Raw genomic sequence first — 144,179 nt, forward strand, 5'->3', positions numbered from 1 at the left:
TAAAACTGGAAAGTTTAACACTAGCAAAGGATGGTTTGATAATTTTAGAAAGAGGTTTGGCTTTAAAAATGTCCAGGTAAGGTGCTATGAAATGCACTTGTAGTCCGACCTACTCAGAAGGCTGTGGCTGGAGGATCTCTTGAGCTTAGGAGTTCTGGGCCAGCCTAAGCAACACAGAGAGACTCCATATCTAAATACCAACAACAATAACAACAACAAAAGCTGTGAAGATAACGGGAAGAGCAGCTTCTGCCAACCAAAAGGCAGAAGAAGAGTTCTCAAATACCGTGAAGGAAATCATTACAGAGAAAGGATATCTGCCTGAACAGGTCTTTAATGTAGACAAAAATGCCCTATTCTGAAAAAAAAAAAAAAAATGCCACAAAGGAAATTTATTAATAGGAAGGACAAGCAAGCACTGGGATTTAAAGCAGGAAGGATAGGCTGACTTTACTATTTTGTGAAAATGCAGTCCATTTTATGATCAGGGATGCCCTTATCTATAAAGTCGCTAAAACTGTGAGCTTTGAAGGGAAAACATAAATATCAGCTGCTAGTCTTTTGGTGTACAACAAGAAGGCCTGGACAATGAGAACACTTTTTCTGGATTGGTTCCATCAATGCTTTGTCTCTGAAGTCAGGAAGTACCTTGCCAGTAACCTTTTAATGTTTGCTATCGGGCAATGCCCCAGGCCACCCAGAACCCCATGGGTTCTTCTTTGGTTCAACACCAAGGTTGCTAAAATGGTCTACTTGCCCCCAAGCACAATGTGTCTAATTCAGCATCTAGAGCAGGGGATCATAAGGACCTTTAAAGATCATTACACATTACTGTAGGGAAAGGATAGTCAATGCCATGGAAGAGAACCCGATAGAAAGCACATCATGAAAGTCCAAAAGGATTACACCATTGAAGATGCCATCGTTGCTATAGAGAAAACTATGAAAGCCATTAACGCATTTATGACCGAGGCTGCAATTCTTTGAATTTTTGCAATCAGACCTTGGTGATGACCTTGAGTAATAGGATATAAATAGTTCCAATAATGGAACACTAGGCATAAATGAGTTTAAGCATGAAAAAAATTAATTCCTACTGGAGAAATGGTGTTGAGATTTGGACAATTTATGACAGAGTCAATCAAGGAAATCATGAAAGAGATTGTGGATATGGCAAAAAAAAAAAAAAGGTAGAAGGTGAAAGGTTTTAGGATATGGGTTTTGGATGAATTCAAGCTCTAATGGACACCACACCAGAGGAATAAACAGAAGACAACTTGATGGAGATGAGTGCTCCTGAACCGCTGCCAGACCGTGAGGAAGATGTAGAAGAAGCAGTGTCAGAAAACAAGTTGACGTTAGACAAGCTGGCAGGAGGGTTCCAATTATTCAAGATTGCTTTTGACTTTTATAACATGGATCACTTTATACAAGCACTGAAACTAAAGCAAATGATGGAAGAAGGATTGGTATCACCAGAAACATTTTTCAAGAACTGTAACAGCAAAAAATGTCATATACAAATTATAATGTATTTTTGTAAAGTTATACCAAATGTACCTGCCTCCCCTGCCACCTTCTCCACATATTCCACCTCTGCCACCCCTGAGACAGCAAGCCAAACCTTCCTCTTCCTCCTCCTCCTCCTCACTCTACTAAATGTGAAGATGACAGGGATAAAGAGCTTTATGATGATCACTGCCACTTAATAAATAGTAAATGTATCTTCGCTTCTTTACGATTTTTCTTAATAGCATTTTCTTGTCTCTGGCTTACCTCATTGTAAGAATACAGTATGTAATACAAGTAACATACAAAATATCTGTTAATTGACTGTTTATGTTATTGGTAAGGCTTCTGGTCAACAGTAAGTTATTAGTAGTTAAGTGAGGTCAAAACTGCACAGGTGGGAGTGGGGAGTCAGTGGTCCTTAACCCTGAATCGTTCAAAGGTCCACTGTATATTGTTATAATTGTTCTATTGTGTTATTAGTTATTGTTGTTAATCTCTTGCTATGCCTAATTTATAAATTAAACTTTATCTTAGGTATGTATGTATAGGAAAAAATATAGTATATATAGGGTTCGGTTCTATGCACAGTTTCAGGCATGCACTGGAGGTCTTGGAACATATCCTCTACAGAAAAGAGGGAATTACTGTACCATCACACCAGGGATTAGAAGTTCAATATATTAATTTCAGGTGGGAGAGGACATCAACATTCAGTTTGTATCAGTGAATGTTTTGGGTTTTTTATGACTGCATCTTTTTTCTTCTCTCTTAGGTTTAAGCCATGCTTTTCCTTTTTCTAAGCTTCTCCATCATCATATCTACATGTTCACCATGTCCATGTCCATGACAGAATTCACTGTTGGGTTCCTTCCTCAGACTGCCATTTGTACATGCTTCCCATTGTTTCCTTTTGTACATCTAAAATCATGTTGGAGCTCTATGGAAGAATATGCCTTTTCAGATGTGACCAGAAGAGAGGTTCTGTCTACAGAAAGGACTCTCCTGCCAGGAGAAAGAACTTATTTCTTGGGCATGTTTTACTCTTTTAGTGGTATTTGCGCCTTAACTGAACCATATGAGATTAAATTTTTTTTTGTCACATAGAGGGGGGAAATGGTTGTTAGATTAATTTTCCATTCCATTTTTGGCAGTAGGCACTTAGCTTCCTCCCCCATCAGGAAGGAAGTATGTGGGTGCACCATAATTTCTTGTGGTGTTAAGCAGCCAGAGATGGTCCAAGATTGAAAGCAACTGTTCATGCAGACCTGAGTGCTTCTTTACTTGGTCTCCAGGACACCGCACTTTCTTGGCAAAAATTAGCCACTTCTACAAAGCTTCTTTTGCTGGTTCCTCTTCATGTTCTCAACTTCTAAATATGGGAATACCTGAGATTTCAGTCCTTTAATCTCTTCTCTATTGAATCTACATAGTACTATCTCTCTGATATCATCCTCTCTTCTTGACTTTAAATATCACCTGTAAGCTGATGCTTCCAAATTTCTACCTCAGTCTAAACATTTTTAAACTCCAGATATCTATCTCCTCTTGTATGTCTAATAAACATATAAAACTTAACATGTCCAAAACTGAGCTCTCAGTTTTCCTCCCTAAATGTGTTTTCCTTGCAATTTTTCCCCATCTCAATAAATAACTTCACTCTTCCAGTTGTTCAAGCAAAAGCCTTGAGGTCACCTTTGAATTGTCCCTATCACATTCAACATCCAATCCATCAGCAAATCCTTTTTGCCTTTACCTTTAACATCTATTTAGAACCTGTCCACTTCTTATCACCTCTACCATCACCTTAGGACAAGCCACATCATCTCTTCCCTGGATTATCAGAATGGTCTCCTGACTGGTCTCTATGATTTTCTTCCTTACCTCCTATAGCATATTCTCTACAAAAGGAACTATCCCTTTAAAATGTTTCACGTCATATTACTTCTCTGTTTACAACCCTTAAAAATGTCCCATCTCACTTATGAAAATAAACTCTGACATCCTTTTCATTGTACTATGACCTAGAGGGCCCTATGTGATCTGTCCCACTGCTATTATTCCTATTAAGTCTGCTAGTCCTCTCCTCACTTAACCCACTCCAGTTAGGGTTGACTTACCCTTTAGGCAGTTGGCATAGTGCCAAAGGTCTGAGCCATGCTTTTAGGAGCCCACAAAAATGTTTAGCTTCTTTTAAAAAACAGAGGAAAAAATTCTAGGTTAAAAACTGTATTTTAACATACAATATTAATTGTCTTTATATCAACACAGTCATAAAATATAATTTTTAGTATTGTTTCAATGAAGGAAGGTACACACAAAGACAAAAGCATCCTAGGGTTCATGAAAATCCTAAGAGGACCCTGGGAAGTTTCGGCTGAGCTGGGAAAGTCTGACTATTTAATATAGTGGGCTAAGTAACTGCTCCCTGCTTCTTGATTTTGTGTCTCCTATTGGATCCTGTTCATCATTGTTCAGCAACTGCTTTCCTTCCTTGTGCTCAGCTCTTTGAACTTTGCTTCATACAAACAGTGAGGGCCTGCTATCAACTGAATGGAATCCCACCTTGAAGTCTCTCACCATGGCCAATCACACCTTCCTTAAGGATCTCCACTGACCTCTTGGGTACAGTGAGACAAGACAAAAGGAAATTGCCCTAAAGGAAACAAAGAGGTGAGACCATCAGATATGGAGCTCAGCCCAGCTGGTTGCCTATTTAGTTCTGAAAATCAAAATAACAACAAAAAACCTTCTTACTATTATATGTGGCCAAATTCCTTTAACTAAGAAAACAGATCTTATATTTTCAACCTTAACATTTATATGACTTTTTTTGGTCTTTTCTTTTATGAAGCTTTCCTTTCCCCTTGTATCTCAATGAAGATGAAAGGTTCACCTATAATTTTCTCTTCCAATAATTACAGCTTTCAAATATCAGTAAGTTATAGGTTATTGCTATTATGACCTGAAAATTACTTATAAATCTAGCCAGGCCAGTACCTTTATAAGAGATCAGAGAAACAGCTAAAAACACCCTCTCTGGAATTAAGAAGAAATATTCTGGTAGGAAGCTCTAAGAATAGTCATAAATTGGTCTTGCAAAATCAGGTTTATTTGTAATATGCATAAATGAAAATTTACCCATGATGCATAATCTCAATCCTAATTTAACTTGTCCCAATTTAACTAATCCTAAAGTAACTAATTTTACTTCCATTTTTATTATGTGTAAAAGTAAGTTCTTTCTATAATGTTTTGTACTCTTGGTCTACTTGCTTGCTTGCTTTTCCATCCATTGCAGTATTTGGGAACGGATTACAAAAAGATACTTGGATAAGTAGCACTGAAAGCTGTTAAAAACAGAATATCAATTCCTGGAGTATGTTTCTATCCGGATGCACATGAATGAAATAATTGAACTCTCAAAGTTCTTTTCATGCCCTTAATTCGATGAAGCAATTCCTGAAGCAACACGTTCATATTTCATAGCTGATTTACATGTTTCCTTCTCCTAGCGTTCCCTTTTGGACCAAGTTTTCTCCTTACTAATGTCAGTTAAACTGGTGAGACTTCAGACAAGTGGTTTCTCAATCCTGATGACACAACAGAGTGATGTGGGGAACTTTAGAAAAGTTCTGATGATCCGGCCCTGCCCCTAGAGACTGTGATTCAATATTTTGAGTGTATATGAACCACTTGGTTATTTGGTTACTATGTCACCAAAGCAGGTTAAAAAGGTGGGGAAAAGCCATTTTTTCTTCAGCCTGGCTATCTTGACAACTAACAAATTATTTTTTACCCCCAAAAGAAAAGAAAAATGGGACCAAAGATATTTTTACTTTTAGTAAATAAAGCGCGTCAACTCTCAAGAGGTGCTTGACCCTTTAAACCACACAGCAATGCACAGAAAGACAATTGGGTGAGGCTGCATGCCCTTCATATACATTTCAACACCTACCTCAGGTCCCAAAATAAATATTTTTAATATTGCCTCATTCTGGGCTGTTCCAACATGCACTATATCAGCTTGTCTGCATATTCTAATGTAACAGCATACAAGTTTCCAGCAGCTCATTCTTGATGTATTTTCAACAGACATTAATTCCTCATTACATATATTCCACCTTTGAAAATTACACCAGCCAAAGATTGCAAGATGTAGTACTGACCAGCACAGTATTCATGAGGGGTGAAGATCCAATCTATGGTAAGGAAAATGCTGCAGTTTTCCACACAGTAATTACAGCTAAACCCAATTAAATGAGCTAAACCCAACCCTGTTGCCTGGTTTCTTCCTGGTTTCCAAGAATGTGGTGTGATATACCTTAGGGCCATTTGTCAGGGATCCTCAGGGTTGTTGGTGGATATGGATATTTTCCTTCTTTCATTTCTCTCAAAGAAGTAGACAGGGCAGAGGAATGAGGGTGGGGCTGCTTTTTAGTACATTGTATTCTTCCTCCAGTTCTGCTAACAGGAAGGATGAACGCAGCCCTGCAGGAAACTCTCCTTTTGCCACTAAGCCCTTCCAGGGTCAAGGGTGAGAAGGCAAGGGATCAATACCACTAACCACTCCGTGTGCTGCCTCTGGTCAACCTTCTGTTTGTGGGTTTCCACACAGAATTCCATAGCATTAAGAGTCTTTCTCACCCAAATAAGGACATTTTTGGGGATGGTTTAGGCTGGGAGGAACACAGAGAGGAAAAAAAATGTAGTTAAAAAATAAAATAAAATAAGCTCCATAACATTTTTCTTATGAATCTGGATTTTAAAAATTATACCATAGCATTTTCTCCTTTCAGTATTCTCTTCTCCCAGTTGGTATAAAATAAGCAACAATATCCTCCTTTGTAGCCTCTCTCCTCTGTGCGTAGCCCTTGGTTTGTGCAGAGGAAGTTTTAACCCTCTATGAGGTGAGTGCCAGGAATCGTTTTAGGATGATTTACCAGAAGTCAGCCAGGAAGCTGACATGGGCCTGTTTGTAAAGGAAGAAGTACAGAGCCAGGGTATTTTGTGTCACTGTGAGAATGCACATTGACCTTTGTTAGAGAAACAGTTAATATTATTATTCCATTATCACACTTTCAAATGAGAAATTTAACCTCACATTTGTCAACTCTTATATCCCTCATGGCACAGTAAAGAGCCTTCGTTGGTTTCGTGCAGAACCACTAACTATTAAAAAGGTGAATGAAGCTGCTCCCCAGACCCCACTTTCCCTCAGCTTCCTTCGCAAGCACAGACAAGATCAGAGGATTTGTTATGGTCACGCAGTGACACGAGCTTGGAACCAAGTATCATTTTTGGTCCTCTTAGTGTTCATTCTTTCCCTAAACTACTCTTTTTTTTCCTGGGAAACAGACTTTTTAAATTGTAAGCTACTAGAAGACAGAGACTGTGTATTTTAACCTGTCTGGTAAAATGCCCAACTCAAAGCAATGGAAAATACCAACCTGGAAGACAAGAGCCCCAAAATCTAGGCTTGACTCTGCCACTAACCCTTGCAAGTCATTCTGTACAATGAAGGAATTGGATTATATGAAATCTAAGGTCCTTTCTGTTATAACTCTAGGCTTATGCACCTGAGAACTATTCATCAATGACATGAACTGTCAAACACCACTGTGGAGCCTCTCCATCACAGGTACCACTACCACCCCTGCTCTTCCTCCGCCCTGCCCAGCACACTCTGCTCAGCTTTGAGAGACCCCAGCTCAGCTCAGAAACCGTAACTGGCCTTATTTTTATTGCCTCTATTCAAGGCTATGGGACTTCATCACTACTATGTGTTTTGGCTGTGTTTTCCCACTCGTAAGAGATGAAAAAACAATTGCCAGCCAGGTGCAGTGGCAGTCTCCTGTAATCCCAGCTGTCAGGAGACTGGGGTGGGATGATTGCTTGGGTTCAGGAATTTGAGTCCAGTTTGGGCGGAAAAGAAAAGAAAAATGATCATTTTCTAAATTTACATTCAGAAACTCCAGCAATGTTGTATAGTTCTAGAGAAAAGGGTGGTCTCAAGGGAAGAGATACAATGGTGTTGTTCTATTTCTCCATTCATGCTTTCAGAGCCTTTAAAAGAATAATGTGCTTGTTATTTAAAAGGTTCTGATATTCGCAGAAACAAATATCATCAGGGTGCACTGGCTGTACTGGTTTTTGCTCCAAGGGCAGGAAACAGCTTGGCCAACTTGAGTAAAATATGCTTCTCCTCAGCTGCTAAGCTTGTTAGCCTCCCCATCTGGTGGCAGGAATAGCATTGCATACGTAATGTAGACTTGCCAATGCTTGCTCTTCTTCCAGAGATTTTAAATATTTCTCTCAATTTTTAATCCCACAAACAGATTCCAAAACAGAAAAAAGGATTATGTTCCAATGTTTCCACCATCTTTGTCCCTCAATTTTTTTTTTTTCCTAGCAGACATTACCCATGTATACCCTCAGGGAAAGGAAAGCTCTCAGCCCATCAACCTTTTGATGCCTCAGGAACCCACTTTTTCCAGAGAAGATTCTAAGTGGGTCATTTCCCTTTTCTGGCTTAACTACAAATTCCATCCACACACTTACCCCCTATCCTATTTTCAGAATTGAATGGCTAACTCAATTCCATGAGGCCTTGATTAGTTCCAGTTAAGGTCACAGTTGTTACTTAAAAGCAGTGGTCTTTTTGCCCCCCGCCAAAGACTAGTTTTATCCCTACCTCCACCCTTTCCTCCCTTTTCCTTTTCCTTCTCCTTCTTCTTCAATAGCACTGTGTTATGAAGGGCCTGGCCACACACAGAGAATATTACAGGAATAAAACCTGGAAAAGAGCACACAGTTATGAAACATTAAACTTCAACTTCTCTTTATTTTGCTCCCTGAATTCTCCTCCCCCTCCAAGAAAACATGAACCTCGACAGATTTGTGGTTCATGTTATCTTCAGCTGTAAAAGCCAGCTGAACCAACAGAGCAGCCCTTCTCTGTTTCCTGCTGCCTAGAGGTTTCAAAAGGAGCTACTGTAAAGGAACGGTTACCTCTTTGGCCTTATGGACAACTTTTTTAGAAGAAACAGATTCAACTAAAATCACCCAGGCAGAGAACTCTGTACATTGTAGACTTCTCTACAAATGAAATCAATTAATATTGGGAGTTCTTCCATGCCAATTAAAGAGAGGATGGGCAAGGACAGAAAAGTGAAAACAGCGCCTGAATGCTGCTTTTTAAAGAAGTGATTTGAAAAAAAAAAAAAAAAAAAAAAGTTCAAGGATACAAATCCATTTCTTCAGTGAGCCCCAACCTATGAACTTCAGTGGGAATTTGGCCTGAGGATAGATTGCCACATCAGACATTGATTCAGTTAAAGCTAACCCATTTCAAGGTGTCACCCATTAATTTATTGACCGCAAATAGGAATTTTGCCCAAGGCCAGAACTCACAATTGGTCCCAGTTGACCTGAAATGGATTTCCACAAGTGGCTGGGGAAAGGGAGTAGAATGTCTCTTCTTTGGTCCACTGTCTCTTTCTTTATCCCCTCTTCCCCTTTATGACATTAATAACAGAGCACTCAAAGACCTTCATTAGTCGAAGGCATACAAACAGCTGCTCAAAGGATTTGTGACTGGATTGATCCTATAGCTGCCAGTATAGACATTACATGTCAAAAATGATGATGTGAGCTTCTCAGCTGCTTTTCAATTTTGACATCATTCCCTTTTCATTCTTGCCCATTTCATGTTATTGATGAAGTGTTCATTTAGTAAAAGAAAATACATTACTCTTACAGAGTGGCTTTTTGCAGTATGTTGACAGTCTTGCTTTATACATGTTTTCATATAAATATAAAATTATTTTTTATTCCTGAAACACATTTTTAACATGCAAGCAACAAAAGAAAGAATATTAAAATAGTATTTTTCTAGTATATATGTTGCCAAGACGAGCACTAAAATAGTATTTTTCTGTGTGATGCCATGTGTAGCATCCTTAATCAATAGTCTCACCTAGACAGGAAAACGAATACAGTAGTCATTTTATGAACCTGTGAAATGGGTTATTGTTTTGCTAAGATTAAAAAGTGACTCTTCTCTCCAATTTGGGACCATTTTTCAAATTATCTGTGGCATGTAGCTAAATTCAAGCTGCCTTCATAAGACCTGGAGACCCAAAGGCTATAAAAACCAAATTATTTCTACCTTAGAGAAGCAATTGCATAGGGTATACAAGGAAGCATATACAAGGATGCAGCATTTATTTACAGTAGCAAAAAAACAAACAACAACTTGGAAACCACTTGTAGATCACAGAGGAATGACTAAATAAGCTGTGATCCATCTAAGCCACAGAACACTAAAAAAGCAGTTCGAAGGAATGAGATGGAACTTACTTACATGCTGATAAGGATCCATCTCTAAGGCATTTTTTTTTTATACTTTAAGTTCTAGGGTACATGTGCATAACATGCAGGTTTGTTACATATGTATACTTGTGCCATGTTGGTGTGTTGCACCCATCAACTCGTCAGCACCCATCAACTCGTCATTTACATCAGGTATAACTCCCAATGCCATCCCTCCCCCCTCCCCCTACCCCATAATAGGCCCCGGTGTGTGATGTTCCCCTTCCCGAGTCCAAGTGATCTCATTGTTCAGTTCCCACCTATGAGTGAGAACATGCGGTGTTTGGTTTTCTGTTCTTGCGATAGTTTGCTAAGAATGATGGTTTCCAGCTGCATCCGTGTCCCTACAAAGGACACAAACTCATCCTTTTTTATGGCTGCATAGTATTCCATGGTGTATATGTGCCACATTTTCTTAATCCAGTCTGTCACTGATGGACATTTGGGTTGATTCCAAGTCTTTGCTATTGTGAATAGTGCTAAGGCATATTTTTAAAAAATAAATTGTTCATATTAACAGACATACTTACAAACATGAAACAACACTATGTAGTTTCTACCTAGAAAAAGGTCTGTTAAGAAAATGTAATAAACTGATTGGGAGAGACTGGGATGATTTGAGATTAAGAATAGTGGTGAAAGCCAGGCACGGTGGCTTATGCCTGTAATCCCAGCACTTTGGGAGGATGAGGTGGGCGAATCACTCGAGGCCAGGAGTTTAAAACCAGCCAGGCCAACATGGTGAAACCCCATCCCTACTAAAAATACCAAAAAAAATTAGCTTGGCATGGTGACGTGCACCTGTAATTCCAGCTAATCAGGAAGCTGAGGCCTGAGAATTGCTCAAACCCAGGAGGTGGAGGTTGCCCTGAGCCAAGATTGTGCCTGGGCAACAGAGCAAGACCCTACCAAAAAAAAAAAAAAAAAAAGTAGTGGTGAAAGAGGAGTTTAGCCTTACATATAATATTTTCAATTTTTACAAAGAAACTGTATTCATGTTTTTTATATAGCTCAAACTTAAGTCCTTTTAAACAGTCACAGTATTAAGTGGTACTTTAAAAGCATTGACTTCTTGCATTGCTTATTTAACTAAACCCCAATATTGTCCTGAAAATCAGCTATTTTTATGAGAGTTATTTAGTCCTGAGGTTCTGTTCTAAAGGAGCAGTGGGAAGAAAGAGGATAAACAAGCTAGAATTTGAATTAAACTTCAACAGGGAATAAAACACCAACTTCCTTCCTTCTCCACCCTCTCTTGGACCTGAGCCCACCACTGTACTTCTGAGCGGTCACCCTACCCACCCTGAGAGACATAGAATTCTAGAACCACAAAGCACCTTACAAAACCTTTGCTTCGACCCCTAATGTTTAGGTGAGCATGCTGGTTTGCTCAAGTTAGAATCCGTTGTTCTTATTGACTTGTCCTTTTCTCTATAACCTCATTTTATAACCCTCTTTTGGGAGTGAAATGGAGTTGGGCTCAGTCCTTTCTGTTCAACTGGACAGAACTCCTCTCACTAATTTCAACAGAGAAAACTGGTGCTTTTTCAGAGTTGTTTATTTCCATTCTCTGGGGAATTAGTTTGTTTAAATGTGCTTTGAAGATTCCGGTTCTACAGAACTCAATTTCTTTAGTTTATCTCTCTTTAACTCTCAACCACTCTCCCTCTCTAACTCTCTCTTTCTTTCTCATCTTTGCTTTAGTTTTGTTTCTGAATCTCTCTGCTTTTCTCTGTCTCCATGTATTTCTGTCCCTTTTCAACCTTATTCCTTCTGGCATGAGCATGTTCTATTTGTTTTTTGGAAAGATGCTCTACAAAGTAAATTTTTGTGTGATAAATTTTAGTAATACTTTACTAATTAAAAAAAAAAATCAACCAAAAAAAGTTAAGACCAGAAGGTAGATTCAGTTTTAATGAAGTGTTCTTCTTTTACCTTGCTTTTATGTTGCTCCTTTTTATCTCTTCATCAAGGAAACTGTATTTCATCAAGCCTCGGAGTATAATAAATAACTTACAAGGATGCACAGTTGTACATTACTCTCTTGACAGGGTGACTCAACACTGATAGGTATTATCTACATTCTTTAAATGGTTCCCTGCAGGACTAAGCCCTGTGCACATACAGAAATACAAAAGTACACAGGATAAAATGTCTGGAGGTGACTAATCTGGCCCATTGTTATTTCCTTGCAACAAGAGTTTGCTTATGAAATTCAAGTACTTTCAAAACGGCATAAGCAACTGAGGAACACATGTCAACGCTCTGTGATCTGGAGCCTTCCAGGGTAGCTCAGTAAACAGCGCATCTCTCCAAGTGAGCTTCTGGGCATTGTAGCCCTTTATGGGCTCCAAGAAGAAATGGTGGTCAAGCTGGCTGGGAGAGGCGCACACTGTACTGAAGCTGTGGCTTCCCAGCCTGCTTAAGAAACCTTTTTGCCAAGTACATTTCCAAAGAGGGAATTCCATAAAGGGACATTTTTCAGGTACTGAATCCTTTGAACTTGAGCCTTTTGGCATTTTCATTTACATCTGCTTAAACAGACACATGACCAGCATTTATCAGTCTAGCACTTGCTGGGGCATTCTTCCTTCTAAACCGTAAAAGGAATCTCTGATAAAATTATGATTTTTGTAATACCTAACAAGCTGTGACCTGTACAAAGCTCAGAGTTCTGGCAGAAATATAAAATCAATTGAGTTTCATCTAAACCATTCTTTGCCTTTTGAGACCCTTTGATAAATCTCAGATGGAAATTCTTCAGTCCCACAGAAGCTTTGGAGGGCAACAGTAGGCTTTGATTTTTGACTTTATCATGTAATTGGGGCAGCATTTTTATTGACAGGTTGTTCACTAGATCGGTGGGTTTATTAATCTGTTTTTCTAAGCAAGTAACTTGACAGGACTTCATTTAAAAGTGATTGTAGTGTCTGCAACTGGGCTCACCTTGGGCAGAGATCAGGGGTTACTGAAGTCGACATTTTCTTATAAAGACCCCATACAAACAGGACAACTATCCAATCAAGTTGGGAAAATTGGGGAATTTAACATGGCTACCATCTTCTCATTTTTGAATGATTGCAACTGTAATCTTTGCTTGCAGAAGGGGAGGGAAGAAGATTAATCCACTCTCCATACTCCAGCAAGGGTGATCTTCCTAAAATGCAAATCCTATCATGCTTATACTCTGCATGAAATCCTGCAGTATCTCTCCATTGCTCTCGGTATAAAGACCAAAAGACTCACAATAACATTCAAGATCTTCCAAGCCTTGCCTACCTTTCTAGGCCTATCCTTTGCCCCTCACACTGTAGACTCTGCCATCTGACTACTTGCTATTGAAGGAACTCACCAGTCTCCCTCTTCTTTCTTGGCCTTTAAACATGATGGTCCTTCTGCTTGGAATGCCCTTCCCATGCTCTTCAGCTGGCTAAACCTTACTAGCTTTTCAGGGCAGTTTAACTATTACCTCCTTTGCACTTTTCAGGAGTTCATGGCATTTTACCCACCACTTAAAAAATGTCCATCTATCTTTGACCCTAGATCAAACATGCCTTGTGAACAGAAATTGTGTCTTAAATCCCAGTGTTTAACTCTATGGCAATATCCATCATAATACATCACGCATTTTTTTTTTCTCCCTAGTATTTATACAGCTCTGGAATTATATTGTTTGATGTCTGTCTTCCCAGCCAGGGCAACTTCCCTGACGGCTTGTCTGGCCCATTTATAGCACCTAGAACAGTTTGGGGCACACAGTAGGCATTCAATAAATATTTGCTGCCCGGCACAGTGGCTCACGCCTGTAATCCCAGTACTTTGGGAGGCCAAAGCAGGCAGATCACCTGAGGTCAGGAGTTCAAGACCAGACTGGCCAACATGATAAAATCCCATCTTTACAAAAACACAAAAATTAGCTAGGCATGATGGCAAGTGCCTGTAATTCCAGCTACTTGGGAGGCTGAGGCAGAAGAATCATTTTAACCTGGGAGGCGGAAGTTGCAGTGAGCCGAGATGGTGCCGTTGCACTCCACCCCAGGTGACAGAGCAAGATTCTGTCTCAATTAAAATAAATAAATAAATAAATACTTGCTTAATTATTTGTAACTAAAAAGCCTAACACAGGGTCCAGCAGTTACTTAGACTTCATCGAATCCAATGAACCACTGATGGTGAAATGCACTGCAATTTTATATACCATTAAGAAAGGTAAGAAAGGGTGGAAATGCCTCCAAAAAGCATGACATAATGCTTAATGAAACAATGACATTATAATTTCTTCTTGGATATATTTTTTTATTTGATATAAGAGACATATTTAGTCACAGATATTTATCTTATCTCTTACACATGCATAAAAAGAAAAATATAAGCAAAAGTAATTGGTTCAATTTTCTAAACTTCTTTATATGTGTGAGTCTAAATTTGCTGAATTACCTTCCAAACTGAGTGGTCAGTGTCCCTGACTTTCCCACAGTATCCATCTTCTGTGCCATCGAGAGTGTTGATGCTCACTATTTCTTAAAAGAGTACTCCACTATTATCCCTGGGAGTTTTCATCCAAGCTGCTGACACCCACTATTAGGCAAGTTTGAGGGCTAGTTCCTTATTGATTTTTGCCAAAGGTTAGATTTCAAACAATGGCCCTGATTCATATGTCTTCCTCAAACATAAAGGTCAGTTGACAGAAACACGAAGGGGCTCAGTTATCCAGTTGTGCCATCAAAAAGAACAGCCAACTAGTACATCACGATTGCTTCTAACTGACAGTATTTGTAAGCCACCTGCAATGTTAAAACTGATCACAATTTTAGAGTTAATAAAATGTGACTATGTGTCTGACATATAATCGATGCAACATAGCATTAGTAGTATATGCTTAATAAGTATTGTTGAATGACTGAGATTGACAGAGAGGAAGCACATAGAGAAATAGATCTAGGAAGTTACTCCCCAGTGCATAAATAATTTAATATTCAAACTCTTCTCTTATTGACTGAAAAATACTATGTGCCAAGCCCCAATGCTTGGTTTATTGATACACATTATCTCATTTGATTAAATAATATATACATAATTTCCAGGTGTTATAATCAGTTCCCAAAGTGAAAAACAGATCTACTTTAGGTATTATTCTGTCTCCAGAACTCCACATTGACCTAGACTCACATCAATATCACAATGAACATTAATTTTCATAATTTTACAATCAGAAAATATCTTCATAATCATTAAAAGATTGAGTTCAGCATAGTTTTATTGTCAAAAATATTCTATAATAATTCCAAAAGACTGGTCATCTGTGAATTGTGCACATACTTTTTAATTAAAAATTTTTATTAACTTGAAATTTTCCATATGATTTCAAAAATCAACTATCAGAGCCAGGTGCAGTGGCTCACACCTGTAATCCAAGATACTTGGGAGGCTGAGGTGGGAGGATCACTTGACCCTAGAAGTTCAAGACCAGCCAGCAACATAGTAAGACCCTGTTTCTAAATAAATAAACAACTTTTAAAGGATCACCTATTAAACTGAAATGCAAGGACCTATGTTCTTAACTCAAAGATAGGATAAATAGCTAGAAAAATTCATTTTAGTCTTGGATTTGAAAAAGACTGCAATGGTACAAACAATCCCAAAAGGTATCTTAAAACTGTCAAAATAATTATTGAAACAAAATCAAATTTAATTATCTCTAATTTTAAAATACTGTATTAGGCATGCTGTTCAGGACAGGAATTAGGAGACTAGGTGTTATACTCCAAAGATTAAGAATTACTCAGTTCAGTAAAACCTCCACCCACATCAATTTAAGTGCAGTTCCCACAAAAGCAGGGCTGTGTGTGTGCGTGGGGGGGGGGGGGGTACCAAAAATACCCAATTATCAGATCAGTGATATTCGCAGCTCTTCTGATGATGATCTTTCAGATGATGATCTTCAGATGATGCTCTTTGCTGTTCTAAGCGATGTGTTAATGCTCACTTCCTTTTAGCCACAAAGCCTTGGCCCCACAAGTTGCCTGGAGGCAGCTCTGACCTACATGCAGTCAAATCATCCCAGTCACATCAGTCTCCAGGGTGATTTGAAGTGTGGGTGGTTGACATCTAAGGGATAAGTGGGAGAAAGTTCTGCGGCTGGTCTGACAGTAAGGAGGCTAATTCCTGAAGGGCAGAGAAATAAAATGTCACTCACTCCTATGAGCCCCTGTGGTTTTCAGAGCAGGATCCATTGTGTTTTCTGCTGCAGTCTTAGTAGGGCAATTAGTGGAGAAGGAAATGGGTGGGAGTTCTGCAAGCTTGCCAATATGTGAATGAACCCAACAATGAAGACGAGCTTTTAGTTCCCTTCCCTGGTCACTAGCCACAATGTGCATGGTGGTCAGGAGCTCTGTATCCATATGGTGAGAGTGATGCTTTGAGGTTTTGCTTGTTTTTTGCAATATTAGAGTGAGCAGCTGTCAACTGGATTGTCAAGCTAATACACATAGCAGCACGAAAGCCCTGCATTTACAATTAGTTTCCAGTTGAAATGGAATTATCCTTACTAATGACATGAGGGACTTTCTGATTGGGATTCGAGATTAGAGGCATTTATTTACCTGTATAAAGGTCAATGCAGGAGAAACTTATATGATATGGTTTGGATACTTGTCCCCTCCAAATTTCATGTTGAAACATGACCTCCAATGTTGGAGGTGGGGTCTAGTAGAAGGTATTGAATCATGGGGGTACATCCCTCATGAATGACTTAGTGTCATCCCCTTGGTGATGAGTGAGTTCTTGCTCAGTTAGTTCACGTGAGATCTGGTTGTTTAAAAGAGTCTGGAGGCCAAGTGCAATGGCTCACACCTGCAATCCCAGCACTTTCGGAGGCCAAGGCAGGAGGATCACTTGAGTCCAAGAGTTCGAGACCAGCTGGTCAACATAGTGAGATCCTGTCTCTACAAAAAATTAAAAAGAAATTGGTTGGGCATGGTGGCACCTACCTGTGGTCCCAGTTACTTGGGAGGCTGAGGTGGGAGGATTGCTTGGGCCCAGGAGGTTAAGGCTGCAGTGAACCGTGATTGCACCACTGCATTGCAGCTTGGGTCACAGAGTGGAACCCTGTCTCAAAAAAAAAAAAAAAAAAGTCTACTACCTCCCCCTTCTGTCCCTTGCTCCTGCTCTCACCATGTGATATGTTGGCTTCCCTTTTCACCTTCCATCATGATTGTGAGCTTCCTGAGGCACTCATCAGAAGCCAAGCCAATGTTGCTGCTATGCTTCCTGTACAGCCTGCCAAACCGTGAGTGAATTAAACCCCTTTTCTTTATGAATTACCCAGCCTCAGGTAGTCTTTATAGGAATGCAAAAGGGACTAGCACACCATACCTGGGGAGAAGGAGAGAATTCATGGAATCCAGGAGAGAAAAGAAAGCCATGCTTCCAGGGAATCTCTCAGTGGCAGAATTCCAGGCTCCAGTGGCCCATGTTCATCCTGTTGCCAGGGCCAAGATCCCCAGCAGGCACAAAGGGCACAGTGACTAGAGACTCACAATATGTTTAGGGCCCATGAACAGATTTTTATTTCTTTAGAAATCAGAAGGAAAAAATAAAGTTTTAGGTCAAAGAACGTGTTTTAATATGTAATGTTAATATATTCACCTTTATTCTAACCTAATCATAAAATATACTTTTTACTTTTTTTCTAAGGAGGAAGTGCCTACTGCTCCTGAAAGTTACCATGCAGCCCTGCCTGTGGTATTAGGTTAACTGATATGATATTGCTGGCAGCCAATTGTTTCAGGTCTACGAAACAGTTTTGGTCTACTTACTACATATCTCTCAGACGACCCTTTCCTAGTTTGTAGAAAGTCTCAACTCAAGCCAGGTAGAGAAAGTAATCCATTTCTTTCCCTCCCTTTTTCCTTTTCCTCTCTCTCCTTTTTCTCTATTTCTTTTACCTTTTCCTTCTACGTGTTTGCTGGGTAGTGGGTTCTCTCTCTCTCTCCTTTAATCTTCCCCTCTTCCCCACTCTCTCTCCTTTCTCCCCTCTCCTTCTGTCCCTATTTTCTCGGACTTTCTTATGGAACCAGAAGATCAGTCATCTATAGTCCTCTGGGCTCCCCAAAGAACCTTGAACTGTCACAGGCACTCACTGTGCTCCTTCCACCCTCAATGCTATCTCTACCCTCTTTCTCTGAGTCATAGATGAGTTCCAGAAGAGATCAGAAAGACCAGGTGAACTCAGATCAGAGATATCCTAAAGCTCTCTGGGGTTGGGGCAGGAGACAAGGTCCACAGGCAGACTAATGTCTTTCTTTTCTTTTTCATTTTACAAACAGGGTCTCACCTTGTTGCCCAGGCTGGAGTGCGGTAGCGCAATCATAGCTCACTGTAACCTCAGACTCCTGGGGTCAAGCAATCTTCCTCACTCAGCTTCCTGAAGATCTGAGACTACAGGCTCACATGATCATGCCTGGCTTATTAAAAAAAATTTTTTTTTTATCGAAACAGGGTCTCACTATGTTACCCAGGCTGGTCTTGAACTCCTGGCCTCAAGTGAGCCTCTTGTTTTGGCCTTCCAAAATGCTGGGATAACAAGCATGAGCCACTGCTCCTGGCCAGACTAATTTCCTAAATTGTTTTGATCCTCCCACACTCTTTCTCTATCTTTAGTTGCTGGGATCTTGACCTGGTAGGGAAAGTGGGGAGGAAGGAGAAAAAAATGATTCTACCTACTTGCTTATCCTTGAAAATTTTTCCCATCTTAATATTTAGGACAAAGATGTTGATGTTAAATTTATTTTGCAAGAATTTGCATTTTTTCCTTTCTGATCCCATCATTGAAAACCCCTGAAGAAATGAATGCCCCCTGGTCTAGCTACATAAATAGGAAATCACCAGATAAATAAGGTAAATAGGGAAATAAGAACCAGGGCATAGAGCACATCTGATATAACTTCCCCTATCACTCTAGCACAAATACTATTTAAACCCATTAGGGCCAAACCATAGAGCTGGCTGTCATGGCAATTCTATGGATAGAGTCCTGTCCTCAAGGAACTACATTTAGTGGAGAGAAGTAACGTACATAAATGATACAAGAAAATGAACATAAATGAGGAAGGAGGAAGTGCTCAGTGGGGGACTGATAGAAAGGCAGCCAGTATCCAGGCTCCCTCTTGGCGATGAAAAGAGCTTAAAAGCTATTCCGTGGTCACAGATGATGGCGGATTATCCACTCCAGTCTGTGGCCCAATGAGAAGGTTGAGTGACCTCTTAAAAATCCAGCCCAGACGTGTGGTTAAATATTCAGGCTTAAAGAAGTACTGCAGAGCCTGGAGGAAGAGGACACCTTTAGGCCAGGTGAGAAAGAAAGGAATGACTGAACGCTCATCATACAGAGCTGTGAAGGAAGAAGTAGTCAGAGACTCCATGGATTTGGTTCAGGGCTTTCATTTATCTGAAGATGTCAAAGAACCTTTGGGTTACTGGCTTTCAGAAATTCTGGGAGAAGGCCAGGCGCAGTGGCTCATGTCTGTAATTCCAGCACTTTGGGAGGCCAAGGCAGGCAGATCACCTAAGGTCAGAAGTTCAAGACTAGCCTGACCAATACGGCAAAACCCCGTCTCTACTAACAATACAAAAAATTATCCAGGTGCGGTGGCACACGGCTGTAATCCCAGCAACACAGGAGGCTGAGGCAGGAGAATCATTTGAACCCGGGAGGCAGAGGTTGCAGCGAGCTGAGATCGTGCCACTACACTCCACTTCATGTAAAAAAAAAAAAAAAAAAAAACTCTGGGAGAAGAAAATGACGAAGGAGGCCATATTATTATCCAGCTTCTAGAGAGAGAGTAACAAAAGCAAAATGGTTAGCTTTGAATTTATAACAAGTCATTAGGGGAACAAGAACTGCAGAGGAGAAGGCACAACATCCATGTTGTGCCAACTTTGTCTGGACTTAAATGATGAATTTGGAAGAGAGAGGTGGAGTTGGGGAGTGGTAAAGCATTAAATAACCAACCATGACTAACCGCTGAGTTTAGCCTGAATGAATTCATTCTGCAAACATAGCTGTCATCAAAACATAGTTTATGCAAGATTCCCAAATATGCTGCATGTCACAACATATAACTACAAATCCATGCTTTGTCTGCAAGGTCATAATCAACTGTCTGTGGTGTAGCATTTGGTATGGTTGGATAACATGGAATGGTCGCCCCAGGTGATTTCAGTTTTTATGAAAGTAGAATAGGGTAAGCATTTTATTCACTGTGTTGTTGAAGGTAGATTTGTGTAGTCAACAGAGTTTTGTGGCTGCTGTTGTTTTTAATTCAAAGAACATGCTACAACAGAATACAGCTACCTTGTAGTACAAACCCAAATTTTTATTCTAGTTCTATATTCAGCTAGCTACATGAGGCATAATGACTTTATCTTAAAACGAGGCCCCTTCTAGTCTTAGAGTGCTATGATTACCCTGTTTGGTTATTGTGAATAGCCTGGTAGGCACTTTTCTCTGAGAAGATAGGGGAACAGCTGAGAAACAATGTAAGACACCATTAAATCTACTTACCACTGAAGGTAGGAAGAAGATTAATGAATTAAGTAGGGACTCTGTGTATTTCTTTTCTACTCTTTTCCTTGTCCACTAATCCTAGCTTTCAAAAAAAGCGGGGGGCAGGGAATATGTAAAATCAACTACTGTAAAGGGGTGAGCCATAGGATATTCAAACCTGGTACTTCTCCACTGAGCCCATACACCAAAAAAGGCATAAAGGTAGAAGGTTTGACCCATGTTTGTGGTATTTTGAAAATGGGCCATGTATTTAAGAAATACCAAATTATAAATATTAGCTATATATTAGTGCTTGGTCTAGACCAAGGTTTCTCAGCCTCAGCACTACTGACATTTAGACTGTATAATTCTTTGTTGTAGGGAGTTGTGCTGCGCATTGTAGGATGTTTAGCAGAATCCCTGGACACTGCTCACTAGATGTCAATAGCAAACTGTCCCACCTTCTAATTTTGGTAATCAAAAATGTCCTCAGGCATTACCAATGTCTTCTGGCTGGTAAAGTCATCCTCCTTTAAGAACCACTGGTCTAGACAAAATGATGAGGGATATTACAATGTTTTATTTTGAAGTGTCTGTCCCTGCCGTCTGTCCGGCCTCCTGCCTTGGGCATTTCTTTATTCATTTATTTAAGAGATGTTTATTAAATAACAACTACATGCCAGGCACTGTGCTAGGAGATGAGGATACAGTAGTGAAAAAGAGAATGGTCCCTAATCATGGAGTTTACACTTTCATAGGGGAGACAATGTGAAACAAATAATTCTAAATAATACAGCATACAAAACAGAAATACAGGTCACCTGCACACACAATTATAACCACTGTTTCCCTAATCCTATTAATATTATACTAGATGGCTTAATAAGGAATTAGTTTACAAGAGAATGATAGTAATAGAGGGGTAGAACAACACAATTTTGAAAACTAGGATGTAGATGGAGGAACTAGAGTGTGATATTATAATGAGAAACATATACTTGATCACTGCCTCATTTTCTATCACATAGCTTAGAAAACCCTCAGAATCTCTGAAGTAATATGTGCCTTTTTGTATTCTACTGAGGGAACTAATGGCTGGGGACTCTTAGAAAACCTCAAGATAGGGGATAGTTGCCAGCGGAACCAATCAAGTGATAAGAGGAGCTGAAGGTTGAGTTAATCACCAGTGGTCAATGATTTAATCAATCATGTCAACATAGTGAAGCCTTTATAAAACTCCAAAGGGACAAGGTTTGGAGAGCTTCCACGTTGCTGAACATGTAGAGGGTGGTGAACCCAGAAAGGGCAAGGAAGCTCTGCACCTCTTCCTCTATATTTTGCCCTATGCATCACTTCCATCCAGTTGTTCCTGAGTTGTATCCTCTTAGAATAAATCAGCAATAGTAAGTAAAGTGTTTCCCTGAGTTCTATGAGCCATTCTAGCAAACTGAAGGAGGAGGTTATGGGAACCTCTGATCTTTAGCCAAATTGGACACAAGTTGTGGGTAACTTGAGGAACTACTTGCAACTGATATCTGAAGTGGGGAAGCAGTCTTGTGGGACTGAACTCCTAACCTATGGGATCTTAGCTAATTCCTGTTAGTGTCAGAATTGAATTGAACTGTAGAACATTCAGTTGGTGTCAGAGAATTAGTCAGTGCAGGAAAAAACTAACACATCTATTGTGTTGAGGGTTGAGAGTACAGTAGGTAAAAACAATTTATTTGGTTTTTTCCCCTATATTGATAGAGGAAGTTTAACCTAAGACCTACAACAAAACATATTGTGATTAACATTTCACAACACTGGGGTCAAAGAGGTAAACCTAAAACTTCCATAGAGGAAAACAAAACATAACAAAAGCTTGGATCACATACAAAGATATATGGATCAGAATGGTATCAGATGTCTTATCAGCAACACTTGAAGCTGGAAGATGACAGAACAATACCTTCAACGTTCTGAAGAAAAATTCTAATAATCAAGAATTCTATATCCATACAAACTATTAAATAAGTGATAAATAGAAGATATTTCAAGACATTCAAGGTCTCAAATTATTTCCTATATGTTGCAGCTTTATGTGGCTTCATAAAAAAGATCTCAAAACTTAGTGACTTGAAGCAGCTATATCTTTCGATTCCAAGAATTTGGATGGAGCACAGAGGAGACAGATTGTCTCTATTTTTCAATGTCTATTATCTCAGATGGGTGAGTTGAACAGCTTGGGGGTTGCTGGGCATTTCTCTCTTTCCACATAGCTTTTCACATGTTTAGTTTGGGCTTTCTCACAGCTGGACTACTTCAGATTAATTGGAGTTTTTACATGGTTCCAAGACAAGACAGAAATTGTGAGTCCTCTTAAAGGCTGAGACTAGAATTGACATGGTGCCATTTCTGTCATACTGTATTAGTCAAAGCAGTCATAAGCCAGTCCAAATTCAAGGGAAAGGGAAATATATACCCCTCTCAATGGGAAGAATGTCAAATAATTTGCCATATCATATATCCCTTCTCAGGAAGCTCCCAGAAGATGCACTCTACTAAAATGGCCAAGAAAGAGGAAAACAGAAAAAGATGGCTGACTAGATGCAGCTAGTACACACCTTCTCCACAGACGGGAACCAAAATAACAAGTAATACTCACACTTTAAAAAGCTCATCTAAGAACACTGGGATTTAACAGAGATGTGAAGGGAAGCACCAAAAGCAAGTAAGAAGAGGGAAGCAAGGCCACTTCCTCAGCCAGGATTGGCTGAGAGCAGGGAGAAGCTCCTAGGAAAAGAATGAAAGAGAGACTCCCCCTCTAGTCCCCGCAGGGTTCAACTCTCCCACTAGTTTTTTACACTATTAGCTATGGGAGGATGCCTTGATCTATGTGGGCCTAAAAACTAACAGAGATCTGACTAGAGATTGAACAAGAGGCATTGCTCCAGAGAATGAACTCACAAAGAGTCCTACAGGCATCTGAACTCTGCGCAGCTGCAGCTTGGTGCCATCCTGAGAGCTAAACCCCAAAAGGACCACATACTGCCCTAGAACTGCTACTGTCACTGGCACCACCAAACCAAGGAGGGAGAGGGGAGGCCAGGCACCTCCGTGCACCTTAAGGACAAATCCCACCATCGCTGCTGCGGGCTGCTGCGGGGCCAAGGCAAACTGCACTCCTCATAGCTTCCTCTCTGCACTGCTCCAGCTGAGAGGGGCCCTACTCTCCCCAGTGGCAGGCCCATGGCTGGTGCCATTCTGAGAGTCTAGCCTCTAAAGGTCTGCATCCTGCTCTAGGGCCAGGGCTAATGATGCCACTGCCACCACCAGGCAAAGGAGAAAGGGAGGCTGGGTGCTCCCATGCACCCCTAGGACAAATCCCATTGCTGCTTGTGTAGGCTGCAGTGGGACCAAGGCATGATAAGCAATCTACCCACAGCTACCTGCCTATGCTGCTTCAGCTAAGAAGGACCCTGCCCTCCCCAGTGGCAAGCCCATAGCTGGTGCCATTCAGAGAATCTATCCTCCAAAGGTCTGCATAATGACTTAGGGCTGGGGATGACCCTGTCCCTGTACCACCAAGCCAAGGAAGGAGGGAGAGGACAAATCTCACCTCTGCTCCTGCAGGCTTTTATAGGACTAAGGTATGAGTAAACTGCACTCTCCAGCTACCTGCCTATACTGCTCGAGCTGAAAGAGGCCCCACCCTCCCTATAGGCAAACCTACAGTACAGCAACTGCTGCCCACATTTGAGTATTACCCTGGTAGCCTGGGGATCACCCCCACAGTCAGCACTTGAATGTATTACTGGGGGCATGAGTACAAGTCTTCTATCCTAGTCTCCTCCCCCAACTACCCTCCTGAACCCAATAACACTGGTGACAGCACAAGCTGCCTTGAAGCCAAAGAACAGGCATGCTAAGCTCACTGCTGCCACCACTGAGACCTGGTGACTGGTCCATGGCATCCTACTCCCCAGCAAAACTTCACCACAGTCTCAAATAATAACCACATCTTAAACCACTGAGTAAATCACAGATACCATTGATACTGTTTATAGCCAAAGAAGTCATACAGAAATTACAATACTGCATGCTCCAAAAAGAAAAGCCAAAATGCCCTACCCAACCAACAACATTATATACACCTTCAGGAGAAAGTCCTTCCCTAAGAAAGCAATTTCAAAAAATTGGAAGAAGCAACAGTTACACCAGATACACAAATATCAACATAAAAAAGCAAGGAAAAATTAAACCTCATAAGGAGCAAAATTATTCTCCTGCAACATATCCCAATCAAAAAGAAATGTATAGGCTGGGCTCAGGGCTCATGCCTGTAATCCCAACACTTTGGTAGGCCAAGGTGAGTGGATCACATGAGGCCAGAAGTTCGAAACCAGCCTGGCCAACATGGTGAAATCCCATCTCTACTAAAAATTAAAAAAAAAAAAAAAAAAATTGCTGGGCATGGTGGCAGGTGCCTGTAATCCCAGCTACTTGGGAGGCTAAGGCAGGAAGAATTACTTGAATCTGGGAGGTAGAGGTTGCAGTGAGCCAAGATCACACCACTGCACCCCAGCCTGGGCAACAGAATAACATCTCAAAGATAAATAAATTTATAAAATTCCAGATAAAGAATTCAAAATACTGATTTTAAAGAAGTTCAGTGAGATACAAGAGAATTCTTGGAGAAGTCAGATAAACAGTTCAGAATATGAATCAGAAATTTACTAAAGACATAGACATTTTAAAAATAACCAAACAGAAATTCTGGAAGTAAATAATTCATTGAATGAAATACAAAATACATTTAAAAACTTCATCAATTGACTAGATCGAGCAGAAGAAAGAATATCAGAAACTGAAGATGGGTCTTTTGAAATAATTCAGTCAGATAAAAACAAAGAAAACAAAAATAAGGAGTAAAGCCTTTGTGATGTTTGGGACGTGTAAAGAGACCAAATCTACAAATTGTTGATATCCCCAAGGGCAAATAAAAAAACGAAAGAATTAGAAAATCTATTTAACAAAATAATAGATGACAACTCCCCAAGTCTAGCAAGAGGTTTAGACATTCAGATACAGGAAATTCAGCAATCCCGGGATGACACAATACAAAAAATTCTTTTCCACAGCACATTATAGTCAGACTGTCTAATGTTAAGGATAAAGAGCAAATCCTAAAAACAGCAAATGTGTCTATTACCTTTAAAGGAAACTCCATCAGAGCAACAGTGGATTTCTCACCAGAAACCTTAAAGGCCAGAAGAGAATGGGATGATACATTCAAAGTGCTTAAAAAAAAAAAAAAAAAAAAAACCTGCTAGCCAAGAATATTAGATCCAGCAAAACTACCCTTCATAAATGAAGAAGAAATAGTCTTTCCTAGACAAGCAAATGGTGAGGGAATTCATTACCACTACACCAACTTTACAAAAATGCCCAAGGTCATCCTAAACCTGGAAGCAAAAGAATGTCATTTGCCATCATGAATACACATCAAACTGTAAAACTCATTGGTAAAACAATCACACAATGGAGGAAAGGACTCAGATGGTACCATGACAGAAACCCACCAAACTACAATGACAGACAATAACAGGAAAAAAATTAACAAAGAATATGTTGAAAACCAGAAAACAATTAGTAATATGACAGGAACAAAGCCTCACATATCAATAGTAACCTTGAATGTAAATGTATCCAATTTAAAGATACAGAATGGTTGAAATGATATTTTTTAAATGATTCAGCTATATGCTGCTTTTGAGGAATTCATCTTACTAGTAAAGACATATAGACTGAAAGCAAAGGGATGAAAAAAGACATTCCATGCAAATGGAAACCAAAAGTGAGTAGGAGTAGCTATATCCAATAAAACAGACTTTAAATCAAGAAGAGTTAAAGAAAAGAAAGGACAAAGATGATAATTATATATTAATGAAAAGTCAATACAGCAAGAGAATATAACAATTCTAAACATATATGCACCCAAGGCTGGAACATCCAGATTCATAAAGCAAATATTCCTATATCTAAAGAGAGAAATAGACTGTAGTACAGTAATAGTGGGGGATTTCCCAACACCCCACTCTCAGCATTACACAGCTCATCTATACAGAAAATTGACACCAAAAAAATCGAATTTAAAGTAGGTTTTATTTAGTCATTTACAGAACATTCTATCCAACAACTGCCAAATACACATTCTGCTCATTAGCACATGGAACACTCTCCAAGACAGACTATATGTTAGGCCACAAAACAAGTATCAGAAAATTTATAAAAATCAAATTCATATCAAGTATTTTCTCAGATCACAATAGAATAAAGTTAAAAATCAATACTAAGAGAAACTCGCAAAACTAGACAAATACAAGGACATTAAACAACATGTTTTTGAATGACCATGGAGCCAATGAGGAAATTAAAACAGAAATCAAAAAATTTCTTGAAAAAAATGAAAATAAAATATACCAAAACCTGTGGAATACAGCAAAAGCAGTGCTAACAGGGAAGTTTATAGGAATAAATGCTTTCACCAAAAAAGCAGAAAAATTACAAATGAGCATTCTAATAATGCACCTTGAGGAATTAGAAAAGCAAGAACAAATTAAATCAAAAATTAACAGAAGAAAAGAAATAATAAAGATTGGAACAGAACTAAATGAAATAGAGACTTAAAAAAATACTAAAGATCAACAAAATGAAATGTTGGTTCTTCAAAAAGATAAACAATATTGATAAACCACTAGCTAGACTAACCAAGAAGAAAGAAGATCCAAATAAACAAAATCAGAAATGAAAAGGGAAACATTACAACTGACATCACAGAAATACAAAAGATCATCAGAGACTATGATGAATAATTATAAATTGACAAACTGGAAAACCTAAAGATATAGATAAATTCCTGAAAACATGCAACCTACCCAGATTGAATCATGAAGAAATAGAACACCTCAACAAATCAATAACAGGTGGTAAGATTGAATGAGTAAGGCAACAACAACAAAAAGCCCAGGACCAGATAGATTCACGGCTGAATTCTACCAAATGTACAAAGCACTAATATGAATCTTCTTGAAGTTATTTCAAAAAATCAGAGAGGAGGGGATTCTTCCTAACTCATCTACGAGGTCAGCATCACCCTAATATCAAAACCACAAGGAGACAACAAAAAAGAAAACTACAGGCCAGTATCTCTGATGAACATAGACACAAAAATGCTCAACAAAATACTAGCAAACCAAATCCAATAGCACATCAGAAAGATAATACCCCTGGGCCTGGCAGAGTGTATTATCTTTTTGATGTGCTGTTGGATTTGCTACGGGATTATCACATTTGTAACCCCAGCACTTTCAGAGGCCAAGGTGAGGTGGTAGGATTACTTGAGCCCAGGAGTTCAAGACCAGTCAGGGCAACATAGTGAGACCCCATCTCTACAAAAAATACGAAAATTAGTCAGGTGTGCTGGCATCCACCTGTAGTCCCAGCTATTCAGGAGGCTGATGTGGGAGGACTGCTGGAGCCCAGGAGGTTGAGGCTGCAATAAACTAAGATCACACCACTGCACTCCAGCCTGTGCAACATAAGGAGATCCTGTCTCAAACAAACAAATAAAAAACGAAAGATAATATATCATGATCAAGTGAGATTTATACCAGGGATACAAGAAAGGTTCAACATATGCAAGTCAGTAAACATGATATATTATGTCAAAAGAATGAAGGACAAAAACCACATAGTCATCTCAATAGCTCAGAAAAATCATTTGATACAATTCAACATGGCTGCATGATTAAAAAAAAAACCTCTCAAGAAACTATGTATAGAAGGAACATACCACAAAATAAGAAAGGCCATATGCAACAAACCCACGACTAACATCATACTGAATGTGGAAAAGTTGAAGGCCTTTCCTCTAAGAACTAGAACAAGACAAGTATGCTCACTTTCACCACTCCTATTCAACACAGTGCCAGAAGTCCTAGCCAGAGCAATCAGACAAGTGAAAAAAATAAACAGCATCCAAAATGGAAAACGGGAAGTTAAATTGTCCTTCTTTGCTATTAATATGATATACCTAGAAAAACCTAGACTACGCACACACACGTCTTAGATTTGATTAATGAATTCAGTAAAGCTGCAGGATGCAAAATCAATGCCCGAAAATCAGTGGTATTTCTATAAATCAATAACAATCTAGCCAAGAAAGAAATCAAGAAGGCATTCCCATTTACAATAGCTATAAAAAACATACAAAGAAACAAAAACCTAGGAATATATTTAACCAAAGAGGTCAGAGATCTCTACAAGGAAAACTACAAAACACTGATGAAAGAAATTGAAGAGAATACAAACAAATGGAAAAACACCTCAAGCTCATGGATCAGAATTAAAATTGTTAAAATGGCCATATGGACCAAAGCAATCTACAGATTCAATGCAATTTTAATGAAAACGTCAATTATTTTTCACAGAACTAGAAAAAATAACCCTAAAATGCATGTGGAATCAAAAAAGGAACCCAAGAGCCAAAGCAATCCTGAGCAAAATGAACAAAGTTGGAAGCATCATATTGTCTGACTTCAAAATATACCACAAGGCTATAATACCCTAAACAGCATCATACTGATATAAAAATAGGCATATAGACCAATGGAACAGAACAGAGAACCCAAAAATTAGGTCACATATTTACAGTCAACTGCTGTTTGATAAAGACACCAAGAACTCATATCGGAGGAAGGACAATCTCTTAAATAAATGGTGCTGGAAAAATAGGATAGCCACATTCAGAAGAATGAAACTGAACCCCTATTTCTCATCATATACAAAAATCAACTTGAAGTTGATTAAAGACTTAAACACAAGCTCTAAAACTATAAAAATACTAGAAGAAAACCTAGGGAAAACTCTCCTGGGCATTGGTCTAGGCAAAGAATGTATGACTAAGACTTCAAAAGCATAGATAACAGAAATAAAAGTAGACAAATGGGACTTAATTAAGCAAAAAAAAAAGCTTCTGCACAAAAGAGAAATAATTAACAAAGTGAAGAGACACCCTGTTGCATTGAAGAAAACATTTGCAAACTTCATCCAACAGGGGACTAATATGCAGAATACACAAGGAACTCAAACAACTCAACAGGAAAAAAAGGCAACAAATAATTCCATTAAAAAGTGGGGGAGGCTGGGTGCAGTGGCTTACACCTGTAATCGCAGCACCTTGGGAGGCCAAGGTAGGCAGATCATGAGGTCAAGAGATCAAGACCACCCTGGCCAACACAGTGAAATCCCATCTCTACTAAAAATACAAAAACTAGCTGGGCGTGGTGGTGCGCACCTGTAGTCCCAGCTACTCGGGAGGCTGAGGCAGGATAATCGCTTGAACCAGAGAGGCAGAGATTGCAGTGATCTGAGATCATGCCACTGCACTCCAGCATGGTGACAGAGTGAGACTCAGTCTCAAAAAAAAAGTGGGGGAAAGCACATGAATAGATATTTCTCAAAAGATAACATACAAATGACCAACAGGTATATGAAGAAATGCTCAAATGCTCAACATCACTAATCCATTAGAGAAATGCAAATCAAAACCACAATGAGACATCATCTCACCCCAGTCAGAATGGCTATTATAAAAAGACAAAAAAATAATGGATGTTGATGAGGATGTGGAGAAAAGGGAATTTGTTACTCTGTTCTTGGGAATGTAAACTGGTGCAGCCACTAAGAAAAACAGTATGGAGATTTCTCAAAAAACTAAAAACAGAATTCAATCCAGCAGCCCCACTACCAAGTACCTACCCAAACGAAACCAATAGATCAAAGGGATAAAGGGATACAAAGCATTTGCATTTTTATTGTAGCACTATTCACAATAGCAAATATATGAAACAAACCTAAATATCCATCAATGGATGAATGGGTAAAGAAAATGTGGTAAATATACACAATGAAATACCATTTGGCCATAAAAAAGAATGAAATCATATCATTTGCAGCAACATGAAGGGTCATCATATTAAGTGAAATAAGCCAGGCATAAAAAAATAAATATTGTAGGTACTTACTTACATGTGGAAGCTAAAAAACTTGATCACCTGGAGGTAGAGTGGAAAGAGATAATGGAGATTGGGAAAGGCGATTGGGGAAAGGAGAAAGAATGAAAAGAAATAGGTTAAAGGGTACAAACATGCAGTTAGATAGAAGAGATAAAAGCAATGTTTGATAGCAGAGTAGGGTGACTATAGTTAACAAAAAATGTGTTGTACTAGGTGATAGACAACCTAAATACCCCGACTTAATCACTGTGCGTTACACACATGTAACAAAATTTCACGTGTACCCCAAAAATTTGTTTAAAAAATTAAAAAGAAGATGACAGGGGAATTAAATAGGGGAATCCTACATAAGAAAAAGGCAAAAAGAATCCCCAAATGCAATGCGAAAGAGATATCAGGATTACAACTGTGAAGCAGCTCTAAAGAACAGAGATCAAGGAATAGATAGATGTCTATGATTTTAAAAATAATAATAAACTTGCTTAAATAATTAATGTGTCAGAACTTAGTGAGAAGAGAAGATCTATACTGTGGGGAATTGGGGGAGTATTAATGATAATTTAAAAGTTAAAAAGAGGTGCTTAGAATCAATACATTGAAGAGAAATTTTGCACTAGACACTTGTTAAAAATGGCAAGGAAGACTTTACTTAAGACTATTGCAATAAAGAAGAGAGATTGAATTCAATTCTAAATACAACAGGGATACCAACCTATGTGACAAGAGTGAGACCCTACCTCAAAAATCAACCAATAAATAAATACAACAGGGATAAGTGGGAATATATTCAAGGGGCATGATGAGGGAGTCACTGGATAGAAACATACTGAAGAGGGTCTTGGTTAAGTATCAAGGGCATTGTGGAAGAGGAACTTGATTAGACATCAAGGGTATGGAGGAGAGCTTGGTTAGATATCAAAGGTGGTGGGGTTCTCTATAAACTGGCTAAGCAGTATCCAATACTAAAACTAGACTGGGAAAGCCAAAGATTGGGCCAAAGATAAAGTCTAGTCAAAAGAAGGGCTCAGAGGAGCCTGACTACATTTGCTCAATAAGGGAGTCTTTGTCAAATGAGCTCCTTCCTTCCTTCCTTTTTTCCTTCCTTCCTTCCTTCCCCCTTCTTTCTTTTGTTCATCCTTTCTTTTGTTCTTTCTTTCTTGTCTGTCATCCAGGCTGGAGTGCAGTGGTGCCATCATAGCTCACTATAACCTTAAACTCCTAGGCTCAAGAGATCTTCCCACCTCAGCCTCCTGAGGAGGTGGGACTACAGGTGCATGCTGCCATACCTGGCTAATTTTTGTTGTTGTTGTTGTTATTTTTGGAGATGAGATCTCGGTATTTTGCCCAGGCTGGTCTTGAACTCCTGTCCTCAAGTGTTCCTCCCACCTTGGCCTCCCTAAGTGTTGGGATTACAACTATGAGCCACAAGCCATGGCTATCTTTTAAAAACAAATGCAAAATGTTTGTTTTGTTGTATTTAATACATTTTTACAGATGATTTCTGTAAACCAAAAATAAAATTCTATGACCCCCCCAACCATCTGAATGGACACCCTCCTCTTGGCCAGGGCACTCCTAAGGTAACCTGAAAGACTGGTTCAGGCCATGACGGGAATGGCAGATTGGACATGCCTCATTATACCCTCCTCCCTTTTGGAATTCAGGAAAAACTGACCAGCATTTAACATCAACACAAACTCTGAATCTGATAAGAAACATTTGCAATCTATTCTCTTTGAAACTTGCTACCTGGAGGCTTCATCTGCATGATAAAACCTTGGACTCCACAACTGCTTATCACAACCCAGACATTGTTTTCTACTGATAATATCTCTTTCAACCAATTGCCAATCAGAAAATTTTTAAATCTACCTATGACCTGGAGGTCCCGTCTTCGAGTTGTCCTGCCTTTCTAGATTGAACTGCTGTAAATCTTACATGTATTGGTTGATGTGTTATTATGTCTCCCTAAAATGTATAAAAGCAAGCTGTACACTGCCACCTTGGGCACATGTTGTCAGGACCTCCTGAGGCTGTGTCTTGGGTGTGTCCTTAGCCTTGGCAAAATAAACTTTCTAAATTGATTGAGACCTGTCTCACATACTTTTGGGTTTACATTTCACACATAGAAATTATGAGAACAAATTTTTATGGAGGCCTAGAAGAAAGCACTATAAACTTTGCAAATAAGTGCAGGAGAGGCAGGTGATAGTGATACGGCATTCCCACCAATAATTACCCCCTCAAAAAAATGGCTAGTGCACTGAAGAAAACTTTAATTCCCCTACAGTTTTAACTAGGCTCAGCCATGAACATGGGGAAGGTTGGCATTTGTGCAATGACACTGGGGTTCTCCACTACACATCTGGTCATCCTATCAGTCCCTTAAACCTGCCCACAACCAGTTCCTAAAAAGGAAAAGCAGTGTTCTTTTGCCAGCAAAACTGGGGTTTAGTCGAAAGTGAAAGGATCTATTTGAAAAGGTATATCTGCATTTAAAGAATAAAAGGATCTATCTTTGGACCTGGTAACAAATAAACAAAATCTCAAATGGATAAAGCTTGTGTGATGAGACCAAATTACACAAAGCGAAGAAGCTGAATTTTGTTTAATTTAAATGACAGAGAATAGACATGCCCTGAGTGACATTTTTCTGAAAAAAATCACCCTGAATGCTATGTAGAGGATGGGTTATAAGGGGGAGCAAACATAGAAGCATGGAGGCCAGTTAGATAGTTACTGCAGCCAGTTATTTGGACTAAGAGAGTAAAGGTAGAGAATAAAAGAGATAATCAGATTTGAGATCCATTTTGGAGGGTGAGTTGACTAGATTTGCTGATGGATGGACACAGGGGTGACAGAAAGGAAGGAATCAATAAGGACTTCTAGGTTTTTAGCTTGAACAACTAAGTAGCTGTCATTTACTGAAATGATAAAGACAAGAACACATTTGAGAAGGGAATCAGGAATTCTGGTTTCAAATGATTATTAGCTATCAAATTTCATATCAAGGAGGAGGTTAGATATGTAAGTTTGGGTCTTAGTGGGGTTAGTGAAATAAATTTGGAAATTGTCATAATTTTGGTGGTTATGAGAGTGCCTAGAATGAGCATAAAGACAGAAAACAAACAGAGAAACCAAAATCAAGCCTATAGAATACTCAAAAACTTAGGAGTTGAGCAAAGAAAGAAAACCCAAAAGGAGTGAAATAAAACCCAATGGTATGGGAAAAAATGTAAAGAACATGGTGTCAGGGAAGCTAAGGGTGTTTTAAGAGTGGAAGAGTGGTTAAGCACATGCCAACTGGTCACGATGGCTAACATCCTTTATGAAATCATTTTGACTAGTCACTATAAATCTTGGTGAAAATGAAAACTATAGTAAGGTTACGTAAGATGAAGGAGGAATGGAATGTGAGGAGTTAGAACAGGATGTGAAGAAATTGGTAGAGATTGTATAAGGAGCCAGGGTTCTTTTGGAAAAAAAAAAGCATCTAATAACTTCCATTCTTTTTCAGAGAGAAAAAGAGAGAGTGCACAGGAAGGAGGCTAAACTTGCTTGCATAACAGTCCCACTCTCTCAATAACCTTAATCCATTCATAAGGACAGAGCCCTTGTGATCTAATCACCTCTTAAAGGCCCCACCTGACAACATTGTTGTATTGAGTATTAAGTTTCCAACACATAAACTTTGGAGGACACATTCAAACCATTGCAGGGAGTTATAAGCACTTCCTCATGAGACTGTCAATATCTCAGAAAAGCTGTGTGGACAGCTCGTGACAGCTGCCCCAATGACTGTTCCATAGGCTCTGGACAGGTGAGTGAGCAACGATGAAGGGTTTGGGTGTTCTCTCTCTTTCTTTGTTCTCTTGAAGGGAGGGATAGGGAAATGAGTCTCAACTCCAAAATCCACAGTGGTCTTACAATTTACCAAGACACAGGGTACTAAATTCTCCTGGGAATGACAAATAACAAAAACCAGGATCAAATGTCCCCAGTAATAAAGGAAGAAAACATGTGGCCCCACCCTCGAAGGGCAAGAGTGCTGAGGGAAAGCAGGGCTCTTATTCTGAGTGAGTTAAACACCAAAAGGTTTATGTCTGGTCTTGAGACATCAACGGGCCCTTAGTGGGGAGGAAGAAAAACAATGTGGTGTTATTCAACAGTACCTCCAGACCAGTCCCTGGGGAAATTGTTCCAAGTTCCTCAAACAGTGGAGCCAGTAAAATTGAAAGAGTAAGACTACCTCTTGGGGGCCTAAAATATCTGTGGCCACTATGCGAAAATATCAGGTCAGGCCACCCAAGATTTCCAGAGTGGTATTCATTTTGATTGATGGCTTCTTCAACCAGGAGCAGGCCACAGGCTAGAGTGGTAGCAGTGGAGAGCAGAGAGGTGGTCCCCAGAGCAGCAGTCATGAGAGGAGATGGGCCGATGAGCAGCCTGAAAGCAGAACACACAACAACAGCAGGAAAGCTACAACAGCTGCAGAGGACCATGTGGAAAGGGAGATGCCTCAATGGTTTAGAATTCTATAATAAAACAGTGGTGGTTTGGAAGAATCCCCAAGACAACTGCTACCAAACCTGTGAAATATAATTTAGTCACCTCAAACATGCCTCTGTGACCTGAGGCTCTTCCTGCTGCCTGGAACGTTCCTCTTGGGCTGAAGTAGGACCAACTTCTTATTCTTAAGGTACGAGCTAAAATGTATCTCAGAGTGGAGGCCATCCCTATTTAAAGATCTCCCTGTGATAGTCTAACACAGTCCTGTTTTTCCTTGAGAGTACTGCATTTCGCTGATTCTGATATATACTTTTTTTCATATTTTAACATTGCTGAAGTTGGGATGAATCTTATCATCAAAACTGTGTCATAGTTTAATTGGCCACAGTTTTTCTAAGTGAGTTTTTTTAAATGGTGCATTTTATAACCTGTGCCATTTCTATTCAAGAAAATAGAGTTTTCATCACATTCAGTGAGTGTTGTTTGTATGTTTAGTGTTTGTTTGTCTACTCTATAAACTGTAGGCTTCTTTAAAGCAAGCACTAGCATGTAGTACAATACCTGGTGCATCATATGTATTCAATAATGATTAATCAAATGACTGAATTCATTAACTTTATTTATTTTTTTTTGAGACAGGGTCCTACTATCTTGCCCAGGCTGGTCTTGAACTCCTGGGCTCAAGTGATCCTCCCACCTCGGCCTCCCAAAGTGGTGGGATTATAGGCATGAGCCACGGAGCTCAGCCTGAATTCATCAACCTTAGGGTTGTACGGCTCTCAGCGGAAAAACACTATATACAATACTATGTATAATCAGATGACTTAAGATTTTGGGACAAAATTAAATATACAGTCTCTCTGTCAGATTCACATGTACCCAATATCTTATCTCAAAGTACTGGTGTTTTTGTTTTTTGGATTTTTTTTTTTTTTTTTTTTGAGTCTCACTCTGTTGCCCAAGCTGGAGTACAGTGGTGTAATCTTGGCTCACTGCAACCTCTGCCCTCTGGGTTCAAGGGATTCTCCTGCCTCAGCCTCTCAAGTAGCTGGGACCACAGGTGCACACCACCACGTCCAGCTCATTTTTTTGTATTTTAGTAGCATGGGGTTTTCACCATGTCGGCCAGACTGGTCTCGAACTCCTGACCTCAAGTGATCTGCCCGCCTCAGCCTCCCAAAGTGCTGGGATTACAGGTATGACCCACCACATCCATCTTCAAAGTACTGGTTTTAAGCAGAAATTTCCACACAAGTAGATACCTTAAAACAAAGAACACTTGAGAACATCTGTCTAAGCAGAACAAAGTTTTTGTATTAGACATTTCTCGGAAACCTACTTTTAAAGGGGAGATATTAATAGAAAGTATTTATGAAGCATCTCTCAGTGTAATGCCCCGGTGCTTTGACAAGTATGCTATTTTTGAACATGGAAAAAACTCATTGGGATACATTATGACCAGTTTCTCCTGCTTAATACTGTAGTTAGGTCTAATTCTATGTTTATAACCTCTTAATCTACTTCCATGGAGGAAATAGATTTCGCCTTATCTATTCACTTGGTACTAACTCAAATAAGTAGAAAAACCAGGGGATTTAATCTTGGCTAAAATAATTTAGCAATTAGCAAATATTTTAAGAAACGCCAATTAGAAACATAGAAAACATAAATGGATTTCAATGCATGTTGATCTTTTTGAAAATTTTCCTCTGAATGAACGTCTTTCTTTAACACTAATGCAAGGCTCTGGATAAATCTTATTATTATGAAAGTCCCCAGTAGTGAGAATTTAAATACAAATTTATGCAAAATGAGAAAAATGGGTCACTTCTGCCATTGCCTTATTCCTGGAATATTTTTTTTAGCAAAATAGAGCTGAGAATAAAAATCATCTCAATTTTACAATACACCATATCTCCCTCGTAACATTCAGATAATGATTCTGAAGCTATTTGGTATGATGGATGAAGAAATGCATTCTGAGCTTGGGCGAATCACACTACTTGGGACCTCTGTTTCTGCTTTTGCAAGTCTGACTTGTCAAGGGCCCCTCCCATCTCCTCAGAGACAGCTTCCAAACATCCCTGGTCAGAATCAGTGTCTCCTTCCTCTTCTGGGCCCACTTAACATGTAGTTTCTAGTTCTTGCGTAACAATTATGCAGTGAACCCTGTAGTGCAAACGAGTGTGTGTGCATTTGTCTACCTCAGAAGGCTGTGAACTCCTGGAGTGTCAGGACTGTTTTCATTCATCCTTGGGTCTTGTACATGGAAGATGACTCATATTTTGCCATATCAGATTGAATTGCTTTATAAGGTTAGCTTTGGCTTATTCAGTTTATGCTCCCTAAGGTTTTGTTTTTATGTACTAGTATTGCAGATTAGAAAAAAATAAATAAATAAATAAATAAATAAATAAATAAAATAAAAAACAAGCTCATCTCAAACCCTCATGGGTCTTTTTGTGTGACATAGAATGAAGAGCCGAGCTGAGCCCAACCTCAGTAAAGAAGAGAGTGCCTCCACGGGCCCCTGTAGTCCCAGCTACTCGGTACTCGGGAGGCTGAGGCAGGAGAATGGCGTGAACCCGGGAGGTGGAGCTTGCAGTGAGCCGAGATCTCGCCACTGCACTCCAGCCTGGGCGACAGAGCGAGACTCTGTCTCAAAAAAAAAAAAAAAAGAAAAAGAAAAAAAAAAAGAGTGCCTCCAGCAGTTCAGACCAAGTTCATGTCCTGAGGTAAGACTGGCAGGGGCTACCCTGGGCCCTGGGAAGAGAGGGGTTCCTACGAGATGAGAAAAGTATTCCCTTAGGTTCTGAGAGAAAATGGCAATGCTCTATGTGGACTATGCAGCTATTAGAGACCCAGGCATATTTATGCAATCTAATCCTGGGTCAAATACTCATTTTCCAGGTGATGATGGACAAGTCCCTTAAGCCTTCTGATCAGCAGCTTCTTGAACTCTAAAATGGGAAGTCTAATATTAAAGATATCCTACAACATGGACTGTTGTGAAAACTAATATAGACAAAGCCTTCTCAAGCACTATGAAGCATTCAGTGCTAAGTACAATGAAACTAATGTGGCCAGAGGCCTCGGGCCTGTGCCAGATGGAACCAGCCTTGGCCACTCTTTCCCATACTGCTGCTCCCAGCTGACAGAGGTTTGGCTGAAGATTCTGCCAGGACCTGTGCATCAGTATTCCCACAAGGAGCTGCAGGGCACACACACTGTGTGCTGAGAAAGTCCCCAAGAAAGATGGAACCCACATGGGGGCATTGCTGATGCTGTCCCAGAAAACAAGCCCAGGGATTTTCCCAGCTCTATACATTGCTTTGTGTTTATCAGTGCTTCGACCAACAGCTATTCATTTGTAATATGAAACTCTTAAAATAAAATCTTTTTTATTTTAGCGAGTTTTATTGAGGGAACCTGGCTGCAGGCAGGATTTCAGTCTTATGTCTGCATAAAGCCTAAGCTGTTGGCCAGTGGAAATATTTCCTTAGAAAAACCAAGGTGTTTGATGTTATTTGATTGGACTTCTCACTTCCTAACCAGTTGCCTTGGTGTTGCTTAGATGAAGCCCAGATTAATTTTTTTTCTCGGTCACTTCTTACAAAATCTGAAATCTGAAAGTTCAGCCCTAACCACCTCACAAAATGGTCAGTCTTGTTCTTGACCTCATTAACAAAGGACTGTCCTTCCAACTCACACCAACCTGGGGGAGGAAATAAACCAGACAGCCCGAATGACGACAGAGTGGGATGAAATAACCCCTCCCTGGGACAATGCCTTTTCCTGTTTCTGGAGGCTCCTCCTATTCCCACACTGGTTTCTGCATCCGTTACTTGGCCAGGATCCTCTTTCACATCAAAGTGTCCCTCCTTGGGCTTCAGAAGTAGGGGCATAACCTTAGTTTCTACAGGAAGGCATTTTCATCCCAAAGGAAAGGGGAAAGCCATGTGTTTGGTTGCTATACAATTACAAGCCACTTTCCTTGTTTTTCATTTTATAGTCATGCACATGAAAAGTATAGGCAGGCTTTTAGCTACGATGAGCCAAACATTTGGTTCCTAGACTTCTATAGTTTGAGCTGGAAGCATTAAAATAATTAAACTCCAGCCATTCAGTCTTCATTAATAATATTAAATGCCTGAGTCAGGAAAAGTTTTAGGAGAGGATATGATTTTCTTTTTTACTTCAAAAACACATGAAAGGGCATAATCTGGACAGATACTTAAGGAAGAGAGGTTGAAGAATGCCATGCATTCCATCTCAGACTAGGCTATGGGGACTCTTCTTGGGAGGTCTGGGTTTCAATCCAGTTTTGAATGGCTGAATGTAATTGGTGATGGTAGGGCACTACGGCTTTCCCAAAGCTGTCACTTTGTGTCATTATCAAAAGCACTTATTTGGTACCTAATATGTCTATGCGTGACAGATGTTTAAATAGGAATGTCCCTGTCTTTCTGGGGCCTCTGATCTAAAATGGTGCAGATACTCTTGGAAATGGGGTAAACAGTAGAACCTTGGGTGGGAGAGAGCATATCCAATAGTATTTTTTCAGTGTGTAATTAGGGTGGGAGGGTCTAGAAAATTTTAACTGTTGGAGAATACAATTCATTATCATTGGAAGGGTACCCTGTAGAAGAGTATCACATTTGGGGAATGGGAGCTGTTGATCAAAAGATAGCATAATTTTCAGCCAGGCGTGGTGGCTCATGCTTGGAATCCCAGCATTTTGGGAGGCTGAGGCAGGTGGATCACTTGAGGTCAGGAGTTTGAGACCAGCCTGGCCAACATGGTGAAACCCTGGTATTTTTTTTTCATTTTATTTTATTTATTTATTTTTTTGGAGACAGAGTCTTGCTCTGTTGCCCAGGCTGGAGTGTAGTGGCAGGATCTCAGCTCACTTTGACCTCTGTCTCCCAGGTTCAAGCTATCCTCCTGCCTCAGCCTCCCCAGTATCTGGGATTACACCACGACAATGGGCTAATTTTGCATTTTTGATAGAGACAAGGTTTTCCCATGTTGTGCAGGCTGGTCTTGAACTCCTGAGCTCAGCCAATCTGCCCGCCTCAGCCTCCCAAAGTGCTAGGATTATTGGCGTGAGCCACCTTGCCCGGCCTGAAACCCCATTTCTACTAAAAATATAAAATTTAGCTAGGCATGGTGGTGCATGCCTGTAATCCCAGCTACTGGGCAGGCTGAGGCAGGAGAATCGCTTGAACCTGGGAAGTGGAGGTTGCAGTGAGCCAAGATCATGCCACTGCATTCCACCATGGGCCACAGAGCAAGACTCTATGTCAAAAATAATAATAATAATAATAAATAAAAATTTTAAAAAAGATAGCGTAAGTTTCAAAAACTGAAGAAATACTATTCTAAAAGTATCCATGCATCATTTGCTCATTCAGAATTTACTGACTGCTTCCTAGATGCCCCAATGTGTAGCCGGCACTATAAAAAGTATAAAACAAATAGGCTCATCCAGACATTGACAAACTCATGTACACTCAGGAGCCCATGATGGCACAACATTGAAGCAATGAGATAGGAGTGAATTATCCCAATCCAGACCAACAGAATTAGTATATGAATCTCAATCACTTTGAGATAGAATAGGATATAGACTTAAAAACAGAAAAGCACAATTTCTAACTGACCCTAAATAACCTCAAAGCAAGCGTCCTTAGTGTTCTTTTATCCTTCATATGCTCTCTCTGAGGTAGAAAAATTAAGCTTTGTGTGGCTGAATTATAAATTTTCCTTAACAATTAAGAAAATGTTTCTTTACCAGAAGTGAAAACTGTAGGTTTTACTCTTGGGTTAGTGAAAAGGAACATTGAAAGTGAATCAGATCTTCCATTAGGGCCATGTAATCATACTATTATTACAATGAAAAATAAAAAGGAAGAGAAAAGAGAGAAAAAAGAGAAAAAAGAGGGCAAGATAGAAAAGACTGGATTCCAGTCTGCTAAAGCTGTCTTGTCTCTGTCTGAGAAACCTATTTGGTAACCTGAATAACACCGATTCCTACACCTACAGACAAGCGAGACGAAATGAAACAGCATTGGTGAAGCATTCCTTTCTGTTGTTTGCTTGTTTGTTTGTTTTGAGATGAAGTGTCACGCTGTAGCCTAGGCTGGAATGCAATGGCATGATCTCAGTTCACTGCAACTTCCACCTCCTGTGTTCAAGTGATTCTCCTGCCTCAGCCTCCCAAGTAGCTGGAATTACAGGCGCACGCCACCTCACCTGGCTAATTTTTTTTTTGTATTTTTAGTAGACACAGGATTTCACCATGTTGGGCAGGCTGGTCTCAAACTCCCGACCTCAAGTGATCTGCCCACCTCAGCCTCCCAAAGTGCTAGGATTCCAGGCATGAGCCACTGTGCCCAGAAGTGAAGCATTCTTTATGGCCTATACCATTATCTTATTTGATCCTGACAATAGCTTGCCAGGAAGGTGTTAACAACTCTCATTTTATAGATGAGAAAACTGAAGTTCAACGAGTTTAAGTAACTTGCCTAAAGTCATACAGCTAGTAAGTAGCAGAGCCAGGTGTTAAATCCAGGGCTGTCTGATGTCAGAGCTCATGAATTTTCTCCTACTTACACTCCCTTCATTTGATGCTCAAAGCTCCAGAGAAAAATGTATGTATATAAGACATTTTTTGTTGAGTTGAGTGCACTGGTTGAGTGCAGGACAAATATTCCCTCTAAATCTCTACCTGTTCAGCCTCCCCAGGGATACATCAGACTACTCTTCAAATATAGTCTTCCTATGTCCCTGACCCACCTAAATTGTTTACTCTTTCTTTAATATTATTATAATGGAACTCGTGGTTTATATTTGAAATGAATTGTATATTGTTATTTGAAGTGCATATGAGAGGCAGTGCTATGTAAAGCCTAACATAAAGTGACGAATAAAACTTTATATACCTATATACTTACATGTGTATAAAATATTGCAAAATAAAATAATATTTAAAGAGATGTGCATTTATTTTTGTCATTCTGATGCAAAACTATACTGTATTCTGACTATTTATAAAGTTATTTCCTTACATGTTTTCTATTTTTTTTCCATCCTGTCATTCTTATTCCCCCGGTAATCTCTATATATCTAAGGAAGAGGAAGCAAGAAGTTGTTCCACCTGTGTTTACTAATTATAGTGTTAGTCCTTTGTATATAGTGTTTGTACTTTGTTAGAATGCTGATTATCTCTCAAGCAGCTAACCCTACTTAGACCTGACAACAATTTAAATTCAAATATCTTCACGGCAGGCAATTTTATTAATGTTTTATATGGCACGCCAGAGAAGTGAGCTGATTTGGGTGTTTGGTTTGGGCTTTATTTTTTCTTTCCATTTTTGGTAGAAGACTGTGCTTTAGAAAAGTATGTTCAGTTGGCCTATACCATCGGGAAACTTGATTGAATTGTTCAACCCATATGCCATAAGCCTGAACCCAGGAGATACCAGCTCCAAGAAAAAGCAGTGTGTTCTATCTCTGTGACTGATTTCATTTTTGGATTCTCTTTTGAGTCTGCCAATAAGTTTCAGATGGGAGGTGTTGGTTTTTGAGATGCAAGTTACCTGTTCACTGGGAGCAGAGGGAGACCACTTGTTTGGGGCTCTCACAAATGACAGATGGCAGTGACTTTGGTCACTGATGATGTTGTCTGGACTCAACTCAGCTTAGAAGAGAAAGAAACCATAATACCTTGTAAGAATTTCCTTTGCTCTACCCAGTTATTCTAGTAAAGGAAAGAAGATTTGAAAAGCTGGGACTCCAATGCCACCTGTGCCACGCTAACATCTGGACGAGGGCTTGAGAGAACCTCCCTGGAAACCGAAAAAGAAAAGACAAAAACCCTCTAGGTCATGGGTGTCCAATCTTTTAGCTTCCCCAGGCCACACTGGAAGAAGATTGTCTTGGGCCACACATAAAATACACTAATACTAATGATAGCTGGTGAGCTTTTAAAAAAAAAAACTCTCGATGTTTTAAGAAAGTTTGCAAATTTGTGTTGGGTGGCATTTGAAGCCACCCTGGGCCACATGTGGGCCACGGGCTGTGGGTTGGACAGGCTTACTCAAGGTAATTGTGCTCCCTAACTCTGCAGAACAGCAAGCCTCCCTCCACAAGCAGACCGTAGTTGAATGGGGGTGGGGTGAGGTGGAGCTCTTGGTTTGTGAGAATAGTCAGCAATGGAATGGCTGGTTGGTTATACAAATTAAAATTGATATGCATTCATCTAAAAAAATTAGTAAATACAAGATGCCTATTATGTACACATATGTATTGCGGAAAGACTAAATGCATGATAAAATGTTAACATACATAACTTTTTTAATGGAAAAAATGTTTGGAAAGGGGTTTCTGAATTCTGGGTTTAGTTTCCTTGGGAAAAAATAATTTGAGATATCCTAAAGTATCATATCTGGCCAGATGCAGTGGCTCATGCCTGTAATCCCAACACTTTGGTAGGCCAAGGCAGGCAGATCACCTGAGGTCAGGAGTTGGAGACCAGCCTGGCCAACATGATGAAACCTCGTCTCTACTAAAAATACAAAAATTAGCTGGGCATGGTGGTGGGCGCCTGTAATCCTAGCTACTCGCGAGGCTGAGGCACTAGAATCACTTGAATCCGGGAAGCAGAGGTTGCAGTGAGCCGAGATTATAACACTGCACTCCAACCTGGGCAACAGAGTGAGACTTCATCTCAAAAAAAAAAAACGTATCATGTCTGATCAGTGTACCATGGCCGATGTGAAGGCCGGCTCAGACCAGCCAGAGTGCAATAGAACATTTAAAATTTGTCTTGAAGTTCTTCAATTAAAAAAGAACATAAGGACACCTTTACATCCTTTAGTGCTCTTTTTCAGAATTCCTTGTCTTCTGTTTGGAAAATAACTTTCATACTAATATAGTGGAATTAACCAATTCCATAGGCTTTGGAGTCTTAAAGACCCAGATTCAAATACAATTTTGACCTTTGGTAAACGACTTAACATCTCCAAGCCACAGTTTCCTCACATGTGGAACAGGGTACTTATTTTACAGACTTGTGAGAATTAAGTGAGATTATACATAAATAGCATTTAACACAATTGCTGTCAGATGGTAAGCACTCAGTAATTGTCAGATAGGAATATAATCACAGCTACCCCCTTTTCTATTTATACTGCTTCCACTTGAGTCCACTGCTCATATTACTAACATTCTAGCTGCTGATGTGTGGGTTTCATGGGCAACACAGTAGATCACTTAGGAACGAACTCAAAAGTCCCACTGCCTGGGCTCAATTCCTGTCTCCCCTATGTATTGGCCCTTTGACCTAGGGTAATTGATTATACTTCACCTCTCTGATTCAGTCTGCTCACCTTTAAGATAGGAGTGATAATGCCTAGTTCCTAAAGTTACTGTGAGCACCAAATGAGTTAATTCATTAAAGCATTAAAGTACTTAAAACAATGCCCAGCTGTAGGAAACTCTCAGTAACTATTAGCCTTTCCCACCCCCCACTCCCCACCCCCCCGCTCCCCGAGACGGAGTCTGGCTCTGTCGCCCAGGCTGGAGTGTATTGGCAGGATCTCGGCTCACTGCAACCTCCGCCTCCTGAGTTCAAGCAATTCTCCTACCTCAGCCTCCCAAGTAGCTGGGATTACAGGCGTGTGCCACCATGCCCAGCTAATTTTTGTATTTTTAGAAGAGACGGGGTTTCACCATGTTGGCGAGGTTGGTCTTGAACTCCTGACCTCGTGATCTACCAGCCTCAGCCTCCCAAAATGCTGAGATTACAGGTGTGAGCCACTGCGCCTGGCCTATTAGCTACTATTAATATCATTTTTACGCCTCTCAATGCAATGGAATCATAATGTCATTGAGTTAAGATGCTGGTTGCAATGTCTATAAAGTCTGCTTTTGTCCTCACTGTATCCACAAGCACCCAGCACATTATCTGACACTGAGAGGGGCCTCAATGAATACTGAGTTTCACTATCTTCTGTAGACTATAAAGTGGCTTGCTAACAGCTCTCTCAGTCTGCGCTATCTCCCTTCAAGTCCATCTGCACTGGCAACCCAGGTCTGTCCCAATCCTCTCCCCTCTGCCTCTCCCATCTGATCTCCCATTGCTTTCCTATACATACTCCATCTCCAGCAAACACTGCTGATTTCCTCCACCCAGGAATGGACTGCAGGGGAGGTGGGCCTTGCTGCAGCCGCAGAGGGAGAATCTTTATCTGTTTGGATCAGTCATGGTGTTCTCATTCCTCTTGCCATTGACTAGTGGAAGTATAGAGGCATGACAGAATTTTGACCAATTAGATATGAAAGCAAACCTTAGGAAGAGGAGGGAAGTATCTGAGAAAAACTTTTCATCAGATATGGGATAAAGATAGGTAGAAAGAAATGGTGTCTCTCCTCCCACTGGATATTGCAGCATTTCCCCGTGAGACATGGAGTTGCTGCAGCCATCTGGCATGCATGAGTGGAGCTAAGCCAAAGCACTGAGAATGACTGAGGATGCACTGATCCGCAGAATTCATCAACCCTGCACACCCTAGTTAGAGAATTCATGCTATATGAGAGAATGCAAATATATCTATACATATTTGATTTGGGCTTTTCTGTTATTTGCAACCCTAAGTAGCCTAACAGATACACAAGAAACCTTGGCTGGGTGCAGTGGCTCACACCTGTAATCCCAGCACTTTGGGAGGCTGAAGCAGGAAGATTTCTTGAGCTCAGGAGTTCAGAACCAGTCTGGGTAACATAGGGAGAGTCTTTTTCCACCAAAAATTTAAAAACGAACCAGGCATGGTGGTGCCTGCCTGTGGTCCCAGCTACTAGTCAGGAGGTTGAGGTGGGAGTGTTGCTTGAGCCTGGAAGGTTGAGGCTGCAGTGAGCTAAGATCGCATCACTGTGCTCCAGCCTGAGTGGCATAGTGAAAACCTGTCTCAAAAAGGAAAGAAATTCCCCCACTCCTGCGCAAACGCCAATATATAATACTTATCCCAATAAAGTGTGTATATCACAAATAATATAGCTCACACAATCTAAATACACTCATATAATCCAGCACTGAAATAAAAATTAAACGTCATTAATATCTGAATAAAAAAGTTAAAACTGAAACCTTTTTTTACCTAACAAATTGGCAAAGATGAAAGATTAATATTTCTCTTAACTTGGATGTAGAAAAGTGTATTCCCATATGCTTTTGGTAAGAGTAGAATTTGGCAACATGTATAAAAATTTTAAACACAACAAACTAAAAAATTTTTAAACATGCTTATCTTTTGATCTGAAAATTTCACTTCTAGGAATTTATCTTAAGGAAATAATCAAATGTGCAGAGAGGCATGAGAATCTTCATTGCTGGTGTTTCACAGCAAATATTTGAAAATAATCAGTTACTATCCATAGAGGATTAAATAAATTTTTACATATCTTTAAAAAGATGAGATTTTCGGCCGGGCGCGGTGGCTCAAGCCTGTAATCCCAGCACTTTGGGAGGCCGAGACGGGCGGATCACGAGGTCAGGAGATCGAGACCATCCTGGCTAACACAGTGAAACCCCATCTCTACTAAAAATACAAAAAATTAGCCGGGCGAGGTGGCGGCGCCTGTAGTCCCAGCTACTCGGGAGGCTGAGGCAGGAGAATGGCGTAAACCCGGGAGGCGGAGCTTGCAGTGAGCTGAGATCACGCCACTGCACTCCAGCCTGGGCGACAGAGCGAGACTCTGCCTCAAAAAAAAAAAAAAAAAAAAAAAGATGAGATTTTCAGGAATTGACATGGAAAACGGACCATGATACACTCTTCAATAAAATCAGCATGTTGCAAAATAATAAGTGTAGTATGAACCCATCTGTAATACGGAAGAATATACATTAACTGTTAGCAGGTCATTTCTGGGGGATTAAAGCATGGACAGTATTTACTTTGTACACCATCGTAGTATGTTATTTTTTGGATCAATAGGCACTTGCTACTATTTCCATCACAAGTCACAATGAAAGAGCTGAGAACAAATACTCTGCAGATCTCTGGATAGATCCCCTATCCAACGTGGGAGTATCTTCTCTACCCCAACTTCCCTGCCTGCCTTGCATGGGGTGGTGGCTCTCACCAGGTTGTCCCTGAGCCTCCAGTAAGATACAGACATGGTCTAATTAAGACATTGGGTTTCCGTAGTAATCACAAAGAATTCACTGTAAAGATTAGAACTGATTATATGAATGGGAACTTTTATGTTTTATAACTTACTGTAAGAGAAATTATTTTTAAATTTCTATAAGGATTCCAACTATATGACATTCTGCAAAGGCAAAACTATGAAGACAGTAAAAATAGCAGTGGTTTCCAGTGGGTAGAGGGAGAGAGAGATGAATAGGAGGAGCATGGAGAATTTTTAAGGCAGTAAAACTATTCTCTGTGATACTACAATGATGGATACATGTCATTATACATTTCAAAACCCATAGAATGTACACCAAGAGTGAAAGTTAATAGAAATTATGAACTTTGGGTGATACCGATATGTCAGTGTAGGTTCACTGAGGTAACAAATGTACCCCTATAGTGCAGGACGTTGGGGGAAGCTATGCATGTGTGGGGGCAGAGGGCATGTAAGAACTTTCCATTCTGTTTTGCTGTGAACCTAAAACTGCTCCAAACAATAGGGTCTATGACCAGGCGCGGTGGCTCACGTCTGTAATCCCAGCGCTTTGGGAGGCTGAGGTGGGCACAAGATCAGGATTTCGAGACCAACCTGGCCAACACGGTGAAACTCCGTCTCTACTAAAAACACAAAAAATTAGCTAGGCATGGTGGTGCAGGAGAGGCTGCCACTAGGGAGGCTGAGGCAGGAGAATCGCTTGAACCCAGGAGGCGGAAGTCGCAGTGAGCTGAGACTGTGCCACTGCGCTATAGCCTGGGCAACAGACCAAGACTCTGTCTCAAAAAAAAAAAAAAGCCCAGGGTCTATTTTTTTAAAAATCCCATAAGCATAGAAATGTTCTTAGGACATGGGGTCTTTTATCTCTCTAATGTGAGAAACATTGACTAGTGTGAGCTAAAACTGGACAGGTTCAAACTACTGGCTTATAGCATGCTTCTGAATGCCCGATGACCTCAGCAGCCTATACAACACGTCATCCCCTCATACCTAGAGCACTGTTCTTCCCAAAGATGTTTCCTACTTAGAGTTAAGTTTTTATCCAAAGTATCGAAGGAATAGACAAAATCAAATAGAAACAGTTTCAATCACTTGCAGTGCTTAAAATATTTATAATCCTTGCTATAGCCAAAGGCAGCCAGGCTAATTATTTACCAAGCAAGTGGAAATGATGTCCTGGGGGAGAAGGCAGAACTGATACATCAGTTGGGAGAAAGGCTGGTAGTTAGTAGGAGTTCAGGGAGTCTCAAAAGCATCTTGGAGTGGCTCTATTTTAGCCTCACATAAGAACTGGACCATCATGCTACAAATGACACATTTGCTACTCAAAAGATCAAAGGGTGCTGGGAGGGCCTCTGTAGCTTGTCCTCAAGTTGATTTTCTGAGCATCTCTAATGAGCTGCAGTGAGAGAAATCTATGCTCTCTGGAGCTAGAAGGTCCCAAAATGGAAAGACTCTCTAAATTCCTGTAGAGAAATGTAATGGAGGTGAGAGATTACTGGGGCTCCACAAGGACTTCGAATTTCTCAACTGAAAAGCTTTTTATTGGAAATGACAGTGATTTTATGAGTTTTGCTAATTAGAAGACCAATTAAGCCTTACTTTAGTTTTTTTTCAAACAACACAGTAACATCTGGACTTCAAATTGGAACTCCCTCTCACTCCTCAAACATGACAGTTAATGGTTTAATTATATTCCAGAATTTTTCTATGTATATACATATGTACACGTTGGTATAGGCTACGTATTTAAATATCACATTACAATGCTGTTGCTCATTCCTAGCTCCGCTTGAAACATCCACTTAATGACAGAAGTTTAGAGATTTGATGCAAAGACCAACAGCCAGAACTTGGGTTGCCCAGTGAGCTACGGTCGAGTGTTTACGTTCCTGATTTCCACCTCACACCAGTAATGACAACATTTCCTAAACACCACCAGCTGTATTTTCCAAGTTTGAAAACTCTAACCTATGTGTACTTTGCAAGCCAGAAACCTAGAGGTCATCCACCCTCTCCCTCACCACTGTGTTTGATCCACAACGAAGTTCAGCCAATTTTATCTCCCTCTTTATTCATGTCTCTTCATGTTCATGATCACCATCATGGTCCAAGCTATCACATTCTCCCACTCTCCCATCTGATTGTGGCAGTAGCCTCCTCATGATCACACCCTCTTCTAAATCATTCTCCACAAAATAGCTAGAGAAATCTTTTTGAAAAACATAAATCTATGCGTATCACCAGTTATCAAGAACTTTGCCTGGCACAGACGACAAAATCCAAACTCCATGCCACCAAGTCCCTGTATGATATGACTCTGCCCCCCATCCAGTCTCAGCCACTCACTCTCATTTCTCAGGCTCTAGTCACTCTGGTTTTCCACTCCTGGAGTGCCCATGTTCACTCCTGGCTCAGATGTGTGGACCCTGTTGTTATCTGCGACTGGAATATTTTTCCTCCACCCTCCCTACTTAGCCTAGTTAGCACCTATTCAGTTTTCAGATTTCAACTCAAACACCACTTTGTCAAGATAATTTTTGATGGTATGCCTGTGTGACTGTTTCGTTAATGTCTCTCTTGCCCACTATACTGCAGGCTGCATGCAGGTGGTTCTGTTTTAGTACCTGGTTTCCCCAGAAACTAACAATGTGCCTACCATATGGCAGGAATTGGAATGTGAATTGCTCACAATTAAAGGACTAGTGCACATAAAGCTGTTGGACAGAGTCCTATCTGTGGAAATATGGACCATATCTTCTGGTTTAAAAAAAAAAAAAAGCAGGAGTAGAAACTTTTTCTCAACTTCATAGACCATCCATACACCAAAGCCCAGTTTCAGGCTGTACTCTGTTCAGCTTGGCTTTGCCTGGATGGGCAGAAATGACATTACACGTGTGGACAGAGGTACTGATTCTCCCTTTTCAAGATGGAAAGATGGCCAGGCACGGTGGTTCATGCCTGTAATCCCAACACTGTGGAAGGCTGAGTTGGGCAGATCACTTGAGGTCAGGAGTTCAAGACCAGCCTGAGCAACATGGTGAAACCCCATGTCTACTAAAAATACAAAAATTAGCTGGGCGTGGTGGCACACACCTGTAATCCCAGCTACTTGGGAAGCTGAGGCAGGAGAATCACTTGCACCCAGGTGGTGGAGGTTTCGGTGAGCCAAGATCACGCCACTGCACTCCAGCCTGGGTGACAGAGCGAGACTCTGTCTCAAAACAAATAAACAAAAAACGATGGAAAGATGACTTTTCAAAGGTTTATTTAAAAGAAAAAAAAAAAGTACTAGCGAATTGAGTTGGAGAAATGAACCAGTCATCAATAATTTTACTTTTCCATCCTTTGGCGCCCTCTATTGACAGTAAACTCAATTGCGGTAAAATTATACCAACATCACCTACAGCCAGGAAATCTATGAGGTGGGTATTTCTTCAAATAGATTCACGGTGAATTCAGTCTTTGGGAAAATCTGACTCTTCTTTCATCAAAAGCACGGGTTCGTGTGTCTAAATTTTGTGTGTGTGTGTGTGCGTGTGCGTGTGCGTGTGTGTGTGTGTGTGTGTGTGTATGTGTATGTGTGTTGAGACAGGTCTCACTCTATCTCCAGGCTGGAGTGCAGTGGCGCGATCTCGGCTCACTATAACCTCCACCTCCCAGGTTCAAGCGATTCTCCTGCCTCAACCTCCCGACTAGCTGGGACCTCAACTTTTTTGGGCACATTTTTAGGCATCTGTATCTGGGCAATGTTAGAACTCAGAGCAAAATTATGGTAAAATATCTTTGTCTCAACTCTCAGCAAGAATCATCTTTAGGCTGCCCGTATGGGAAATATACTCCACACAGAGCTGCCAGATTGTCTTTTGTTTTTCTCACCTGGACAAAATATTAGATCTATACTAGAAACAAGGACAAAGCAAATATTTAAATACAATATTTACTTTAATATTTTTACCAAATGATTTAGTCTCAAAATAAATGTTAGTCCTTTTCCAAACACATGAAAAATTGATAAATGTTAAGTAAAAAAGAATAGAAGAGGCTGGGTGCCGTGGCTCACTCTTGTAATCCCAGTACTTTGGGAGGCCAAAGCGGGTGGATCACTTGAAATCAAGGAGTTCGAGACCAGCCTGGGCCAACAGGTGAAAGCCCATCTCTACTAAAAATACGAAAATTAGCCAGGTGTGGTGGTAGGCACCTGTAATCCTAGCTACTTGGGAGGCTGAAACAGGAGAATTGCTTGAAGGTGGAGGTTGCAGTGGGCTGAGATGGCACCACTGCACTCCAGCCTGGGTTACAGAGCAAGACTCCGTCTCAAAAAAAAAAAAAAAAAAAGGACAGAAGAATGGATGAATCAGACAGCACAGGTCAAGCACAATGCCCAGTCTATAGCAGCTTCTGGTAAATGCTAGTTCCAATGTCGCCTCCATCCTGGCTCTGCCACCAACTTTTTGACCTTGAAAAGTCATTAAACTCTCTGGACCTCACTTTCTTCATCCATAAAATGAAAGTGTAGAACTACGTGATCTCTGAGAGCCCTTCTCATCTGTAATTCTATATTTCTAAACCCACCCCCTATATCATTTGGTTTCCCACCACACCACAGTTTCCAGAAAGGAAAGCAGAAACTCTCCATTGATCCCTACACTGTCAATTATGTTCTACGATCATCAACTCTGTATAAAGACCTGAGGACACACAGATTAATATGTTACTATCCCTGACCTCCGGAAGCTCATAGCTAAATGGTATAATTCACTATAACACATATAGGAAGAGTTATGTTTGAGCTATGAACAAATGCTGTGGTAACACATTGGACAGTACTATCACAGAGTTCATAAAATGATTGTTTTAATTTAGCAAATTCAGTGAAAAATCAGTTGAGCTGTGTGCTTGGCATTACCCCAACAATGTAAGTAATAAGTTGGATTTTTCTCTTTTTGAACCTATGCTCTAGGTTTCACTTGGGTATAGCCTAAATATCTAAGAAGAAATGCAAATGGTGTTAAAACTCATCCCTCCTTTTCTGAAGCATGGCTTAGCTGTAGAAGTTGTGTCTTGATCTGCTTACTATGGACTCTCCTGAGAACAGCAAATCTTCTTGCCAACATTTGCCATGCAGATACCAGACTGTGAGCTGAAAGTTTGTACAAAGGAATTTCCAGTGGAGGCAAAGCCATCAGATCCCCTGCAGGCATAGTCAGCAGTATCTCTTTCAACTCACCCGGTCTCAGTGCTGCCCATGGTCCACAAAATAATTCATTTCCCCCTCAGCTGCTGAGACCTAAAAATTCCCCTATTCTACTTCAACTCTTTGCAAATTGGAACTCATGCTGGTTCCATTTGCTAATGGTGACCATGGCCAGTCTCTCCAAATTTCTGTGTTGACGGACAAAGCCATAACTATAAATTTTACCAAACCTTGGAGCTGTTCAGTGTTTTAGGACTCTGAAGCATTTATTTCTGCCCCACATAGAAGCTATTCTCTGCTATGAAATAGGAAGAATTATTTAAAGAAAGCATTTGATGACCTAGTTGGTAAAAACAGAAATGATTAAAACTTAGGCTAATAATCCACATATTGCTATTACCTTAATGATTAAAACATGCAGCTCATTAATTTAATCTGACAGTGGGCCCTTTTGTGGGTAGACAACTCATATGTAACATCTTACTGCAGCTGAAGAGACTTGTCCCATGCCAAGCCTGGCTCCCCATTTCTTTTATTACTGAGAAGGCACTGGTACAATCCAAAATGATTAAAGCAATAGAGATTGAATTGCAGACAAAGAACATCAGACTGGATCAGGAATGGGAAAACAAAACTCCAAACAAGAATGAGATGCAAGGGACTAATGATCAAAACATTCAAGTTTCCTTTAAAAAAAAAAAAAAAACTGGAATATTCAACTTTCTACTTTATGACACCTCAGAAAAAAAGTTTACATAATCTATTAATACAGTAATGCTTTTTATCTGGGAGGAGTTCTTCCAGGGTCCCTAAAAGAGAACCCTTAATATTTTATATATAGGCCGGGCGCGGTGGCTCAAGCCTGTAATCCCAGCACTTTGGGAGGCCGAGACGGGCGGATCACGAGGTCAGGAGATCGAGACCATCCTGGCTAACACAGTGAAACCCCGTCTCTACTAAAAATACAAAAACTTAGCCGGGCGAGGTGGCAGGCGCCTGTAGTCCCAGCTACTCGGAAGGCTGAGGCAGGAGAATGGCGTGAACCCGGGAAGCGGAGCTTGCAGTGAGCTGAGATCCGGCCACTGCACTCCAGCCTGGGTGACAGAGCGAGACTCCGTCTCAAAAAAAAAAAAAAAAAAATTTTATATATAGAGAGAGAGACAGAGACAGAGAGAGAGTACAAAATATGTCAGAGGTGTAAGAAAACTAATGAAGCAAAGTTCCTGGATCCAGTCCTCCTTGTCCATAACTACTCCTTGTATGAAACTGGAAAAACTCTTGAACTTCATTATTGGTAATGATTATTAGTGGAATGGCATCTAACCCATTTAATCATGAATCACAAGAGACCAGCAAAATTTACATGACACAAAAATTACAGAAAAATAAAAGAAAAAATCTTCAAGATTTACTGCCTCCATATACCTAACCCATGAAAAAGGAAATTTTCTCATTATAATTATTTCTTTGCACAAAACAAAAGCAAATAATTCAAACCTCCTTGTGATTCAAAAAGCAAAGATTATTTTCTATTGATAATAGTCAACATTTTAAATACCCATCTTAGGCCAGGTGTGGCAGCTCACGCCTGTAATCCCAGCACTTTGGGAGGCCAAGGCAGACGGATCACTTGAGGACAGGAGTTTGACACCAGCCTGGGCAACATGGTGAAAACTCGTCTCTACTAAAAATACAAAAATTAGCCGGTCACGGTAGTGCATGTCTGTAGTCCCAGCTACTCCGGAGGCTGAGGCAGGAGAATGGCTTGAACCAGGCATGTAGAGGTTGCAGTGAGCCAAGATTGTGCCACTGTACTCCAGCCTGGGTGACAGAGCGAGACTCTGTCTCGAAAAAAAAAAAAAAAAAAAAAAAACTATCTTAAATCACTTCACAGTCATCCAAGTTGAACCTTATTCTTTTTCTTCTTAAGATTGAGCTAATCTACTATTAATGGAAACTGTACCCTTAAGTGACATTAGGTTCGCCTACCAAGGAGATTCAGGCCCTCTCTGTTCTGCATCTTCTTTGACATCCTACCCATTCCCAGGAAGCCTTCTTGATCTAACTTATGCTACGGAAGATCAGACGAGTGAGGGGCACAATTCTTGGTCCACGTTTTCTTGCTTCTTTAGAACAAAAGTGGTTCCTGTTGAGATAGATCATATTTTAACTGAATGGGAAATTTACTTCTGGAATTTCACTTTAGCCAGTTTTTCTCCATAGAAAGATGATCAAGGCAAATGCTTTATGAATATTCTCCTCTTTACTATAGGTGGGTTCTTCTTAAGTCAAAACAAATTTATGGCCAGGTACGGGGGCTCACACCTGTAATCCCAACACTTTGGGAGGCCAAGGAGGGTGGGTCACTTGAGGTCAGGAGTTCAAGACCAGCCTGGCCAACATGGCAAAACCCCGTCTCTAATAAAAATACAAAAATTAGCCAGGTGTGTGTGGTGCATGCCTGTAATTCCAGCTACTCGGGAGGCTGAGGCAGGAGAATTGCTGGAGCCCGGGAGGAGGAGGTTGCAGTGAGCCAAGATTGCACCACTGCACTCCAGCCTGGGTGACAAAGTCTGGGTGACTTCATCTTAAGAAAAAAACAAAACAAAATTAAACAAATTTATCTTTCATAATAAAATAGTCCAAGGGTCCAGGTGAGATGGCTGACGCCTATAATCCCAGCACTTTGGGAGGCCAAGGCTGTTGGATCACCTGAGGTCAGGAGTTTGAGACCAGCCTGACCAACATGGTGAAACTCTGTCTCTACTAAAAATACAAAAAATTAGCCGGCGTGGTGGCAGCCACCTGTAATCTCAGCTACTCAGGAGGCTGGGGCAGCAGAATCACTTGAACCGGGAGGCAGAGGTTGCAGTGAGCCAAGATCGCGCCATTGTACTCCAGCCTGGGTGATAAAAGCAAGACTCCGTCTCAAAAAAAAAAAAAAAAAAAGTCAAAGGAAAACTCTTAAGTGGACTGTGTCTTAAGAAACCCACTATGCCCATGTGTTGACAGGAGAGCTGTGTTGCTTATTAAGACAAAGTAACTAAATGGTGATGCTACAATTATTAGTTTTTTATTTGTATAGATGGGGCCTATTTCTAGTTAATACTTCCTCTGGCTTGGGAGAGTCAGTGATAGGATATTGAAGCCTATGTGTAATGTTTAAGGCAAAATGTTGATATTTTAGATGAATTCTTTCATTTAAATTCCTCCTCGTGACCTACTGGTTTTACAATGCATGTATCATGCTTCAGTATTAGAAACTTTAGTTTGGGGCTAACAGAAATAGTTCAGCTAACGAAAATAATGATTTTTTCATGCTGTACTACATAGTAATTTAAAGCATTTCAATTAAACAAACTGTCTCATTAGAGCTCCTTGATAATGCAGTTCCATTTGCTTTGATATGGTCAGAAATCCCAAGGATGCTTTTGGGATACACTCTAACTCTCATATGAACTTGCTTAAAAAGGTTACCACATACCAGACATTTTAGAGTTCTCAAATGACCTACTTTAAAAACGTTTGAAGCCATTTTATGGTGTGGACTCTGAACAAATTACCCTTATTTAATAAGTAGCTTTCAGTTTGTGTTCCAAAAGTCATCTGAATTCTACCAATGAGGTTTATTTTTCAAAGCTCCATTTTTCTCATATTATAAAATTAGAAAGCACATTCATTCATAAAATTCTCATTCCGGGCCAGCCACAGTGGCTTAAGCCTGTAATCCTAGCAATTTGGGATGCCGAGGTGGGCAGATCACCTGAGGTCATGAGTTCGAGATTAACCTGGCCAACATGGAGAAACCCCACCTCTACTAAAAATACAAAAACTAGCTGGGTGTGGTGGTGCGTGCCTGTAATCCCAGCTACTCAGGAGACTGAGGCAGGAGAATCGCTTGAATCTGGGAGGCGGAGGTTGAAGTGAGCTGAGATCACACCACTGCACTCCAGCTTGGGTGACAGACAGAGACTCCGTCTCGGGGGGTGGGGAAAAAAAAACCTCATTCTGTTACTACTTTTTTTCATAGAATAATCTTATGATGAATATTATAATTTTAAAATTCACTATTTTGCAACATATTCCCTATCAGTTTTTTCTCAAAAGAGTGTAGACTCACTTGCTCATTTCTCTGGGAAAAAAAACCTAAGTACATAAATAAAATTGGCCGAGCACAGTGGCTCATGCCTGTAATCCCAGCACTTTGGGAGGACGAGGTGGGCAAATCACCTGAGGTCGGGAGTTCAAGACCAGCCTGGCCAACATAGTGAAACCCCATCTCTACTAAAAATACAAAAAATAGCCAATTATGGTGGCACACGCCAGTAATCCCAGCTACTTGGGAGGTTGAGGCAGAAGAATTGCTTGAACTCAGGAGACAGAGGTTGCAGTGAGCTGAGATAGGGCCATTGCACTCCAGCCTGGGTGACAGGAGCAAGACTCCATCTCAATAAATAAAGAAACAAAATTGGTGAAAGGCTCATTGAGATAATCTGAGGATAAATTATATATCGTTACTTTAACTTGAATATTTAAATGCCTTCACATAAGCTAAAGGTTCAAAAAGATAAATTCTATTAATTTTACTATAGTTGAAAACAGATGCTGAACTCAGTGGCTCACTCTGTAATCCCAGCACTTTGAGAGGCCAAGGCAGGGAGATCACCTGAGGTCAGGAGTTTGAGATCAGCCTGGCCAATATGGTGAAACCCCATCTTTACTAAAAATACAAAAATTAGCCAGTTGTGGTGGTCAGTGCCTGTAATCCCAGCTACTCAGGAGGCTGAGGCAGGAGAATGGCTTGAACCAGGGAAGCAGAGGTTGCAGTGAGCTGAGATTGCACCACTGCACTCCAGCCTGGGTGACAGAGCAAGACTTCATCTCAAAAATAAAAAAGAAAACAAATTTAAAAAATAAATTTCTCATATGTCTAACATAAGAAGTGAGGCACTTGAAAATTTATGTTACCAAATAGTCTCTTGAATTTAAATATCTGTTAATTTAACTTAAATATCAGACAAACCAGTTGTTGAACATGATAAAATAGCACAATGAACAGCTGACGGGATACCAGCTAGTTATTTTTTGGCTATTGTATGCTACAGCAATAAGAACATCAATTTTGATATCTCAATTCAAATCCAATTGAACTTGCAAAAATGAGAGCTTTATGCATTTAGGCCTGCTAATAACAACACCATCTTTTACCTTGATTGCAAAAACCATTTTTTTATTAGTTAGGGTAAGTAATGCTGGCTGCTATAACAAATCCTAAGGTCTAAAATGGCTTAACACAATAGAAGTTTATTTCTCTCTCCGACACAATGTGCAATGTGGTCATTCCATCTTGTGACTTCAAAATAACCGGGGTCTCAGACTCTTCTGTTGGATCTTATAGCCAGGGGATGGACATCAGAGAGTGTATGAAGAACATTACAAGAGTCTTTTGGGTTTGTTGGGGGTTAGGGGAAGAATGGTAACTGGGCTCAGAAGTATTGTACATCACTTCTACCCACATTCCAGTGGCCAGAATTCAGTTACGTGGTCACAACTAAGTACAATGGAGGCTGGGAAATGTAGTCTGTCTACCCAGGGAGTAAGAAAACGGGTTTTGGTGGACACATAGCAATCTCCACAAAAATCTCTATAGCCTCAGCAGGGACTTGAACAAAGAATATAATCTCACAGTTGTTCTTATAACTAGAGATATTGTCATCTGGTTTTTAGGTGGAATAATAAATATAAAGTCTATAAAATAATGGTACTATTCTAACTAAAAGGTATTTAGAAATCAGTAACCATCTATGTCACGTGTTTAATCATCTGTGTCTCAGGTGCCTCTTCAAGACACATAGATTCAGTTTTTCCCATCCAATTATCCAAATCTCTGAAAGCGCTTTTCTTTTCCACTCACTTGGCTATCAAAAATGGCAGACACAGTAACTTTAACTTAACTTTAATCCTGAAAGCTTGAGTGAATCATATTAAACATAACCCAATTTTTTTTTGTTCTTTTCTTCCTGGCCTGTGTGACCCAAACCAGTGTTTTCAAAGGCATACTGACTGCATGAACCAATTTGAAGCTGGAGCTATGAGTTTTTGTTTTGTTTGTTTTTTTTTTTCAGCTCTGAATTTTTGAACACTTAAACCCAGACAATGCCTCAACAGAACCTCCAATAGTCTCTGGATTGATATTTCATTCAGTTTAAGTTTCTTGCAGAGGTTTGATTTTATGAACCATTGTTAATTACCAAGCTTTCCAAATGTCCTACAAAGAACTCTAATGCAAAAGACTATCCATCCATTGTGTAATTGGTCTCCGAAGTAGAAATTCAGCATAAAATTGAGGCAAGTACCCAGAAAACTCAGGCAAAATCTCACAGCTTGACTTGTATCTTCTTTTAAATATCACAACCCTAGAGCAAAACAGCAAATAATTGATAGGCGATGTAGAGAAGAGTAACTGATAGGATTGAAACCCTGCAGGGACTGACCTAGAAAGAGAGATAAAAGGAACTGAGAGAGCCTGGTTGCTCCACTTCATGCAATCCTGGGAGGTAGATGTTTCAGAGATCTGGCTCTGTCTAATCCCTCAGTGACTTCAAACATTTCTATTTTAATGGCTCTTCCTCTTTCGAAGGGGGATAATATAAAATGGGTTAAATTTCCTCTCTGGGCTGAAGGTGACATTCACAAGGCATCTATCCAGTCCCTTTCCTGTTTGGAAGGCAACCTTCCACTGAGGCCTTCCTGAGAGACTCCTCTGAGACCTGTTTCAGGCAGTCTTCAGTTGACATCCTGCCTGCGTTTCCACAAACCCAAATGAAAGTTACTTAACCTCACTGGCCTCAGTTTCTCTTCTGCAAACTGGGAGTTAAAAATACCCACCTCTGTGCTACTGCACTCCAGCCTGGGCGACAGAGCCAGACTCTGTCTCAAAAAAAAAAAAAAAAAAAAAAAATCCACCTCCCAGGTTTGGATGAGGGTTAAATAAATTGTTTAAAGTCACTTCACAGAGGGCTGTACAAATAAAAAGAGCTCAACCAGCTACTGTTATCTTAAAAAAGAAAGGTTAAACCAGCTCCCAATGACTTTCTGCATTATCTGACAATCCTTCGAGTTGGTAAAATGTTATTTGAAGCCCAAAACTCTCTGTATTTAATTTAATCCTAATTCAATCCATTTTGGCTATATTTTAGAGACTCACATAATGTCTTCTATGTGGTTATATATGGTTTCCATTATTTGTTCCTGAAAACTCTGAAGACTCAGAAACATGGTAATGTTGAAACATATGGTGCCACCCATACCCGAGTTCCTCTGCACAGGTGCTCAGTGGGGATTGACGGTGAGGTAGCGCTTGACTTGCTACAGCAGGGATGGCAAGTATGTGGCAGTTGCAATACCCAGCTCACCTCCAAAACATACGTCTATGTCTACTAATAAACATCTACATCAGTGAATAGGTCACCAAACTTTTCCATAGAGCCTATATTTTTCCACAAAATCCTTTTCAAAAATACTTTGGACAGTCTCTGCTGATCCATCAGCCACTACTAATCTATTTCCATTGCTGGGCTATAGCATAAAGGGAAGCAAATTTAAAACGGGAAGCAAACCTTGAAGAACAACAAATTGATTTTAACTATTTGTTCTGGTTTTCTGTGTCTAGAAACTGAAAAAAAAAATGACTAAAGTCAGTTCTTGATTCTCTGTGATATTGGAGAGTGTGGTTTAGCATGAATGAATCAAATTAATAAACCTATGTTAGAAATGGGACTTAAAAGAAATGTCTAAATATAAAAATCATAGCACTACAAAGAGCGTACATTTCATTTAAAAATAAAATGGAAAAAAAATCAATGGTAGGCAACCACAGACAAACCTCCTCTTTTGTCAGAGCTGTTGTCAACAAGTAACTAAGTCTGCAGATTTTATTTTCACCTTCTCTGTCCTTCACTACATGTAGACTGGTAGATGGGTTCATGGGATCTGCAGTGGGCAAGACACAAAAATGTACAGAGACAACTGAGCTGGAAAGGCACAGACATGTTGATCAGCTCTTGAATAATAAATATCTGCAAGATTATAAAACTGTTGGTGATTTACATATGAAAACAGTCTCAGTGCTAGGGAGAGAGAAAAGTTTAAGTAGCAGCATGAGAAGCTTACAGGAAAAGGCTAAAAATATTTCAAAGGAAAACCTGTGAATTAGAAAAAATATATATTTCCATAAGCAATTTTGGTTATCTCCTGGGTAAAAGGCAAGATCATCTCTGTCTACGCTTGGTAAAGATGCTATGTATTTGGCCACTACCATTTGAGAGAAGCAGAAGAGCACAGCAGTGTTCAGACTCTAGAGCCAGACTGTCTGGGTTCAATCCCAGTTCTGGAACTTTTCAGCTTTGTGAGCTTGGGTAAGCTGTATGACTTCTCTGTGCCTTGGTTGTCTTCTCCATAAAGTTAGGATGATAATAGAGCCCACCTCATAACATTCTGACAAGGGCTAAATGAGTTTTATGTATCTAACATCTAGACTAGTTCTTGACACATACTAGGTTTTCTCCTTGGATATTTGTTGTTATTTGCTACAACCTGGTAAAGATCAGACCTCAAAGGAATAATAGCTCCTTTTTAAAATAGTAGATAGGCCAAGCCTGGTGGCTCATGCCTCTAATCCCAGCATTCTTGAAGGCTGAGGTGGGTGGATTGCTTGAGCTCAGGAGTTCAAGACCATCTTGGGCAACATGGAGACACCACGTCTCTACAAAGATACAAAAATTAGCCAGGTGTGGTGGCGTATGCCTGTAGTCCCAACTACTTGGGAGGCTGAGGTGGAGGTTGCAGTGAGCCGTGATCATGCCACTGCACTCCAGCCTGGGTGACAGAGCCAGACCCTGTCTCCAAAAAACATAAATAAATAAATAAACAAACAAATAAATAAAAATATAATGTAAAGTCCTTAAAATGGCTATCAGGTGCCCATCAATCCATGAGTGGATAAAGAAAATGTGGTATATAAATAAGATGGAATACTACTCAGCCATAAAAAGGAATGAGTTAATGGCATTCATAGCAACCTGGATGGGATTGGAAACTATTATTCTAAGTGAAGTAACTCAGGAATAAAATCAAACATCATATGTTCTCACTCATAAGTGGGAGCTAAGCTATGAGGATGCAAAGGCATAAGAATGATGCAATGGACTTTGGGGACTTTCAGGGAAAGGGTGGGAAGTGGGGTAAGGGATAAAAGGCTACAAATTGGGTTCAGTGTTTACTGCTCAGGTGATGGGTGCACCAAAATCTCATAAATCACCACTAAAGAATTTACTCATGTAATTGAATATCAGCTGTTCCCTAAAAAACCTATGGAAAAAAAAATGGCCTATTAGGGAAATAAAACAGTAGGATGTATTATTGAGTTTTGTTATCATGTGGTTTTTTAAAATACTTTTTTGAAAGTGTATTGGTTATTTATTGTTGCTGTAACATATTTCCATAATATTGGTTCATGCAGTACCATAAATCCAGTGGCTTAAACAACACAAATATATTATTTTCCAGTACTGGAGATGAGAAGTCTAAAGTGGGTCTCACTGGGCTAATACCAAGGTGTTGGCTGGGCACTTCCTTTCTGGGACCTTTCAGGGAAAATCCATTTTCTTGCCTTTCTGGCTTCTAGAGGTTGCCCACATTCCTTTGCTACTACTGCCATGCCATTGTCAAAGCCAGCAACAGCCAGTCAAGATTTCTTACATCACTCTGATGCCAAATCTTCTACCTCCTTCTCTCACATGTCAAGACCCCTGTGATTGGCCGGGCGCAGTGGCTCACGCCTGTAATGCCAGCACTTTGGGAGGCTCAGGTGGGTGGATCACGAAGTCAGGAGATTGAGACCATCCTGACTAACCCAGTGAAACCCCGTCTCTACTAAAGATATAAAAAATTAGCTGGGTGTGGTGGTGGGCACCTGTAGTCCCAGTTACTCGGGAGGCTGAGGCAGGAGAATGGCATGAACCTGGGAGGAAGAGTTTGCAGTGAGCCGAGATCATGCCACTGCACTCTATCTAGTCTGGGGGACAAAGCGAGACTCTGCCTCAAAAAAAAAAAAAAGGCCCCTGTGATTTCACTGGACCCATCCGATAATCCAGGATAGTCTCCCTATTTTAAAATCAGCTGATTAGCGAACTTAATTCATCTGCAACCCTAATTCCTCTTTGCCATGTAATGAAACATATTCACAGGTTCCAGAGATTAGGGTATAGACATTTTGGGGGGCCACTGTTCGGCCTGCTGCAGAGCGGAATAACATCTATCTTAGAAACTGGAATGATTAATATACTCTGCACGGTAAATTGAGAAGAGTTTTGGAGTAAGCAAACAAGAGGTCTGAGTTCAAGCCTGTGTTTGGTTATTAGCTAGTTTTATGATCTCAAGAAATTTTAAGTCACTTTATCTCTTTGGACTTCTATGCAATAAGAGTTGATGTTATATGACCTATGACTCTTGTCAAATTAAAAATAAAGGGCTAAAGTCACTGGATTATACAACAAAGCATCAAGATATTCTTCTGCAGAGGACAGTTCTAAATTTAGTTTTCAAATGAGTCTGCCTTTTCCTGCCCTACTTGGTTCTGAAATTTCCCCCTTTCACAATGTAAAAACCATGCATTCCCCCTTTCGCCGTGTAAAAACCATACAATACCAAACCATGGGTATTGGGAGAGATGCAGTTTTTGGGGTTTTGTTGTTGTTGTTGTTGTTGGGTTTTTTGTTGTTGTTGTTAGATAGAGTCTCGCTCTGTTGTCCAGGCTGGCGTGCGGTGGCACCATCTTGGCTCACTGCAACCTCCGCCTCCTGGGTTTAAGTGACTCGCCTGCCTCAGCCTCCTGAGTAGCTGGGATTACAGGCGCATGCCACCACAGCCAGCTAACTTTTGTATTTTCAGTAGAGATGGTGTTTCACCATGTTGGTTAGGCTGGTCCCGAACTCCTGACCTCATGATCCTCCCACCTCAGCCTCCCAAAGTGCTGGGATTACAGGAGTGAGCCACCGCGCCCAGCTGTGGTGCAGTATTTTTGAGGCAAAATGTATGAACTGTTTTATCAATGCATACCAACGTTCACTCCAACATGGAAGAAATCATTCCTGTGGTGTTCTTTCTTAAACATAATTTCCTCTATTCCTATAGGTGGACACAAGTAATATTTTAAAATAAAATCTGATTTTATTGCAGCTATAATTAGAAACCATTTACTTGAAAGTTCTCCTTTTTGAAAATAGAGAGGAATACATTAACCTTCCCATGACTTTCTGAATCCTTGAAGACCACTAGATCATCCCTTGTTCTCCTTCATAAGCTTTACTTTTCAATCCTTTAATCATATTTGTTGCAAATTTAAGAGACTACTTTTAACACTTTGGGAGGGGCTGTTGTTAATGAGAATGGAGGTATAAGGGCAGATATAAAGCCAAGAAAACCTATCATCTATTATGCTAAGCACATTAATAGAGCTTACCCTTGTACTGAAGATCCTGGAGAAAAAGATAAAAGAGATATTTCTTCATTTCTGAAATTCATTAAGGAGAAAAAAAATTCCATCTTAACTACCACAACTATTTATAGTCTCAGAAGTAGCTTGGTAACAGAAAATAATCCTGCCTGAACTAACAAATAAGCAATATAAATTCAAACCTCAGTTATGTCATTAAGTAGCTGTGTGACCATGGACAAGTCACTTGACCTCTCTAAACTTTCATTTCATAGTGTTCATTCACTGGACTGCAAGAGAATAATTGGGTCCAACAAAGAGTAACAAAGAAAACGTGATAGGATAGAGAAGACATATTAAGAAGAAACCTGTAAGGCCGGGCACGGTGGCTCACACCTGTAATCCCAGCACTTTGGGAGGCCGAGGTGGGCAGATCACCTGGGGTCAGGGGTTCAAGACCAGCCTCAACATGGAGAAACCCCGTCTCTACTAAAAATAAAAAACTAGCTAGGTGTGGTGGTGCATGCCTGTAATCACAGCTAGTTAGGAGGCTGAGGCAGGAGAATTGCTTGAACCTGGGAGGTAGAGGTTGTGGTGAGCCAAGATCGTGCCATCGCACTCCAGTCTGGACAACAAGAGCGAAACTCTGTCTCAAAAAAAAAAAAAAAAAAGAAGAAGAAGAAACCTGTAAACCGTTTTAAGAAATGCTGAATTTCAAACACCACTAATTTAAACAAAATTCCCTCAACAGGGAATTGGATGGACCGGCTATCTGATTTATTCTGTCAACCTACCCAGGAATGCCAGCAGCTTAGGAAATTGTGATGATGAAAAGAAAACAAAAAAAGTTTGTAAAATTTTTTACTTTTTTGAAAACAAGTGAATATCTAGTGTATTTTTTTATTTCATAATCAAACTTGTTTTCATTTTCAAATCTCTATGAAACAAATGAAGACAATGCTAAATAGAGTGAGTTCAATTGAGCTTGACACTATTGAGGGCCCAAACAGGTTTATTTGCTCAAAAAGCAATCAACATTCTGCCTCTTGCATTACCAACATTTGTACCCTAACTAGGTAGTCACCTCAAAAACCTTAGTCTGGTAACACAGCGCATACAGCAGGGGAGTATGAGACCATCATCTCTAGTGGAAAAACAACTCAAACATGCCTGAGTGACAGACAGCAGCCATAAACGGTGTCTCTTTTCCTTGTGAAAAATAACACATCTCCATGCTTTGGCTGACTATTGAACCTTGGGGACAGCCTCCGGTTCCAAACGGAAAGCAATGCAGATCTCATTGGCATTCCAATACAGTCTGTTTTCAGTTCCCACAGATGTTTTTAGCTGGTGGTAGGCTGTTGCCTTCAGGAGTTTGTCATTTACAGAATCTTATAAAGTGGGTACCAGTGTTCCCTGCCCTCTTCCCAGGCAGGAACAGCTATGTCATGGGAAACCGGTCAGGCATTCAGCTGCTTCTTGTCCCAGACCTCCTGGGGTTGGCCTATCTTTCCAAGCCAGTTTGAGGCTTCTCTGTTCTCTTTGTTCCCCCTTGGCTATCTATGACAAGAGACTGAATCTTAGAGCTGTGTGGTCCATCAGGGATATTTTGGGCTAATAATACCCATTGTGCTTGGAAATGTACATTTGTATGGTACCACAATAAAGTTCCTGAGTAGAATTTGCTTGTCTGTGCTAAAAACTTCAGTAAACCATTAACAGCAGCCAAAGCCTTCAATGACGAGAGAAGGTGTGTCTTATAGATGGGATGGGACAGGAGTAATAAAGTGTCTAAATGCAGGACTTACTTACCTTTATTGCTAAAGGCATGATCTTGAAAGATTTAAAGACAGAAACCAAGAAATGAATGTCATATTGTCACTTTTAATTCCCCAGCAAAATAAATTTCCTGATTTTTCTGTTAGAGTGATTCATTAACAAAAACTTTGCATTAAAATAAGAAATGATTTCTTTAAAGTCTGTCTTGTGAAAAGACATTGCTTATTATACTATTTAGATTTGATTTCCTGGGGTGGAAATATTTGCCTATGCTAGCAACAACGCATCAAGCATACAGATGCAGAGCCAGTGGCCAGGCTTCTTAAATAAATGATTTTAGTAGATATGGCTCTTGGCCTTCGGGACATAAAATCTGTTTTTGTTTCTGTTTTGTATACTAATATCAGCAAAGGCTTCCCTTTTCTCTTAGCATTTGGAAACTTTTGGTTGAATTTCATTAGGCAGGTGGCTCTCTTTTAATGTATAAGTTTTTATGTAATGTTGGAAAAAGTTAATCAGAATGCTTGAATAACAGGTTGAACAGCTATTAAAATTTGTAATCATTAAGATTCACTTAGCCAGAACCTCTATCCTTTTTTTTTTTTTTTTTTTTATGAGACAGATTCTTGTTCTGTCACCCAGACTAGAGTGCAGTGGCACGATCTTGGCTCACTGCAACCTCCGCCTCCCCAGTTCAAGTGATTCTTCTGCCTCAGCCTCCCAAGCAGCTGGGATTATAGGTGCACGCCACCACGCCCAGCTAATTTTGTATTTTTAGTAGAGATGGGGTTTCACCATGTTGGCCAGGCTAGTCTTGAACTCCTGGCTTCAAGTGATCCACCCACCTCGGCCTCCCAAAGGGCTGGGATTACAGGCATGAGCCACCACACCCAGCCCTCAAATCTTTTTAATAGAATCTTTAAAAATATTTTGACTGGGTGTGGTGCATCATGCCTATAATCCCAGCACTTTTGGGAGGCTGAAGCGGGTGGATCACGTGTAGCTAGGAGTTTGAGACCAGCCTGGCCAACATGGTGAAACCCCATTTCTACTAAAAATACAAAAATTAGCCGGGGCACAGGCCTGTAATCCCAGCTACTCAGGAGGCACAAGAGTTACTTGAACCCAAAAGGCAGAGGCTGCAGTTAGCTGAGATCACACCACTGCATTCCAGCCTGGGAAACAGAGGGAAACTCCGTCTCAAAAATAAATAAATAAAAAACAAACAAAAACCAAAGTATATTATTTCCTGTATTAAAGATCTTGTAGGGTACTAAGATCAAGATTCTGGATATGTCTGGACATTGTACAGCTGTGGATTGAAGACTAGGATGAAGATGTACTGACCTTAGAACTTGCCTTCGTAAGTATTACTTTTTATTAAATGACTGATACTGCATTTTCTTAGTTATTCCCCTATTTTTCCTGAAAGTCAAGTGTAGAAGCTAATTCTAGTTAATTTATGGTTTCATTTAATTAAGTTCCACTTAAATGAGATTTTACTGTAACATGGTCAATTGTATTCTGAATTATGAGATTTATTTGGGGCAAAGTTAGCACTTACAGACTGAAAGAAACCTAATGTCTTTAAAACTTGAAAGAAGAATCTTCTTAGAACTTATTTTCTGGATGCCACACAGGTCTGCCTCTTTCTGATGAAACCTAATTCCAAGCATCTCTTTTTATCTCTAAGAACTCCAACTCTGATTGTGTCTTTGCTTTGGTGACACCCTGGCGGTTCCTTTCTGTTGCTCAGAATTTGTCAAAAGAATGTGGAAGATCCTGTTGAGCTCAGTCTCCCTTACCCACGGCTAGGTCAAGCCTCCCTCTCTGAAGAGTGCTTCTCATCCTTATGCCTGCTTCCAGAGTTGGTGGGGTTGGCTTTGGAGCAGGACTTAATTTTGTCTCATTTTAAATCATGTGCTCAATTGCTTCCTTTCTCTTAAATAATGAAAAGCCAGCAAAGAATAGCTTAATGCATAAGAAAAAATGAATTTAGGGAAATTATTCATCTGCCTGTAAATAATAGCTTCATGGATATGAGGGAGCTAATTCTCAACAATATTAGGTGCTCTTTCGATAAAAGCAAGAGAAAGAAAATATCTCAGAAATGTCTTTGTCATGCTTAAAAGTCCTCCGTCCCCCACTCCCCACAATTCCCTGGGTTTTTTTTAGAAGGGATATTTGTTCTCTCTCATAATCTGGAAATGTATGTGCCTAATTGAAATAAGATGTACGCTTTAAATGATGAAAATAAAAAGCGATCAAAATAGATTTTTCTTATCCTTGGGGCATTGGGAGTTTAAATGCAAACTGCATGGCTTGCAGTGTGGGGAATTAATTATTGGTAATTGAAGTTGTAAGCTTAATTCCCTGCTTGCTTCAATGAAAATGAATCCTTTTATTTAATATTGAAATAAGCACCACTAACCTCATGATCTGGGACAGCACATGCACTCAGCTTTTGAGCAGCAGTGAATGTTTAAAAAGCTTTATCTTTTTAACACTGAATTGTGATTAAAACAAAACAAAAACACTGGGTTGAGGGAGTGGTATAAATACATTAGCAAATAACATAATAGATGGTATTTGGGTACTCTTAATAGATCCTGTTCTTATTCACCAGTAAGAGACTGTATTTTATATTCAAATAAAAGTCCAAACCATTAAAAAATGCATTTATACTTTTTGAAAACTTGTCCTGAGTAAAATATTTTCGTTGGCTTGTTTTGTCATGTTGAAGCAGGATGACCGTTCAAACTGTTGGGCAGGTAAATTTCTCTGCCCTGTGTTTCTGCCGTGAGGAGTTCTTGTCTTCCTGAGGAAGCATTACGGCTAATCATGATGTGAACTTTGCTTCCTGCCCAGTCCTCTTGTTCTCTGTGTCTGTGCCTGTCTATGTCTCAAGGAACGTCTCTGGGTATTTACACTGACTGTTCTGTGACTTAGGTCTGGTAGATTTCCAGGCCCCCTAGCCTATGCCTGCTTTTTGCCTAATATCTTCTACTCCTCTCTCAGATCTCAGCTCAAACATTACACCTGAGATTAAGGTAAGGACCCCTCTCTTATATTCTTACGACAGTAAATCATGTGGCAATTACTTGTTTCATGCTTCTCCATTCTACCAGAGCACAAGTTCCAAGAAGGCAGGGTCTGCCTTGTTCACAGGTAGAGGTCCAGTAACTAGTTCAGAGCCTTGCATATACAGGGGATCAAGAAACATGTTTGAGTGAATGAATGAATAAATGAATGAATGGTGAATGAGTGTTAATTAAGGTTGGTCTGAGAGACACCTGGCAAAATTCCCAGTTTATAGTCCTGAAGTATCCATAACTCTTACAATACAATTAATAATTTATTTTTCTCATTTTTAAATAGGAAATGAATGGTAGTATTTCTGACTTTCTGTTTATTGTACTTCATAGTTAGTCCTCAGTCAACATTTCCTAAAAGATAATTTATCCATATTTCAGTAACACCTGTAATTGTGTAATAACTAACACAAGAAAAATTAAGCTTGTGTGTTGTTTAACGTATTTATTAGAGAAAAACCTAGATATTGAGATTCCCTCAAATGAAATAGTGTTGTTTAAATTTGCTTTCAGTGGAACCTATCATTTCTAACCTAGAAGAGGTCTGTTCTTTAAGCAACCAGCCTCTGTGTCCACAAAGTTTGGTCATGGTTTGTAGAAAACTCCTTTGGGGCAGCTCCAAGGGCCAAGTTTGCTCAGATTGCTCAAACTTTCAAAACTATTTTTCTCAAAAGCACAGGGCTTAAATGAGCACTTGTTTGATCTAAATATGGTTTCACATTGTCATGGAGAGAAAGTAAAGAAGACAGAAGAACGCTTTGGTCTTTATCTCAGTATCCTGAAACTTCTGCTTCATTCATTTTAAAAGGAGCAAAAGTAGATCTAAATGGTTTTCTGGGTTAAGATGGTAGACTAAACCACACATCTAAATTTGCTCCTCTACAAAATTCCACTAAAACTTGGTTAAAGTGATTTTCTTGAAAAGGCACAACTCACATGAAAAAGAATACAAAAACAAAAAAGAAGAAACTAAAAAACAAAGAAAAAACTGGGAAGAAAATAAAAAAAAAAAGGCTGGGCACAGTGGCTCATGCCTCTAATCCTAGCACTTAGGGAGGCGGAGGTGGGCAGATCACTTGAGATCAGGAGCTGGCCAAAATGGTGAAACCCCGTCTCTACTAAAAATACATAAATTAGCCAGGCATGGTGGTGGGCGCCTGTAATCCCAGCTGCTTGCAAGGCTGAGGCAGCAGAATCACTTGAACCCGGGAGGCGGAGGTTGCAGTGAGTTAAGATCGCACCACTGCACTCCAGCCTAGGTGACAGAGTGAGACTCCAGAAAAAAAAAAAAAAAAAAAAAAAAAAAGAAGAAGAAGAAAGAAAGAAAGAAAAGGAAGGAAAGGAAGGAAGGGAAGGAAGGGAAGGAAAGGAAGAAAGGAAGAAGAGAGAAAGAAGGGAGGGAGGGAGGGAGGCAGGGAGGAAGGAAGGAAGGAAGGAAGGAAGGAAGGAAGGAAGGAAGGAAGGAAGGAAGGAAGGAAGGAAGGAAGGAAGGAAGGAAGGAAGGAATAAAGAAAATTTTGAAATCTGAAAAGCAGATTGACAACTGGCAGTGCCATATACCCCTACCACTGGTGTAGAGGGGAGGCCAAAATAATGAAGAGGCTAAAATAAACATTGAGTGAAAGCTATTCCATTGGGTTAAATCTCTATATCTTCACTCACATTGCCCTTTCCTCACCTAATTTATTCTGAGGAGTAAGCACAGCAGAAGGCCTTGGAAATGCAGGACACGAGATACAATTAAAGATGTATCATCATACCAAACACAGAGAGATTGCATGACTGAATGCATGTGGAATGCTAAAACCTTTCACTGCTTCCTCCACTTGGCTTCCAGAATGCCAGAAGCCTGGTCATTTCCCTTTAGTAAGGAGACTGGAAGAATGTTTTCTGCTAAAAATGTCAACGTAGGAGGAAAGTTTTTTTGTTTTTTTGGGTTTTTTTGTTTTTTGGTTTTTGGTTTTTTGTGTGTGTGGTTTTTTTTTTTTTTTTTTTTTTTTTTTGAGATGGAGTCTTGCTCTGTTTCCCAGGCTGGAGTGCAGTGGCATAATCTCTGTTTACTGAAGCCTCTGGCTCCCAGGTTCAAGCAATTCTCTGCCTCAGCCTCCGGAGTAGCTGGGATTACAGGCATGCACCATGACACCCAGCTAATTTTTGTATTTTTAGTAGAGACGGGGTTTCGTCATGTTGGCCAGGCTGGTCTCGAACTCCTGGCCTCAAGTGATCTGCCCACCTGGGCCTCCCAAAGTGCTGGTATTACAGGCATGAGCCACCATGCCCTGCCAGGAGGAAAGATTTTTTAAATATTGACATTGGAAGTACAAAGAGCCTATCCAGATCACTTGACAGTGACATCCAAAGTAAACAAGCTCCACAGAAGCACCCAGAGCAACCAATTATGATCTAAATCCCTTGTTCTTAATAATAAAGAAAGGATGACAAGATATGGAAGATAAAGACCAAACCAATAAACAAAAGAAAGCAACTCGAAGGAAACAGAGACTATATGGTGGCGGGTGGTGGTGGGGGAAACTCCAACAAAGCTATTCTTTTTTTTTTTTGAGACAAGGTCTCATTCTGTTGCCCAGACTGGAGTGCAGTGGCTCTATCTTGGTTCACCACAGCTTCGATCTCCTGGGCTCAAGAAATTCTCTCACCTAAGCCAGGACCACAGGCATGCACCAACATGCCCAGCTAATTTTTTTTTTTTAATTTAATTAATTTATATATTTATTTATTTGAGGTAGAGTCTTGCTCTGTCACCCAGGCTGGAGTGTAGTGGCTTGACCTCAGCTCACTGCAACCTCTGCCTCCCAGGCTCAAGCAATTCTCCTGACTCACCCTCCCAAGTAACTGGGATTACAGGTGCGTGCCACCACACTCAGCTAATTTTTATTTATTTTTTTTTAGTAGAGACGGGGTTTTACCATGTTGGCCAGGCTGGTCTCGAACTCCTGACCTCAAGTGATCTGCCCGCCTTGGCCTCCCAAAGTGCTGGGATATCAGGCGTGAGCCACTGTGCCCGGCCACCAGCTAATTTTTGTATTTTTTTTTTAAATTTTACTTTAAGTTCTGGGATACATGTAATGAATGTGAAGACTTGTTACATAGGTATACATGTGCCATGGTGGTTTCCTGCACCTATCAACCTGTAATCCAGGTTTTAAGCCCTGCGTGAATTAGGTATTTGTCTAATGCTCTCTGTCTCCTTTCCCCCGACCTCCAACTTTTGTATTTTTAGTGGAGATGGGGGTCTCATCATGTTGCCCAGGCTAGTGTCGAACTTCTGAGCTAAAGCAATCCACCCACCTCAGCTCCCAAAGTGGGCCACCGTGCCTGGCCAAACAAAACCATTCTTTTTTTTCTGAGACGAAGTTTCACTCTTCTTGCCCAGGCTGGAGTGCGATGGTACAATCTCGGCTCACCACAACCTCCGCCTCTCGGGTTCAAGCAATTCTCCTGCCTCAGCCTCCCGAGTAACTGGGATTACAGGCATGCGCCACCACATCCAACTAATTTTGTATTTTTGGTAGAGACAGGGTTTCACCATGTTGACCAGGCTGGTCTTGAACTCCTGACCTCAGGTAATCCACCCATCTTGGCCTCCCAAAGTGCTGGGATTACAGGTGTGAGCCACCGCGCCCAGCCCAAACAAAGCTATTCTTAATAACCTCAGAGAGGCCGGGTGCAGTTCTCCCGCCTGTAATTTCAGCACTTTGGGAGGCCAAGGTGGGCACATCACCTAAGGTCAGGAACTCAAGATCAACCTGGCCAACATGGCGAAACCCCATCTCTACTAAAAATAGAATCATCCTGGGCATGGTGGCATATGCCTGTAGTCCGAGCTACTTGGGAGGCTGAGGCAGGAGAATCGCATGAACCCAGGAGGCAGAGGTTGCAGTGAGCCAAGATTGTGACACTGCACTACAGACTGGGCGACAGAGCAAGACACTGTCTTAAAAAAAAAAAAAAAATACCAAGAGAAAATATTTCCTTTGTGAAAATAGAAAATGATGCTATGTCAAAAGAAAATTCAGAGAATAAAAAGAGCAGCTAATAGCCGAAAAGAAAAATTCAACAGAAGAGTTGAAGATAAAGTTCAAGAAAGTGTTAAGAAAACAGCAAAAAGACGGAAGGAAAATAGAAGAGAAGATACAAGAAAAATAAAGGGAGCACACCTGAAGTTCTCACATATGAGTAATAAAGATTCCAGGAAGAGAGCAAGAAGAAAATGAAGCAGAAAAATAATTAGTAAAATAATTTAACAAAAATTTTTCATAACTGAAGACATGAATTGCTAGATGAAAAGGGCCAAGTGCTCCTGCAAAATAGATTCTAGTAGAGCTACATCAAGGAACATCACTGAAATTTCAGAACACTGAGGACAGAGATCCTATAAACTTGCAGAGAGAAAAATAGACTACTTAGAAAGGACTAGGAATCAGAATGCCTTCACATTTCTCAACTACAATAAGACAAGAGAAAGACCTTGAAAAAAAAAAATTTTTTTTTTTGTTTTTTGAGACGGAGTCTCACTCTTGCCTAGGCTGGAGTGCAATGGCATGATCTCGGCTCACTGCAATCTCCACCTCCCAGGTTCAAGCGATTCTCCGGCCTCAGTCTCCCGAGTAGCTGGGATTACAGGTGCCCACCACCATGCCTGGCTAATTTTTGTATTTTTAGTAGAGACAAGGTTTCACCATGTTGGCCAGGCTGGTCTTGATCTCCTGACCTCATGATCCACCCGCCTTGGCCTCCCGAAGTGCTGGGATTACAGGTGTGAGCCACCATGCCTGGCCGACCTTCAAAATTTTTGAGTCCAGGCGCAGTGGCTCACCTGTAATCCCAGCACTTTGAAACACAAATGTAGGAAGATCACTTGAGCCCAAGAGTTTAAGTGAGCTATCATTGTGCCACTGTACTTCAGCCTGGGCAATAGAGCAAGACCCTGAAAATGTCTTTGCTAAATTATAACAGTAACAGAAATCCACCTTGGTTGACTCCATTTTTCTTCCAACCTTCAAGCTGTCCTTGGTCATTCACAGGTGTAGTCCAAGCTAACTTTGGGAGAAATTTAGTTTGTATTTTAACTTTAAAACAAGGACGATAATAGTCCCTTCCTAAAACTAAGCCCTTCCGGCCGGGCGCAGTGGCTTACACCTGTAATCCCAACATTTTGGGAAGTCGGGGCAGGTGGATCACCTGAGGTCAGAAGTTTGAGACTAGCCTGACCAACATGGTGAGACCTCATCTCTACTAAAAATACAAAAAAATAGCCAGGTGTAATGGCGGGTGCCTGTAATCTTAGCTACTCGGGAGGCTGAGGCAGGAGAATTGCTTGAACCAGGAGGTGGAGATTGCAGCGAGCCGAGATGTCACCATTGCACTCTAGCCTGGGCAACAAGAGCGAAACTCTGTCTCTAAATAAATAAATAAAAACTAAGCCGTTCCTTGCTCAGGGACTGAAAACCACCTTTGTAAAACTTATGTAAAACTACAAGGTTAGGATTATGGGAGGGACCTGAACTCTGCTGAAACATAGGAGTAGTTTCTATAATCCCTTACTGCTCAGGGATCATATGCCCTGAGGTCACAAGATTTGTGACTTCTCCAATTGCTCTTCGAGATAACATCACTATTATAAAACCTAAAAGTATTATATTATTTTTTGCAATATTTTTCAGACTGACCCCACCCACACTCATGACTCAGGTCTCAACTAATACTGTGTCCGCACCCAGAAGCTGACTCAGCATACAAGGACCATTCTCCACACTCCTATGATTTCATCCCCAACAAATCAGCAGCACCCATTCCCTACACCCCTACCCACCAAATTGACCATAAAAACCATACCTTCAAGGCTGTAGCTGATTTGAGTGATCACTCTATTTCTCCTGCATGGGCCAGACTCATGTCAATTAAACTCTACTGCAATGCTGTGGTCTCAGTGAATTGATTTTGTCTGTGCAGTGGACAGTAAGAATCTGTTTGCCAATTATAACACTGTCTTTACAAAAACAACAACAAAAATTCTTGAGTTAAAGCATTCCTACTGCAATTCTAGATTCAGCCAAATTGTCAAATACAGGAGGGAAGAAGAAAAACATTTTCAGGCCAACCACTGTGGCTCGCGCCTGTAATTCTAGCACTTTGGGAGGCCAAAGCGGGAGGATCACCTGAGGCCAGGAGTTCAAGACCAGCCCGGCCAAAACATAGTGAAACCCCATCTCTACTAACAATACAAAAATTACATGGGCATGGTGGCACACTCTTGTAATCCCAGCTACTTGGGAGGCTGAGGCGGGAGAATCACTCAAACCTGGAGGGCGGAGGTTGCAGTGAGCCGAGATCCTGCCACTGCACTCCAGTCTGGGAGACAGAGTGAGACTCCGTCTTGTTTTTTTTAGTTGTTGCTGTTTGTTTTTTGAGTTGGAGTCTCGCTCTGTCGCCCAGGCTGGAGTGCAGTGGCGGGATCTCGGCTTACTGCAACCTCTGCCTTCCAGGTTTGAGTGATTCTCCCGCCTAATCCTCCTGAGTACCTGGGATTACAGGTGCGTGCCATACCATGCCCAGCTAAAATTTGTATTTTTAGTAGAGACGATGTTTCACCATGTTGGCCATGCTGGTCTTGAACTCCTGACCTCAGGTGATCCACCCGCCTTGGCCTCCCAAAGTGCTGGGATTACAGGCGTGTTTCGTTCTGTCACGCAGGCTGGAGTGCAGTAGCGTGATCTAGGTTCACTGCAACCTCTGCCTCCCAGGTTCAAGTGATTCTCTCACCTCGGCCTCCTGAGTAGGTGGGATTACAGGTGCGCACCACCATGTTCAGCTAATTTTTGTATTTTAGTAGAGACAGGGTTTCACCATGCTGGCCAGGCTGGTCTTGAACTCATGACCTCAAGTGATCCACCTGCCTTGGCCTCCCAAAATGCTGGGATTATAGATGTGAGCCACTGCATCCAGCTTGGCTCGGGTTCTTTTTTTTTTTTTTTTTTTTTTTTTTTGAGACAGAGTTTCGCTCTTGTTGCCCAGGCTGGAGTGCAATGGTGACATCTCGGCTAACAGCAACCTCCACTTCCCGGGTTCAAGCAATTCTCCTGCCTCGGCCTCCCGAGTAGCTGGGATTATAGGCATGTGCCACCATGCTCGGCTAATTTTGTATTTTTTTAGTAAAGACGGGGTTTCTCCATGTTGATCAAGCTGGTCTTGAACTCCTGATCTCAGGTGATCCACCCGCCTCGGCCTCCCAAAGTGCTGGGGTTATAGGCATGAGCCACCGCACCCAGCCCTTGGCTCTGTCTTAAAACAACAAAAACAACAACAAAAGAAAAAAAAAATTTCAGACAATCAGGGTCTCAAAAACTGAATTCCAGTGTACTCTTTCTCAAGAAGCTAGTAAGGATATGCTCCCACCAACATTAATGGAAAAAAAGAATTAAGAAAGAAGAAAACATGCTGGAGTTTTTTCTGCACTCTAATCTGTGTCATGGGAAGTCGACCATTATGGATTGTATCACAGATTCACGTGCCCTGTGGTTGTGTTCAGACAAGGAGAGCCACCAGCAAGAAATCTGGAGGACCGAAGGACAAAGACAGCGTAGGGCCCTGTGAAATTTAAAAAACCTGTGAGGTAACCAAAACCCATTTTGTCACTCATTTATCACTGACCTCTATCTTACTTTTGCTTTTCTTTCTTTCCTGTCTTCTTAGTCCTCTCCAACGTTCTTACTCTTCTCCTGCTCCTTCAATAAAGCAGCTTCAAAAGCAGTCTCCATCAGCATGCATAACCATGAACAGGGCAAACTGATCAAAAGAGGCAGTACAGCCTAAAGGATAAAAGGGCATGGGTTATAAAGTCAGAAATAGTGAGTTCAAGTTCCAGCTCTGCCACTTAACAGAGGAGTGATCCTCGGCAAGTTACTCCTTAATGTAATACAAGGAAAATTAGCACTATATCTACCTCATGGATGTATAGGGTGATTAAATGTGATTAATAAATGCAAAATCTTGGCCAGGTGCGGTGGCTCACACCTGTAATCCCAGCACTTTGGGAGGCCGATGCTCGAACCCAGGAGGCGGAGGTTGCAATGAGCCGAGATTGCACCATTGCACTCCAGCCTGGGCAACAAGAGTGAATCTCCATCTCAAAAAATTAAAACATTTAAATGCAAAATCTTAGGACAGTGAGTCACAAATTAAGCTCTCAATGAATGGTAGCAATAATTAACACAAATTAAAAGTGCCAGCCAGGTGCGGTGGCTTATGCCTGCAATCCCAGCACTTTGGGAGGACGAGGCGGGCGGATCACCTGAGTTCGGGAGTTCAAGACCAGCCTGTCCAACATGGAGAAACCCTGTCTCTACTAAAAATACAAAATTAGCCGGGTGGGGTGATGCATGCCTGTAATCCCAGCTACTCGGGAGGCTGAGGCAGGAGAATCGCTTGAACCCGGGAGGCGGAGGTTGCGGTGAGCTGAGATCGCACCATTACACTCCAGCCTGGGTAATAAGAGGAAAACTCCATCTAAAAAAAAAAAAAAAAAAAAAGAAGGCCATCCACCTGCTAAGAGACAGGTAGATTGCTTTCAATTCTCCACTTCACAAATATAAAATATAACAGGTTGGGCACAGTGGCTCACGCCTGTAATCCCAGCACTTTGGGAGGTCGAGGCAGGTGGATCATGAGGTCAAGAGATCGAGACCATCCTGGCTAACACAGTGAAACCCTGTCTCTACTAAAAATACAAAAAAAAAAATTAGCCAAGCGTGGTGGCAGGCTCCTGTAGTCCCTCCCAGCTGCTCGGGAGGCTGAGGCAGGAGAATGGCGTGAACCCGGGAGGTGGAGCTTGCAGTGAGCCGAGATCCCACCACTGCACTCCAGCCCAGGCGACAGAGTGAGACTCTGTCTCAAAAAAAAAAAAAAAAAACAAAAACAAATATAACAAAAAAATTCATATGTGGCTTATGTAGATAATAATGCTATTCTCCAAATACTTCCAGACGTTTTGCTCAGCACAGAGTAGGACGGCACTTCCTAGCTACTTACTTTATCCTTGATGATAAGTGTGACGAAGAAGCTGCTTTGGTGGAGGAAATGTGAGTTGAACTGATATGTATTACTTAAGGGTAAAAGCTTTCAGAACCCACGTAGAATTTTAATTAACTTTCAGATTACTAGTGAATGTCTTTGTCACTGAATTACCTATTAACATGCTTTACACATTTTCATTTTTTTTAAATTTTGGGTTGTTTTTGTTATATGGGATTTCTATGTCTACGCTGGGTCTGTGACTATTGAGCACTTGAAGTGCAGCTAGAAATGAATTTTTCATTTCATTCCATTTAATTTAAATTTAAAACTGAAGCAGCATTTTGGTAAATGTACATTTTACTTTAACTGTTATATTAAGATATTGTTATTGTTTTATTATAGTGCACATTTTTCTTATATTATACATTATATATATTATACATAATTTCTTACATACTATACATAAAAATATTCTTATGTACTATTTCTTATGTATTATACATAACATATTCTTATGTATTATACATAAAAACATCACCAATGTAGCCAGTGTCAATGGACTGATTTGGTTTGAATGATTTTTTTCTATGAACTATGTAACATTGTAATGTGTTTATTTGAATATTTTATGCAAACAGCAAGAGTCATAGTGATACCTACTTAAACCATCTTTGATAATTAAATTTATCCACACTGCCAATCTCTGCCTTTTAATTAGCATATTTAGATTAGTTATATTCAAAGTAATGATTGGTATGCTGGGCTTAAGTTGGCTATTTTATTAATTGTTTACTGTTTGTTCCCTCTGTTTTTCATTCCTCTGTTTCCTCTTTCTCACCCTTCTGTGGGTCACTTGAAAATGTTTTAGAATTACATTTTCACTTTATAGTTGTTTGAGTATATTTCTTTGAATAGTTTTCTTAATGGTTTCCCTAGGTATTACAATACACTTGCAAAATTTATCACAGTCTAACAGCGTTGATATTTTACCACTTTGAGTGTAGAAACCTTATTTCCATTAGGTCCCTTCACTCTCTCACTTTTTTAAATTGAAATGTTTATTCAGCTAATTGTAGATTCACATGCAGTTGTAAGAAATAATAGAGATAGATTCCTTATATGCTGATTCCAGTTTTCCTCAATGGTAAAACTTTACAAAACTGTATCATAACAGTAAAACTAGGATACTGACATTGATACAACCCACATATCATATTCAGATTTCCCCTGTTGGAATCATTTGCATGTGTGTGATGTATTAAGTTCCATATACATATATATATATTAAGTTCCATATACATATACATACATTTTCTTTTTGTTTTTTTTTTTTTGAGACAGAGTCTCCCTCCGTTGCCCAGGCTATAGTGCTGTGGCACAATCTCGGGTCACTGCAACCTCCGCCTCCCGGGTTCAAGCCATTCCCCTGCCTCAGCCTCTCGAGTAGCTGGGATTACAGGCTCCTGCCACCACACCTGGCTAATTTTTGTATTTTTAGTAGAGACAGGTTTCACCATGTTTGCCAGGCTGGTCTCGATCTCCTGACCTCAGGTGATCCACCGCCTCGGCCTCTCAAAGTGTTGGGATTATAGGCGTGAGCCACCGCGCTCGGCCAAGTTCCATATATTTTTATCTTCTGTGCAGGTTTGTGTATCCACCACCACAGTCAAGATGCTGAACAGTTCCAACATGACAGGGAGTCCACCTGATGCCTTTTACACCCACATCCACCTCCCTCCCACCTCTGTCAACCACTTTTTAAGATTCTAGACTAACAAGATGACTAATATCCTAAAATATCCTGCAGTCTGCAGAGAAACTTGGAATAATGTACAAATTAAATCCATTACTTCCCATCCCTTCAGAAATTATCAAATAATCATAAAAGGCAGGATATTGAAATTGATGCAATCTACTGATTATATTCAGATGTCTTAATTTTACTAGTATTCATTTGTGTGTCTGTGTGTTTATATATTGTTTTGTTTTTGTCTTTTATTTTTATTATGTGTTTATATATTGTTTTATACAATGTTATCACCTGTGTAAGTCATGTACCCACTACTACAATCAAGATATTCAACAGTTCCAAAACACAGAGATCCTCTGTGTTGTTCTCATAACCACATCCTCCTACCTTCCCCCACCCCCACCCTCTGGCAGCCGTTTATCCTGGCAATATATATCCATTCCTAAAACTTCGTCATTTCAAAATGTTAGAAAAATGAAATCATATGGTATACAACCTATACGTGGCTTTTTTTATTCAACATAATATCCTAGCGATTTATCCCTCCCCACCTCTTAAACATAATGTCTTAAGTATTTCCTCCACATACATTGAATACCTCATCCAATTGGTATTATAATTTTTTAATCCTGTGATGGGCAGAATAATGCCCACCCTCAAAGATGTCCACATCCTAATCCCCCAAAACAGTTAATAGGTTATGTGGCAAAGGGGAAGTAAGGTAGCAGATGGAATTAAGGCTGCTAATCAGCTGACTTTAAAATAGATTATTCTATACTATCAAGGGGAGCCCGATATAGTCATAAGGATTCATAAAAGTGGAAGAGCAGCCAGTCCTATGCCCAGAGTCCCAGCTACTGGGGAGGATGAGGTGAGAGGATTGCTTGAGCCAAGGAGTTCCAGGCCAGTCTGGGCAATATAGCAAGACTCCATCTCACACAAATATACAGACAGACAGACATAAGTGTGGGAGAGAAAGACAAAAAAGAAAACCAGAGGGGTAGCAGTGTGAGTGTGAGATGGACTCAACCAACATTGCTGTCTTTGAAGATGTAAAAAAGGTGCCATGAGCCAATAAAAGCAGATGCCCTCTAGAAAATGGGAAACACAAGGAAATGCACTCTCCCCTAGAGTCTCCAGAAGGAATGCAGCCCTGCTGACACCTTGAATTTAGCCTAGTAAGACTCATTTTGTGCTTCTGATCTCTAGAACTGTAAGATAATACATTTGTATTGTTTAAGCCCTTGTGTTTTGCAGTTACTTGTTAAAGCAGCAATAGGAAACAAATTTAAACCATTAAACATAATTTTTAAAACTCAGGAGATAAAAAATATTCTATTACAGTTACCCTATTTTTTCTCATTCCATTGTTCTTTCTTTCTTTCTAAAGTTCCATGCCTGTTGTTATCATTTCCTTTGAAGAATATCCTTAGTCATTCTTTAAAGGTAGGTTGACTGGTAATTCTCTTAGCTTCCTTTGTCTGAGAAGAAATTAAATTTAAACCTAGTATTGTAACTATAATAAAATCATTTTTATAGCTTAAAAATGAACCAAATTTAAATATAAAATGAATGCATATCACTAATGCATAAAATGGAGATACAGAAACTAGTACTACAACTGGGCTATTAAAAGAAAAGGACTTAAAGAAAGCATGTCACAAATTCTACGATGAATGGAAACTGCAATTTGCTGTAACACAGCAAAATGAAAAAAGCTATTTGTGTGTAAAAAATATTTTAAGCAATAAATTAGACAATATTGAGAGACACTTTAAGTAAATACATAATGAATTTGATAAGACATTTCCTCTTGGAAGTCAAAAAAGAATCAAAATTGTAGTTCAAAATAGGAGTTGAATATATGACCAAAAAATCCTTTATGGTTCTTAACAGGATCTGAGATTATAATTTTATTTTATTTTATTTATGTTTTTAAGACAAAGTCTTGCTGTGTTGCCCAGGCTGGAGTGCAGTGGCACGATCCCGGCTCACTGCAACCTCTGCCTACCAGGTTCAAGCGATTCTCATTCCTCAGCCTCCCGAGTAGCTGGAACTACAGGTACACGCCACTATGCCTGGTTAATTTTTTTATATTTTTTGGTAGAGATGGAATTTTGCCACGTTGGTCAGGCTAGTCTCAAACTCCTGACCTCAGGTGATCCACCCACCTCAGCCTCCCAAAATGCTGGGATTACAGGCATGAGCCACCACACCTGGCCCCTGAGCTTGTAATTTTAGCCAGCTAAACAATGTGTTGGATTCTTACAGAAAGAAAGGAGGGAGGGAAGGAAGGAAACAGAAAAGGAAGGAAGGAAGAAAGGAGGGAAGGAAGGAAGGAAGGGAGGAAGGGAGGGAGGGAGGGAGGGAGGAAGGGAGGGGAAAGGGAGGGATGAAAAATGAAAGTTATTTTTAGTCAGACAGTAAAACAAATTATTTCAGTTGTGGAAATTTTGCTAGAAAATTATGAGAAAAAGACTAAAAAAGATATTTTACAAAAAGTGAAAGACCTTCAACTAAGCCATTAAACAATGGCTCACAGATTATAAGAACTTTCTAACAATACAGTATCAAAGATCAATTGATTAACAATTCAAAAAATTACAAGTACTTTTCAGATGATGTGATATAAGAGACAATGTCGGCTGGGCATGGTGGCTCACGTCTGTATTCCCAGCACTTTGGGAGGCCAAGGCAGGTGGATTACCTTAGGTCATGAGTTCAAGACCAGCCTGGCTACCATGGTGAAACCCCACCTCTACTTAAAAAAAAAAAAAAAAAAAAAATTATCCAGGCATGGTGGCGGGCACCTGGAAACCCAACTACTCAGGAGGCTGAGGCAGGAGAATCACTTAAACCTGGGAGGTGGAGGTTACAGTGAGCTAAGATCACACCACTGCACTCCAGTCTGGGCTACAAAGTGAGACTCCATCTCAAAAAAAAGACAATGTCTATTAATACTTTGGGTATATTTGTGTCTCAAAGGACTTCCAAAATTATGAAGTTTTATTAAATTGGAATTAAAAACATGTAAATTTCTGGAGTAGTTTTTCATCTTTTATAACCATCAAAGAAGAATTTGTGCCTGTAATGACAGATGGTGGCCCATCTATGTTAGGTAAAAATCCAGATTTGTTGGTATGAGAAGACAAGAGATTTTTATTTATTGCTTTGTTCCACTGTGTGATATGTACTGAAAATCTCTGTGCTCAGTTTTTTAAAGCACACTGTATGAAAAGTGTTATGGAGTACAATTACTTTAAAGTCATTTAGGGCCAGGCGTGGTGCCTCACACCTGTAATCCCAGCACTTTGGGAGGCCGAGGCAGGCAGATCACCTGAAGTCAGGTGTTCGAGATTAGCCTGGCCAACATGGTGAAACCCGGTCTCTACTAAAAATACAAAAAAATGGCCAGGTATGGTGGTGGGCACCTGTAATCCTAGCTACTAGGAAGGCTGAGGCAGGAGAATCGCTTGAGCCCGGGAGGCAGAGGTTGCAGTGAGCCGAGATTGCATCACTTCACTCCCATCTGGGTGACACAGCAAGACTGTCTCAAAATAAATAAATAAATAGCCGGGTGTGGTGGCTCACACTGTAATCCCAGCACTTTGGGAGGCTGAGGCGGGTGGATCATGAGGTCGGGAGTTCAAAACCAGCCTGGCCAAGATGATGAAACCCTGTCTCTACTAAAAATACAAAAAATTAGCCAGGCATGGTGGCGTGCACCTGTAATTCCAGCTACTCCGGAGGCTGAGGCAGAGAATTGCTTAAACCTGGAGGGGCGGAGGTTGCAGTGAGCTGAGATCGCGCCACTGCACTCCAGCCTGGGCTACAGAGTGAGACTCCATCTCAATAAATAAATAAATAAATAAATAAATAAATAAATAAATGTTATTTAGTATCTATACACTAATGCTATAAATCATTGCCAAGTTATGGAACTTTTGAAAGAAATAGAAGACGATGATTTTCGTAATCTTGTGTTCTCTGCCTGTGCTCACTGATAAGAGTTGTGGAAGAATTTTTAGAAAATACATTTAACTCCAATTTAACACGTTCCTGAATTGGAAGGAATATTCAATAATCAAAGACAAAATGATAATATGATTTATGTTTTCTCACAGATATCACGCTACATATAAACAAGCTAAATTTTAAACTCCAAAAGAAAGGAAGAGCTTATTTGTGATTTAGCCAGACAGGAACAACAATTTATGTTGAAATTGAAACTCTTCATAATAAAAATCAGCAACAATGACTTTATCCATTTCTTTTTTTTCTGTTTGAGACAGGTTCTCACTCTGTTGCCGAGGCTGGAGTACAGTGGTGCAATCTCAGCTCACTGCAATCTCTGCCTCCTGGGCTTAAGTGATCCTCCAGCCTCAGCCCCCCAAGTAGCTGGGACTACAGGTGCGAGCCACCATGCCTAATTTTTATTTTTATTTTTTGTAGAGACAGGGTTTCACCATGTTGCCCAGGCTGGTCTTGAACCGAGCTCAAGCAATCCACCCACCTCACCCTCCTAAAGTGTTGGGATTACAGGTGTGAGCCACGATGCCTAGCCAGAATGGTTTTACTTTTTAATGTGACTAAAAATTTTAAATTATATATGTGACTCACATTTTATTTCTAGTGGACAGCACTGATGTAAATATTATCCTTTGTTTTGGATGTTGCAACTATCTTCTCCTTGTCTGTTAACTTTGTTTTTGGTATCCTTTGCTGAACAAAATGCCTTACATTAATGTAGCTAAATCATCAATTTTTCACTTATTGTTTGTACTTCAATGGTTTAATAAACTTCACAAAGATAATTCTTTATTTTCTTCTACTGATTCTGAATACTTACCTGTCTCATTTAGGTCTTTAATTCATTTAGAGTCCATCTTTGTATAGTGTAATGTAAAAGTCCAGCTTTTTCTCCAGATGTGAGCCAGTTTTCCCAATACTACATTCTAAACAAGGCATTCTTTTCCAGTTTTTACCACATTTATTGTATATCAAATTCCCATATGCATACAGATCTATTTCTGAACTCTCCCTCTGTTCCATTTGTCTATCCTTACACCAGAACCACATTGCTTTTGCTTTGTAATATTCCTTAATAACTAGTAGGTTGAATCACTCATTCGTATGGTGATATAAATATATCAGCCTAAGACATCCCAACAAAAGTTTCTTTACTTTCGCTTTGCTTCATCTCAGCAGCTACAGAGTCTGGCCTTTTAAGTAGTATTAATAAATATTGCCATTAGAACTTTCTCTGACTGCCTTTTCTTTAAGGATGTTTTTCTTAGTAAATCTTCTAGAGCTGTGAAAGAGTAAAAACTCACCTGCTCATACCTGATAAACCACATAGATGATGAGCAAACCTCTACTGAGCACCTGCTATTGCAACTGTCTCTTGTATCAGTTAGAGTTCCTTGGCTTTCACTGGTAAAAATCAGTGGAGGAAAAGCTGAACAGCCAGGATTCAAGGAGAACCCGAATCAAGGTTGGCTATTCTAACCTTCTCTTACTCAGTAAGACATGAGTTCTCCTTCAAACTCTTCCTCTCATACCTGTTTTACTTTTTTTTTTTTTTTTTTGTAACTGGTTTCTTGAGAAAGGACAAATGTTTTACCTCTTTCTTACTATGTGGTATCTTCAGTCTCATATTATTGTCATTAATATTTATAATATTATCTATTCTCTGAGCAGCCCTTGCATCCTTCTCCTTCCCTTTTTGCTTGTTACCCAGAGTTGGCTTCTGTTGCCTGCAACTAAAGAATCATGATATAATTTTTTGGTCTCTTTTAATTAGTTTAGACAATTAGACTCCTGGACATTTCCCTGTCACACACTTTGTGTCACATGTGCTCGTTGTGGTTTATTCTTGACTGAATCTTTATGAAAGATACAAAATTAGAAGTTTTTAAAAAATGTTTTTTCCCTCTGCATTTGGTACGGTATAGGGATTAAGGCTGGAAATCAGAGTAGGGTAAGGGGCACGAAACACAAATAGAACAGACAGAATAAGAGGACAGAAGAAATGAAGGGGTAAGTTTTCTAAATATGTTGAAGTGCCCTCCCCTCAGAGAGATTAGATCAGGTAGAAGCAACAGTTTGAGAACTGATGTAAGGCTGAAAAACGGGTGCTGAGGGGTGGGGGTGAGGTGAGAAATGTAGTGTAGTGAATGGCCAAGGCTTTAAGGGTTTTTAAATCCTTTTGAGAGGAAAATGAATGTAAGGTCCAGATTCAGCAGAAAGTCTCGCAGGATTCATGGAAGTCCATATTCTGAGGGAATGGTGCTTGAGCCTACAACAGTTACAAGAATTTTCAGGAAGAATTTTGGTTTTTAAAAATATATATGAATTATTGCTTATATAATTTATTTTTATTTTCATTTTTTTTTTATATAGAGTCTCACTCTGTCACCCAGGCTGGAGGGCAGTGGCGTGATTCCAGCTCACTGCAGCCTCTACCTTCTGGGTTCAGTCGATTCTTGTGCCTCAGTCTCCCAAGCAGCTGGGATTACAGGTGCCTGCCACCATGCCCGGCTGATTTTTGCATTTTTAGTAGAGATGGGGTTTCACCATGTTGGCCAGGCTGTTCTTGAACTCCTGACCTCAAGTGATCCACCTGCCTCGGCCTCCCAAAGTGCTGGGATTACAGGCGTGAGCCACCGTGCCCAGCCAGAATTATTGCTTATATAATTTATATTTGGGGGTTGACATTGGTACATATAGAAGTCGGGGAGCAGGACATAAATGTGGGGAGGGGGGATCATTGGAGCTTAGGAGTGAAAGACTATTGTTTTACTTCAATATTTCCAGTCCCTCACACTGCACTGACACAAAAAGAACCCTCAAATGCTTATGACTAAATGGGTAAGTTGATGAATGAATAAATTAGCAAAAAATCAGGATCTGTGAGCTATTCTGAAGGATTTCAGAGATGCTGCAAATTTGCAAGAGTAGGAATGACCATGGAGAGAATGTTCTTACATAGTTCAGTTTAACTGAAATATTTGTGAGATACATACTCTGTGCTCTGCACCTGCACTTGGGGAAAATACAAAGACAAGGAACAGTCCCTACTCTTACATAACTCACAATTTTGTATGTGAACAGGGAGAAATTGCAATATTAATAGCAATTATATGAGACTGAAGATACCACATAGCAAGAGGTAAAACATCTGTCCTTTCTCAAGAGACCAGTTAAAAAAAAAAAAAAAAAGTAAAAAGGTATGAGAGGAAGAGTTTGAAGGACAGCTCATGTCTTATTGAGTGGGCCAACATCCAGGATGTGGAATTTGAAATACGCCTCGAGGCACTGGTAGAATTTCCAAAGACAAAGGTGTTTCACAAAGAAGAAAAAACAAAACGAAAAGCCTGGAGATGGGAAAGTATAGGATGTGCCTACAAGGGCAGGTTGTGGTCATATTAGGAAGACCTTGAATGCCACGCTAAGGAATCTTTATGTAACTGTAGGCACTGAAAATCACTTAAAGTGTCTGAATGAGAGAGTTACATGGTTAAAATCAGTGTTTTAAAGAAAATGTGCCTGTCAGAGTTTTGTAGAACCTTGCTGCTCAGAGAGTGGTCAGGGACCAGAAGCATGGGCTTTACCTGGGAGCCTACTAGAAATGCAGAATGTCAGGCCCCCATCCCAGACCCACAGAATCTAAACCTGTACAGTAGCAAGAGCCCCAAGCAATTCGTTTGCACATTAAAATTTGAGAACCACCGAGATAGAATATAATGGAAGAGGAAGACTTGACCTAAGAAAACCAGTTAGAGGACTAGGCCAAAGATAGCTGAACAAAGAGGGTGGCTAATGAGGGAGCCTGCAAAGGGAGAAGACAGAAATGACACAGGGCTTTTAGCCTGGATGGCGATGGCATATTTCTGCCTCATTTTCCTAATAGATTAATCCTCTTCCCTTATTCACTAAAGTCATTGTTTCCTGTTAATACATCTTTTCTACTTGGTTCTTCTATTCACTAGCAAGCACTGCTTCTTTCTGATTGGGCTCACAGGTCATAAAGCAAATGAGAAACTTTCTTGAGCCTCGTTCTTAAGGGATGCAGATTGCAACTACTGCTGTGCTATATGCTGGAGGAAAGAAATCACATAAAGCGATTAGAATGGAGAAAAAAATAAGTGAAACTATCTTCTCATGTACTTCAGGGTTTTCCTCCCTTCTGAGTTTAATATGAATCAAACAGGTGCGCATTCAAAGCATGCAAGTGTGTCTTCATCGGCTTTTAATCATCAGCTTGAAGAAAATTCAGATCTCTCAGAAAGAGAGAAAGGTAAACAGCTGAGCACTGTGACTCATTTACACTTCAAATATACTTTGAATTGGTTATTCCTCAATTAATCAAATAGCTGGTGTATCCCTAAAGTAGTATAAAGTGACACGCTGTGTGAAATCAATTTTTCTTTCCAAAATCATTAAATCCAGTAGCCTGTGACTACATCCCTGCTAATTCTGGTACCAGTCCTTTCATCCTCCATTAACTTTGGCACGCCTAACAGGCTGTCAAGAATAATTTCCCAGGACGTAAATAATTCAGAAATTAAAAATTAATAAATAATAACAGAGAACTACTGGGAAATAGGCTGGGTCAATTAGTGCGCTCTGCATTCTGTTTCTTCACAGCAGGGGGAGGCAGCCACATTCGTTACTTGAATCTTCCTTTCGATTCTGCGGTCTGATTTACAGCTCTTCATTACTGGATCCAGTCAGACGCAATTACCTCCATCACTATCTCAGTTCCTAACTTCAAAGAAACGAACGTTTTCTTGTCTGCTTTTTTTCTCCTTGCAGCAGGCTCAGCTTGACATCCCTGGAATTTCTTCCACGCAGACTAATTAATAAGTCTTCGACTTATCATATTCACTTCTCTTCTTTGATGTGCTACCTTAGTCAATCATCCCATTTAATTAGAATTTCAATGATAACTTTACTTATCTTGTGGCTAGATGTAAATTAAAATAACGGGATTTTAATTCTCTTTCGTATGGGGTTATGACATTTTGGAAGAAAAAGTTTCAACACAAACATGATATTATGTACTTTTTACTTTTCATGTGGGGGTGGGGGAGCATTTTGCAAAACTATTTTCTTCTTGCTACAAAACAGTATTGCTGTTGAGCAAGCAATAATGAAAATGCACTGGATTTTTCTATAGCATCCTTTCACCAAGCTTTCATAGGAAAACAGTTATCTTCATTTGCATAAATAATTGGAACAAGACACAGGTCATGGAACAAGACACAAAGGCAGTGGCTACGTTTTGGAAAAATAAAAATAATTTTTAAAAAAAGGATCTCCAGAAAGTCAAGGAGTTGACACACTAATCCTTTTAACTCCTTTTGCCCTTTTTTGTCAATCCATGCTATTTTTCCATTTTGATAAATTCTATAGTGGTTTTTCTAGAGTTCCCCAAAATACCACAAGGAAATAAAAAGGTTCTCCTAAGAACCCACCAAACATTAGTAAGGTATAAGATGTAACAGTGACGTGCAAAACTGGTTAATAAGGAAGAACAGAAGGCAGCATTTCATTTCTAGAAAAAAATACTAAGACCAATTATCTATTGAGCGGCCATGGTGTGCCAGCCTCAGCCACGTGCTTTATCTCCGTTAATTCCCCCAGCACACCCACAATATGGGATTCCCACTTCCATGTTACAGATAAAGAGACAGTCTCAGTGAGGTTAACTTGCTTTCTGAAGGTCACAAAGGCAGCACGTGAGGAGAAAGAAATCAAAAGACAAGGCACAAGAGAAACAATTTAAGCCTTTAAGCAGAGCATTTAAACCTTTCCGCCATCTGGCTTCAAACTGCTTGCCAAACTCATTCTCTTCCTACTCTACTACATTATCTCATCCAGAATAAAACTCCAGGCATGAGTTTAGTATCTACTGTATTATACCTTATTAATAATATATGCCTTATTAATACCTTTTTGATGGTTGCTTTAACGCTTATAGACATTGGCAGAAATTCAGTCATTGTGGTTATAAATACTGGGCATGTTTGTATATAAAACAGCATGGTGACCTCAGTCATTATAAATACATTGTTTTTAAATAGCAAGTACAAATAGAAAATCATATACTACATATACAAGATTTAGAAGAAGAAAATAAGCTTTGCTCAGATTTTCTTAATTTTTCCCAGGAATAGAATTATTAGCTGTTTCATTGGTTGCTTTTAAAAAGTTACTAACAATAGCAACATAAACGGGAATTGCACATAATTATTCTACCCTTAATCTCAATCATTCCCTTCCTCTACTCTAGTAACAATGTCCACTAAGACAACAAGCAGAGGTTACAATGACCAGTAGAAACTTAATTCATTAGTAAGATGTGAAACCACTGCATTTATGCCATTTTGAATCCAACCTTTCGGGGATTTAGTACAGTTGTTCTTTAACAATAGAACTTGGCTCATTTGCTACTTAAGACATGATTATTTAAATTAAAGTTAATTGGTTTCCTTACTCCCCTTTAGGGCTTTAGGCTCAGAACATTTCTATTAGAAAAATCTAATTTGTTTCAAATTCCTATTTCTAAAATTTACAGTGGTTATTTAGAGTGGCTTTGATATTTTAACTCTTTGTAGCAAAAGTTGTTGCTAAATTACAGCTCAAGCAAGCCATGACATATTTTAAATGTTTACACTGAACCAGTTAATCCTTTTAATACACAAAATGTAATGTAACTTCTATACAGTCTTGTGTTACATAATGACATTTTGGTCAATGACAGTCTGCATACATAAGGCAGTGGTTCCATAAGATTGTAATGGAGCTGTAACTTTCCTATCACTTAATGATGTGGTGGCCATCATAGTGTAACATGTTACTCACATGTTTGTAGTAATGCTGGTGTAAAAAAACTTACCATCCTGCCAGCTGTATAAAAGTATAGCATATACACTTAGGTACAGTACATAATACTTGGTAATGATAATAAACGACTATGTTACTGGTTTATGTATTGACTATACTACACTTTTCTCATTATTTTATTTATTATTATTTTTCTGAGACGGAGTCTCACTCTGGCACCCAGGTTGGAGTGCAGTGGTGTGATCTTGGCTCACTGCAACCTCCACCTCCCGGTTCAAGCCATTCTTCTGCCTCAGCCTCCCAAGTACCTGGGATTACAGGTGTGAGCCACCATGCCTGGCCTCATTATTTTAGAGTGTACTCCTCCTGCTTACCAAAAATAAAAAATAAAAAAACTTAACTGTAAAACAGCCTCAGGCAGTCCTTCAGGAGGCATTCCAGAAGAAGGCACTGTTATAATAGCAGATGACAGCTCCATGCATGTTATTGCCCGTGAAGACAAGATGGGACAAGATGTGGCAGAGGAAGACAGTGATATTGATTATCTTGACGCTGTGTAGATCTAGACTAATGTGTGTGTGTGTCCGTTTCTAACAAAAGGGCTTAAAAAAAAATTTAAAAAGAGAATGAAGCTCATAGAGTAATGATACAAGGACAGAAAGTATTTTTGTACAGCTGTACAATGTGTTTGTGTTTGAAGCTAAGTGTTATTAACAAAAAATCAAAAAGTTAAAAATTTGTTTTAAACTTTATAAAGTAAAAAAGTAACAGTAAGCTTATTAAGGTTAGTTTATTATTGAAGAAAGAAAATTTTTTATAAATTTAATGTATATAAAATATATATAGCATATATACACTATATATACTTTTCTATATAGTGTAAATATACACTATATATTTATATCTATTATTTATTATATATTATATACAGTATATATATTTGTATATTTATATATACTATATATTTATATACACTATATTTATATATACACTATAAATATATATAGTGTATATAAAGTGTGTAGTGTTTATAAAGTTTACTATATTGTATAGTAACGTCCATTCACTCACCACTCACTCGCTGACTCACCCAGAGCAACTTCCAGTCCTGCAAGCTCCCTTCATAGTCAGTGCCCTACACAGGTGTACCATTGTTTATCTTTTATACCATATTTTTCTTCTACCTTTTCTATGTTTAGATATGTGCACATACACAAATACTTACCATTGTGTTACAATTGCCTACACTATTCACTGCAGTAACATACTGTACAGGTTTGTAGCCTAGAAGCAGAAGGCTATACTATAAAGCCTAGGTGTGCAGTAGACTCTACCATCTAGGTTTGTGTAAGTACACTCTATGATGTTCACACAAAGACGAAACCACACATTTCTCAGAATGTATCTCTGTCATTAAGCAACACATGACTGTAATTGGCCTATTCACAAATAATCACAGGATTAATAAAGGAATTTTGTAAGAGATCAAGTAAAAAGATTAAAAGCAGGAAAATAGCGTGAACCAGGAGGCGGAGGTTGCAGTGAGCCAAGATCACACCACTGCACTCCAACCTGGGTGACAGAGTGAGACTCCGTCTCAAAAAAATAATAATAATAAATAAAATAATGAGAAAAATATACTATAGTCAATACATAAACCAGTAACATAGTCATTTATTATCATTCCCAAGCATTATGTACTGTATCAAGTCATTTATTATCATTCCCAAGCATTACATATGTATCACATTATGTTTGTGAGAATTCTAAGCTTTATAGAAAGGCTATATGTAGTTGCTCTGGTTGACAGTTCCACATGAGAGCCCAGCCTTTGAAGCAGCCCAATCCAGGCATTAAACTAAAAAGAATTCAGATAATTCCACCCTCTACCCCCACCCCGTGATGATTAATTTCTTTTTTTTTTTTTTCAGATGGGGTCTCACTCTGTCACTCAGGTTGGAATGCAGTGGTACCATCTCAGCTTACTGCAACCTCTGCCTCCCAGGCTTAAGTGATCCTCTCAGCCTCCTGAGTAGCTGAGACCACAGGTGTGCACCACCATACCTGGCTAACTTTTTGTATTTTTGGTAGAGATGGGGTTTTGCCTTGTTGCCCAGGCTGGTCTCACACTCCTGAACGCCAGCAATCTGTCCACCTTGGCCTCCCAAAGCCACTGGGATTACAGGTGTGAGCCACCATGCCCAGCCTGATGATTAATTTCATGTGTCAACTTGACTGGGCTAAGAGATGCCCAGAGAGCTGGTAACATTATTTCTGTGTGTCTGTGAAGGTGGTTCCAGAAGAGATTAGCATTGGAATCAGTATACTAAGTAAAGAAGATTGCCTTAACAGTGTTGGTGAGTATCATCCAATTTGTTGAGGGTCTGAATAGAAAAACATGTGGAGGAGAGTGAAGTTTCTCTCTGCTTAAGCTGGGACATTCATCTTCTCTGTCCTTGAACATCAGCACTCCTGGCTTTTGGGACTCTGGACTCAGACTAGGGCTCATACCACCAACTGTCCTGGTTTTCCAGCTTGCAGATGGCAGATTGCAGGGCCCCTCAGCCTTCATAATCACATGAGCCAATTCCTATAATAAATAAATAAATGTATATCCTATGGATTCTGTTTCTCTAGAGAACCCATGCACACCTTAGCTGTTCAAGTTACCCCTGAGTTGAGGCTCCAATCATTACATAGTAAAGGCAAACTATTCTCATTATACCATGTAGAAATTCCTGATCCATGTAATCAATGAGCATACTAAAATGGTTATTTTATGCCACTAAGTTTGCAATGGTTTGTTATGCAGCAACTGATTACCAGGAAAAATATCTTGAGATACAGTGATATGGGTACAGTATGCAACTGCAGTCCCAGAAAGAGAGTGGGGAATGGGGCAGAAACAATATTTGAACAAATAAATGGGTGAGAAATTTCTAAACCTCATGAAAGAGATCAAGATATAGACTTAAATGTCCCTATCAACCCACAGAATAAAAAGAAGAGCAAACCTAAGCATATCATATGAAAACTACTAGAAACTAAATCTAAAGAGAAAATGTTTTAGAGGACTACCAGAGAAAAAAGACAAATTCTCTTTAAAGAAGCAAAAAAATAATAATAATAATTTCTGACTTCTCAATAGATTATGGAAGTAAAAAAAAAATCCAATATAATTATATATTCAAAGTACTGAAAGAAAGAAAAAACAACTGCCAATAATGAATTCTATTTTTAGCATAACAAAAGCTGTTGGTGTCTTGTAACACATTCCTTCATTCTTCTTCTAATTTTGGCTTCATTTTTAGTCTACAGATTAGTAATCATAATCACATGTACAAAATCCCTTAAAAATTTTTTTTTAGAGACAGAGTCTCTCTATGTTGCCCAGGCTGGCAAACTTCAGCGGAAATGCAGTGGTGCAATCTTGGCTCCCTGCAACCTCCACCTCCCAGGCACAAGTGAATCTCGTGCCTTAGCCTCCTGAGTATCTGCAATTAGAGGTGCCTGCCACCACGCCCAGCTAATTATTGTATTTTTAGTAGAGACGAGGTTTCTCCGTGTTGGCCAGGCTGGTCTCGAACTCCTTGCCTCAAGTTATCCACCTGCTTTGGCCTCCCACAGTGCTGAGATTACAGGCGTGAGCCACCACACCCGGCTTAAATAATTTCATTTATTTTTTTAATCTCTCTTTGTTCTCTGTTCATTAATTTCTGTGTGCACTTACTACATATTTTACAAATTTTTGTGAAATTAAAATAAAGTGAACCTATCATACTTTTTTTGGCTTGGACTGGGAATCTTTGAGGTTTAACATTTGCTTATTTAAGGGTTTTTGGATAAAAGCTATTAATTGTAATGTGGTCAGATTTATTGGTCTTTTCTGAGTTTGTGCTTTTTGTGTCATATTTAAAAAATCCTTTTCTACTCTAAGGTCTATAAGATATTCACCTATATTTCCTAATAAATTAAAGCCTTATTATTGACTCATTTAAGGTTTTTTTTTTCTGTGTAGAGTGACTTAAGGATACAATTTTTTTTCTTTTAATATGTATAACCATTTTTCCCAACTTCATTTACTGAATAGTCACAAATCTTTCCCCACCAATCTATTACCTTTGTCATATACCAAAGTTTCATACATCTATTATTATTATTATTATTGAGACAGGATCTCATTCTGTTGCCCAGGCTGGGGTATGGTGGCACAATCATGGTTCACTGCAGCCTCAAACTTCTAGGCTTAAGTGATCCTCCAGCCTCAGCCTCCTGAGTAGGTGGGACTAAAGGCATGTGCTACAACACCTGACTAACTAAAAAAAAAAAAAAAAAATTGCAGAGATGGGCATCTCGCTATGTTGCCCAGGCTGATCTTTAACTCCAGGTCTCAGGCGATCTTTCTGTACCAGCCTCCCGAAGTGCTAGGATTAACAGGCATGAGCCACTGTACCTGGCTGTCTTTGAAGTTTTTAATAAGATCGCCATCTCTCTCTCAAGACTGATCAAGAAAAAATGCAAATACAAATTTAAAGAGAGGGAAAAATAGTATTATGGAACTGGATTAAGTATCTTAAGGGAAAACTACAATAACGAGACCACTATTCTTATCTACTGGGGTGGGCGAAGGCACGGACAGAGATGTAAACAACAATATAATGTGGCAAGGGCTCCCATCTCCTGTTCTCTTCTGCTCTGCAAAGTTTCTCTTGTCAGGAGATCGAGACCATCCTGGCTAACACGGTGAAACCCCGTCTCTACTAAGAAATACAAAAAATAGCCGGGCGAGGTGGCGGGCGCCTGTAGTCCCAGCTACTCGGGAGGCTGAGGCCGGAGAATGGAGTGAACCCGGGAGGCGGAGCTTGCAGTGAGCTGAGATCCGGCCACTGCACTCCAGCCTGGGCTACAGAGCGAGACTCCGTCTCAAAAAAAAAAAAAAAAAAAGAAATATAGAGAACATATTGCAAGTAAATATATTCATTTGTGCATTTATTCAAAAACCACATTTGTCTCTCTATGCAAGCTTCCATCTCAATGCCTGGCACAGAGACGAAAAAGATTTCAGAAGACAAAAATCAAAGGACTGGAAAAGAGGGAAGCAGTTGATGACAAGGTCAGGGGAGAAGCAGCTATTTGAGAGTGAGCAGAGGGAAGGATATAACCAGAGCCTTCCATCTGGTGTTGTGACAAAGATGGCAGTGATGTGAGGCCTGATAGAATTAATAGGCCTCACAGTTCAAGACAGACTACATGCCCTCAGTCACTTGCCTGCTTTCTTGATTTGCCAGATGGATTAGAAATCCTAGAAGGAAATTTGAGTGGGTATTGGGATATTCTACCCAAATCCTCTCTTCTGGGGCAATGCAGCTGCCTCACAGCTCTCTTCCTCACTGGACGTTACCTTCAGCTTCAGGAAAGTGCTTCACCCATGGTCAGGGAGCAGCATGCCAAGAACTGGCTGATGTGGGAGCACAAAGGCAGAGCTTCCTAGCTTGTTTGGGACAACTATGATGTTTATCCTAATTCCAGAGCTCCCTGTTGGAACAGCTGAGGCCTCAGTTGCAACCACGTTGTGAATCACCTGACCCCACCTTTCTCAGCTTCCTGGAGGTGCATTCTAAGAGTGCTCCCCATAAACCAACACTCAAGTCTCTCTGAGGTGTGTTTCCAGGGAGCCTAATCTAAGACTAAAAACTTAAAGGTCCCTTTTAGCATTCTCCCTTAGAGCCCAGGCAAAGAGTTCTTTACTTTTTTAGAGGTCATTAATCCCTTTGACAGGGTGATGAAAGCCAGGGACCCTCCTCTCAGAAAAATACACACGTGCACTTAATGTAAAATTTTACGTACTGTTTTAAAGGTTAAACTTTACCACCCATGAAAAGCCTCAAGTAGCTCTTTGTACATAATCATAAGATTAGCAATCATTTACTGAACACTTCCTCTCTATAAGGCCCTGTGCTAAGTGTTTTAACTTCATAATGCCTTTGATCATGACATAACACGGCAGGGTAGTTCCTAATATCTTCCTTTTAGAGATTTAAGGGCTTGCTCAAAGTAACACAGCTAATAATTAGCAGACACTGGATTAAAATCCCAATTTGTTTGTAAAGCTTGTGCTCTGAATAAATGACAAGGAAAGAGAAGGGAAGGTTAAAGAAGGGAAGGTCCTCGAAGGTCCCTTAACCATAAATGTCAAGAGTTGGGATTTAAACACAGGTCTAACGATAGAGCTGGAGCCCTTTAGATTAAACATGTAGCTTCCATGGAAACGAAGGAAGCTGACTTTGTCCCACCTCTGCCCTTTGCGGCTTGTCATTTGCGTTTGTTTCTACAGCGATTCCCAATAGATTTCTGCGTGGCCTTGATAGAGACAGCCAGTTTGCATCCCCGCCCACAGTGGGGCGGCAAGTTGCTTGCCGTACAACGTGGCGGTTCCCTGCATCTCCGCCCACGTCGGAGAGGTGCGTCGGCTTCCGTACAACACAGATTCGCACTCTCCGCCGTGCCGCTGGTTCTGACGCAACTTCCTGTCCTGCGCAATTCTATTTGACCTTTGAACTCGCAAAGGCATTTTTCTTCCTCTTCCGGGGACGTTGTCTGCAGGTATGGCTGCTGTTCTATTTTCCCTGTCTTTATTTCCTTCACAATCGGCTGCCATCCGAGGAGCTGAGGAAGCCTAGCGCTCTCAGGAGCATTCATTTGAGCTGGCGTAGGGGTAAGGGGCACAACAGGGAGGTTGGTGGTGAGGAAGTTCCTTTCTTTGATCTTCGGAAATCCCTTGTTCTTGGTGGCCCCTCCAAAGCCGCGAGTAGCCAGAGCTCACCACCCGGGAGTTTGCTTCTTTCCAAGTGCAGCGTTTGGAGACAAACGAGTTGTGGTTTGGCGGTCTGAGACTGGGAAATCGCCGAACGTTTTCAGATTTTGCACCCACGTTTCCACAGCACGCCTGTACACGTCCTTAGTCTTTGGGAGGGCGGGGACCGGCAAGTTCGGGTGGTGGTTTCGCTATTTGGCTTCTGTTTCCAAGGCCCACATCTAGGAAGAGAAAAATGTGTTAGAAGTTTCTATCTTGCTTTTGGAGATGCAAACAGAATAGTGGCTTCATAAATCACTCGCACTGACTTTACGTGTCAAGTTTTGGTGTCTGGTAGTTCTGTTTGAGTTTAATTTTATAGTGAGAGGCTTGTGACAACAAATGCAGGCTCTTTTAAATAACAAAATAATGTTATGAAGTGGTTACAAGGTGCGGAATGGGAAGACAATTAGTTCAAATGTTGATTATGTTTTACTTTGCGTAGTTCACTTAACGAAGTTGCTCATATGCATATCTGTATAACCGCTTTGCTAAATAACATCAAGTTGCCAGAAGTGGGAAGAAAGCAGGTGTCATAACCCAAGGAAACTTGTGTAATACCAAAATTAGTATTAAAGGGTATGCCTTTACGCAGGTGGTGCTTTAGGGCAAGACATTGAACCCTGATACATGTTCCAGGCATTGTGTTGGGAGGGATAGCTCACGTCGTTTAATCCTAATGACAGCTGTATAAAGTAGGCAGTATTCCCATTTTATAGAGAAGGAGGCTAGCTCCTTGCCCTGTGTATTCCCAATAAATGGCATAGTTAAGGATTGGACTTCAGAGTTCACTTCTTCTGCTCTTTGTTGAAAGCAGTGTTTCTCCAACTTGTCTCGTAGCCCTTTTCTGGACACCACTCCAAACAAAATCAGACTCTGAGTAAAGAGCCTGGTCATCACAATGTTAAGGAAGTACCACATTTGATTACCATCAGGAAAGCTAACGTTCTTGGCCTCTTGTTTATCAGTCACCTTTAAATACAAGTAGTTTTGAAAGGTGGAAATGTTCCATAAATAATACATCTTAATTTAAGGGTGTTACATACAAGGATTTGTACGTGAATGAAATAGACTACATAATGCTGTTTTGAGATTTTATCTACTATTACAATGGAAAGACTTGATATTACTCTGTTCTTAATTTAGGCACTCAGAATGGTCCAACGTTTGACATACCGACGTAGGCTTTCCTACAATACAGCCTCTAACAAAACTAGGCTGTAAGTATTTCTAAAAATTTTAAGTATATATTATCATTTACTCTACAAAATGCTAACCTATTGACTGTTTCACTTTCTAGGTCCCGAACCCCTGGTAATAGAATTGTTTACCTTTATACCAAGAAGGTTGGGAAAGCACCAAAATCTGCATGTGGTGTGTGCCCAGGCAGACTTCGAGGGGTAAGTGTACCTTTTACTTTGAGCAACCTAACAAGTCTTGAACTTGTTGAGCTTTCATCCCTTCATGATGGAATGAATCAAGGACAGGTTACCACTAAGAGGGTTGAGAATTACTAATCATCCATGAGCCAAATCTGCCAAGAACGTAGACTTTTTAAACCAATCTGAGAAATGCGGTGAAATGCCTTTCAGATAAATCAGTATACTATTTCCCTTTGTAACCTACTTTAAACTTGCCCTTAACACTTAACAAAATTTAGGGAAATTTCTGTTAAAGCATCACAAAATAATCTTAATGTTTTTCTTATGCAGGTTCGTGCTGTAAGACCTAAAGTTCTTATGAGATTGTCCAAAACAAAGAAACATGTCAGCAGGGCCTATGGTGGTTCCATGTGTGCTAAATGTGTTCGTGACAGGTAAGTTAAATGCTTAAATGGGCTTTCTTTAGCAGATTCTTGTGTGTGTATGTTACACTGTGTGCTAATCAGTACAATGGTGAAACAACTCATTTTAAACCAGTTGCATTCTTGAGAATCCTTCCTTCACTATGGATAATTGATGCTACACAAAGCAAGAAATGATATTCAGAGTAACAATTTGGGGACATATTTATGCTAGATGTGGAGATTAAAAGGAACTTGGTTTTGTTCAGGAGGTGGGTAAGAAAGTCTCTTAGTGGTTTGGACAAACATAGATGGAGTGTGGAAGGTGTTAAAAGTGTAGGAACAGAAGAGCTGTGTGTTCTCATGTGCCTGGAGCATAGGGTTTCAGGAGATGATGGACAACAAAGATAGAAAAGCCAGATTATGGCCAGGTGCAGTGGTTTACGCCTGTAATCCCGACACTTTGGGAGGCGGAGGCAGGCAGATCACCTGAGATTGCGAGTTTGAGACCAGCCTGACCAACATGGAGAAACCTCGTCTCTACTAAAAATACGAAAAGGCGTAGTGGCGCATGCCTGTGATCCCAGCTACTCAGGCTGAGGCAGGAGAATTGCTGGAAGCTGGGAGGCACAGGTTGTGGTGAGCTGAGATTGCGCCATTGCACTCCAGCCTGGGCAACAAGAGCGAAACTCTGTCTCAAAAAAAAGAAAAGAAAAGCCAGATTATGAGGGATTTTGCAGAATAAAAGGTAGATTAGCTTTATTTATTTATTTAGAGACAGAGTCTTGCTCTGGAGTGCAGAAAGGGCATTCCAGGCAAGGAAAGTACAGACTGATATGGTACATTGTGGGTGAAAATGGAAATGTACATTGGATTTAAGTCATGAGTTTTAAGCTGAGGAAGTTTGGCTTTTTTCCCCCAGCCTTTGGTTCTAAAACTTTGCTGAACACAAAATCAGATGGGCACATTTATTAAAAATTTATTAAAAATACAAATTCTCAGGCCTTATCTCCTGAAGATTTGAACTTAGGTTTACAGGATAGCCTAGAAGTTAGCATTGTTAGCTGTGATGCTGAGCAGGTCTACGTGTGGTCTGTGCTTTAAGTAAGTTAAGGGAATTTTTAAGTGACATCAGTTGTATGTGTCTCTGATAGGATCACTTGGGGGAGATTTGAAGAAATTAGAAAACCCAGAGTTTTGAGGCTAGGTTATTTGATAACCAGGGTTACCAATGGGAAATGGGGTGGGGGAAGGTTTAAGTTGAAGCAGGAGGAGTGCTTTACCTCTCTTGGTAACTGATTGAACAAATGCTAGGAAGACCTGCTTTTTGCTAGGTCCTGTACAACACTGTAATGATAGTGATCTGTAAAATGCACTCCCAGATGGAGGTTCAAAGACGAGAAAATCTTTCCAAATTTAATCTTCATAAACTGCCTGTTAAATAGGTGTGAAACTATTTTGTACCTTAATATACAGAAGGTAACTTGTCCAGTGTGCAGCTAGTGTATGGTGGAATTGGCCGTAAACAGGCTCTAAAATCCTAGCTTTTGGTGAGGTGTCTCTTGCTAATATCCCTTTACCTTTTAATTTAGTTTTTAGCACATAGCCCCTTCTGTGTTGTTTTTTACTGGGAATTTTCATAAATATGGTTAAAATATTCTAAGACGTTTTGCAAATCAAGAAATACCACTATTCCTGGATCCTAACAATAAATTAGAACTCTCATAAGTGGTCTCCTGTGGGGATGACTTTATAGTTTATCTTGACTGAGAAGAACAGATAACTACTGGCATGAAATTGAAGAATTATCCTGCTTTAAATGAATTTTAGCTTTTAAGTTTTACTCTGTATTTGTGGGCTTCCTGTAGTTTCCTGGGTTCCCTGATTGCTTTGCTTAGTTGTTTTACCATGTTTGCCTTCTCTATGCTAAATAAAAAATGAAGTTCATTTTAAAGAAATGATTAATTTGGTATTTTCCTTTCTAGGATCAAGCGTGCTTTCCTTATCGAGGAGCAGAAAATCGTTGTGAAAGTGTTGAAGGCACAAGCACAGAGTCAAAAAGCTAAATAAAAAAATGAAACTTTTTTGAGTAATAAAAATGAAAAGACTTGCTGTATGTATGATTTTTTTCTTTTTCTGTTATAATGTGTTAGTATACAAATTTTGCTTCTGTACGGTATTTGGAGACCCTGTAATTTTTAGATTACTTTTTCTTGTTTTTTTTTGTTGGTTTGGTTTGGTTTGGTTTGGTTTTTTTGAGACGGAGTTTCTCTTGTTGCGTAGGCTGGAGTACAGTGGCACGATCTCGGCTCACCACAGCTGCTGCCTTCTGGGTTCAAGTGATTCTCCTGCCTCAGCCTCCCAAGTAGCTGGGATTACAGGCATGCGCCACCATGCCCAGCTAATTTTGTATTTTTTAGTAGAGACGAGGTTTCTCCATGTTGGTCACGCTGGTCTCAAACTCCTGACTTCAGGTGATCCACTCACCTCGGCCTCCCAAAGTGCTGGTAATAAGGTGCGAGCCACCACACCCAGCCAGTGGGTTACTTTTTCTGAAGAAACAATTGGTGGTCACTGATTGCTAGAATTTTTTTGGTGACAGCTCTACCGCTGCATTGGAGCATAATGTCCTTCCCTTTGTGGGCTAAGACTTAGGGGTGGTTTGGGAGGAATGACCCTTCTATTTGAACCTTTAATATCCTTTTGATCTTTATTATAGTATCTCCTTTACATCAGCAAGTTTCACGGCATAGAAACCTGGGTATTCTAGTTCCTTGGAATGGAACCTTTTTAAGATTGTTTTTAAACCCTCTGTTCTTTTAGGTCACTTCAGTTCAAAAATGGTATCTTGGAGAGCTCAGAACTCCTTATTTAACAAATGAGTGAGCTACTGTATATAAAAACCTTGGGTCAAGGGTATAGTTTCTGATCTACATTGGATTTATTATCCAGACCAGAATATTAAAATTCAGACCTCATTTTTCTTGGGAACTATGTAGTGTTTTTGCCAGCTCAGACAACGTTTCACTCCTGCTGCCCAGCCTGGTGTGCAATCGTGACTTGCTGCAACCTCCACCTCCCGGGCTCCAGTGATTCTCTGCCCCAGCCTCCCAAGTAGCTGGGACTGCAGGTGGGCACCACCATGCCTGGCTCATCTTTGGTTTTTTTTAGAAACAGTTTTACTGTGTTCCTAGGCTGGTCTCAAAACTACTGGGCTCAAGCAATCTGCCTGCCTTGGCCTCCCAAAGTGCCAGGATTACAGGCATGAGCCACTCTGCCCAACTTGTTGGCTGGCAACTTTTTTTTTTTTTTTAAGTGGAGCCTCGCTCTTGCCCAGACTCGATCTCGGCTCACTGCAACCTCCACCTCCTGGGTTCAAGCAATTCTGCCTCAGCCTCCAGAGGTTTATAGGTACCCACCACCACACCCAGCTAGTTTTTGTATTTTTAGTACAGATGGGGTTTTGCCATATTGGCCAGGCTCGTCTTGAACTGACCTCGAGTGATCTGCCCTCCTCGGCCTCCCAAAGTGCGGAGATTGCAGGCGTGAGCCCCTGCACACGGCCAGGACCATCTCTTAAAGCCATAACAAGCTTATTCCAATCTCTGAGTAGAGAGCAGAGACCTTCAACCATCAGGGAATGCAGAAGCTGAAGTACCTGGGGAGTACAGTAAATTTTGACTATTTTCCTCAGTTGAGGAAAATGTATCTACTAACTGGCATGATGTAACTACTTAGCAGAGGAGAGTTACCTCTTATAAATAACGCTTTTCTGGCTGGACGCCATGGCTTACGCCTGTAATCCCAGTACTTCAGGAGGCCAAGGCAGGCGGATCATGAGGTCAGGAGATCGAGACCATGCTGGCTAGTACGGTGAAACCCGTCTATACTAAAAATACAAAAAATTAGCTGGGCGTGGTGGTACACATCTGTAATCCCAGCTACTCGGGAGGTTGAGGCAAGAGAATTGCTTGAATCTGGGAGGCGGAGGTTGCAGTGAGCCGAGATCGCTCCACTGCACTCGCCTGTGCAACAGAGCGAGACTCGGTCTCAAAAAAACAAAAAACCAAAAAGAACATGCTTTTCTTAGACCAGACTCAGTGTCTCGCGCCTGTAGTCCCATTCCCAACACTTGGGATGCTGAGGTGGGAGGATCACTTGAGGCCAGGAGTTGGAGACCACCCTGGGCAGCTCGCCAAGACCCTGCCTAAAAAATAAGAAAAAAATAAGAATACCTCTTAAGGTAAAAGGCAAGAAAAATAGGACCTCATAACACCTTTACCCCACTGCCAGCTAACTTGTTCTTGGTATATAAAATTTTTAATTAGCATTTTGCAGAAGAAGAGAGGAGTCACAGAACTAGTAAGTGGCAAAGCTGGCGCTTGAACTCACTTTTAAGAATTTCATTTTAACCACAGTACACCTGATTGGCTGTGTGCCTGACTCCACCAAATCTGTTTTAGTCCTCCCAGCAACTGCAACACCTTTATTCCTATTTTACTGATGAGAGAAGAGACAGAGGTTATAGAAAACCCAGAGCCATTTGTACTGTTGGTAGGATTTTTGCAGCTGTGTTGGTGAGTAAGTCTAATGATCGGGCACCCTGATAAATGCCAGCAGAATCAATGATAGCTGGGATTCCTGTTGTCAACATTCATAGTCTCAAACGATTGAGATCCGTTAGCTTTCCCCAAACACCTGCCAATCCCAAAGATTGTTAAGCAACCAGCATAGTAGAATTAATTATCTTGTATAATACTTAATCACAATATTGAAAATATTATAAAATGGGGATAGAATTGAAAAGCTTGAATTCTAAGGCAGATTTACATCACTTCCTCATGATTTAGGCTTACATATACTGCACCAAGCAGTTTTGTGATCATGTTTTATTGTGTTTGATGTAACAATCTAAAAAGTGGCACTTTCAATAATGTGCCTTAAAACTTAAATTCAATTAATTGGCTGCTCTTTAGGCCAGTCTAGTTTTTGAAAGGTTTGAGATGTAATTTCTGAAAAATTGCTGTGGAGGGGAAAGCCTATTTCCCACCCCAGCCTGAGTTCTTGCTGGTGGAGGGAGGCTTCTCCCTCTCCTTGCTGCTGCAAGTTAGGTACAACAACATGACTGGCTCTAGCTGGTGGGAACTATCAAGTTTCAGCAAAATACGAAATGGGTGAACTTTGAGAAACATAAGGAAGTGAAGGAATTGAGGTGTACATTCTTTTCAAAGAATTCCTTGTATGTTAAATTGTTTTAATTACAAACATCTTTGTAGACTTTGGAACGTTTGGAAAAATAGAATGATAAAAAAATCTCAAGTTCGCTACTTAGTCTTTGTATTATTTTTTTGGAGACAGAGTCTCACTGTGTCACCCAGGCTGGAGTGCGGTGATGCGATCTCAGCTCACTGCAACCTTTCCCTCCCGGGTTCAAGCCATTCTGCCTCAGCCTCCCGAGTAGCTGGGACTACAGGCGCCTGCCACCACATCTGGCTAATTTTTGTATTTTTAGTAGAGACAGGGTTTCGCCATGTTGGCCAGGCGGGTCTCAAACTCCTGACCTCAGGAGATCCGCCTGCCTCGGCCTGCTAAAGTGTTGGGATTACAGGCTCGAGCCACCACGTCCAGCCACTACTCAGTCATTTGTGATAGTTGGATGTTTTTCTTCCCATCTTGTTTTCCAGGAATAAAATAGATATTTTAAGTAAAAACTGGAAGCCCACTGCATATATAAACTTTCAACTCTTTTTTTCCTCCCACATAACCCCTGTGATTATATTTCTTTTCAAAGAATATTTTAGTAGCTGCATGCAGTATCAAATTCACATGCTATAATTTAGACATTCCCTTTATTTTGAACATTTGGGCTATTTCCAATTTTTCTCTATTTTAAAACATGAGCATTCTTATGTATCTGATTATTTCACTTACACTGAATTATTTCTTAAAATTCACAAGCTGGTGTTGAAGTTCAGTATTTAGAAGACAAAGAGCATTGATTGGTGTTAACATAGTAACAACTCTGTCCGAGTGACCCAGATGAATTCTGTAACTTCTGGGTTTTCATTTTTGTAAAAAGCAAAATGAAGCTCTTACTGAATCTAGTTCTAGGTGTGTGACAAAGTATTCTTGATAGGTTCCTAAAAAGACATGTGAATGTAGTCAGTGGTCTTCTTTTTAAAGTCTAATATTTCTCCTTCCATTGAATTGCTTATAGATTCTGTTACAAGGTTGAAAGGGTTCTTTTAACCTTAAAAACATTAAATCTCCAAATGTTTAAATAAGCAAATCAAGTTTGTTTTAGTAACTTAACAACATCCTATAATCTTTACCCTAATGATTAAGAGCTTGGGCTTCCAGAGTTTTGATAGTCAGGGCTATGTCCAACTTTCACTGTAAACTATGCATCTTCAAACCAACTAAAATCACATAATCCTCACAGAATAAGATTGTGAAGCAGTTCTGAATGTTACGATTTTTCTCTAAAGTAGATTATTTATTGCTGGTAATAATTATTCTGCCATTATTAGGTCCAATAGTACAAGTTGGTGTGTTGGAGCTACCTCACCTCCGCTTGCGAGAGCCAGTTGTGGGCATCTCTTTCCAGCTTTGCATCCAATGACGTCTGGTTGGCACCTTGAGACTGTTACGGTGAGAGTATTAACACCTCAGCAAATGCTACAAAATCCTGTTTTCCCCCAGAGAGCTGGAGGTTAAATACTACCAGCACATCCCTAGATATTACTCAAGTTATAGTCTGTGATCACAACTACTATAGTATGCTCTTGGTACCAGGAGCTCTGATATATATCTGGTACATGTTTGATAATGACTTGTACTTTACAAATTTTTGTTGTAAGTACTTATTAATACTGTGATTCTGTAAAGAGTTTGGGGTTTGATTTTATAAAATCCAAAACAAGCCTTTGATTGAATCCAGTTCTCTGTGTGACCAGTTCTCCGCATGAATGGAAGGGAAAAGAATTAAAAATCTTGCAAAGGGGAAAGTTTCATCTTCTTAAAAACTAGATGTGGTAAACAGTATTCTAAACCAGGTGTAGAAAAGCTAACACTATCTGGCTGGACACGGTGGCTCACGCCTGTAATCCTAGCACTTTGGGAGGCCGAGGTGGGCGGATCACGATGTCAGGAGATGGAGACCATCCTGGCTAACACGGTGAAACCCTGTCTCTACTAAAAATACAAAAAATTAGCTGGGTGTGGTGGCAGGCGCCTGTAGTCCCAGCTACCTGGAGGCTGAGGCAGAAGAATGGCATGAACCTGGGAGGTGGAGCTTGCAGTGAGCCGAGATTGTGCCACTGCATTCCATCCTGGGCTACAGAGCAAGACTCCGTCTCAAAAAAAAAAGAGAAGTTAACACTGTCTTTATGAATTTCATTTCTGTCTCAGTTCACGCTACTGTAACAAACTACCACACAGACTGAGTGGCTTGAACATTTATTTCTCACTGTTCTGGAAGCTAAGTCCAAGATCAAGGCACTGGCAGATTCCATGTCTCTTCCTGGTTTGCAGATGGCCATCTCTTTGCTGTATCCACACGTGGTGGAGAGATCACCTATCTCATGTCTTTTCTTAGAAGGGCCTCATCTCGTCTTCAGGGCTCCATCCTCAAAATCTAATTATAATACCTCCCCAAAGCCTCACCATCCCATTGGGAGTTAGGATTCCAACATATAAATTTTGAGGGGGACACAAACATTCAGTCCCTAACATTTTCTAAATTAAAGGATAAGATCTGCGATAATTCTGAATGAAAAGATGCTTTTTGGGTTTCCAAAATATTAGCTATTCAATAATTTTTAATAAATCTTCTTAAATGTTTCTTAACCTAAAGGATTATGTAAGTGTTTTTGCCAAACATTTACATTCTTTTATAATTGCTTTGGCTTTCATTCATTCACTCGACAAATATTAGAAACTACCCTGTACCAGAAACTGTGCTGCTGGGTAAGTGTTAATACAGTAATCAACAAAGCAGATGAGACTCTTCTCTTGCCTCGTGGCACACAGGAGAGACAATGTTAAATGGGGAACATAAACACATTTGTTGTTGCACACACTAGGATTATAGTCACAAAAAGAAAGTCCACAGTGCTGTGAAACAATATGGAAAGGGAACCTCATGGGGGAGTTAAGGGAGGCTTTTTCTGAGAAAATGATGTTTAAGCTCACAACAAAGATAAGTAGGTGTTGGCTGGGTGACAGAAAGGGAGAACACTCCAGATATAGAAACCAACATGTGCAAATGCCTTAAGTCAAGAAATAGCTTGTACGAAAAACAAAACACAGGCAATCCAATTCACTCTCAATATTTAGAGGCCAATAAACCTGAAATGTGTGAACTAATCGTTAATCACTAAGAAGGAACATCCCTGTCAGCACATAGCTTTCAGTATACCTGTGTGGCCCCAGGGCTACTTTCCCATCCTAAGGGAGACCAGCAAAAGAAAAGCTTTCCTAAACTGTTTTAGTTAGGAGCAAATAAATCCTCCTCTGCATTAGGGGATATTTAAATTATGCAATCCCCTAGATAATTTAGGCACCAACTACCTACCATTAAGGAGGAAAAGGATCAAATTTGTTGACCAAATTCCCTTGATACTCATTCAGCTTCTATATTCCTTGGCCTGTGCAAATAGCCTAAAGGCTTTACTCTCTCAGCTCTCTCTCATTCTAGGGTTGAAAATAAGCTTACAGCTTGACTTGTCTGAAGAACAAATGGTCTTGAAGAAAATTCACATGTTTATTGCATCTTAGTGTAAGTCATATAAAGATGTCACAGGCCATATGGTCTCTCTGTCACAACTCAATTCTGCCATTGTAGAGTGTCAGTAGCCCTAGACAATACATAAACAAATGGTCATGGCTATGTTCCAATAAAGTTCTGTTTACAAAAACTGATGTCAGATTTGGTCCTTAGCTCATAGTTTGGGACCCTGCTCTAGATGACTGCTTCTAGCCACAGCTGCCATCTGATTGTGATTGCATGACAGACCTTAAGCAAGACCAGCAGAAAACTGCCTTGTTAAGTCTAATCAGCCCAATAAATGGTGGGAAAAAATAAAATGGCTGCTTTGTAAATCCCATTCAATTTTGAGGTGATTTGTTAGATAGCAGCATACCACTAAAACAATGGTACAGTGCAATGATCTTTAAATATTTTTACTTGAGTACTCCTTAACATTTTGGAAAGTTATGTAGACTCTTGCACATTTTCAGATTGTTATCTAAAAGTTTTCACTCAAAATATAAATCCTTGCAAAGGATATAATTTCCAACAGAGTGAAAATTGTAATACTTTTAAAGAGAACTTTTATCAATTTTTAAGCGTATCAAAAGGTCCATAGTAGCCATTTTTTGAGTTTTTATATATGTATTTATTTATTTTTAACTTTTAAGTTCAGTGGTATATGTGCAGGTTTGTTATATAGGTAAACTTATATCATGGGAATTTGTTGTATAGATTATTTTATCACGCAGGTATTAAGCCTAGTACCCATTAATTATTTTTCCTGATCCTCTCCGTCCTCCCACCCTCCACCCTGCGATAGGCCTCAATGTGTGTTGTTCCCCTCTGTGTGTCCATGTGTTCTCATCATTTAGCTCCCACTTATAAGTGAGAACATGCAGAATTTGGTTTTCTGTTCCTGCATTAGTTTGGTAAGGATAATGGCCTCCAGCTCCATCCATGTTCCTGCAAAGGACATGATCTTGTTCTTTTTTATGGTATAGTAGCCGTTTTCAAAAAGACAGAAATAAGCTTTTCTGACATTTGGAAGTTTTATATTCTTTCTTTTTCTTTTTTCTTCCATTTTGTTTTGTTTTGTTTTTTTTTTTTAGAGACAGGGTCTTGCTCTGTTGACTGGGCTGGAGTTCACTGGTGCCATCCTAGTTCACTGCAACATCAAACTTTTGGGCTCAAACAATCCTCTGCTTCAGCCTTCCAAGCAGATGGGACTACAGGCATGTACCACCACACCTGGCTAATTTGTAAAATGTTTTTTGTTTTTTTAAAAAAAAAAAGATGGAGTCTTGCTGCATTGCCTGGGCTGGTCTCAAACTCCTGGCCTCAAAGCAATTCTCCTGCCTCGACCTCCCAAAGCAATGGAATTATAGATGTAAGCCACTGTGTCACCCCTTTTTCTTTTTGACATATATATGTATTTTTAGGTGGAGTCTTGCTCTGTTGCCCAGGCTGGAGCACAGTGGCGCGATCTCAGCTCACTGCAAGCTCCGCTTCTGGTTTCACACCATTCTCCTGCCTCAGACTCCCAAATAGCTGGGACTACAGGCGCCCGCCGCCACACCCGGCTAATTTTTTGTATGTTTAGTAGAGACGGAGTTTTACCGTGTTAGCCAGGATGGCCTTGATCTCCTGACCTCGTGATCCGCCCGCCTCAGCCTCCCAAAGTGCTAGGATTACAGGCGTGAGCCACTGTGCCCAGCCTTTTTGACATACATTACCATTCCATTTCCTCCATAGAATTTTAAGCTAATATATGTTTATGTTGAAATATTTTCCTGATTGGCAATTCCCACAATTTTCTATCTCTTTTTTTTTTTTTTTTTTTTCCTTTTTTGAGACAAAGTCTAGCTCTGTCGCCCAGGCTGGAGTGCAATGGTATAATCTCAGCTCACTGCAACCTCCACCTCCCATCTTCAAGTGATTCTCCTGCCTCACCCTCCCTAGTAGTTGGGATTACAGGCACTCACCACCACGCCCGGCTAATTTTTGTATTTTTAGTAGAGACGGGGTTTCGCGTGTTGGTCAGGCTGGTCTCGAACCCCTGACCTCAGGTGATCCACCCGCCTTGGCCTCCCAAATTGCTGGGATTACAGGCGTGAGCCACCGCGCCCGGCCCTACAATTCTATCTTTAAGAGAGAACAAGCAAAAGAGAGAGTCATGGAGTCTTACCACTCCTTTATCCCATGGATAAAATAAGGTGTTGATTGCTGCCTCTTCAACCATGCTCTCTGTGTCATTCTCAAGGGATTCCCTCAGGAAAATTCATTTTTTTGACAATGTGGGGCAGATGAAAGAGGATAAGGTTGCTAAATGAAAATCATCATCATTCTCCCTCACCCCATTCAATATTATCTCTGAGTTCACGTCGTCCCCTAGTGACAGCCAGGATATCCTGCTCCAATGCCTAATGTTTCCCTTATATGTAAGATGGGAAAGACACCAAGCCCCTGATTTTTAAAATTTCTTCACAATCAGTCAAGTTTTATTTACAATTCGTTGACTGTACAAAGTGCTAATGTAGGCACTAAGATGAACAAAATAGACAAAAATCCCCGCCTTACTGGAGGTTACCTTCCAGTGAGGGCTGACAGACAATAAATGAATGAAGGAATAAGTAATATATCAGTAGGTAAGTAAGTAAAAAACATGATATGAACAATAAATGCTATACAAAATAGAAAGCAGGTAAAAGGGATAGAATGCAGGGCGAAAGTAGGGGGTTGCAGTTTGAATACACTGGTGAGGGGAGGCTTCCCTAAGAAGGGGACATTGAAGCAAAGACTTGAAGGCAGTGAGGAGGGTGGCCATGAGGATATGTGGGAAAGAGCTTTCCAACAGAGAATAGTCTGGAGGCAGGAGGAGGTCCTGAAGCTGAGGGAAAGCGCAACAGAAATGAGGTTAGGGAGTTCTCCAGGCGCCAGGTTGTCTGGGTCCTTACCATTCATCTCTAGGTCAGTGCGGCCCTCAGACAAGGGGCCTCTCCTCTGGGTCCCGTGCTTTAGAGGGTGCTGCTCTGGCTTTCTCCTGCCAATATCCCACCCCAAAAGCAAATAATTCAGTGGACCAATGGGCATGCTAACCCTAAATGTGTGCTCCCCTTCTGGACATAATCCTGGAACCCCTGCCCAAGACACCCAAACCCACGCACATGCTCGTTTCATGTGAGTCAACGTGTTCCCTCCTTAAGGAGTGTTTATATTTTTAGTTTTGTAATTGCTGATGGTGGGTTGAAAGACTGACTTCTTCTGAGGGAATTTCAAGCAGAGGAAGCTGGTAACTCAGTCTGTTTAGAGTCAAGGATCACTCTACTCAATATAACACAAAGCTAAGAGGTAATGCAAAGGACAGGATCAGCAGTGAAGAAAACACTTGGGATTGCCATGTCTTCAGAAATTGGCATCAGAAGCTCCCATGAGGTTTGTCTTCTGAAATTTCCTTTTCTGTTTCAAAAATCTGAGCTTAACAATATTGTCAATGGTCTCACACTTTAGATTCACTAGGGATTCTTCTGGGAAACTTGTTAAAATTCAGATACCCGAGCTCCATCAAAGATGTTCCCAAACAGAACTTCTGCAAATCAGACCAAGAATTTTCATGGTAACAGATTTCCTAGCTGATTTTCACCCAGATGGATCTTGAACTGTCCTTTCACAACGATGTGGTACAAACTGTGTATGATTGGGTGTTAGACAAACATGGGTTTAAATCATAGGTCTACTATTAACCAGTTAGGTGACTAAGCAATTTTCTTACCTTCTTTCCATCTTAGTCACCTCACCTGTAAAAATGAAGATAAGTAATCATAATTTCAGAGGTTCTGAAGGTTGCTGAAATACCTGGTGTTGTCCATGTCACAGAGCACATGGTTCATGGTAGAGATGCTCAGTAAGCCTCTTTCCTGCTTGCAATACAAGAGCTGTCTTCTTACCTACTTACAGAGAAACACGGAAAGTATGTCAAGATGGCCAGGATGAAGTCTTCTCATTTTGAACGATTGAAGAGCAGTGATAATATTGAAAATAAACCAGAAAGCCAACTGATACCCTCCTGTATCATGTTTTACCCAAAATGATTTTTTTTCTCTCTTTGTAAGAAATTACACACACACCCACACACACACAGACGGGCTGATAGTATCAAGCTGTCTTTGATTACTTCTGGGCAAATGCATGGCAGGGCATCTGAAAACCACAACTGGAGACATCATTTCTGATGGGCCTAATGCTCTGGGTATTTCCTTTCAACTGAACTTGGGGAAAGTACTTTGATATAATGTACATATGGAAATATTTTACAACATTCTTTAAAAGTTAGATACTTTATTCAGGATATATGTAAAACACACTTTTCAATGTGTATGGCTAAATTCCTTGTCATTTCTAAGCTAGAATATTTTTGTTTTGTTTTGTTTTGTTAAATTGATCTCAGTGTGTAAGAAAGGACCATATTGACAGCCCAGGAGATAGAGTCTTTTTTCTGAGCTTCTGGCAGACAGCAGGAACAGCTGCTGCTTAAGCATACCCCAAATGTTTTACCTCTGGAAAGATCGTTTCTGGAGGTGAGCAGGCACTTTGATTTCCCATTCTCTCTGAAAGGTGTCAGTGGGAATGGTGGGGGAATAGCTGGCCATTTACTTGGAGTTTTGGTTCTGAGGCCATCGCCACATTTCACATGTGCAATCAAATTGCAACCTGGCTTCTGGTTCAAATTATTTTGAAGTGATTAAAGCCTGTTGTTTTAAATGCCTTCCTAATCTTAGGGTAAAACATTCCTTGGGAAAATGTTCTTCAATTGCAAGAATCTAACAGTGGTTACTTTCAGGGAGAAGCAATAGGGAAGGGGAGAAGATAAGGGGAAGGTGACATTTGCTTTGCATTTTTAAAATTATTTGTACTCTTTGAATTTATAACTCCAAACATATCATCTTATTTTTTAAAAAGAGGAATCATCTGTATAATGGTGTTGTAGACCATTTTTGTTATTAATTCTCTTTAAATTTCTGAATTGAAAAATGAAATCTAGTAAGTATACTTTTGAAAGCTTAGCTAGAAATTATTTATTTTTAAGATTCAATTACCAAAACGTGCCAAATACACTTTTTTTTTTTTCTTTTTTAGTTTACAAGCCTATGTGTAAAATATTTGTAAGGCAACTAGATATAAAAAATACCATGGGTTTGATATTTTATTCATCTGAAAATGATGCTTTCACAAGATTTTTTCTTTCATCATTAAAGAAGTAAATCATTTGCATTTTAAAGATATGCTCAAATGCTGTGGGATGCAGCTTTTCCCATTTATGTAATGTTTAATTGCATTTACTTGATCACAGCATTGAGGCAAGTTTCTTTAAAATAAGTTTGCCTTTTCATTATGCTTGTGAATATAGTTTGTAAATCTCAAAGTATCAAAAATACACTTGGTTGAGGATAAAATTATGCAGGACTATGGTTCCTATAAAAGAGAACTCCTGCCCTACTGTGGCCACAGAAAGGAATTACATGTGGGCAGCTGTTAGAAAACCGCTGTTGTTATTTAGTTGAATTGCAACAGCTTTGCAAGTGAGGTAAAAAACGTGTAGATCTACAGTTATTTTTCTTTAACACGTTTTAATATCTATGTGCATGTGTGGGTGTTTTTTTTTAAATCTGGGTCCCTAATGTTGCAAAACAATTTATTCTTCACAGTGGCTGTTCCAACTCTACCTCTCTTCCTAATGCAACACTCAGTCTTACTCCCAGCAGCCTTCTAATACCTGTAAATGTAGAAACTATCAGTTATGAACTTCTGTAACTCCCTTTTCATCTTTGGCACCTCAAAACTTAAATGTCTGTAAAAGCATGGGCTTTGAAATTGGCAAACCGGAGCTCTATCAATTTCTGGCTGTGTCAACTTGAGCATGTTGCCCAATTTCTATGAGCCTCAGTTTTCTTATCTAAAAAATGAAATTAATAATGCCTACTCCAAAGAATTATTGGATGGATTAAGTAAGACAACCTAATACAACTCCTGTGCATAGTAGATACTAAGTGTTGGTTGCCTTATGCCTCTACTCTTCTTTCTGCTCTCTTTTCTTTAGCAGATGGCATGCATCTTTTCCAGGGTAAATTTTACCGCTGTTGAACTCTATCCCACACTCTCTTGCCATGACCCTGATTCTATTCAGTTACTTAACTCCTTCCCCTCCCTCTGACATCTTTGGTCCCTTCCTCTCCACAGTTTTATTCTCTCGTCTTATACAAACATGCCCAAGTCTCATCATCCATAAAAACCTCTGTCATTACCACTTCAGCTGTCTTCTTTTGTTCATACACAGCTGTGTTGAGTGCCATAAATCATTCACTACTATTATTTTTGAAATCCCTATCACTACTACTGCCCTCTGCAATCTGGCTTCTCCTGCCAACATGCTACTGAAATTAATGAATTAATTCATCTAATATTTACAAGCATTTATCATGATACCATGTCCCAGGCACTGTGCTCAGAAACTCAAGTCATAATACTGTGTGCTTGACAATATATTGTACTTACTGGCCAAAAGTCACCAATGTCTAATTGTCAAGCTAAATGTCTTCTTTCAGTTTCACTCTATCTGACATGCTGGAAACTTCCCTTTCCAAGGCTTCTTTGCTACCGCTCCCTTGGCTCTTCTGTTCCTTTGATCTTGCTGTATTTACTTTGTAGTATCCTCCTAATCATGGGGGTGATTCCCTAGGCATCCATCTTCAGCTTTCTTCTCTCTCATTCTTTTAACTTTACTCTGTGAATTTCCTATAATTATACACTACATTTGGTGTGTGTGTGTGTGTGTGTGTGCGTGCATTTTTCTAGGAAGGAGTTCATAGAAGGAGTCCACCTCATGTGCAGTCACATTCTTCCACTGTGATGACTTCCATTATCGTCTACATGCTGCTGATTCCTGGATCTCCAACCCTAAACCTCTTTCCCATGCTCCAGCGACCATCTTCCTGACTCTGCCAAGGTCCCTCCTGGAGGGTCCTTCTAGAATAATCGTTCTTATCAGGCAGGTGGCAGAACCTCTGTCTCCCACTCCTTGCACGTCCCTCCGTGAGGCTGGGATGGGTTGAGGGTGATGGGAGGGGTGCATGTATAATCCGAGTCCCTGGGGTGCAGAAGCTCTGTTCTGACCTTGCCTCTTGCTATCCATGGAATTACTGCTTGACCCTGGCCATTTTCCCATTCTCCCCTGGTTCCAGGAAAAGTCTTCTCTGGTCCAGCTCTTGGACACAGCTGTAGTGTTGCCTGGAGCCATTGTTACACAATTCACTTTCATCAGAGCCCTCTCTTTCCAGAGTGTTCAAGCCCTACATTTATTTTTAATCAAATTCTCATATTTCTATCTGCACAGAAAGATCTTATGGTGGGGTGCGGTGGCTCACGCCTGTAATCCCAGCACTTTGGGAGGCCAAGGCAGGCGGATCATGAGGTCAGGAGATCGAGGACATCCTGGCCAACATGGTGAAAACCCATCTCTACTAAAAAATATTAGCTGGGCGTGGTGGCAGGTGCCTGTAATCCCAGCTGCTTGAGAGGCTGAGGCAGGAGAATCGCTTGAACCAGGGAGTCAGAGGTTGCAGTGAGCCGAGATCAAGCCACTGTACTCCAGCCTGGTGACAGAGTGAGACTCCAGCTCACACACACACATACACACATACACACACACTATATATACTATATATCTTTTATAGCGTTTGCTTTACCACCACCCTCCCTGCTCTCCTCACTCCCAGTCTGTCTCAGCCCCTCGCTATCTCTCATCTGGACTTCCACACTAAGGTCCTAAAATGTTTCTGTGCCTCAGGTCTTTCTGTCACCTCATCTATTCTTCCAGACACAATACTAATCATTTCAGGTTTTAAAATCCTTCAATACTTCTTTATGTCTAAATAATGACATCTAAAAGCATCATGACATTGAAAGACCCTCTCTATTCAGGCTTCTTCTTTTTTAGGTTGCATCTCCACTTTTATTCCTCCATCATCACCATCACTCTGTTATCACCTTCTTTGGGGCTTTCCCATCTCTCTGCCTTTGCTCAGCCTTGCCCACATGCCTGAAAGCCTTTTCCCAACCCAGGAATCCAGCTCTTCTATCAATGCTGCAGCTCAAATGTGAGCACTTCTGTACGCCTGCCTTTTCCTTATCTGTTTGAGAATTTTTTTTTTTTTTTTTTTTTTTTAGACGGAGTCTTGCTGTGTCACCCAGGCTGGAGTGCAATGGTGTGATCTCAGCTCACTGCAACCTCCGCCTCCTGGGTTCAAGCAATTCTCCTGCCACAGCCTCCGAGTAACTGGGATTACAGGCATGTGCCACCTCACCCAGCTAATTTTTGTATTTTTAGTAGAGGCAGGTGTCACCTTGTTGGCCAGGCTGCTCCTGACCTGCTATTCCTGACCTCAAGTGATCCACGCTCCTTGGCCTCTCAAAATGCTGTGATTACAGGCGTGAGCCACCGCACCCTGCCTACCTGTGAGAATTAATCACTATTTCCGCAGGTCTCTCCAAGTCCAGTTGGCCCAAACCTCCGATAGGCATGTGCTTCTCAGGCAGTTCTGCCATAGCGTGCATTCTCCTCAGTCTAGGATAACAGTTTCTTGGGGATAAGAGTTATGCACTGGTTATCTTGGCACTGACAGCATTTAGGACAGCTTGTTTCTGCTACGTGCTCCATAAATGCTTGATGAATGAATGAATGAATGAATGGTGAACGTTGTCATCACCAGCACTACTGCCTACTGTCTTTTTTTGTTTGTTTGATTTTGAGATGAAGTTTCTCTCTGTTGCCTAGGCTGGAATGCAGTGGCAAAATCTCGGTTTACGGCAGCCTCTACCTCCCAGGTTCAACTGATTCTTGTGCCTCAGCCTCCCAAGTAGCTTGGATTACAGATGCCTACCACGATGCTCAGCTAATTTTGTATTTTTAGTGAGAATTTTGCCATGTTGGCCAGGCTGGTCTCGAACTCTCGACCTCAGTTGATCCACCGGCCTCAGCCACCCAGTGTGCTGAGATTACAGGCATGAGCCACTGTGCTCGGCCCTGCCTGCTATCATTGATTCCCATCTTGGCAAGGAAATGGAGGGAAGTGTGTGAGATTAGGCAGATGCTTTCAGAGTACATCCAAAATTTCCACAAAACAAGTATTAAAATATGGAAAGTTGTAACATAGCAAAGAAGGCAGTAATGAATAAAAATAACCAAATTTTACTTCCCGTTTAGCTACTTACTTCTCTCTAGCTAGCAGTAAAGACAGCATCTTGTTTGGCATAGTGAGATTTGTTCAGTTTCCTAAACAATGCACCCTAGCTGCAATGTGGAGAGAAATAGAAGCAGGACATCAGGTGGATCTGAATTAATAAGTGGTGGTGGAGGTAGAGAGGAAGGAACAAACTAAATAAACATTAAAGGAGTGCAGTTGCTAAGATGACACCTTGAAGGATCAAAGGAAACAGAAGAATCAAGGGTTCATTTATTAATTCATTCAACTTATTTAATGACTCCAACTATGTGCCAGCACTGTGAGAGGTGGTAGGAATTTCATGGTGAAAAAGATTTTGTCTCTGAATTTGAGACCCTGAGTTTCTGATATTATAATTCACTGTGTAATGGTATATAGTAATAAACATCTAATCACTCCTACTTGAATGTAAGCAGATATGAGAAGCATTATTATGCATCTCTTATAGAATACAGCAGTGAACACCTGGATAGAGAGACAGATGTGCTGGTGTAAGACCAGAAAGTACTTTGTGTTCTTACAAAGTACTATTATAAAAGTTTATTTTAATTACAAAAGTAATATATGCTTATTACAGAAAAATTAGGAAATACAAGTAGTTTCAAAGAAGGGAAAAATAATCTATAATCACATCACATAGACACAGTCATCTTTGTGTTCCTTCAGACTTTTTTCCAGTGGAAAATGCATACAATAACAAATGAGCCAATAGTCTACAAACATTTTGTGGTCTGATTTTCTTCATTCTAAACCTGTTGTGGAGGCCAGGCATGGTGGCTCATGCCTGTAATCCCAGCACTTTGGGAGGTCAAGGTGGGTGGATCTCTTGAGCCCAGGAGTTTGAGACCAGCCTGAGCACCATGGTGAAACCCTATCTCTACAAAAAAACACAAAAATTAGCCAGGTAAGGTGGTGCGTGCCTGTAGTCCCAGCTACTTGGGAGGCTGAGGCAGGAGGATTGCTTGAGCTCAGGAGGTCAAGAATGCAGTAAGCCATGACTGCACCACTGCACTCTACCCTGAGTGACAGAGTAAGACTCTGTCTCAGAAAAAAAAAAGGCTATTTTGGACATCTGTCCATTCCAGAAATAAACTTCTACAGTGTGCTTTTTAATGGCTGTATAATATTCCACTGTATGAATGCTTTACAATTTTTTTAATTAATCCACTATTTTTAATTGGGTATTTTTAGTATTGCAGAAATAACTGAAGATCAGTTGGAAAGTTACTTCACTAGTTAAACAATATGTTTCTTAAAAATAATGATGTCTTTTATGGCCCATACTAATTTAGAGCTCAGCAATGAAGGGATTCTGGGAGATATAGTTCAGCTTAGCTAGGTTAACACAATACAAATCCACCACAGATGATTCCTTATCAACTAAATATCTATATAAACCTTTCAGAACCATATTTGGCTCAATTTTTCTTTTCTTTTCTTTTTTTTAAGAAGGAGCTCACTCTGTTGCCTAGGCTGGAGTGCAGTGGCACGATTTTGGCTCACTGCAACCTCTATCTCCTGGGTTCAAGCAGTTCTCCTGTCTCAGCCTCCCGAGTAGCTAGGATTACAGGTGTGTGCTACCACGCCCAGCTAATTTTTGTATTTTTGGGATTTCACCATGTTGGCCAGGCTGGTCTTGAACTCCTGACCTCAAATAATCTGCCCACCTCAGCCTCCCAAAGTGCTGGGATTACAGGTGTGAGCCACCACACCTGGCCTAGTTTAATTTTTTTTTTTTTTTTTTTTTGAAATAGAGTTTCACTCTTGTTGCCCAGGCTGGAGTGCGATGGCGTGATCTCAGCTCACCACAACCTCCAACTCCCGGGTTCAAGCGATTCTCCTGCCTCAGCCTCCCAAGTAGCTGGAATTACAGCCATGCACCACCACACCTGGCTACACCCAGCTAATTTTGTGTTTTAAGTAGAGATAGGGTTTCTCCATGTTGGTCAGGCTTGAACTCCTGACCTCAAATGATCTGCCCACCTCGGCATCCCTAATTGCTGGGATTACAGGCATGAGCCACTGCGCCTGGCCTGTTTAATTTTTAAATGAGAGCAATAACAACATTATGCTTCCACCTAACATAATGTAACTATCCCTCATACAATTGAAATATGCTCTCTCCCCAAAAGAAGAAACAAACTCCCTTTATCCATTTTGGGGTGATAATCATCTCTCTTCTAGATGATTCATATTCTCTGTTTGATACCCAGTGACTTAAATACTGAGAGCTTAAATATTATCAACAAATTGTATATTACATTTGGTTTGAGAATGGGAGCCTGAAAAAAAATGGGTAATATATACAAAAACATATTTGTATCAAAATAAAATACTCCTAACTATTACAGTGCTTATTCCTAAAACTGCTTACATGGTCATAGCTAATATTTATAACTACATTCTTCCACTACCCATTTCATATTGTGTTTGCCCTCAGCAAAAATCTCAGCTGGTTGTGGTTTCTTGCCTGTTGGAGTGACCTAAACCTTAATCCTTGAAAGGTCTAAGCCACTAACAGTCCTGCCTCTATTGGGTTGCTGTAATTTTCCATTGAAATTTATCACAGGATATGGGATTACTAAGGCATCTCAGGGGATCTACTGCATTCCAGGCTTACTCCTCCTTACTATCATTTTGTGATGACAGTCTAATTTCCTCTTGATTGTCAAGATAAATCTGCCTAGCCCATAAAGTATTCTTTTATTTGTTTTTTGATTCATTGGAACGAGGATTTGTGAAGTGGCTAGCTGACAGTCTCAACTCTCAAATTAATGGAACCATTAACGTGTTCCTTGGTGGAAGTATTCTTCTTTGGCACTAATACTTCTAGATCAGTAGAGCCCTAAGTTGAGTAAAGGTGAGAGGAGCAATACCCATTCCCTACACATGATTTCTGGACTTGTGAATTCTAACTGTGAGAGAAATATGCTGCTTACTGATTTACTGCATATATGCATCTTAGAAGACATGGACCTACTCCCAAAGGGGTTGCCACCTTAACTGAGTTTTCAAAAGACCATTCCACCATTTCTCATACTAAGACTAGTAAGTTTCATGAACATGAGCCAATGGCCACAATTCATTTGCTGTTAAATGAGTTCCTTGGCCAGAAGTAATGCTGTATAGTGAACCATGGTGATGACTATGGCATTCCCTAGGCCTACAGAATAGTGATTTTGGTAGCAGCATTGTGGGTAAGGAAGGAACTTTGTTCTAGTGTGTTTAGTTCAGTAAAAACCAAATGCCTACTGGACATGGTCCTATATAATTAACTTGCCACCAGGTCTGGCTCATCCTCATGTAGAATAGTGCCATATTGTGGGCTCATTGTTGGTTTCTCCTGTGGCAGGCTGGGCACTCAGCAGTGGTTCTAGCCAGATCAGCCTTGGCGAATGAAAGGCTGTGCACAGCTTCAGTCCCTCCTGCCATGGCCACTTTGTCTGTAGGTCCTTCGGGCAAGGTCACAAATGGATATGGAAAGAGGCTGACTGATGTCCACAGAATGGGCCATCTTGTCCACCTGATTATAAACATCTTCCCATGCAGAGATTGCTCTTTGGTAAGCACTCACATAAAGCACCAATATCTTTACATTTTGTACCCCTTCAGGAAGGTCTATCCACATGCCTCTCCCCCAGACCTCCTCAGTAATTTTCCTATTGTGTTCCTTCCCATTTTTCAAACATCTAACTAAATGATTGAACTGCCCACGAATCACTGTAGATCTACAACTGTTGCTGTTCCTCCTTGCAGGCAAAATGAACAACCAGGTACACTACTAAAGTTCTACCCAATGGGAAGATTTTTCCTCACCACTTTCCTTCAGGCCTATCCTTCAAAGTGAGGCTGTTGTGCAAAGCCATCTACTTTCAGAGAGTGCCAGCACATTGTGTGGAACTATCTGTAAATCAGGCTTTTCTTCTTCTTCAGTCAACTGGTCATAGGTTGCCTGAAGGTATAATGCCATAGATATAGGTTGAGAAAAGAGACAATGTGGCAGGAATGTGGGCCATGTGCATTTGGAACTATTATTTGTACAATTTACTTGTACCTTCAAGATCTACTTGAGCTTGATCTCATACACAATGTTTTCATTTGATGATGGAATGTTGCTGTAGACACCCACATTTATTGGATGATAGATTAGACAATGTCAAATTGTCAAATGATGGGTAGTTCAAGTTTCATGGTAGCTTGTTGCCCATAGTCAATAGTTTAGTCTCTACTAAGGCTCAGTGGCAAGCCTGGAGTCATTTGTCAATGGAGATTATTTCTCGGCAGAGGATGACATAGGTTTGTGCCAAAGCTCTAAGGCTCTGTGCTGTAGTGGCTTGTCAAAAGCTTCATAAAGCATGCGTATCTACCACAGACATTACAAGTAATATTGAGTCTACTGAGTTGTATGGCCCAAGTGGCAGAGCAGTTTGCTATTGAAGAACCTTTGCTTATTCAGGATCCCAGTCAAAACTAGCAGCTTATTGGATTGCTCAGCAAATACATCAAAATAGTATGACCAAATGAAGTATATATTGCCTCCCAAACTCTAAGTGGTTCATCCATTGAGCATTGTGCAGCAAATATCCTTTATTTTGAAAGAGGTATTTTATGTGTTACAGATCACTTAACCCCTAGACATTTCCCTGAGGAGACCCTGACATTTTATTGTGCTTATTTTCCATCCTCTGACATGCATTTGTCCTACCAATATATCTAGTGTAGTTGCTACTTAGATCACTATGTCTAATTAGTATATTATCAATGCAATGTCATAGTGTGATATTCTGTGAATGAGAAGGCAATCAAGGTTCCTGCAAATCAGATTATGACAGAGCTGGAGAATTGATATAATTCTGAAATAGAGCTGTGTTGCTGACTCTGCCAGTTGAAAGCAAACTTCTAATGATAATCTTTACCATAGGTATAAGTAGAAACAGCATTTGCCAGGACAGCTAACAGGTGCCACGAGATGTGTTGATGTACTCCAGCGACAAAACCACAAGTGGAATAGCAGCTGCAATTGGAGTAACTGAATGATTAAATTTACAATAATCCACTGTTGTTCTCCAAGGTCCATCTTTCTTTTGCAAGGGCCAAGTTAACTGAGTGAAATGTGGCAGAAATCACCACTCGGCATCTTTCAAGTCTTTGATAGCACATCAGTCACTGCAGTCACTTTAGATTTATTGTTTCTGTACGTAAAAGCAGTTCTACGGTTACACTTAGACTTTCCTACCATAAACGCCCTCACTATATGGGTCAGGAAACCAATATGGTGATTCTTCCATTTGCTGAGTACATTTATCCCAATTGTACATTCCAGAACTCAGTGATCTCACTACCTCTGGAAGGAGAAGTAAAATTATAGTAGTGATAATGGGAAACTTGTTCCATATGTGTCTCTAATATTTGAATAAATTAATTATTTTACGTTGGGCATGTACCTTTGTTTTACTTGCATAATATTATTTCTTATTTTCATTATTTATTTATTTTTATGAGATGGAGTTTCTCTCTTGTTGCCCAGGTTGGAGTGCAATGGCGTGATCTCGGCACACTGCAACCTCTGCCTCTTGGGTTCAAGCCATTCTCCTGCCTCAGCCTTGCAAGTAGCTGGGATTATAGGTATACGCCACCATGCCTGGCTAATTTTGTATTCTTTAGTAGAGATGGGGTTTCATCATGTTGGTGAGGCTGGGTTCGAACTCCTGACCTCAGGTGAGAAGTCCTCCCAAAGTGCTGGGATTATAGGCGTGAGCCACCGTGCCCAGCCATTACTTGCATATAATTTTAAAAACAACCTTCAAAATGTAAAATAACTACAACAATAACACCAAACCCCACAATATTGCATTAGAAAGAGTTTTTATTTAGATCATGAGACTTAATAGTGTTTCGTACTCATGCTTATATAGAACCTAGCGGGAAAGAACATAATTCAAGAGACTGTCAACCAAACTGCAAAATGTCTTCATAAATAAAAATCCAGGTTAATATTAGTATTATTATCCTACATAAAACAAAGCTACTAATTTCCTCTCCAACACATATTTAAATAAACAGAAATCAATAATATTTGTAGCCTTTGTAATTCTGGTTTGTTTAGAATTTAGTTAAAAACTTATTTGTGGACCTCTCCCTCTCTTTTGACTGGCGGAACCATTTCTGACTTCAAGGCTTTTTATTAAAATGTTCTACAATGAACACAGAAAGCTTGGTAGATATCACCTTTACGCTTTTTTCTTTGAATATATATTTGCTTGTGCACAGTAAGAATGATTAACATTTGCTTTTATGTGTAGCTTAAGATGACAGCTCTTCTGTATATTGTAAACTGTGTTTCTCTCAACATTTGTCCTTCATCTGTAAAATAGACAACTACTGAATGATTAGATTAAATGTTTGTTTAAGGGCATGCTGTAATGCCCACTGTTATATTCATTATTTCTTTGGTTTTCAGTTACAGCGTTTATGTTATGTTTATTTTTTTATTTTATTTTATTTTATTTTTTTTTTTTGAGACGGAGTCTCGCTCTGCCGCCCAGGCTGGAGTGCAGTGGCCGGATCTCAGCTCACTGCAAGCTCCGCCTCCCGGGTTCATGCCATTCTCCTGCCTCAGCCTCCCGAGTAGCTGGGACTACAGGCGCCCGCCACCTCGCCCGGCTAGTTTTTTGTATTTTTTAGTAGAGACGGGGTTTCACCGTGTCAGCCAGGATGGTCTCGATCTCCTGACCTCGTGATCCGCCCGTCTCGGCCTCCCAAAGTGCTGGGATTACAGGCTTGAGCCACCGCGCCCGGCCTTATGTTATGTTTAAATAGAACATTTTTCTGTAGGAATTGTGGGTTAGGACATGGATGATAACAGATATGCATATCTTACTCATGAAAGGTCTCTTTTATGTGTGGCTTATAGAATTTTACAAACTCATGTTGAAAAATATTTCAAAGCTTAAGAGGTTAAAAAATAATAATGAATTGGTTCCTGGAGCAAACTTACTTTTTGGAACGTGACAGTAATAATTCAACATATAGATGAATGCAGTGTATTCTGACCTGGCAATTTTATTATTTATGATATAATAATACATAATATTACATAATAAAATAAACAATAATAAATAATATTTATTAGCTAATTTTTTATTTTAAAATTATATATTAATAATTTTTATGTTTTCCACAATGTATGGAGAAATTACATGTCCCTAATATATACAGGAAGAAGGATAAGTATATAAACATATACCATCTTAAACATCTTAAATCTATTTCATTTCTACAGCAATTGCCTTTTAGGTCTCATCCGATCACAGACTATACTATTTGAGTTTATTTCCATTCCCAGGAGTCAGTTTTGTCATATGTAAAGCAGTTATACTAGTATTTACCTAACAGAATTGTCATGAAGAGTATATAAGCACAAATGTAAATCACTTAACATAGTAACTGCCAAGCAGCAGTTAATTAATGTTAGATTCCTTTTTAAGTTATAAAGGCAATTTAAAAACCTTTAATCCCGAAGTTTTTCCAAAGCAAAATATTTTATTTTTATTTTTTTCTTCATACCAAAGCAAAATATTTTAATTGTTCCAAAGTGTTCCTTACTTATAAAACTGTGGGAATTTCAGAAACATTCTGCTTTACAGTGCCCAGAGAAGCTTCCTACATATAAACGCTGGTTCTGGTGTAAATGCATTTATTATTGGTGTTATCATTGGCCTTTACATAACCTAAGATTCGCGTGGCTCCACTAAGACATAGGTAATAAGACTCTGGGGGAGACTCTAACTAATGAACCGTAAGGGCAGCAAGCCTGATCTGTACTTAGAATTGGATCCTACAATGTTTTGATAGTATTTTCATTATGGTCTTCAGTTTCTTAACAATTGAGTTGTTAGCTAATTAGAAGTGCAGAACCAATACATGGCATCCTGTAAAAAAACAAAACAAAACAAAACAAAACCACGGGCTTAGTAACAAGCAAATAAAAAAATATAAAAACATTGGCTCTATAATGTGTCAGTATGCTCTGGACTTATGTAATCAGTGACTCTTAACTCTTGCTCCAAAAGGAAGTTAACATTTGTAGAGTCTTAAAAGATTATATAAAAAAGAAAGGCAAAACATTAAACAAAAAACGTTTTAGACCTTCTAGTCCATCCCTAATGACTAATTCTCCATCATATATTTTCATCCATTTGGATTGTAAATGTTGCCCAGACCAGAGATGGCAGTGGCTCACACTAGGGTGGTAGTAGTGGTGGAATGGTGAGGGGCAGATGAATTGGAGATATTTCGGTAGTACAGCCAAAGAGACCTATCAATATTTTGAATGCAGAAGGTCAGTTAGTAAGGAGAGAAATCCAGACGACTTTAAAATTTTTGGCCAGAGTGATTTTACCTTTTACCGACATACAGATGACCAAGGGAGGAGCAAAGTTGAGAGGATGAGTTATTCAAAATAGTATTGTGGTCATGCCAAGCTATCAGCATTAAGGCATCCCTGTAGAGATGTCCTGTTGACATTCGTGACCCAGGGTGAATTAAAAAAAAAATTGATAACATACTACTTTAGTAGTTATTATTAATTCTTATTATTACCACGACTACATCGGGGAGTAAAAGCTCAGCAGCCTCCGGCTTTTCCTATCCCTGAAAAAACCGCTAATATAAAACGCATTTCTATCCAAAAGTTCCCATTCATCCTCCCGCTCTGGGAACCGGGAGCGCCCCTGTCCAATCAACTTCCAAATCCCCTGCGCCAGCGAGTGGGCGGGGCTCAGCTAGATTCGTTGGCCTCCGCTTCTCTGGCTTGGCCACGTTAGAAGTCCCATAGGTCCTTGAAGGTACACAAATCATCTATATATTCATTAGAAAAATGTAGAGGGCATTATCACAATTTAAGCTTAACTAGATTAAATAATTTACAAAATTTTCCTCATATTATTTATTTGTTTTATTTAGTTTCTTATTTTATTCTATGAATATAATAACCACCTCCGAGCTTTACGGATCTGCGGGTCCTTTCCGCGCGCACGCGCAGTTGTTAGGGAGGGCGGGCCTGTTTCCGGGTGGCGCGTGGGGCTTGAGGCCGAGAACGGCCCTTGCTGCTACCAACATGGAGACCTTGTACCGTGTCCCGTTCTTAGTGCTCGAATGTCCCAACCTGAAGCTGAAGAAGCCGCCCTGGTTGCACATGCCGTCGGCCATGACTGTGTATGCTCTGGTGGTGGTGTCTTACTTCCTCATTACCGGAGGTAACTCGGGCTGTCGGCTGAGGCGCAGAGAACTGACCCGCCCCGGGAGGCGCATCTGTTCCGCTGACTCTCAGCCCCGGGGGAAGCATCGCTCTGCTCTGGATCCTTTCTGAGGGTGGAGGGGAGTTCTGGGGTCCGGAGTGTTAACGTGCAAGTTTATTCGCCCTGACGCCCTGTCTTGAGAGAATTCGTGTTCTCACTCCCATTGCCTTACCTCTGCTAGCACCCCCCATCCCAGGGATCCGAGTCAAATATATTTTTCAAGGCCAAATTGTTGCTTTTTTATTGCTTACCATATGTTGTTTGATAAAGGTCCCGAGAAAGTCTAGTTTGGCCAACTCCGCTTCCATGGTTCATTGATAAAGGTCCTGGGAAAGTCTAGTTTGGCCAACTCCGCTTCCATGGTTGGTCAAGAGCTTGTGGGACTTTTAAACTTGTCTTTGTCCTGGACTCTTGGAAGAGACTTGACAATCTTTAGTTTTGTTGGTTCAGACCTACCGTCCTGTGTTGCCTTTTGCATGACCTACAATAAATATGAATGGAATTTTCCGAAATCACAGGTTTGATAAATATTTGGGATCGGAGATGAGATTTGCAGACTATACTGTGTTTCAGTGGGCAGAAGTTGAGAATTAAAAAAATAAGATAAACAGCATTACTATTAAACGCTTCTGAATTATCTGTCATCTTATTCTGTCCTTTTCAAATAGAAAATTGCAAAGGGGCGTTGCCTTATGTACTGGTGAGTTGGCAATCCGGCTGGTCTTTTCAGAGCCACTACCCTTTCAGGCCACAGTTCCAAGATTTACTTAGAACTGTGCTACTGTGTACATTTAGATTTGGGGAAGTGGTGTACTTAACTTGGAAATTATAAAATTAATTTAGATTTTGGGAAGTGGTGTACTTAACCTGGAAATTATAAAATTAAAGCTACGGATTTGGGACAGCAAAAGTAGTTCTACTCTTAAGGGAGTGGCCATATATTGTTACTTTCATAGATGTTTTGTGAGAATAGTTGGCACTGAAGGGGGGGATTCAAACTGAGAGAGCTTGAGTTCTAGAAGGCACCTTTGAATTTACCCCCTTTCCCCAATCTAGAGTAGTGAGAACTAACTTATGTTCCTTTAAATAAATTACATTTAAATATTTGAGTTACATTTAAATAGTTTTTTGGTAACAAGATACTATCTAGCATTGCATTAACATTAACCATTAACATTTGCTCATCTAGTTAATAGCTACTGTACTGAATAAACAAAATTTAAAATGCATGTGGCTTTTAAAAATAATAGACTTTTAAAAATAAATAATATAGAGTAATTCAATGTTATTATTGAGTGCTCGCTTCGGCAGCACATTACTAAAATTGGAATGATAGGGAGAAGATTACCATGGCCCCTGTGCAAGAATGACTCGCAAATTCGTGAAGCGTTTCATATTTTTGCAGTTCACGAAGGTCATTGGACAAAAACAAAAAAAAACTCATTATTCAATAATGATAATGAATATGCTAGTTTCTTTCCTGTAACCCTTACTTCCCTTGGAGTCGGATTCTTTTTGAGAAGCCTCAGTTTTCTTTGTGGCCCTCTTTTTTCCCCTGTTGATTATTGTAATGGGGAGATCTCTGTCCCAACCATTGGGGGAAAGTGGAAAGGATGCCTTTTAGTGGCCAGGTCTGTGAGGTATCAGGTATGATGAATGGGTTTTGCCATTGGAAGGGAAGAAGTCTCTTCTAAAAACTGAGTGCACCTTTACAAATAAACTATTTGTTGCTGACAAATAGCCAGCAAATAGATATTGAGTCCCTGTTAAGTTCCAGGCACTAGGTACTGGAGATAATAGAACAAAACATAAGGACCCTGACCTCCTGAAGCTTATAATGTCATAGTTGAGACATGTTAAATGTCACATAATTTTTTTGTCCATTAAAAATGGTCACAAAAACAGGCCAGGTGCAGTGGCTCATGCATATAATCCAACACTTTGGGAGCCTGAGCCGGTTGGATCATTTGAGCCCAGGAGTTCGAGGCCAGCCTGGGCAACATGGTGAAACCCTGTCTCTACTAAAAATACAAAAAATTAGCCAGGCGTGGTGTTACACGCCTGTAGTCCCAGCTACTTGTGAGGCTGAGGCAGGAGAATTTCTTGTAACTGGGAGATGAAGGTTGCAGTGAGCCAAGATTGTGCCACTGCACTCCAGCCTGGGCAACAGAGCAAGGCCCTGTTTCAGAAACAAAAAACAAACCCCAAAATTAGCCAAACTTGGTGGTGCGCACCTGTAGTCCCAAGTAGCTGGGACTACAGTGCAGGAGTTTGAAGTGGGAGGATTGCCTGAGCCTGGGAAGCTGAGGCTGCAGTAAGCTGTGATGGCACCACTGCACTCCAACCAGGGTGACAGAGCAAGACCCGATCCTGTCTCAAAAAATAAAAACGAACAAAAAAATGGTTACAAATACGGTGAAAGAAAAGAACAAGAGGTTTTTGAGAAAATAAAGGGAGTTGGAAGCATCATCTGGATTGGATTGGATTGGATGTGATTCCTTAGGAAATGATATGTAAGCCAAAATCTGAAGAGTTTGGGGAAAGGATATGCTAGGCAGAGGGAAAAGTAGGGCAAATGTGAGACCAAGAGACCAATTAGGTGGCCTTGTAGTTGACATAGACTATACAAGGTTTGTAGTAGTGGAGATTAGGATAATATAATGAAAGATATGTTGGAAGTAGATTCAGTAGGTCTTGAATTTACTGGGTGTAGGGGAAGAATGAAGTGGGAAGGAATCTTACAGGTTTTTGGTTTGAGCATCTGAATAGATGGAAGTATCATTTCCTGAGATTGAAAAAACAAAGTTTTTGGTGGAAAATGGTGCACCAGAGGTTTTTCTGGGGTAAAATTAGTTGGATATGTCAAATGTACAGATGGGAGTCTAGACCTGAAAAAAGAGGCCTGTGTTGAAGTTGGTAAACTAACAGACATTTCTGGAACTCCCATGAGACATTGAAGAGCATAGGCAAAGTCCCTGTTCTTGAGGAGCTTACATGTAATTCTAGTGGTACTGGCATTATTTGAGAGGCCTTGGCACATCACACTGAGAGTCTTTAGCACGTGAAATTGAAAGCCCTGGGAGTTCATTTTGAAGAAAAGTAGAAGAGGACAGTGGACCAATCCCTGAGGGCCTCCAACATTTAGTGGTTTTATAAAAGAAGAGGTCCAATAGAGAGGTGGCAAGAAACCATGAAGAGAAGTATCACAAAAGCCATAAGAAGAGGTATTTTTCAATAAATTGGTTTAGTAAACTGGATTGAGTGCTTCTGAGAAGTCTCCTAAGATGAGAACTGAAAAGTGTCCATTGAATTTGACAACATGGAGATCATTGGTGACCTTAGAAAGAACAGTATCAATGGTTGCAGAAGCGAGATTGGATTGAGTTGAAGAATGAAGGGTAAGTAAGAAAGGGGAGATGGCAAGTTTGCCTAAGTCTTTCCAGAAGAAAGTCTGACTCCCTTTCAAAACACAAAGATAGAAATAGGATGTTAGCTAGGAGGATCTGAAGTCAAGGAGGATTGATATAGGGAAGGAGAGCTTGAAAATACAGGAGAGAGGAGAGATACCCAAAGGAATAAAGTCCCTGAGATTACAAGTGGGAAAGGACTCCTGATAATTGCAGAAGAGATCCCACATAATAGGAGGTAGGAATCTTCCTCTATGTAGCTGGAAAGGAGAGGGTGAGGATGGATGCAGGTACCAGGTATTTGTAGATTTGATGGGGAGAAGACAAGGGAATTCCTATAGGATTGTTTTGTCAGGCTAGGATAAGGGAGATAGGCTTGTTATGCTTAAAAAAAGCTGGAGATGAAGATGTTTGAGAACAGTGGAGAAGGTAGAGTAGATGTTGACAGTGGGAGACTGAGAAAACTATTAGTGTTGATGAACATTAATGATCACAATGACATTATGACATAATGGTGGACGTTAATGTTAATGATTATGAATCTCTAGTATTGCCATTCTGCCTGATGGCGTGGTTTTAAAATGGCCCCTTGTTTTACATTTAAGCAATTTCTCTAGTTATTTTTCAATTTATAGAAACAAATCTAAGTATATCTGAGACAATTTTTGTGAACTGAAGTAGAGCCTTTAATTTTAAATCTCCTTTATACTAAAGTCATTCCTGAGTATTAGCAACTGTTACTGGATGAATTTCCTTTATGAAATTTGTACTTCATTTAGATATCATATTGTTTTCGAAGTAATTCTAAAACATTGAGTTGAATGTCTGAATGATTTTTCAGAACCTTAGATTAGTTGGGCCACATTTGGTTCTAATAATACAATCAAAACATTCATATTTAAATGAACCTTGGCCGGGTGCAGTGGCTCACACCTGTAATCCCAGCACTTTGGGAGACTGGGGAGACTGAGGGAGGTGGATCACCTGAGGTCAGGAGTTCAAGACCAGCCTGACCAATATGGTGAAACCCCATCTCTACTAAAAATACAAAAATTAGCTGGGTGTGGTCGTGGGTGCCTGTAGCCCCAGCTACTCGGGAGGCTGAGGCAGGAGAATTGGTTCAACCTGGGTGGCAGAGTTTGCAGTAAGCCAAGATGGCGCCACTGTACTCTCAGCCTGGGCAACAGAGCGAGACTCTGTCTCAAAAAAAAAGAAAAAAAAAAAAAAGTAAATGAACCTTAAGAGACAATGAAAGCTAAAATCCTGTTTTCAAAAATTAGGAATACAATCTAATCTGTTCTGCTGTCTTTCTTATAGGAATAATTTATGATGTTATTGTTGAACCTCCAAGTGTTGGCTCTATGACTGATGAACATGGGCATCAGAGGCCAGTAGCTTTCTTGGCCTACAGGTAAAAGATACCTTTTTGAATGATTTGGTGGTGGGAAAGGTTGCTGGGGTATGCCTGCAACCTTTGGGATCCATCTATATTTAGACAACCGCTGTTTAAAAATGCTGAATTCTGAAATGGCAGAAAATGAGTCAACAACAAGAGTATATTATTTATTAAGAAATAAGGTATTTCATAATGATTGATGTATCACGAATTTACAGTGGGGTGTCAGTTTAAACTACATTTATAGATTGTTCTAGGGGTCAGCGAACTATAGCTGCTTTTTTTTTTCCCCAAAAAAAGTTTTATTGGAGGTAAACATGCCCATGTGTTTGTATGTGATCTATGGGCTGTTTTCAAGCTACAGTGGCTGAGTTGAATAAGTGTGACACAAACCATATAGCCTGCAAACCTAAGATATTTACTATATGGGTATTTAAGAAAATATTTTTGGACTATACCCTGGTCTATACCATTAAATGACAAAAATAGTTTTGAGACTTGAGGGTTCTGTTTCAGCAGTGAAACCCCATTCCAGTGTGGTTTTGTTCACCTAAACAATGCTTATATTGCTTTCTAAAATTTACTTAATAAATGTCTACCTAAACATAGCTATATGTTTCTATTTGCAGTAATGCTATTTATGCATAGAATATTTCTGGAAAGATTTATTGTTATTCTCTGTGGATGGGAGTTAATGACAGGTTGATGGTAGAGAGGTTTTTTATAGTGCCCTCTTTCACGCTGTTTGAATTTTGAACCTGATGCATATATTGTGTTTTCAATGAAAATAATTGACCAAAAAAAAAAAAAAAAAAAAAAACCCTCTTTACATATGCCTATGTGTAATCATCCCTTTAACAAGAAATTTTCTTTTTGAGGTCCCTGAACTATGAGAATTTGATAAAAGCTCTGTATCCCTGGAAAAATCACACACGTGCACACACACACACACACACACACACACACACTTTTACATATAATTATAGGGGTTTGTAGCTCACTGAAGTTCTTACGGGGCTCATGGAGCCTTATTTAAGAACACTTTCTTTTTAAAATATTTCCATTTGAAACAGGAAGTTTATTATTAACATAAAACTTCAAGAAACACATCTCACCAGTTCAAAATTAGTTTGAAATTGATAGTAGAAATTTAAATAGCATAACTTTTTTTAAAAAAGCTAACTTAGACTGGGTGCATGGCTCACGCCTGTAATCCCAGCACTTTGGGAGGCCGAGGTGGGCGGATCACGAGGTCAGGAGATTGAGACTATCCTGGCTAACCCGGTGAAACCCCATCTTCACTAAAAATACAAAAAATTAACCAGGCGTGATGGCACTCACCTGTAGTCCCAGCGACTCAGGAGGCCGAGGTAGGAGAATTGCTTGAATCTGGGAGGTGGAGGATGCAGTGAGCCGAGATCACGCCACTGCACTCCAGACTGGGCAGCAGAGCAAGGCTCTGTCTCAAAAAAAAAAAAAAAAAAAAAAAAAAAGCTAAGCTGAAGTTCTGGGTAAAGCATTCATATACATAAAATATGAGCATTTTACATAAATGGTTGTGTTAATTGAGGTGTTATAACTTTTTTTGAATATGAATTCCATGAAGACAAAGATTTTTGTCTGTTTTATTCATTGTTGTATCTCCCAGAACCTAAAACAGTGCTTGCTACCTAATAGACTCAATAAATATTTGTTGAATGGACAGATGAATATCCAGAGGTATAGTGAAATAGTTGTAAGGGTAAGAATAAGAAATACAGCACAAAAATGTTTTAGCACAAAACGGAGATAGGAATTTCAACTTAGGGAAACATTTCTATTTATTATCTTCCTATGGTCATTCTTTTCTTTTCCAGAGTAAATGGACAATATATTATGGAAGGACTTGCATCCAGCTTCCTATTTACAATGGGAGGTTTAGGTTTCATAATCCTGGACCGATCGAATGCACCAAATATCCCAAAACTCAATAGATTTCTTCTTCTGTTCATTGGATTCGTCTGTGTCCTACTGAGTTTTTTCATGGCTAGAGTATTCATGAGAATGAAACTGCCGTAAGTTATTTGTGTAATCAGCAACTTATGTTGCAAAGTGGTAAAATGATTACCCGGAAAACGTAAAGTCATAGGAGATTTAATTTAACTTTCATTTACATGGGTGAAAAATCCAGAAACCAAATATATTTGTGACTTGGTCAGGTTATAGCTATAGTTAATAAAAATTGAAACTAATAGATCTTCTTAGTTGTTATCCCCATGAATGTTCATGAGAAAATTTAGTTACTTTGTCCTGGCATCAATGACTGAAGATAGTCATTGTTTCTTTCTTTTTTTTTTTTGAGACTGAGTTTCACTCTTGTTGCCTAGGCTGGAAATGCAATGGCACGATCTTGGCTCAGTGCAACCTCTGCCTCCTGGGTTCAAGCGATTCTCCTGCCTCAGGCTTCTGAGTAGCCGGAATTACAGGCACGCACCATAGCACCCAGCTATTTTTTGTATTTTCAGTAGAGATGGGGTTTCACATTGACCAGGCTGGTCTTGAAGTCCTGACCTCAGGTGATCCTCCTGCCTCCCAAAGTGCTGGGATTATAGGCATGAGCCACCGCGCCCTGCTGTTATTATTTCTTTAAAATGCCTTTTGGCTAATCTGTAACACAGGATTCCATTAGTATTAATGGTAGGGAATAGCTTCAAATCACTCATTGTTACTGTTCTTTGAATATTGGTGGGAAGAAATTATGCTGTGAATGGGAAAGGAGAATTATTGCCCTTCAAAAAGATAGGAAAAGGATGTTTATATATTTGTGTGTGTGTGTGTTTAATGTGTATTTAAAGATTATTTTGATTCAGAAAACTTTTCAATATCTTTAGAAGAAAAATAAAATGGTTTATGGCATCTTTCATAATTCTGTTTATGATTATTTGAAATGTGAACAAATATCACATTTCCATATATACTGATTTAATCTATGGATGCATTAGTAACTACAGTAATGACAGGAAATTTGGCAAGCATACCACAAAGATTAGCTCTTAGTATTTTATTTTTTTGGAACTGTGTTAAACATCAAGTGTCAACTATATTGATTTCTTAGTGTGTTTGAATTTTACAAATTCACTTGTTCTGTGACTTAACCTGTCCATTGTCTGTAACACCCCTGGGGTAGAATGGGCAAAAGTACTTATCCCACAATCGTCGTGTTCCCATTTTAGTCCTGGTGGGATGGGAGGGACAGCATGAAGGTCTTTGTCAGCTGAATATCTGTGTGGCCATCCAGCTGCCTCAGTTTCCTCTGGCAGCAGCTCCTTTTTTTTTTTTGAGACGGAGTCTAGCATTGTTGCCCAGGCTGGAGTGCAGTGGTGCAATCTCGGCTCACTGCAACCTCCACCTCCCAGATTCAAGTGATTCTCCTGCCTCAGCCTCCCAAGTAGCTGGGATTACAGGCGCCCGCCACCACGCCTGGCTAATTTTTTGTATTTTTAGTAGAGACAAGGTTTCACTATGTTGGCCAGGCTATTCTGGAATGCTTGACCTCATAATCCACCTGCCTCAGCCTCTCACAGTGCTGGGATTATAGGCGTGAGCCACTGCGCCCATCCAGCAGCTCTTATTTTCATTTGGGGAAGGCATTTCTGGCCATTGGCTAAGTTGTATGAAGACTAAGGTACTCCAGCTTCTTCTTTTTGTTCTTTGTTTTTTGCTCCTAATAGCAGTAAGTCACCATAGCCTGGTAAGGTATACTGCTATAGAAAAGACTGAAGTTTTCATTAGCAGAGCAAGGAAAGAGGAGACTCCCAGATAGTATAAAGAGGTTATTGAAAGACTCATGCCTGTAATCCCAGCACTTTGGGAGGCCGAGGCGGGTGGATCACGAGGTCAGGAGATCAAGACCATCCTGGCTAAAACGGTGAAACCCTGTCTCTACTAAAAATACAAAAAACTAGCTGGGCGTGGTGGCAGGTGCCTATAATCCCAGCTACTCGGGAGGCTGAGGCAGGAGAATGGCGTGAACCCAGGAGGCGGAGCTTGCAGTGAGCCGAGATCGTGCCACTGCACTCCAGCCTGGGCAACAGAGCGAGACTCTGTCTCAAAAAAACAGAAAATTAACAACCTAAACAAAAGAAACCTTTGGAGGCATGTGTCAGAACAGAGAAAGTGTCCTGGTTTTGCTTATAGAATCAGATTTTCTCATTCTACCTACTGTTTTCATTCTACGTAGTGTTTTCCTTCTTTATAGTTTTAGGTCCTCTTCCTAGGAATGAGTCTATTAAGAAAATAGGTGTTTATCTTTTAGCTCTGGCACTTGACTTTCAGGATAATAGAGCTATCTCCTACTGACAGAAAAGCTTTGACAAGCGTTTAATACTCTGGATTTCTTTCATTTTACTTTTGCAATCATTTATGTGAACATTGGTCTTCCTATCCACATTCTATAGGCTAGTGTGTAACACTGTTGACTAAATCCAAACTTCAGGCTAGGGAAAAAGGGTATACTTTCTGGGTTTCAGTTGTGGATTATGTTTAGATCTAATCAAAACAGGACAGTGGTCCAAACAGAAAATTGCTACTTTCTGTATCTTGTTATGCAACTAAATCTAAGATTTGAATTTTTAAGATGAATTTATGGCTCCCTTTGTGATATCATTTCTCATTTGCAGCTCCTAATGCCTGGTATCTTGGGTATGGAGTGGGGAGAGATAATGGACAGTTTTATATAAGACATGGAAGTAATGATACTACCTTTCCCGGAATATTTGCAGGCCCCAGAGGAGATGATGAGCAAGGACTATTGTCCTGTATTACACACAACAGGGTGTGGTTACTATCCCAGCAAGGAAAGGGATTCTTCTTTCTTCTTTCACGCAAATTATCTATGATGACCTAATAGTTTGATAGTAGTGAGTGGAAAAACCACAGCAATAAAAAAGATGTCAAAAAAACACCAATAGCCACTGGTTTTTCCAAATCAACTAAGTTTCTGGCATCTGAGATAAGGATGGCTGTAGCATAAGGTGTACCATGATAACCTCCAGGGTGGAATTCTTTTTTACAAAGATGTTACTTTTAGCAAGAGATGCCTTTGAAAAGGAGAAAACAGTAGCACTGAAACAGTATTACTGGTTCTGTTTTCTGATTTATGCTTTTTTGAGACGTGATGTTCCCCCATTGATATAATTTTACTAATTAAAACATGTTTTATTTGATGTTTTGACTTTTAAGAAACGTGGATGCTAATAAAATAAATGACTGTTGGCCACGTGCAGTGGCTCTGGCCTGTGATCCTAGCATTTTGGGAGGCCGAGGTGTGCAGATCACTTGAGGTTAGGATTCAAGACCAACCTGGCCAACATGGTGAAACCCAGTCTCTACTAAAAAATAAAAAAATTAGCTGGGTGTGGTGGTACACGCCTGTAATTCCAGCTATTTGGGAAGCTGAGGCATGAAAATTGCTTGAACCCAGGAGGCAGAGGTTGCAGTGAGTCTAGATTGTGCCACTGCATTCCAGGCTGGGTGACAGAGTGGGACTCCATCTCAAAAAAAAGAAAAAAAAAAAGAATGACTGTTTATTAACTTTGCACACATAGCAGTACATTTAAAAGGAAAAAATTAAACCGTAGTCCCTAATATTTTTATTAGTACAGTCTCAAAGGAGTAGTTTTCATTGCAAAAATGAAAATGTTCTAATATAATTTATGAGGTAACATATGTTAAATCATGTATGTATGCATCCGTATGTTTGCTGCATTTTAAATATACATAGACTCAAAGAAAATGATGTTCGGTTACCGAGTAGAAGACTGGTATAAGTTTGAACTTGGTTCTTCTGAAAAATAATGAATCTTCATTAGATTGTCTTTAGCCTCCACTCTTATGGCGTGGTCTCGACTTACTACTACCTCTGCCTCCCAGGTTCAAGCGATTCTCCTGCCTCAGCCTCCCAAGTAGCTGGGATTACAGGCATGCCCCACCACGCCAGGCTAATTTTTGTATTTTTGGTAGAGACGAGGTTTCGCCATGTTGGCCAGGCTGGTCTCGAACTCCTGACCTCAAGTGATCTGCCTGCCTTGGCCTCCCAAAGTGCTGGAATTACAGGTGTGAGCCACCAAAAGCAGAATCTTAAAAAAAAAATAAAAATAAAAGGTGGCCTGTGGTGGCATGGTAATGCCCTAAAATCAGGCAAGGTGTTCAATTGGACATGGAGGGATGGGTTCCTACATTCAGGCAAATTTGTTATAAAGCTGTATAAAACTAGTTGAAATAGAGTCTATCATATAATTGAGGACAAAAGACCTGCCTTATTTCAGCTGGCAAAAATGGCTTTTTAGCAGTTTCACCTAGTGTTTATTAAGCTTGAGAAGAAAAGCTAAGGAGCTTCTGGATAAATCCTGCGATCATGAGATCAGTTCAGAAAATAAGTTCTCTTAAAGGGAGAAAGGAGTAAAAAATATGAATGTAATAATATTTAAACTAACATCATTTAGAGAATGATATGATGCATGTATGTGATTCCATGTAATTGAAAATACATAAATACTAAAACATTGTATTCGTTTTTGACAGACCTCTTTCTAAAGTGTTTGTTGTATTACATGTTAACACTCACATTTGTATGTGGCAAATATTTATTATTTGATAACTATTATTTGCTGGACACTGAGATTAAGCCTAATTTAACCTTCTCCACTGAGGGTCATTTTACCTTTCTGTTATGCATAGTACTACTATTCAGTTTTGTTGATTTCACTGACCTGTCACTTCTCATGGCGATCAGTATATACCTATTGTAATTTCATCCTTTCTCTCTTCTTCTTTTCAGTTTGCTGGTTATTCTATGACTTGAGGGAATAGATAGCCTAGCTATTAATTGCCTTTTAAATCAGTCCTGGCTGAAGGAGAGCTTAATGGCTTGGCTTTGTAACCATACTTTCAGATGTTTGAGAGTCTCTTTCATTTCCTTCCAGATTTGGAGCTGTATTTTAGAGAATTAAGACTGTAGAGAAACTGGCAGCTGGATTGTTTCAGTGGCTAAAAAGCTTATATCCAAAGTTCATTTTTAGCAAATAAGGGAGGTAATTCATTCTAAAGAAACAAAACATTTGTACAGCTGCTGAGGACAGTGTGTAGTAGAGAGGGTGAGGAATTTGGAGGCCAGTTTCGGCCTGCCAGTTGATAGCTCTGAGACTTTGGATTAGTTCTGTGAACTCTCTTGGCCTCAGGTTCCAAACCTGTTAAATGAAGTATAATAATATACCTTAGGGAGTTACAGTCGTCAAGATTAAATGAGAAGGTGTGCTCTGAAGCATAATGTAAGTGTTAATCAATGTCAGTGGTTTCATTCTAAAGATAGAGTCCTAAAAATTCTATGTCTCAAGTTAGATGATGGCCACAGTTTCAAAAATAAATGAATAAACCATTACTGTTTTTGTTTTCTTTTGTTTTGAGATGGAGTCTCGCTCTGTTGCCCAGGCTGGAGTGCAGTGGTGCGATCTTGGCTCACTGCAAACTCTGCCTCCCGGGTTCACGCCATTTTCCTGCCTCAACCTCCCTGGTAGCTGGGACTACAGACGCCCGCCACCACGCCCAGCTCATTTTTTGTATTTTTAGTAGAGACGGGGTTTCACTGTGTAAGCCAGGATGGTCTCGATCTCCTGACCTCATGATCCGCCTGCCTTGGCCTCCCAGAGTGCTAGGATTACAGGCGTGAGCCACCGTGCCCGGCCTGAATAAACCATTACTGTTTCTAAAAGAAGAAAGTGAGGTTTCCATTTCTAGGAACATTGGAGTAGGTAGTAGACAAGGCATGAGGAGACTTGTGTTTTAATGCCAATTCTGTTCTTTTCTGGTCTTGTGATTTTGAGCAAAGCACTTAATTGCTGTCACACTCTTCAACTGTAAAATGAGACTAATCCTTGTTTCACACACCTTTTTAAGATTGTTGCAAGGGTTAAATGCAATAATGAATGTGGTAGTGTTTTGAGAAATTTCTGTTAGTGCTAACCTAGCACAGTGCTTGCTTTAATATACAGAGGCACTAAGTGATTATTGAAATCATAGCCTTAAAGATTAAATAGAAGGGCCTTCATGGTGACTTCTCCTGTCTCTAGTTGGTTTTTGAGTACTTGATTTACTTTTTATTGTATTTCTCTACAATTTTACTTATGTAAAATTCTCACAGGCCTGAATATAAGATTATGAAATTTCTGGATCCTGAGAGGGGGCTAAATGTTTGAGTATATATTATAGTTAGTGTATTTCAACAATTTTATTTTTATTTCCTACCAAGAAGTGTAGTAATGTATTTGTTCTTCTTTTCTTTTTTCTAACATGGTATCTTTATAGCATTATAATATTTCTTAGTATCTCCAAAATTGTCCTTAAGGTAAAACTGTTTTAAGTTTGGCAGCTTTGAACAGGACATGTCTATTTAAATATTCTTTTCTATCTAAATATAGGTTGACAAGCATAGGTCACCCACTAGTTACAAGGAAGGATACCATAATATATAGCTGTATTAAGAGATAGAGTACAAAGTATATATTCGTATATAGGTATATGCAAATGATAAGAAGTTACTCCTAATGAGTCCTTAGTACCCTTGTTTCATAGTGTAAGCTAGCTGTTGGGTAACTTCTACTATAGAGTGTAAATATTAGTGAATGCTTGCTTGAACCTTTTTTTTTTTTTTCTTGTGAAGCTTATGTTTTAAAGTATCCTTTTTGTGACACATCAGGCATTATAGTAGCAAATTTATGTAAGGTCTTTAAAGTCAATGTATATATGCAAAGAACCTTTTAATTTTTAATTTTTTTTCTTTTTTTCTTTCTTTTTTTTTTTTTTTTTTTTTTTGCGGGGGACAAAGTCTGGCTCTGTTGCCAGGCTGGAGTGCAGTGGCACGATCTCGGCTCACTGCAACCTCCACCTCCCGGGTTCAAGCAATTCTCCTGCCTCAGCGTCCTGAGTAACTGGGACTACAGGCATGCACCACCACACCCAGCTAATTTTTGTACTTTTAGTAGAAACGGGGTTTCACCATGTTGGCCAGGATGGTCTCAATCTCTTAATCTCGTGATCCACTCACCTTGGCCTCCCAAAGTGCTGGGATTACAGGCATGAGCCACTGTGCCCAGCCAAACCTTTTTATTTTTAAATTTTTGTTCAGTTTTGGATTTGGGAGGAGGTGAGAAGTATTGGGTTGTAAAGGTGGTTGTGTTAGATGAAAGTTCTCTTTATTCAGAGTGTGGATTGGCCAGGCTGATATAGCAGAAAGAAAAGAGTGTATGAGTTCTAGGTTGATTGCATTAGCTGAACATAAGTCTAAGTCATACAGGGAGTCAGGTGAGTTCAGTAGCTGAAAGGGAGGAAAGTCACATTCTTGAGTGTTTGCTGTGTGCCAAGCACTGGAGGAGACCTAAGTATTATCAAGTAGTTTATAAATCCTACGTTACCAGTGAAGAAACTTGGGACTCTAAAAATAGCAGCTAACATTTGTTAAGTGCATATAACTATGAGTAGCAAGTACTGTATGAGTAGATTCTGTTATAATCCTTAAAACTCTTTGAGGTAACTCCATTTTACAGATGAGGAAACTGAGTGAGGTTTGCCAGGCTCACGCAGTGAGTGGTAGAAGCAGGGTCAAAAGGAGAGGTGTTCTGAAGCTGTCAGTAAGTGTAGGGTGTTGTAAACCGCCCCTGCCTTTTTTTTTTTTTTTTTTTTTTTTTTTGTGAGATGGAGTTTCCCTCTCTTCGCCCAGGCTGGAGTGCAGTGGTGCAATCTTGGCTCACTGCAACCTCCACCTCCTGGGTTCAAGCAATTCTCCTGCCTCAGCCTCCCAAGTAGCTGGGATTACAGGCGTCTGCCAGCATGCCCAGCTAATTTTTGTAGTTTTAGTAGAGGTGGGGTTTTGCCATGTTGACCAGGCTGGTTTCAAACTCCTGACCTGGTGCTCCACCTGCTTCAGCTTCCCAAAGTGCTGGGATTACAGGTGTGAGCTACCATGCCCGGCCCAGTAAACCCTTTCTTAATGTGGATACTTGTACATAATTTTTCCATTTTTTTTCCTGATCCTGTAGATTCTTAATTAATAATAGACTTTAAGGGTTTATTGCCAAAGGAAAGGTTTGGAACTTTTATGACACCAGATTTAATGCTTTAATTTAAAGGAGATTTCAGGGCCTAACTTGCACATTTAATAAAAGGATCTGTTTGACCAGCATGAAGTTTGACCTTACCAGCAGGTACAGCTAAAGCTCCTATTATCCAGACTTTTCCTGAAGTATTAGAGGTTCAGGGGCAGATGTTTGTACACACTGTTTTTTGAAGTCTCAAAGGCTCACCTCCCAGTCCTAAATAGCTTCTGATTTTCCCACTTCTCTTCTGTTAATATTAGAGTTTTTAGAAATCCAAACCAGTTTCTTTCCATAAAAAGCAGTTTGATTTTTGTTGCACTTCTGAGAGCCCAAAATAGATTGATTCTGACTCTTAACTTTAACTTTTAGACATCATTTTCTTTTCTTTACTTCCTTTTCTTATTCTGTGTTGTTTAGCACATTGCTTTGTAACTTTAAGAGGGAAGGGCCAGGCGCAGTGGCTCACACCTGTAATCCTAGCACTTTGGGAGGCCGAGGTGGATGGATTACCTAAGGTTGAGCATTTGAGACTAGCCTGGCCAAGACAGTGAAACCCTGTCTCTACTATAAATAGAAAAAGTTAGCTGGGTATAGTGGCGGGTGCCTGTAATCACAGCTACTTGGGAGGCTGAGGCAGGAGAATTGCTTGAACTCAGGAAGTGGAGGTTGCAGTGAGCTGAGATTGTGCCATTGCACTCCAGCCTGGGCAACAAGAGCAAAACTCCATCTCAAAAAAAAAAAAACCAAAACCAAAAAACTTCGCCGGGCTTCACGCCTGTAATCCCAGCACTTTGGAAGGCCAAGGCAGGCAGATCACCTGAAGTCAGGAGTTCCAGACCAAGCTGGCCAACATGGTGAAACCCCATCTCTATAAAAATATAAAAGTTAGCCAGGCATGGTGGCGTGCACCTGTAATCCCAGCTACTTGGGAGGCTGAGGCAGGAGAACCACTTGAACCTGGGAGGCGGAGGCTGCAGTGAGCTGAGATCACACCATTGCACTCCAGCCTGGGCAACAAGAGCAAAACTCCGTCTCAAAAAAAAAAAAAAAAAGAGGGAAGGATAGTAGAACTGAGGCTCAGTAATTTATTTGTATATTGGGGTGAGGGGGGCAAGATATGAAATAAGGACCATAATGAAGAACATGGAGTTATATTTTTGGATTGTTATTTTGTATCATAGAATTTGTTTTGGCATTTTGAAATAGTGTAATAATAATATAAAAACAATTCTTTTCACTTTTTGTGCTGATAATTGTATTTCTGCAGGGGCTATCTGATGGGTTAGAGTGCCTTTGAGAAGAAATCAGTGGATACTGGATTTGCTCCTGTCAATGAAGTTTTAAAGGCTGTACCAATCCTCCAGTATGACATGTGGAAAAGAATGAAGAGCAGCAGGAAAAGAATGAAGAGCAGCAGTAAAAGAAATATCTAGTGAAAAAACAGGAAGCGTATTGAAGCTTGCATTAGAATTTCTTCTTGGTATTAAAGAGACAAGTTTATCACCGTATTTTTTTTTCCCTGCTGACCTATTGCTATACCAACAATGTTGAGTGGCATTTTCTTTTTAGTTTTTCATTTCTTAAAGAAAATATACTCCATATCTACAAGTATAATATCAAATAAAGTGATTGTTTTTTACAACCCCCTTAACATTTTTTGGAGATGACATTTCTGATTTTCAGAAATTAACATAAAATCCAGAAGCAAGATTCCATAAGCTGAGAACTGTGGACAGCTGATCAGCTTTACCTGTGGTGCTTTGCCTTTAACTAGAGTGTGTGATGGTAGATTATTTCAGATATGTATGTAAGACTGTTTCCTGAACAATAAGATGAATGAAAGGAGCAGAAATAAATACTTTTTCTAATTAATACCTTTCATGTTTGTTTTTTAACTGACAATGTTAAGTTTTTGGTCTATTAATCATTCATTCCCATCTTATGACTTTCTGTAGCTACTTTGGTAGCCTAAGGTTTCAAAATATGGTTGGCAGGATGCCTTGAGAGTTAGCATCTTTATATCCTTGTAAATATTCAAGCACAGGCTGCATATCTATGTCAGAGTTGTCAATGTGAATGTGCTAGATGAGCACATGTAAAAACATCTCTAGACCAATCTGGTCTTAATTTCCTCTATGCAGGCCTTTCGGTTCTTTCTGGCTGGCCATGGGCTTCACTTCTCTGATGACTCAGTTCATTCTTTCTTAAGATCTTTAAGTTTATAGTGAAATTTTCTCTCAAGTGAGCTTTTTTCCTGCTTATTGCAAGGCTGATTTAATTATAACAATTCTTGAAGTAAAAAAAGACTTATTCAAAAAGTTCTGAGTACTTTTTTCATGGTAGGCAGCACTGAGAGTGTCATGGTGAGTAAAATGAATAAAGACTGTGCCCTCATAGAGCTTACATTCTTGTGGGGAAATCAGTCAGTATACTTAAAATGTTTTAAACTGTCAGATACTAATAAATTCAACGAAGGGGAAAAAAGCAAGGCAAGTGAAGGTCTGTATTATAGAGAATAATGAGAGAGATGGAGAAAAAGGGTTGCCATATTCCAAAGCCTTGAGAGAGGAAAACAGTACCTGTATGTACTTACGTACTTATCAGCTTAAAAGGCTTGATTCAATAGTAATAACTTTTTTTTTTTTTTTTTTCGGTCATTTGCTGTATTTTAAAACCTTGTTCGAACTAGGTGGACAGGAAGTAACTCATAGGTGATTATGGCTTTAAAAGTCTGCTTTTTGTCATATTGATTGAGTAGTGAACAGTTCCTATTTAAGTACCATAAGATGGTGCTGTTGTTTTTTTCTGTTTCAAGCTCTTAAGGCTTTTCAGGGAATAATAAATGTATATTTACCAAATAAAGTGAAATATATTTAAAATAATTATATTTTAAAATATAAT

At 40.0% G+C, this 144,179-nt stretch overlaps 3 protein-coding genes, 1 long non-coding RNA gene and 1 other non-coding gene across 9 annotated transcripts; 4 read left to right on the top strand and 1 right to left on the bottom strand.

The window, feature by feature from the left end:
* Positions 1–15,432: 15,432 nt before the first annotated feature.
* LOC112625112 lies at positions 15,433–96,829 on the bottom strand. 3 transcript variants are annotated; one of them, XR_003119526.1, is made up of 4 exons: positions 96,680–96,801; positions 34,662–34,935; positions 16,735–16,826; positions 15,433–16,047 (listed from the first exon to the last, which is right to left on the bottom strand). XR_003119526.1 is itself a non-coding variant. In XM_025386328.1 (2 exons), exons 1-2 carry the CDS (start codon positions 96,700–96,702, stop codon positions 34,587–34,589), a joined length of 372 nt encoding a protein of 123 aa, XP_025242113.1. In that variant the 5' UTR covers positions 96,703–96,829; the 3' UTR covers positions 34,321–34,586. The 3 variants fall into 3 exon arrangements, 1 of the variants encoding a protein (XP_025242113.1); XR_003119527.1 differs by lacking the exons at positions 15,433–16,047; positions 16,735–16,826 and adding an exon at positions 85,170–85,297 and having other exon boundaries at positions 33,973–34,935; positions 96,680–96,765; XM_025386328.1 differs by lacking the exons at positions 15,433–16,047; positions 16,735–16,826 and having other exon boundaries at positions 34,321–34,935; positions 96,680–96,829.
* Positions 35,103–38,407, top strand: LOC112625114. Its single transcript, XR_003119528.1, has 2 exons — positions 35,103–35,188; positions 37,909–38,407. It is a non-coding gene; the product is annotated as an uncharacterized LOC112625114 (long non-coding RNA).
* A 103-nt stretch (positions 96,830–96,932) lies between the features above and the next one.
* On the top strand, positions 96,933–106,029 carry RPL34 (ribosomal protein L34). 2 transcript variants are annotated; one of them, XM_025385549.1, is made up of 6 exons: positions 96,933–96,989; positions 98,386–98,459; positions 98,540–98,639; positions 98,952–99,055; positions 101,008–101,135; positions 105,553–106,029. In XM_025385549.1, the coding sequence occupies exons 2-5, from the start codon at positions 98,395–98,397 to the stop codon at positions 101,090–101,092; spliced, it is 354 nt and encodes a 117-aa protein (XP_025241334.1). In that variant the 5' UTR covers positions 96,933–96,989; positions 98,386–98,394; the 3' UTR covers positions 101,093–101,135; positions 105,553–106,029. The 2 variants fall into 2 exon arrangements, with proteins under 2 accessions (XP_025241334.1, XP_025241333.1); XM_025385548.1 differs by lacking the exon at positions 105,553–106,029 and having other exon boundaries at positions 101,008–101,138.
* A 20,082-nt stretch (positions 106,030–126,111) lies between these two features.
* OSTC (oligosaccharyltransferase complex non-catalytic subunit) lies at positions 126,112–143,150 on the top strand. Of its 2 annotated transcripts, none has more exons than XM_025386809.1 (4): positions 126,112–126,330; positions 131,073–131,166; positions 133,008–133,205; positions 142,546–143,150. In XM_025386809.1, exons 1-4 carry the CDS (start codon positions 126,168–126,170, stop codon positions 142,562–142,564), a joined length of 474 nt encoding a protein of 157 aa, XP_025242594.1. In that variant the 5' UTR covers positions 126,112–126,167; the 3' UTR covers positions 142,565–143,150. The 2 variants fall into 2 exon arrangements, with proteins under 2 accessions (XP_025242594.1, XP_025242596.1); XM_025386811.1 differs by having other exon boundaries at positions 126,112–126,306.
* On the top strand, positions 127,645–127,749 carry LOC112625533. Its single transcript, XR_003119627.1, has one exon. It is a non-coding gene; the product is annotated as a U6 spliceosomal RNA (small nuclear RNA).
* Positions 143,151–144,179: the final 1,029 nt, after the last annotated feature.

The sequence above is a fragment of the Theropithecus gelada genome, chromosome 5 (genome assembly GCF_003255815.1).
Source record: "Theropithecus gelada isolate Dixy chromosome 5, Tgel_1.0, whole genome shotgun sequence".
NCBI classification, from domain to species: domain Eukaryota; kingdom Metazoa; phylum Chordata; class Mammalia; order Primates; family Cercopithecidae; genus Theropithecus; species Theropithecus gelada.

Excerpts from the sequence above, each read along its gene's own strand:
- LOC112625112 (XM_025386328.1), bottom strand. The coding sequence starts at position 96,702 with ATGACAAGCCGCAAAGGGCAGAG. Across the intron at positions 34,936-96,679 it reads ACAAGCCGCAAAGGGCAGAG|GCTGCTCATCGGCCCATCTC; the intron begins GTGGGACAAAGT and ends TTCTGCTTTCAG.
- RPL34 (XM_025385549.1), top strand. The coding sequence starts at position 98,395 with ATGGTCCAACGTTTGACATACCGACGTAGGCTTTCCTACAATACAGCC. Across the intron at positions 98,460-98,539 it reads GCCTCTAACAAAACTAGGCT|GTCCCGAACCCCTGGTAATA; the intron begins GTAAGTATTTCT and ends TTCACTTTCTAG. Across the intron at positions 98,640-98,951 it reads GCCCAGGCAGACTTCGAGGG|GTTCGTGCTGTAAGACCTAA; the intron begins GTAAGTGTACCT and ends TTTCTTATGCAG.
- OSTC (XM_025386809.1), top strand. The coding sequence starts at position 126,168 with ATGGAGACCTTGTACCGTGTCCCGTTCTTAGTGCTCGAATGTCCCAAC. Across the intron at positions 126,331-131,072 it reads CTCGGGCTGTCGGCTGAGGC|GAATAATTTATGATGTTATT; the intron begins GCAGAGAACTGA and ends TCTTTCTTATAG. Across the intron at positions 131,167-133,007 it reads GTAGCTTTCTTGGCCTACAG|AGTAAATGGACAATATATTA; the intron begins GTAAAAGATACC and ends TTTCTTTTCCAG.